Source organism: Girardinichthys multiradiatus, chromosome 1 (genome assembly GCF_021462225.1).
Source record: "Girardinichthys multiradiatus isolate DD_20200921_A chromosome 1, DD_fGirMul_XY1, whole genome shotgun sequence".
NCBI classification, from domain to species: Eukaryota; Metazoa; Chordata; class Actinopteri; order Cyprinodontiformes; family Goodeidae; genus Girardinichthys; species Girardinichthys multiradiatus.
The window spans coordinates 18,208,346-18,325,985 of record NC_061794.1 but is presented as its reverse complement, the minus strand read 5'-3'; the positions used below and the strand labels follow the sequence as shown (position 1 = coordinate 18,325,985).

General features: G+C 39.9%; 8 protein-coding genes across 10 annotated transcripts; 5 read left to right on the top strand and 3 right to left on the bottom strand.

Moving 5' to 3' along the window:
- Positions 1-804: 804 nt before the first annotated feature.
- LOC124871337 (transcription factor HES-5-like) lies at positions 805-2,306 on the top strand. Its single transcript, XM_047370593.1, has 2 exons — positions 805-1,066; positions 1,157-2,306. The coding sequence occupies exons 1-2, from the start codon at positions 908-910 to the stop codon at positions 1,604-1,606; spliced, it is 609 nt and encodes a 202-aa protein (XP_047226549.1). The 5' UTR covers positions 805-907; the 3' UTR covers positions 1,607-2,306.
- A 6,430-nt stretch (positions 2,307-8,736) lies between these two features.
- Positions 8,737-9,950, top strand: her12 (hairy-related 12). Its single transcript, XM_047370651.1, has 2 exons — positions 8,737-8,930; positions 9,030-9,950. Exons 1-2 carry the CDS (start codon positions 8,865-8,867, stop codon positions 9,435-9,437), a joined length of 474 nt encoding a protein of 157 aa, XP_047226607.1. The 5' UTR covers positions 8,737-8,864; the 3' UTR covers positions 9,438-9,950.
- A 7,240-nt stretch (positions 9,951-17,190) lies between these two features.
- On the bottom strand, positions 17,191-23,972 carry LOC124864672 (taste receptor type 1 member 1). Its single transcript, XM_047359575.1, has 6 exons — positions 23,788-23,972; positions 23,408-23,696; positions 20,905-21,669; positions 20,610-20,828; positions 19,619-19,739; positions 17,191-18,116 (listed from the first exon to the last, which is right to left on the bottom strand). The coding sequence occupies exons 1-6, from the start codon at positions 23,970-23,972 to the stop codon at positions 17,191-17,193; spliced, it is 2,505 nt and encodes an 834-aa protein (XP_047215531.1).
- A 7,359-nt stretch (positions 23,973-31,331) lies between these two features.
- rprd1b (regulation of nuclear pre-mRNA domain containing 1B) lies at positions 31,332-39,420 on the top strand. 2 transcript variants are annotated; one of them, XM_047370096.1, is made up of 7 exons: positions 31,332-32,001; positions 34,041-34,191; positions 34,776-34,909; positions 36,673-36,791; positions 37,047-37,173; positions 37,590-37,765; positions 38,314-39,420. In XM_047370096.1, the coding sequence occupies exons 1-7, from the start codon at positions 31,851-31,853 to the stop codon at positions 38,461-38,463; spliced, it is 1,008 nt and encodes a 335-aa protein (XP_047226052.1). In that variant the 5' UTR covers positions 31,332-31,850; the 3' UTR covers positions 38,464-39,420. The 2 variants fall into 2 exon arrangements, with proteins under 2 accessions (XP_047226052.1, XP_047226059.1); XM_047370103.1 differs by having other exon boundaries at positions 31,334-32,001; positions 34,041-34,170.
- A 2,337-nt stretch (positions 39,421-41,757) lies between these two features.
- Positions 41,758-48,136, top strand: LOC124871083 (kelch-like protein 10). The gene is made up of 6 exons (XM_047370086.1): positions 41,758-42,389; positions 43,827-44,059; positions 44,295-44,781; positions 44,870-45,481; positions 45,722-45,871; positions 47,728-48,136. The coding sequence occupies exons 2-6, from the start codon at positions 43,941-43,943 to the stop codon at positions 48,082-48,084; spliced, it is 1,725 nt and encodes a 574-aa protein (XP_047226042.1). The 5' UTR covers positions 41,758-42,389; positions 43,827-43,940; the 3' UTR covers positions 48,085-48,136.
- A 613-nt stretch (positions 48,137-48,749) lies between these two features.
- On the top strand, positions 48,750-53,672 carry LOC124871103 (DELTA-stichotoxin-Hmg2a-like). The gene is given in 4 exon segments (XM_047370111.1): positions 48,750-50,131; positions 52,291-52,407; positions 53,169-53,483; positions 53,485-53,672. Coding segments are annotated over 3 exon segments (480 nt in total). The 5' UTR covers positions 48,750-50,131; positions 52,291-52,339; the 3' UTR covers positions 53,582-53,672.
- Positions 53,673-56,584: 2,912 nt separating this feature from the next.
- LOC124875085 (protein-glutamine gamma-glutamyltransferase 2-like) lies at positions 56,585-62,263 on the bottom strand. Its single transcript, XM_047376912.1, has 4 exons — positions 62,185-62,263; positions 59,161-59,321; positions 57,973-58,109; positions 56,585-57,049 (listed from the first exon to the last, which is right to left on the bottom strand). The coding sequence occupies exons 1-4, from the start codon at positions 62,192-62,194 to the stop codon at positions 56,902-56,904; spliced, it is 456 nt and encodes a 151-aa protein (XP_047232868.1). The 5' UTR covers positions 62,195-62,263; the 3' UTR covers positions 56,585-56,901.
- A 448-nt stretch (positions 62,264-62,711) lies between these two features.
- On the bottom strand, positions 62,712-109,067 carry LOC124872252. 2 transcript variants are annotated; one of them, XM_047372027.1, is made up of 25 exons: positions 108,831-109,067; positions 93,454-93,651; positions 91,277-93,365; positions 90,996-91,190; positions 90,575-90,695; positions 89,263-89,356; positions 88,444-88,530; positions 88,137-88,250; positions 87,228-87,326; positions 86,954-87,105; positions 86,539-86,677; positions 82,849-82,971; positions 82,563-82,760; positions 81,763-82,442; positions 80,425-80,868; positions 74,539-74,788; positions 74,364-74,453; positions 72,871-73,176; positions 72,597-72,767; positions 71,976-72,153; positions 71,764-71,880; positions 70,569-70,853; positions 70,181-70,413; positions 68,201-68,250; positions 62,712-63,772 (listed from the first exon to the last, which is right to left on the bottom strand). In XM_047372027.1, exons 1-24 carry the CDS (start codon positions 108,831-108,833, stop codon positions 68,221-68,223), a joined length of 6,396 nt encoding a protein of 2,131 aa, XP_047227983.1. In that variant the 5' UTR covers positions 108,834-109,067; the 3' UTR covers positions 62,712-63,772; positions 68,201-68,220. The 2 variants fall into 2 exon arrangements, with proteins under 2 accessions (XP_047227983.1, XP_047227990.1); XM_047372034.1 differs by lacking the exons at positions 62,712-63,772; positions 68,201-68,250; positions 70,181-70,413 and having other exon boundaries at positions 70,702-70,828.
- Positions 109,068-117,640: the final 8,573 nt, after the last annotated feature.

Genomic DNA, 117,640 nt, shown 5'->3' with positions numbered 1-117,640 from the left:
GCTGCACACCACACTATGTAGATTTTTATTTGTTATGAAAATTGAGAACCATGTATTTTGTAATTTCCACTTTACAATTATGCACTATGTTGCGTGGGTCGGACACATTCATTCCAAATAAAATATGTGGAAGATTGTGATTTTAATGCAAAATGTGAAAAAGTTAAAAGGGTGTTAATACATTTGCAAAGCGCTGTATAAGTTAAAACCACAAAACAAACAGATGTAGATGTGCTTTCTTTTAACACAGCTAAACCTGTAACATTACACGTACAACACTTAAGCTTTCTTTATTGTGAACTTAATTAGAAAAGACATTAGTAATTGGGTGAAAAGCACCAACATTTTTAAAATAAGTAGTGTACAAATGTTTGTTTTTATTCAACGGGTTTTATTTCATCCAGAGGCTTCTTGGAGAAGCCCTTTTTGTCTTTGCATTTCTAAGTCGTCCCAACTGTTGCACAGCAGCAACAGGGAAGTTTGCCACCTCAAACAGGTGGAAGTGGCTGCATGTTGGTCTTTTCAAGTGGCTGGGCCTCTGCAACACCCACGTGTGCCTGGTGGCGGAGGCACTTTGTCTGCAATTACGTGGCAGCGGAGATGACATGAGACAGCGGCAGGCTTCCCTCTGGGGTCACCACTTTCCCATATCAACACAAGTGCCGGGTCATTCTCTCAGCTCCAGTCCCTCCGCCACCCCCTCCTCCTCCCTGCCCACTCCACCCCAGGCTCTTTCTCTTGTGGTCTATTTCTCCACCTGCTCCCCAGAGGCACACTCATTGTCCCCACGGCTATAAACACTTCATTGAGCATGTGGCAGTCCTGCGTTCCCTGAAGCCCTTCCCAGCCCTCCCATTGGCCCGGGGACTGTGAGAAACTTCAACAAGCCTAAGACTCACACATTCATATGGAGATTGGGGTGTATAAATACAGGACTGCAGCAGTGGAGACATCAGCACAGACTCCACTGGCTCTTCAGACTGAGCTGAAACGCTCTTATTCTGCAACGATGGCACCTACTGCTTATGGACAAGCAAGCAAGGACCACCTGACTCCTGCTCACAAGGTAAACTTCTCCATGAGCTCCGACACTCCCCTTGAACAGTGTTGATGAAAAGCTTCAAGCTTAAGTATTTTTTATTTTTATTTCCTTCAGCTGAGAAAGCCGATGGTGGAGAAATTACGCAGGGATCGCATCAACACGAGCATCGAGCAGCTGAAATCCCTCCTGGGTCCTGAGTTTCTCAGACAGCACCCGGACTCAAAGCAGGAGAAGGCCGACATCTTGGAGATGGCCGTGTCGTATCTGAGAAGCTGGCAGCAGCAGAAACTGCAGCAGCAGCAGCAGAGCCTCCTGACCTCTGGGCCCATAACAGCCTGGGATGGCTACTCCCGCTGTGTTCAGGAGGTCGTCAGCTTCTTGTCCCGCTGTGAGGTCCAGAGTCAGGCCCATAGACTGCTCCTCAGCCATTTCCAAGGCCTGCAGGCATCCAGCAGGAACAGTCCTAGCCCTTGCGGCCCCTCTCCTCCCAGCTCTCCCCTCCATCAGGTCAGCTCCAGTAAGGGCATGAGCCCAGCCAGTAGCGCTCTGTGGAGACCCTGGTGAAACAAGGCCTGGGCACCTTCAAACAGAGAGAGAACTACGTCTGTGAACGTCATGGACAGAAAGTAAGACTCCCTGGAGTCTAATTTATTTTACCTTGGCACAAAGTGGCTCTGTGTAGTGAAACTGTCAGTGTTCCTGTGGAAGGACTGAAAACATTCAGGTTTTACTGAATATTTCTGCCATGTGTGTTCATATTGCAGATCTTCTCAAAATACTCTGTGATTATGTTCTCTGTTCCTGTGAGGAACATTAATAGCAAGCTATTGCTGTATCGTTTAAACCACATTGGTTTTAAACTCTTTAAGTGTCTGTGACATTTGATTGAATGATCTGTGTATTGATACTGAGTATCAATGAAGTATATTTTTCATCATCTTCCAGTTGATGAAGTATAAACAAGCCATAAAATGATCCGGTGGATCCATGTTTACTGTAATCCTGCTGGGATTAGAACACTTTTATTTGTAACCATTGTTTGGTTTTATTTGAATGAGTGTTACTGGAAGTTATATTTCCTGTCTACTTATGATGTCCATAATAGATGTTTTTCATCTTCTGCTTAATACCTTTTATAAAGGTCTTTAATTCTAGCTTCAGGCTTTTCTGAAGGAATTTCTTGTATTGCTTCTCTAGAGAAGTTTGCCTTTGCAAATGTACAAATATGAAATAAATAAACTTCTGATGAAGTATTTAACACAAACACCAGCAGTTCTCTTACTTTTAATCATTGTTTTATGCAGCAAGTTTTCATTTCACGCACTCACTTCATCAACATATCAGATTCATAGGTAGAAGGTCTCAAGGTACAAAGAAAAACACGCAGCAGACAAAACAACAGAACAACATATCCAAGCAGAAGTGCACTTTGTGATCCCATTTCTTAAAGAACATGTTATACAGACACAGAGAGAGGGTGGGGTAATCTGATTAATATGCAACAGGAAACTTTACAGTTCTGTGAGCTTTATTACATGCAAACGCACACATAGTAAATGACTGTAGGCTTGTAAGAACGTAGCAGGGGGCTCCAATTAACAAATCACATTCAGCTCTCCTGACTTTGATCTGATTCATCTAGAAGACATTCACCTGAAAGACCTCATTAGGCTAAATATATATATATATATATTTATATATATATATATATACAAAGAAGGTTAAATAAGTTGTTGAGTGGCTTTCTAAGAGAAAGTCAAAACAAATCTAGTTGTTATTTTGTTCTATATTTAGAGCAAAATCTCAAGCATCTGTAACAAATATTTAAACAGAAAGCTATAGAAAACACAATTAGATAATTTTATTTTGTCCACTCTCTTTACAGGTCTTAGATCATTTCCTCCATAAGTTAACAATCATCTCCCTGGTTTTTTCCACGTTGAACACCAGGTTATCTCTGCAATAGGCTGTTAGTTGCGTGATTCCATCCCAGTTCACCGATTCATAATTTCAGTGAGTAAATCCCACCTCGGTTGTATCATCTACAATTTAATGATCAGGTTTCCTTCATGTGCAGAAAACAGACATTAGTGATATTAAAACTCTAATTGAAATTCAAAGATTTTTAAGTTCTGCAAGTTTCTGACAAAACGCCTTTCAAATTGTTTGTAAGTGTAGGAGAGACAGATTTTCTATCTCTGGCTCTCCTGTGTCAGGTCTTTGCTTGTCGTGTCTTCCTGTACTTTTAAAGTCCAAAAGTGCCAGAAGTGAAAAGACAAAGTGAAATTAAACTATTAAAGTGTCAAATGTAAATTGTGTCAATATATGAAATCATCAATAAATACTAGAAAAAAAACTCAATTAATTTAACATGCATGTTTTTTAATTGCAGGAGGTGGCCAAAGTACCTGGAGAGAACCCAAGCATGCATGCCTGCATTAAGAGAGCATGCAAACACCAAACACCATGCAGGAAGATTCTGGGATTCAAACCAAAGATTTTCTCACAGCAAGGAAACAATGCTTAATGTGCCACCATGCACCATGCAACTCAGAGCCTCATCGACAGTGCATCATGCTTGGTGGAATCAAAGCTTCACCTTCTGAGTTGTCATTAATGTGGCCAGCTTCAAAAGTGTCTCCTCCTTCCTGATGTTCTGGTCATGAGAAAACTCCAGGCCAGTGATGTGAAGAAATAATTCAGAGTGATGTGTTTCCCACAAGACCTCTGAAATGTACTTTAACAATCTGTTTAAACACATCAGAAATGATCATTGTAATAAGTATCAGGCATAAGAACTCAGATCAGTCAAGGAATGGGTTCATATTATTCTATCAAACACCACGTTCATTTAAAAGCAGGATGCAATCATTATGAATAATTAACGCTAAAGCAACCATTAAAGTAGTCCAACTGTGTTGCTTGTGTTTTGTCATCCTCTAAGCTACATTCTTCATTTTTTAAAGTACACCTGGGACAGTGCTGTCATGATCAGGTGCAAGGATTGGACTGACAAAAGAAGAAAAGAAGACTTTGGATCACTTTAAAAGACCCCAATAAAGTCTGGTTACCTGGAAATACAATCTAGAGAAAAAAGCACTATGCTGTATTACTGTATTGTCACATCTACATTATTTCTCACAGGGATTGTTAACATTCTATTTTGTCTGTCCTTGTTTTCAAACAGGTGTTTTTAGAAACTGAGAAATGGACCGGGGATGCCCCTGCAGGTCACACGCTCCACTTTCCTCTGTTTCGGTGGTCGTAGTATCACGCCTAAAGTTTAAATTATGTCTCAAGTGCTCCTAAAGTCTTTCACAACTTTTTTTTCTGTGTGCAGAAGTTATGGAGAGTGTGACATTTCTGCCTGAGACTTTCTCAGGGTCTAGTATGCCAGGCCAGATGGTCTGGCTGAAGCCGCCCCCTCCTCTTCTTCCCCTTCAACAGGAGATCAAACACCGTAGCTAATGTGATGTGTAACAAGACACACTTCTATTGTCCCCCATCTCAGGGCCAGTGAATAGGCACAGAGTGTGGGAAACGAGAGATACCACACTCACAGAGAGATGGCTGATGGGTAGCAGCCCCGCGCCGCCGCAGGTCTCCGTGATGGATGGGATTTTATGGCAGGAATTCAGAGCTCCCGGGCTGCTGGTGGGAGGGGAACCCATCTTCCCACACACTTGTAGACAAAGAGCTTCAGCAACAGGGTGGTGCACACAAAGCTTTGGGGAATGTCAGGTATGACAAGAACCGACAGTATTCTCATTTTTATATTATGAATGTAAAATAAACTTGATGGGAGGAGATGAGGAGAAAAAAAACTGTTTGGGAATTTTTGTTTGGCATTTGTTTTTACAACAACATCATGCAGGTGATTCGATGAATATTTTGAGCACCAAAATTTCCTAACATCACAAACCTTTATGAGATTTTTAAACTAATCTGGATGACTTCAGATTCAGTGCAGCTAATTCACTTCAGAAGTCATCTAATTATTCAACAGACCCCGTGTGTGTTTAATTTCTTTTAAGTATAAGCACATCACCCCACACAGGTCAGGGAGAAGACATAGAAACATAAACATACAAATAGAATAGAAATGTCGTGTTTTTGTCCTTGAGGGGGGAAATTCAGGTGTACTGGCAGCAAAGTAGAAAATCTAATAACAAAAATATGTAAGAGATGTTCAGTAAGGGCAAACCTACGACATAGTAATAGAAATACAGAAATGTGCAGCTGAGTAGAATAATCATGGAGGTACTGGGGACATTAATCAGAGAAGCAGCGAGGAGGGCCATGATAACTCTGGAGGAGCTACAGAGATCCACAGTTCAGGTAGGATAATCTGTTACCAGGACAACCATTAGTGGCCTTTATGCAAGAGTGATGAAAAGAAAGCCATTGTCCTTAAAGAAAGCTTCAATGACTCCTGTTTGCCATTTGCTACAAGCCATGTAGAAGACACAGTGAACACATGGAAAGAGGAAATCTATGTGGTAAAAGCTAACACTATAGATCTCCATAAACAATGTGAAACATGTGGTAGCAGCATCTTATTGTCAGAATATCTTTCTTTAGCAGACACAGGGAAACTGTTTAGAGTTGATCGAAAAATGGAAGGAGCTAAACACAGGGCTAACTTGGAAGAAAAGCTGTTAGAGGCTATAAAGGACTTGCCACTGAAGTAGAGGTGCCCCTTCCAGCAGGACAACAGCCTTAAACATGCAGCCAGAGCTACAACAGAATGGTTTAAAGCACTTTGGCGTGTTAGAGTGGCCCAGTCAAAGTTCAGACCTAAATCCAGCCAAGAATCTGTTGCAAGCATTAAAAAGTGGTCATCACACACAGTCTCCATCCAATCTGACTGGACTTGAGATATTTTACAAAGAAGAAAGAGTAAACATTTCAGTGTCCAGAAGTGGAAAGCTGATTGAGATGTACCTGAAGCTGGCTATACTGACTCAGGCTAAATACAGGTCCTTCTCAAAATATTAGCATATTGTGATAAAGTTCATTATTTTCCATAATGTCATGATGAAAATTTAACATTCATATATTTTAGATTCATTGCACACTAACTGAAATATTTCAGGTCTTTTATTGTCTTAATACGGATGATTTTGGCATACAGCTCATGAAAACTCAAAATTCCTATCTCACAAAATTAGCACATCATTAAAAGGGTCTCTAAACGAGCTATGAACCTAATCATCTGAATCAACGAGTTAACTCTAAACACCTGCAAAAGATTCCTGAGGCCTTTAAAACTCCCAGCCTGGTTCATCACTCAAAACCCCAATCATGGGTAAGACTGCCGACCTGACTGCTGTCCAGAAGGCCACTATTGACACCCTCAAGCAAGAGGGTAAGACACAGAAAGAAATTTCTGAACGAATACAGAGTGCCGTATCAAGGCACCTCAGTGGGAAGTCTGTGGGAAGGAAAAAGTGTGGCTGAAAACGCTGCACAATGAGAAGAGATGACCGGACCCTGAGGAAGATTGTGGAGAAGGGCCGATTCCAGACCTTGGGGGACCTGCGGAAGCAGTGGACTGAGTCTGGAGTAGAAACATCCAGAGCCACCGTGCACAGGCGTGTGCAGGAAATGGGCTACAGGTGCCGCATTCCCCAGGTCAAGCCACTTTTGAACCAGAAACAGCGGCAGAAGCGCCTGACCTGGGCTACAGAGAAGCAGCACTGGACTGTTGCTCAGTGGTCCAAAGTACTTTTTTCGGATGAAAGCAAATTCTGCATGTCATTCGGAAATCAAGGTGCCAGAGTCTGGAGGAAGACTGGGGAGAAGGAAATGCCAAAATGCCAGAAGTCCAGTGTCAAGTACCCACAGTCAGTGATGGTCTGGGGTGCCGTGTCAGCTGCTGGTGTTGGTCCACTGTGTTTTATCAAGGGCAGGATCAATGCAGCTAGCTATCAGGAGATTTTGGAGCACTTCAAGCTTCCATCTGCTGAAAAGCTTTATGGAGATGAAGATTTCATTTTTCAGCACGACCTGTCATCTGCTCACAGTGCCAAAACCACTGGTAAATAGTTTACTGACCATGGTATCACTGTGCTCAATTGGCCTGCCAACTCTCCTGACCTGAACCCCATAGAGAATCTGTGGGATATTGTGAAGAGAACGTTGAGAGACTCAAGACCCAACACTCTGGATGAGCTAAAGGCCGCTATCGAAGCATCCTGGGCCTCCATAAGACCTCAGCAGTGCCACAGGCTGATTGCCTCCATGCCACGCCACATTGAAGCAGTCATTTCTGCAAAAGGATTCCCAACCAAGTATTGAGTGCATAACTGTACATGATTATTTGAAGGTTGACATTTTTTGTATTAAAAATACTTTTCTTTTATTGGTCGGATGAAATATGCTAATTTTGTGAGATAGGAATTTTGGGTTTTCATGAGCTGTATGCCACAATCATCCGTATTAAGACAATAAAAGACCAGAAATATTTCAGTTAGTGTGCAATGAATCTAAAATATATGAATGTTAAATTTTCATCATGACATTATGGAAAATAATGAACTTTATCACAATATGCTAATGTTTTGAGAAGGACCTGTACAAATGCAAGCCACACTTCACTGAATGGTAATATCTTCATTTGGAAGTTGCTATGGACAAAAGTGTCTGCCAAATGCATCAACAGCAGAACAACAACTGCAGAGCTTTACACTGAAATAATAAATAAATTATAGTATATAATTATGCACAGTGTGTTGGTCTGTCACAGTAAATCCCAATAAAATACATTGACGTTTGTGGTTGTAATGTGACAAAAAGTGTAAAAGGTTAAGGGATATGAATACTTTTGCAAGCCACTGTATATTGTGACATATATTAGACTGGCAGATTATCATACCACATGCTGCATAAACAATGTAATCATTCTATCACTCGTGCACCTTTAGAAGTATATAACCTTACTGAGTATTTAGATCTCAAAAAAACTATAGATGGTGCCTGAAAACACTAAACAAAACTATGCAAGGCGCACTGTGCCAGAAGCTTGTGGCCTTGATCTTCCCAGATGGACCCAGGCACAGGGTTTCTGTTTGTTTCGTGACAGAGGATCAATTAACATTCCCAGTGGATCATCGAAGAGCTGCACACATTCATCCTGATTTTGGGAAAACGAAGAGACCGGATTGCTCCCACAAGGCCAGCCACACATCTGGAGCCATCCAGCGATACAGACCCTCTGGGGGATATGATCAGCCCACTCGTCTTGCCACTGAGGACACTAATTTGACACCGGGTCTGCAGACCCTCAGGCAAAAGAACTTGTAATAGCAGATTTCCTCTGTGACCACACAAAAATTCAAACGTGACCACAAATAAATGAAGACAGAGTGCAACAGTTTTGAGTAAGGAGATATGCTGGAAGGATACAAGGATGAGTAATTAGTTACAGATTATCCAAATCCAACAGTTCAGAGTCTAAAGGAAATATCTGAAGGCTTTTGTATAATCATGATCCATTTTCCATATCACTTCCCTTCATTGCATTTAAAAAATCTCAATCTGACATGACAAATTCTCAGATGACCCCTTGATACACTTTTAATTACCTGTTGCTTATCTTGTGAACCACACCAGGCGCTGATATGTTTTCTCTGATTTATTGACGCGTCCTCCATTGTTGTACAGGGAGTCCTACTGGACAGAGTGTGGGAACCCCAGCCTGGCCTGAGCCACATGGTTTTGTTATGCTAATGAGGTAGTATAAAACCACGAGCAGCTCATCCAGAGACATCAGAGCCAAGTGTGTTGTCTGTGAGAAGCACCTCAGTTCATCTGCACAGACATGTCTCCCTGCCCCAACAGCTACTCTGTTCCCCACCTGAGGATGTCTGACAGAGACAACATCAAAGTAAGTATAAACCTTTTTTTTGTGGTTTTGAAAGCAGATTTTAGTGTAAAAAGTTTAGTTTGGATTGGTTTTCTGACCTGTCTCCCTGTTCTTTTTTAGTTAAGAAAACCTATAGTGGAAAAAATGCGCAGGGACCGTATCAACACCTGCATAGAGCAACTCAAAGTCATCCTAGAGAAGGAGTTCCACAAGCAGGAGCCCAACTCCAAGCTGGAGAAAGCTGATATCCTGGAGATGACGGTGAGCTTCCTGAGGCAGCAGCTGCAGTCAGGCTTCTGTCACGGCGACTTCAGCCAGAGTTACTCCCACTGCCTGAGGGACTCTATGCATTTTCTATCTGTTGGATCAGCCACAGAGCTCTCTGCTGGATCTCAGCAGATCCTCCAGCAGCAAGACCAGACTCTTCATCAGACAGAGAGAGCCAGCAGCTGCTCCCCACTCAGAACCAGCACACAGCAGGACAGCAGCAGCAGCAGCAGCAGAGGAGCTGTGTGGAGGCCGTGGTAGACACTCTGAGATCTGAGGGGACCTGTTATCTCCCTCACTATGTAGGAAATGTATTTCCATCCTACTCATTCAGTGTGGGTTTACTGTCTCATCACATTGATGGGCAAGGAAAAGCGATGTGCTCTTTCTTATTAAATAATGTTTTTCTTTGTGGTAAAATCTGAGGATTCATTTTTAATGACGATAGTTTTAGTCAGATTATGTGAATGTTTACTCCGGTGGAGTTTATCTTGGGTCTGCTTTATGTAACAGTATAAGTTTCCCCCTTACTGTGTGCTACTGACAGCCTTTGTTGAGAATATTTCTCTTGTTTTAAACTTTCTATGCCAAATTTTATGTAATTCTTTCTGTATGCCTGTGTGCACACAAGTGTATGTATGTACTGACACTGTATGGATGGATGCTGATGTTAATGTTTTCTTTCCAGTTTTAGCCTTTTTAAATTTCTATAGCTTGTATGACAATTAATTAAAAAAGATGCAATCAATTAAAAGGTGACTATTTTCCTCCTGAGATTAGAGTTTCTGAGTCATGATGTTAACAGTTTTATATGCAATATGTACAAAATAAATCAGACTTTAAATACTATTAAACACAAAAGTCAAGCAATTTAAAAAAAAACAACTCATATTTTGGTGGAAAGCTTCTATTTCAGTCTACTTTCTGGTTTATTATACTCTGCCATGCAGCTATTTCACATAATAGTTAATTGATTACTTTTCAGAGGAAACATATTATACTTATAGGGTCCATTCAGAAGTATTCCTACCGTTTTATGTGATGCAAAAACAGAAAGCAGAACATATTTATGAGGTTTTTCAATATTTAACCAATAAATTGCAGTGTCTTTTGCAGCCTCTTACAGATTTTTCTCCAGTACTGCTTTGTTGCTTCAGCGAAGAAAGCATCCCCACAGCATGATGCTGACACCACCATATTTTGGGGTAGGAATGATATATTCAGGGTGACTTTAGTCTTCAGACAGTGTTTTCCAAGTTGGCCACTTACATGGCTTGTGGCAAACTGGGAACAGCCCTTCTTTAGGCCTTGTTTTAGCAATTATTTCCTTCTTGCCGCTCTTCTATAAAGGGCAGATTTGTGGAGTGCATAACTAACAGTTATTTTGTCTACTGTTATCTCACCTGAGCAGTTTATCTCTGTAGCTCCTCTAGTTACAATTGACTTATTAGCTGCTTCTCCAACAAATGCTGCCCTTGCCTTTTAGTTCAGGAGGATGAACAAGTCTTGGTAGGTTTGTAGCTGTGTTATACTCTTTCTATTTTCAGACAATGGATTGAACAACGCTGCGTGAGATGTTCAAAGCTTAGGTTATTGTTTTATAAAGCTGCTTCTCCACAGCTTTCTCCCTGACATGTCTGCTGTGTTTCTTGGTCCTCATGATGCTGTTTGTTTGCTGACGTTCTCTAACAAACCTCTAAGGCCTTCACAGAACATCTTAAATTATATAGAGATCAAACAGCACTCAGGCGGGCTCCACTAATTAGATGACTTCTGAAGGCGGGTGGTTGCGCTGGATTGTATTCAGAAGTATCGGAGTAAAGGGAATTGAATGCAAATGTAAGCAACACTTCCAGTTATTATTATTATTTTCCTTCAATTTCATCTTATAAAATCAAGTTTCAAAGAGCCAGGAAACGAATCTAAATATTAGCATTTGCTAGTTAATGAAGAAAAAAAAAAATCAGATGTTATAACATCCAAAAATAAAACAGATTTTTGCTCAAGATACATTTTTTCCAAGCTTCAACACTAACTTTCCTTTAAACATTGAGATTCCCTTTAAAGTAGACGCTACTTGCTACCACTTCCACCTCAGACAGCTAAATTGATACTTCAGTAACAACAATCTAATAATGTTGCAAAAAAACAGGTGAGAGGAACCAAACTTTCTAAAGGATTTTTACTGCAAGAACTTTAAATTGTAACCGAGTCATTTTTGCAACAATATCTTTTTAACTTATATCCTAGGGAGCAGAAGTGCATTTAACTGATTTCTATAAATCTAAATCTCATTGGAGGACACCAGAGAAACACAGGAAGGAAAAGTGACTTTCACACAAATTTTCATTATAGTACATTGCTGACCATGCACAATTTCTTGGCACACTGATCAAAATGTGTAAAAAGCCTTTAGATTAATTCATCTTTTACAGCAGTGGTATGTAGTCTTACAGTGTACTAAGTTGAGTACATGTATTTAGCAGGAAAATAATGAATTGGTAAAAAAGAATGTTTGTAAAATAATAATAGTACCAACCACAGTCCCTTCAAATCAAAAGCAACTGAGGCATTTTTTATTTCTACTTTACTTTTTAATATTGATCAGAGTTTCTAGGAGCTTTTAAATTCCTGATGTACAAGGTGACATGGAGGCGATATATTTATCTTGCAACCAGGCACAGTGAGCAGAATGGTACGGGAGGTGATGAAAAACCCCTAAACCTCGTTGTTAGAAAACTGCAGCAAACCGTTGTAGGCATAATGGTGGGCCGGTATGCTGTGGGCCCGTTTCTCTTCCTAACGTCATTAAAACCTTGTTAGAGCGCATGTCATAGTTAACTCTTTGAAAAATCAGGCTATTTAGATAAATATCTGCCAGAAAACAGAAAATGGGTTGTCACTGAGTCTTTCAGTTGGAAAGTGATTTAAAACACAGAAACGGTCCACCAGAAACAAAACCAATGTTCATCCATGTCCATCTCAGTCACCAAACCTTACGCCATTAGAAAACCTGCAGGATGAGCTGAAGAGAAGAGAGCATAAAACAGAGCTGCATGTTCCAACCTTGTATCACTGATGTTTGGTTTTAAAAAATGTTTATGGGAAGGATTATGCCACTGCAGTTGAGTTTTTTTTAATGCTTTTGAAACATCATTACTAGTGGTGCAATTAACTGTGGTCCTATTTGTATGATTAGATCATGGTTTGGCAATAAATGGAGGGATGACAAGAAAACATTAAGAACGTTTATTAGCATGTTTTTTAAAAGAACTGAGCTGAATGCTTTTTAGGCACTGCATTTACCAACAACACGATATATCACAATAAAACAAATAAACATAAATATGCAACACACTTAAGTAAAAGCAACCTGTCTCTTCACATTTCATCTACTCATTTCTTCCTTTATTAAATGCCATTAGAATAAAAAAACAGCAGCTTATTTATTTTTATATGAATTAATAAATCAGTGACTTTCTGAGTCCAAAAGTTCGACTGATGTTGTTATTCACAATCAGAAAGTAAAAACCTATGCTTAGTAAATATGATAGCATTGGACTAAAGAACAGGTAACTGCTTTTCATGAGTTACACAAAGAACCTAAACTAACAGTAACCTCAGTGTAACCTCAACATATACAAGAGGATGTTTTACAGATTAGAACATCTAATACGAATATTTCATCAACATTATGAAACAATAAAGCCTCACAGTGACACACTGAATGAGCTGGGGGGAAATACATTTCCTACACAGAGAGAGAGAAAACATTCCCCCAGATCTCAGTGTCTCCACCTTCATACTGGACTTCTGCTGGTGCTGCTGTCTTGCTGTGCATTGGGCTTGGTGGAGGTTCTACTCCTGCAGCTGGAAAACCTGAAGATGCTTCTGCATTTAAGCTGGCAGTAAGACGTTGCAACAGTGAGCGCAACCCTGGTTGTCACAGAGGCCTGCCTGCAGCTCAGGAAGCTCACCATCATCTCCAGGAGGTTGTCTATCTCCAGCTTTTTGACACAAGATCTAGAAATAAAGACAAACAAAATAATACTTCTTGTCAATGATAACCACACAGTTCTGGTGTCCAAACCAAAATAAATCTGAGATGATCACCTTCACAAATCGAATTTTGTCTTCCTCTGACATCCTGGTGTGGTGGACAGGGGATTGCTGTGTAGTGCATGTGAACGTGGAGCTTCAGGATGTCTGACCTGATGTCTCTGGAGGACCTACTTCTCATTTATAGTGTATTATTAGCATAACAAAGCCATGTGGTGTGCAGTGAGAGCTTTGGCTTGAATCACCAGGAGTCATATCAATAATAAGAGGTGAAGCAAACTCAAGGTGACCAGTAAAGATAAAACCATTCCCATTAAACGAATCAGACTAATACTGATGTGCTACCTACCTCTCATCAGAATGTTGCTTATCTCACTCTGAGCAGACACCCAGGGGAATACAAGCTGTATCTCCTGATAGGCATCCGGGGAATAATTAAACAGAGCTTAATGTGTCAGTGTCACCCAGTGAGAAGCTATTAAAAGAAAGATTACGATCTCTAATTTAATTTTGCTATAGAATAATCTGTTGCAAAGTTGGCTAGATCAAATTTACACACAAAATACATTTCAGAATCTCTCTCATGATGGTCTGATATCACTGGTGCCAAACATTGTCGCGGAAGTTTATTTCAACACGTAAAAATCTTTGAGGTGATTATTTTAATTAAAAATGTCCCCTTTAGAGGTATTTATGTGATTTTTTTTAATCTGAAGGTTTATTTCCGTGGATATTAAATAGCAGGTACAGGTAAACGAGTTAAAAGAAAAAAATTAATTTACTGAATCTGAGTTGTTTAAAAAAAAATTAAATTTCATTGATTTTAAAACCAGAATCAAATCTGAATAAGACTTCTAAACTCAAGAGCCCCTTTGGTCTAACCTTTATGTGTTGCGACAATAAAACTCCTGCTTGTTCAGTCGTGGCACACTTCAATTGTTGACGGAGAGTCTTTGGCTATGAGTGGACAGACAGACTGTGGGAAAGCCGAGCTCGGACTCTACTCACACATCTACTGGTCAAAAGTGCTGACCTCCCTGTTACAAAGGGCCCTTTCATCTCTCTTGTGGTAAACAGCAGCCAACAGTAAACACACACACACACACACACACACACACACAGAACATATAATTTTACTTGCCAGAGCAGCCAAGAAAGGGCTTTACGAAATGTGTCGGTTTTTTAAACTTGTCTGGTATTTGTACCCCTTTCAATTTAGTCACATTTATCTCAGTTGTTATAAAATTAAAATTAGCCCCTGTGCTTTACGACTGCAAAACTCAATAGATTTTAATGGAATTTTATGTGATAGACCATCACAAAGTGCTGCATAATTGTGAAGTGGAAAGAAAAAGATACTTGGTTTTCAAATTTTGTTTAAATAAATATCTGAGGTAGGCATCTGAATTCAGCCACATTTACTACACTACACTTTTAAATAAAATATTTAGCAACCAGTTGTCTTCAGAAGTCCGCTAACTAATAATTAATATGTAAATGTAGGTGACTTCATCTTAATTTAATTTTTAAATTAACACTGTACATCACCCTGAACACACATCCCCGCAGTTCAACATGGTGGTGGCAGCATTACGCTGTTTGAATGGTCTTTTTAAACAGAAACAGGCTAGCTGGTCCCAGGTTTATGGGACGATGAATGGAACTAAACACAAAATAATCTCAGGAAAACACCTGTCAGAGGCTGCAAAAGACTTGATACAACCCTAAACATTGGTTAGATTTAAAAGACAATCATGTGGTAAAATGGCCCAGTCAAAGTCCAGATCTAAATTTAATTTGAATCTGTTGGAAGATTTGAAAGTTGATGTTCACAGAAGCTATTTTCCAAGAAAGAAGGGGCAAATCATTTACTCTCTATGTGAAAGGCAAAATAGTTGTTTTGTTAATTTATTTTACATATAAAAAAACTGAAATCTGAAAAGATTTGAAATATAACTGTAAGGTAAAATATCAGTTAAATTTAAATATACAAATGCTTGCCGCCCTTTTCAGATTTTTATTTGTGGAAAAAAAGAAAAGAAAAAAGGAAAGAAAACCATGTTTCCTTTTCCATCCTCTTCACAATCATGCATTACTTTTTGAGAGTCTATTACAAACAATCCCAAAGGGATAAATTAAAATGTGTTGATGTAACGTTGATGATGAATTTATGAACATGATTTATGAATATTTTTCAAAGACACTGTAATAGCTTTTCTCTGAACAAAGTTATATTTTAACTACGGCTGACACATTCTCAGAGTTACCAAAAATCCATGCATCATTTTACCTGCATATATTAATAAAGTGACTTAATCTTATATAGATATTCTGAATGTGCCTTGTTTAGGAAAATGTTAATAAACATTATTCTAATAATAATAATATTCATAGAAACATGATGGAATTGTTTGCAACTCTGTCTGTCAGCCAGATTATAAAAAAGAAATTCTGCAAATTTGTACAATATTATATAGATTTATTCAGTACTTTATTGGATGTTCTTGACAGTCCTCTAGCTGAGAGAGCAGTAAAGCAAAATAAAACAGAAATGGCTGAACTGAACTAAAGCGGAGGAAACTAGTTAAAATCATTCATTGATGGTGGATAGATAAGGTAAAACTAACTTCACCCACAGCAGACAGATTATCAGGATCAGCAAACACATGACAGCATGGAAACCTTCAGCGTTTACACTCGCCAAGGTAACAAAAAATTATTTTCACACAGTTTATGACCCAGTTCAATTATAGATCTTAAGATGCTTTTCTGCTGAGGACTTTTCGTGCGAGGGGAACAGAAAATAAAGCCATTTTTTGTTCTGTTGCTTTACATTGGGATCTAAAGGATGCTGCTCTAAAAAACACAAAAACAATAATAAAATAATAATGGTAAAATAATATGTATGGAATAAATATAACAGATGAAAAGAAGTGTAAAAAATAGAGCATCTTGCAAAATTATTCAAACCCCTTAATTTTTCTCACATTTTGTCACATTACAAATATAAACTTCAATGTATCTTATTGAGGTTATTTTTGAGAAATCATCAGAAGGTGTTGCTTCATTATGAAACAGAAGGAAAATTATACATGAGTTTAAAAAAATCACAAAACTGTAGCATCCATATGTACTCGTCCCCTTGATTTAGGAATTTTTATAACAACGTTTTGCTGTAATTACAGCTGCAGGTCTTTTGAGATATGCCTCTACTAGTTTGATACATATAGAGGCAGCATTTTAACCTAAACAGGTCAGTCTCAGTCAAAGCGAACAGAAAGCATCAGTTTTCAAGTATTCCTAACTGGGTTTAGCACATGGTCTCTGTGGATTTTAATCATTCCATTGTAGCTGCCACCGCCATGTTTCATTGTAAGGATGCTTTGTTAAAGGCGTTTCCTGCAACAGAGCATATTTTGCATGTAGGCTACAAAGTTTGCTGTCCCCCCTAAATTGCGTCTGACAAACGCTCCCCACATCTCCTCCCGTGTGGAGTGCACATCTCAACCTGTTAGCAGGTTCTCCCACCTGAGCAGTGAACTTCTGCAGGTCCACTGGCATTACTATGGTACCTTTGCTGCTTCTGTGCCTAATGCTCTCATTTATCTGGCCTGTCACTTGAGGTGGATAATTATGTCTTGGTATGTCTGCCTTCACAGAATAGTTCAATTTATACAGATATTAAATTGTAAGGTGGACTATTTACTAATAAATTGACTTCTGAAGGCAATTGGTTGTGCTACGTTTTTACTAAGATTTTACTAAGGGGATTAATAATTTGTGTAGCACTTTAAAACCTTTATCCACAGAACATTGAAAGCCATGTATACATTTTCTTCCTCTTCCGGTTTATGCACTGCTTTGTGTTGGTCTATCACAAAAAATGCAAAGAAAACCCATTAAGGTTCGTAGTTGTAATGTGACATTTGAAAAGGGGTTTGGATACCTAAAACCTTCAGTTTTTGCTCATGGTGTACATCTGAATGCAGTTCTGGAAGTGTGCTGTGGTGTTCATGTGTGGCCTAAGAACAATAATGTATATTTTAGGAAGGAAGTATCCAGCCAGGAAGGCCAGGACACTGAAAAGCGTGGCAAACACCTGCGCAGCCATTGTGAAGGTTTCTCTGTCAATGAGGTAGAGGGTGAAGAAGCTTATCCAGGAGATCATGTACACCATCAGGCTGAAGGTGACACACTTGGCTTCGTTGTAGTTGGCTGGCAGGTCCTTCCCCATGTAACTGAAAGAGAAGCAGAGGACGCTGAGGAGAGAGACATATGCCAGCTCAATGCCTGAGCCGACAGAAAGGGTTTTACTGCATTCCTGCACAATTTTATCGTGGTAGAACTGCAGGTCCTGGGAAGGCAGTGGAGTGTCGAGGGATACCCGGAGCACAGAGATGAACAAGATAGTGACAGACACCAGAAAGATGGTGACCTCTGGACCCTGTTTTTTCATCCACCTGTCATAAGCCGGCGGCAGCTTGGATGCAAATTTAAAGATGCAGACGACCTGGAGGGAGCGCACTGTGATGCAGGCCAAGCACACAGAGAAGCTGATGATGAACAGAGGCTGCTTCAGGATGCAGGCCACAGGGGACGGCTTGCCAAAGTGGCACAAAGTGCTTAGGGCAGCGATGGTCAGGGCTGCCAGCATCAGGAGGCAGGTGCGGCCCCCTGCAGACTTGGCCACCGGTGTGTTCAGGTTGAGCAGAAGAATTATGGCGGTGCTAGAGGTCAGGAGGAGGCACGTTGCCAAAAAGAAGAGAAGAGCTATGGAGAGAGGGTGGACCCAGTCCAGCAGTATCACAGTCCTGTTCTGACAGTCCTCACTGGATGGGGGAGCCCACTGCTCCGGCAGACAGGCCTGACATTCTGTTTGCTCTGAAGGAGAAAAAACAGAAACATTTCATCTAAAATTTAAAATGTATAAAGTCATCATCATTGCTTTGTCTTTCAGGGATTTCTGTATACATTTTCATAAACACTTCATTAAGAATCTGATTAGGACAGAGCCCCTTAAAGGGACACTGAAGGAAAAAAAAAGCTACTTTCTTGTGCGCACCAGATACTTTCAGGTGCTCCTTGTGGCAAAATAGGCCGCAGGACTTCAAGATTCATTTTAAGTGCTGTTCTTAAACAACATAACAGTGATATATGGCAAGCAATGTAACAATGTAATTGTATTGCAGCCCAAACTAGAAATATAGCAAAATTAGGTCAGGTATTTATACAATGGATCGAAATACTCTGTGAGTTACACAGTGAATGGGGAAATTATGTGGCGCTCATGAGAAAGTATCTGATACACAAGGTTTTTTTGTTTTGTTTTTTTTCTTCAAAGTCCTTTCACGGGCTTCATAGATTAGGGTCTTATTTCTTGGAGTATTAGTGTCAGAACATGGCGTGTGATGTGAATTCTGCGCCACCTGCTGGTCGCACACACACACACACACACACACACACCACAACTGTTCATTTACAAAGCTGCAGCTTCATGTGTAAGCCTTGCACCTCTGGGAAGAGCAGCAGCAACCAAGTAATAAAAACAAAATTGGTTCATTAAAGTGCAACAAATTGGGGCTTCTGGCTGTAAGATGGCAAAACTAATTTCACGCTGTAAAACCCTACACATTTAAGTCAAAATGTCATATTGACACTTCAGTTCAAATGCATCTCAAGACAAAAAGACAAAAATTGCAAATCATATCCAATTATACAGAAATATGTAATCGATTCAATCCAATTTCCAATAAAATGCAATATTATAGACAGATCTGAATTAACTATATGCAATCTAATATGATGTTAATATAATATAGCACGGTCTAATTTAGTTGATCATGTAATGAAAAAAGCTATCTAAGGAGGTGTAGCCTATTGAGTCACAGACCTTTCAGCACTCCCTCTTCCTGATGCTATTGTTTTTCAGTTTTTCTGAATTTTATTTATACAGCGTGGTCACTTGCAAAAATGTTTCGCACATCATTTGTGTTTAGGCAAATACCTTCAATGCATACTTTAAACATTTTAACATAAGAGAAGTCAAACTTTAAGAACTTGTACATTTCACAATTAAAGATATTAAACTACAAAGTAAACTGTATTTTATGTTTTTAATTAATAAATGGACTTTATAGGTTTCTCTCTGTACTGCATCTAAACTAATTATTGTTTCCTATTACAAAGCTCTTAAATGCAAACAATTTTTTAGTCCTGTATGCTAATATGACTGGTTCTGTTTATTGAGATTACAGATGGGATTATACAGAAAATATCATATTCTGTGCAGATTCACTTCATACGCTCACATGCAAACATTATATCTATTTTCAATCTGAATATTGTTGTAGCGCTGTGTTTCCTGCCTGTGTATCACTATTTACCACTTTTATTGAGGAATGTGGCCAATGGACAAGCCTGGCAGTCAAAGCAGCATTTATGTTGACCCGTCAGCAGCTTCTTGTGGCCTGTTGGGCAAGGTGGAGAGCAGAAGGACTGAGGTACCTCCAGCAGGGTTGGAAAGGACAGGGAATATAAAAAACAGCAACAAATTACAATTATTTTGGTAAATAAATATAATGGAAACAAGACTAAACCAAATGCATGAGAGGTTAAAAACATATGTTACACAATTACTTCAAACATTTTAAGTAAACTTTTAAAGGTTTAAATCATACAACTAAGTGGAACTGCATATGTATTTTGGTTTATTTTTGTGATAATGTAATTATTATGGAAAAACGCACAATTAAAAAAAGGATTAATAATTAATTTAGATTTTCTGATCATGTAATAACAACAAGATTATTATTATTATTATTATTCAGATGGTTAAAAAAAGGGAGAACATTACAAAACAAGAAAATGTGTGAACGAAAAATAGATGAAATCAATTCATTCTTAATCTATTATCTTTAATGAGAGAAGTTCACTTGTTTTTTGTTATCAGTTATCAGGAGGTTCTTTATTTATTCACTTTTGTATGATAAACTATTATTGATTTAACTTTTAAGTACATCAAAATGGATGGATGGATGGAAAACAAACACATTTGGTAATTTGTTTGAAACAAAATGTTAGATTTTGCAGATATGTTTAAGGTCTAAGTATAGTGAAACTTGGTACTTGAACACTCCCCAAATTGTTCCATGATAAACAAATAAATAAGTAATATATTTATTTGTTTTGGTATATTTTTGAAAACTGTGTTTTTTTAGAGCAGCTCAGCACATAAAAACAACATATGACTTATTTAACAGGGGCTTAAGATAGACCAAAACCTCTGGGAATTTCTGGGTATTGCTTCTGATTAATGTAATTTATTTTTGCGTCTCTTTTTATTTTAACAAAGAGGTGAAACAGTGTTGGCCGTACTGATTCTGAGTCTCCTTTGCCGTGCCACTCTATCAGACCAGCATCCACTGTGAGGGTGACGGGGTCCGGTGTGAAGGAGCCTACCACTCTTAGAGACCAGTCCTTCCCCCTCCAAACCCAGGAGACTATATCATACCCAGTGGGTGGGTCACCATTGATGTCAAAGTACACAGAGGAGTTGCTGAGAGAAAATCGAACCTCCCTTAGTGGTGACAAAAGCTGGAGAGGAGTGGGGGGAAAAAAGAGTTTAGCAGCTGATAAAAAGGTTTGTGAATAAATATTTGCTTCAGATTACCTCTGGTGGAGTCACACGTCTCTTGCTACACTCTCCTGAATCACAATCAAGCACCTGATGCAGAGCCTGAGCTAAAGCATACACTGCCTTATAAACACTGAAGGAGGAGGTGATGTCATATTTATCCATGGAGAAGTTATTTCTAGCGAGGGTGTGCAGGTCTGTGCTCTGCAGACAGTCCTTGCCACTGCTAATGGGAACATTGAGGTGTTCATTGACGTCTTGCATTGAAGCTTTGATCGTATTCTTCTGGAAATTGGCAAACCCAGAAATGGCAGCATCCTTGACAGAGACGCCGATCACAGTGCCGATGGTTTGGATCCCAGGAATCCCGGATATGAGAGTGGACGGTGACCAGTCCTCCGTCCCAATCCACACCTTTTCTGTTATGTGTCTCTCCAGGACATATGGGAGGAAGTCATAGAACTTTGTCTTGCTTGAAAACACCACAATGGTGTTCACTTTGGTTTTCAGTATGTTGTCCACCATGTTTCTCATGGTCTGAACTATGTCATCAGAGGCCGTGGGGATGATTCCTTGGTATGGGATACAGATACCATATTGAGGGGCTTGTTCTGACAGGCTCATCATACCCTGCAGTCCATAATCATTGTCGCTGCCTAAAAGAGCTATCCACGTCCAGTTGAACCGAACCAGGAGTTGGATCATAGCTGTCACCTGGTTCTTGTCGCTTGGAATCGTGCGGAAGAATGACGGATACATGTTCTTATTGCTCAGCATTTCATTTGATGCCTCATAGGAAATCTACAGTGAGCAATCGGGATGTGAGAAATTATTTCAAATAGTTTTAAGTGTGGTAAAAAAGTATCTGCACCTTAACAGATTTATTTTGTTTTTGCTTTAATGTCATGCTTAAACGGTTTCAGATCATCAAACAAATTTCATACCACATAGAGGTAACCCAAGCAAACACAAAATGCAGTTTTAAATGATTTCATTTATTAAGGGAAATATTTAACAAGCTGACTCCACTTGTTAAATCCTGAAGTAAGAGTGATTTACTTGTTTTTGGTTCCTTTTCACTAACCAGCATAAAGTAGGCTAAAATATATCGGACCAGCACATCCTGCCCCAATCGAAAGAAATTTAAGAACTGATGAAAAACAACCCTACTGTCAGCTATTAGTCTAGTAAGGGTTACAAAGCCATTTCTAAGATTACGGACTTCAGTGAACACATACAGAGAGCAGTGGTGAACCTGCCCAGGAGTGGACGTCCTACCAAAAGTACTCCAAGAGCACACTGATGACTAATTCAGAAGGAAAGAATCCAGAACAACATCTAAAGCTCAACAAGCCTCACCTACCTCAGTTAAAGTCAGTGTTCATGATAATAATAGGAAAGAGACTGGGTAAAAATGGCATCAAGTTGGAAGCCATTGCTAACCAAAAAGAGGAAAAAGTTCTGTCTCAAAAATCCTTATGACCCCAAAGAGTCAGTCATTTTCTACCGCTTATTCCATACTGGGTCACGGGAAAGCTGGTGCCTATCTCCAGCAGTCTGTGGGCAGGAGGCAGGGTACATCCTGGAGAGGTCACCAGTCCATCACAGGGCAACACACAAACAACCAAGCACACACTCATTCACACACCTAAGGGCAATTTAGAGAGACCAATTAACCTCTCAGGCATGTCTTTGGACTGTGGGAGGAAGCCGGAGTACCCGGTGAGAACCCACGCATGCACGGGGAGAACATGCTCAGAAAGACCCTGGGCCAGGAGTCAAACCCAGGACCTTCTTGCTGTAAGACAACAGTGCTACCAACTGCGCCACAATAGCTGAGGATTTTGGAAGACTTGAGTCCTGTTACATCTGGTGTGAAAACAGCATTTAAAAAAATAGAACTAGTGTCTGGGGCTACTCTGCTGCATCAGGACCTGGATGACTTACTGTACACGGCTATATATTCTGATCTCTAACAGAGAATCCAGTCATCAGTTCCTGACCAAGCTCAAGCTCAAGCATCTTGGATTATGTTACAGAACAAGAATCAAAAGCACAATAGCACATCTGATTCTGAACAACAAAACATAAAAAAGGCATAGTCAAAGTCAGTCTAAAATCCTTTAACTGCTGAATTAAAATAAATCTACAAAGAATAGTGGTACAAAATTCCTCCAGAGTGAGGCAAAAGACTCACTGGTATATATCAACAATGCTTGATGGCAGTTATTGCTGCCAAGGGGGTCACTACCAGTTTAGGTTTAGGGGTCAATTATGTTTTTCATTTATAAGGCCAGCTTTGTTTGAATAGCTTGTTTCATTTTAATAAATGAAATCATTGTTTGAAAACTACTTTTGTGTTTTATGTTTGTCCGACATTAACAATTATTTCATTATTAAAAACATCTACAGTAACTGTTACAAAAAAGCAAAAAGATAAGAAATCTGGAAGTCAAAAATATTTTTTCTTACAACAATGGAGGCCTTTGTCTGCCTGGCCGTAAATTTCACGGACACAACCAAAACGTTAGACTCCTACCTGTGGAATCAGATAAGCTCCCAGCAGAGCAGCAGGCGTAAAACTCTTGCTGCTGCTGTCTGGCCCAATTACACCAAGTGCTTTTTGAGTATTGCTGGAGTTCTGGTATTGCTGCTCCAGTAAGTCCATCGTGGCCTGGACACTGGCTGGGTTAGAGCAGATGTCGTACATCTGGTAACCAAGCTTTACTCCTGGTAGCAGGGACAATGGGCCAGTGCCATTGTTGATTTCTTCCACTGCAAATCTCATGGCTTGCATTAAGTGAAACCCATGTTTGTTGGGTCTTCCTCTGAAAAGTGTGAAAAAAAGAGTGATTAAAAAAATGATTGTTGGCTGTAAAATAAGACAGGTACAGGCTGAAAGCTGTAAAATGAGCTTACTGATCACATGGCACCAAAGCAGGCAGACCAGTACCAGGTCTATCAGTGTAATGGAGCGGAAAGAGTCCAGCGAAGGAATAATCACCCTGGAGCTGCATCCCCTCAGCCTGAGAAGTGTAATCTAACTTTCCAGCCGCTAACTGCAGCATCAACCAGCCTGAGGAAAGTAACACAATACCAAACATGTTCAAAGCTCAGCTCAAACACGTCTGCTGGCAAAGCTCAGGTAGCCTTTGAAAATGATGCAGGGGTTGTTTATGTAAGTTCTCCTCTGAAGAGAGAATCCTCCAGTGACAGAGAGAGATACTTTGCATTTTTCAAGGAAATGCTGATTCAAAGAAGCTTCTTTGCATATTGAATAAGTTTGTGTGACTGTAGCGTTTCCCCTCATGAAAATGAGCCACCTAAATGAAAAAAGCCCCAAAAAACCACCCAAAAAACCAAAATCGTTTTGACTGATGAATAAAACTTCTATTTTAATCACACACATTTTATTGATCCTAAAACTAAGTTTTGGTTTGTTAAGAATTAAGAAGAAAAATATTTCTTTGACCCCTCCTTGAACCGCAACCTTAATGTTTTGGAGGGGGTTGAGTGCCCGAATGATCCTAGAGGCTATGTCTTGTGGGGCTTAAATGGCCCTGGTAGTGTATCCCATGGCTCTGGGTGACGGGTCAGACAAAGAGTCAAGACGTCTTCATGAGGACCACAAAATCGAGGCATGTGACGTCGCCTAGTACGGCAGAGCCGGGATCCCACCCTGGAGTCAGGCCTGGGGTCGGGACTCCTCGGCTGTAAGGTCTGCGGTGCCTGTCGCGCCGGCAGTCCCTGAACCCGGTGGTGGACACTGGCAGTATGGGATGCTGTCAAGCTGAAGGAGGTGAATGACGGGTAAAAACTTGGGCCTGGGGGGAGTTTGGTGAGGCTATGGAGAAGGATTACCTGTTGGCCTCAAAGCGATTCTGGCAAACCATCCGGCGCCTCGGGAGGTGGAAACAGTGCTTCGACAACACTGTTTACAGTGGGGTGGGGAGCTGCTGACCTCGACTGGGGACATTATTGGGCGGTGGAAGGAGTACTTCGAGGATCTCCTCAATCCTGCCGTCACACATTCCCTGGTGGAAGGAGAGAGTGGGGACTCAGGGTTGGACTCTTTCATCACCCAGGCTGAAGTCACCAGGATGGTTAAAAAGCTCCATGGTGGCAGGGCTTTTGGGGTGGATGAGATCTGCCCTGAGTACCTCAAGTCTCCGGATGTTGTGGGGCTGTCGTGGTTGACACGCCTCTTCAACATTGCGTGGCGGTCGGGGACAGTGCCTCTGGACTGGCAGACTGGGGTGGTGGTCCCCCTTCATAAGAAGGGTGACCGGAGGGTGTGTTCCAACTACAGGGGGATCACACTCCTTAGCCTCCCTGGTAAGGCCTATGCCAGGGTATTGGAGAGGAGAGTCTGGCCGATAGTCAAACCTCGCTTCAGGAGGAGCAGCGTGGTTTTCGTCCTGGCCACGGAACACTGGACCAGCTCTATACCCTCTACAGGGTACTCGATGGTTCATGGGAGTTTGCCCAACTGGTCCACATGTGTTTTGGGGACCCGGAGAAGGCATTCGACTGTGTCCCTCGTGGTGCCCTGTGGGGGTGCTCCAGAAGTACGGAGTTGGGGGCCCTTTATTAGGGGCCATCCGATCTCTGTACAAGCAGAACAGGAGTTTGGTGTTCATTGCCTAAGTCGGACCTGTTCCTGGTGCATGTTAGACTCCGGTATGGCTGCCCTTTGTCACAGGTTCTGTTCATAGCTTTTATGAATAGGATTTCTAGGTGCAGCCAAGGGCCAGAGGTTGTCTGGTTTGGGGACCAGTGGATTTCGTCTCTTCTTTTTGCAGATGACTTGGTCCTGCTGGTCCTCTCTAGCCAAGACCTGCAGCATGCACTGGTGTGGATTGCAGCCGAGAGTCAAGCGGCTGGGATGAAGATCAGCTCCTCCAAGTCCGATGCCATGATTCTCGACCGGAAAAGGGTGGCTTGCACTCTTTGGGTTGAGGGGAGTTTCTGTGGAGGAGTTCAAGTATCTTGGGATCTTGTTCAGAAGTGAGGGGAGAGTGGAGATTGACAGACGCTGTGCTGGTCCATTGTGGTGAAGAGAGAGCTGAGTCAAAAAGTGAAACTCAATTTGCCGGTTGCTCTACGTTCCTACCCTCACCTATGTCCACGAACTTTGGGTCATGACCAAAAGAACGAGATCCCGGATACAAGCGACTGAAATGAGCTTCCTCTGTAGGGTGGCCGGGCACTCCCTTAGAGATAGGATGAGGAGCCATCCGGGGGAATCTTGGAGTAGAGCCGTTGCTCCTCCACATTGAGAGGAGCCAGTTTAGGTGGCTCGGGCATCTCCCTCGGAGGTGTTCCAGGCACGTCCCACTGGGAGGAGGCCTAGGGGATGCCCAGGACACTCTGGATGAACTATGTCTCTTGGTTGGCCTGGTATCGCCTTGGGAACCCACCCACCCTCGAGACGCTGCAGTAGGTGTCTGGGAAGAGGTATGTCTGGGTGTCTCTAAGAGTCCGCTGCCCCCGCAACCCGGTCCCGGATGAAACAGAAGATGACGAAAACGAGTAGGAAGTTGGAGTACCCAGGAAGGATCTACACATGGATCAGGAGAATGTGCAAACTCCATGCAGAAAGATCCCAGGTCGTGATATTATCCCACGAACTTCTTGTTGCAAGGCAACAAAGGAGACGGCAGCTGGAAGTCAAACATTTGTTCATAAATGGCACATTTGTAACAGCGTTCTTTAATACGCACTGCTTCTAAAAATACTGTGAAACAATGCAATAAAGTCAATAAACATCTATCTAACTATCTAAAAAAAAAAAAACATCATAGAACTTCTGAGAATTAGCTTCATTTTTTCCTATTTACTTTTAGTAAAACTGTGAAATTATTGTACAGTGATATATATATAAAACAATCACGTTTAAGCAAACCTGATGCCTGACACATTTGTTGTAATCATTCTGAATCCTGTAAAAAGAACCTTCACTTGCTACATTTCTTCCATCCTGTTTCCTCAATTTCAAATACACCATGAAAAAAGTTCTGTGAAGGTGTGTAGCTCAGTTTGCATTTTGGTTAATATTTTAGACTCAAATTACTAAACACACTTTTTGCATTGAAATACAATCTGACTGATAATTTCCTGGGTTCAAATCCAAAACCATTTGTTTTGACTGGGATAGTGTGCTTTTTTTCAGCCACAGTATTGAGGAGGCAAATGTCTATGGAAATTAGCTTATCTGTCAGTATAATATGTGATAAAGTTGATAAGACAAGCTTCTGGTTTTTTAATACCCTGTTTTTATTTGGTTCATTAGTAAAAGCATACTACAGCTTTAAACCATCATCTTGTAATTGACATTTTGCAAGCTGCTAAAAGTACTTTAAGCAAATATCTGTTCTGTGTTATTACAATGCCTCCTTGTAAAACCTTTAAATTAAATAGTGTTTTGGATGTGGGTATATCATAACCTGTGATTTGAACGAAAATCACAGAAATATTTCTCCAAGCTTGAACAACTCTGGAAAAAAATCTAAATATATGTGAATGGTTCACATGAATAAGATTGTACTCTTGATTTCAGACGGAATGAAAAATGTAATTATATTTTTCCAACAATGTTCTCCCCAAACACCAGAGGATGTTATGGATTGTTGTGTTCCCCACACATGCAGCCCATTGATCTGGGAAATGTTCACATTCAATTCTCTGTTCTTCAGGGTTTAATCTGTATTCTATTCCCTGAAAGAGATTAAATGTACCTTTCAAACAAACATTTCTTTCAATGAGTTGATCTTGGTTCTTTAGACTGTAATGTTTCAGCTGCAATGATGTTTCAAGTCATTTCTCATGACTTATCCATCTTTTAATATTGAACATAATGCTGTTAGCCCATGTGGGATCTAATGTTTAAACTTCTGGTCAAGATTGCTTGGGTTAAATGTTTATTATCAGCTATTGACCGAAGTACACTCACCGGCCACTTAATTAGGTACACCTTGCTAATACCGGGTTGGATCCCCTTTTGCCTTCAGAACTGCCTTAATCCTTCCTGGCATAGATTCAACAAGGTGCTGGAAACATTCCTCAGAGAGTTTGGTCCATATTGACATGATAGCATCACACAGATGCTGCAGATTTGTTGGCTGCACATCCATGATGCGAATCTCCCGTTCCACCACATCCCAAAGGTGATTTATTGGATTGAGATCTGGTGACTGTGGATGCCATTTGAGTCCAGTGAACTCATTGTCATGTTCAAGAAAGCAGTCTGAGATGATTTGTGCTTTATGACATGGTGCGTTATCCTGCTGGAAGTAACCATCAGAAGATGGGTACACTGTGGTTATAAAGAGATGGACATGGTGAGCAACAATACTCAGGTAGGCTGTGGTGTTGACACGATGCTCAATTGGTACTAAGAGGCCCAAAGTGTGTCAAGAAAATATCCCCCACACCATTACACCACCACCACCAGCCTGAACCGTTGATACAAGGCAGGATGGATCTATGCTTTCATGTTGTTGATGCCATATTCTGACCCTACCATCCGAATGTCGCAGCAGAAATCGAGACTCATCAGACCAGGCAACGTTTTTCCAATCTTCTATTGTCCAAGTTTGGTGAGCCTGTGTGAATTGTACCCTCAGTTTCCTGTTCTTAGCTGATAGGAGTGGCACCTGGTGTGGTCTTCTGCTGCTGTAGCCCATCTGCCTCAAGGTTCGACGTATTGTGCGTTCAGAGATGCTCTTCTGCATGCCTTGGTTGTAACGAGTGGTTATTTGAGTTACTGTTGCCTTTCTATTAGCTTGAACCAGTCTGGCCATTCTCCTCGGACCTCTGGCATCAACAAGGCATTTGCGTCCACAAAAATGCCGCTCACTGGATATTTTCTCTTTTTTGGACCATTCTCTGTAAATCCTAGAGTTTGGTAGTGCGTGAAAATCCCAGTAGATTAGCAGTTTCTGAAATACTCAGACCAGCCTGTCTGGCACCAACAACCATGCCTCGTTCAAAGTCATTTAAATCACCTTTCTTCCCCATTCTGATGCTCAGTTTGAACTGCAGCAGATTGTCTTGACCGTGTCTACATGCCTTAATGCACTGAGTTGCTGCCATGTGATTGGGTGATTAGAAATTTGTGTTAACAAGCAGCTGGACAGGTGTACCTAATAAAGTGGCCAGTGAGTGTAATCTGAGCTCGTCTTCTAGCTTTTAGTTTCTCATTAGAGTAAACATAGTGGTGCATTTTTATTTATTTTCAAAGTGCAGGTAGCAGTTTAAAGGTAGATTACTACAGTAGGTTTATGCTACTTTATCATCTCTGACTTTTTATTGCAGAAAAGTTCAACTGTGAAAATAATGATTAATCTTTTCTGTGTCATTGTTCTATTTCAGTCAGAACAGAACTAAAATGTACAACATTGTGTCCCCTGTTCCGACACCTTGATGTATGTAAATTGAAAAGTCAATTCTGCCTCACATCTGGTAAGCCTTAGTTAAGCTAAGGCTTAATCACTAGAATCACCCCAGCCTTTTTTTACCTTACACTGGATCTTAAAAGTGTACACACCCCTGAATGATTTTTGAGAATTGGGCATAAACAGGTTTTAATAGATAAAAATACATATTTTAAAAATATTAATAAGTCTAAACTAATATGACCATAGCAGCTTGCTTTGGCTATCAGATAACATATTAGTGCACCCACCTTATTCTGTTTTTTTCTGCTATGTATGTAGAAATTTCCTGGCTTAACTATTTTTATCAACACTCTCACAGACAACACAAAGCTGTTAATATTCACATCAAATATTTCTACAGAATTCCATGTGTACTTATTTAAAAGATCTAACATGATGCAATGTTGAATTGGTTAGCATTAAACATAAAAAAATTATAGTTTTGGACATAAAAATACACTTGATCTATTTTGAAGAAATAATCATTTTAAAAATTAGCTGCATTGTAGAAACAGTTGCAGTAATACCAGTTTAAAACACATAAAGTTGCATGTGTCAACTTATTCAGTAAGTTAGAATATTAAATTTATTTCAGTAACACATTATATAGATTAATTACACACAGACTGATTTTTTAAACTTCTATTTCTATTAATTATAATGAGTTTATACTTACAGCTAATCAAAATACGACATTTAAGATTAGAATATTGCATCAAATGTCCAACTGGTTTGTGTTGTGCATTAGGGGATTTGTTTTAGAATGCTGTCTAACCGAGTCATTTGACTTAGTTACTTAATGAAATAGTTTTGGAGGAGCAACATTTCTTGATGGAGGGTATTATCTTCTTTTTTTCTTGGTGATTCATTTCTATTTCTGGTTTGTTCTTTGTACCAATTGTTTTTTCAGTTGGTTCCCACCTTTATGACATCTTGAAGTGTTTCCAAGCTTTCTCTCTCTCTCTCATGTGTCGTAATTTAGTTACTTTTTTCTTCCTTTTGACTATGGACGGCCAACTTCAAGGTGGCTTATGATCCAATGGACAGTATGGTGGAGTTTCTCGTTGTTGGAGGGCTCTGTTTTCTGCGCTATCATAACTCCTGCTGTTTGTGTTTCCAAACCTTTCTTGTAGTCAACTTTTCCCTTTCATTCAAGTCATGGATATCAGTTTTTAACCTTGCATTCTCACCTTTCTTTTTCATCTTTGTTTTTCTTTTCTCAGGTAATTTTTCTTTAATTGTAGCTAGCTCCCTATATTTGTCATATCTCTGCTTGTTTGCTTCTGAAGTTAAGATATTTTTGTTTAATTGAAATATTTACTAAATGTCCAAAATAATGTAAAGGTATACCAGCGATGTTACTGGTAAACATTTTGTTGAATTGTGTTGTGAAATTCCGTAATTAACTAATGGTTTTTATAATGGGGGATCCATGTGTATTGAAAGAACAGTAACATTTAGGCCTGTGTGGCAAAAAAAAATGGCATGTTTGGAAATTAGAATAATTGCGGGCCATACTAGAACAGTATTTATTGTGATTATAAATAATATTCAAATCACCACTAAAAATGATTTGGATGTTTAAGTCAACACCATCACACCACCATCAGACAGAAAAACCGGTGTTGTAGATGTCTAACGGAGTTGACAAAAACACACTTTTTTGTTTAAAATGGATAATCTCTGCTGCCAGCTTTCTCTGGCCTCCTCTTATAATTAATAAATGTATGTAATAATTTACAAGCATTTAGATGGCATTTATCTTGTATCCTGTCAAAATGAAAATAAAAAAGGGGTTGAAAACATATAAACAAAAAAAAAATAAAGCCATAGATAATGTTAAAAGGTCTACATAAGACAAAGCGCTGTTATTTACATTATAAAAGCCTATTTTATAACTAAAGTGAAATCAGCTTTATCATTTTAGAACTTGTATCTGTGGATGTTGATTGATCCACGATCAGGCTGATACGCGGTTCTCACCTGTGACGTCTATTTTCTGCGACACGCAGGACAGGGTGAAAGTGCAAGCTGCCATTTTTTCGAGCCATTTTTTTTTTTTACATGAGTTTATGCGACCAAATCCAGAGTGTGAGTTTTAACCCAGTCTTTTGCTGTTGTATAGTAAACCGTAGTGTATTAGAAATATTGCAGAGGAATGTTTTAGACTCGCCTTTTTGCTTTGCTTCAGGTTAAAGTGAAGAGAAGCTCGGCGCTTTACTTATCTGCAGCTGGCTGCTTAGCTGGTAGCTAATATTAGCTTCTGCTGTAAACAAACAACTATCTGTAAAGGCATAGCAGCTTCTATCTGCTGTTTTTTTCCTTTACATTTTTCTTTAATTTAGGTATTTAAGAGCTACAATCACGTTAGAAACATGGATCTATGATCAGTAGGCAATAGAAAGCTGTCTGATTCCGATTATCTGCGAGCTAACTTTAGTTTTGATGACGGTGCGAGCTCCTCCAAAATAGCTCGGAGCTCAGTTGCTTTGGAGCGGGTCGGGTCAGTTTTTAGTGGAACCGGGAACAGAAGAACTGGTCGACATGTCGTCCTTCTCCGAGTCAGCCCTGGAGAAGAAGCTGACGGAACTGAGCAGCTCTCAGCAGAGCGTCCAGACTCTATCTCTGTGGATCATCCACCACCGCAAACACTCGGGCCTCATCGTCAAAGTGTGGCACCGGGAACTGAAGAAAGGTGAGACACACACTGGTCCAAGCAAAGACGGGCTTCTATAATGCTACAGCTTTGGTACAGTTAAACAGTATTACGTGTATTTTCGTGTAATATTGAGGATCAGTAGTCTCTCTCTGCTAAAGTCAGCTACAGGTTTGTAAAGTTGTGATTTGCAAGCGTGTTTCTTGTTAAGTAGTCTTTGTAAAGTAGATATCCTAAGCTTGACCTCATACAAAGCAGAGAAAACAAAGAGGAATTTGTGCCTTGCAATAGTGTTTTTACTTCATGAACCTTTTTACGTTGTGTTATATCAGGACCAACAGTGTATTCTTTTGGGATTCTGGGGAACACATATGGAAAAAGGCTCATGATTTTCAAATATTATATAACATCAGCACTGTGTTCAGTGTGATGACTTTCTGCTTTCCAATCTTGGATAGATAGATAGGGAGAGTGATTGAGTGAGTGAGTTATCATGGGTCCCTCCGGGCCCAGCCTGTCAGTTTAGTTGGATGGTCATGTCTTGATGGTTTTGGAGTTCTGCCTTATACCTTCCGTTCTCAGATAATGGACTGAACAAATGTCAACCCTTGGGATATTGTGCTCTAAACGTCTTGAACATTTCATTCCTGACCCGTCTGGTGTGTTCCTTGGTTTTCATAAATGCTGTTTAATGTTCTCTAACACACCTCTGAGGCTTACACAGAATAGTTGTGTTTATGCAGATGTTAAAATACACAGATGGCTTCTACATACTAATTAGGTGACTTCAGAACACAGGTGGTTGAGTTTTTGTGGGGGGTGATTACATATGCACACCACACTTTTCAGATTTTTATTTGTAAAATTTTTTGAACTTAAATTTTCATTGAACTTCATATTTATGTGCTAATTTGCGTTGCTCTTTCACAAAAAACCATAACACAATACACTGAAGGTCATGGTTGCAACACGATGACGTGCAAATGTTAAATTGATTAAAGTTTTTATTGAAAAGTGGCGCTGGTGGTCTAGGGGTTAAGCGCGGGACCCAAGTATAGAGGTTACAGTACTCGAAGCGGCCGTCCTGGGTTCGAGTCCCGGACCCGGAGACCTTTGCCGAATGTCTTCCCCCTCTCTCTCCCCATATTTTCTGTCTGCCTACTGTTGGAAAAATTGAAAAATAAAGGCCTTTAGTGCCGCAAAAAAAAAAAAAAAAAAGTTTATTTATTCCCTTGTGAGTTTTTGCAAACTGGTTTTCAGATCTGCCACATGTGGGGATCAGGTTTTGTTGTTTTTAGCTCTATAAAGTTGCTGACTCAGTTGAAAAGAACGTCTCCAAGTGCCTTCTTTTCACACTTGCGATGCCCAAGTCCAATGGGAATGAATCAGGCTATAAACAGGCTGCTGCATCATGTTTACTGTGATGTGTTCTACTTTACCCGAGTGTTGCAAGAGGTGGATGTGCAAATAGTATCTCCATTAAGTGTCTGTCCATCCATCCATTTTCTGTACCCTCTAATCCTTACAGGGTTGCAGAGGCACTGGTTGCAGAGGTCAGTGGGAGGGAGGTGGTTCACATCTAGGACACATCGCTTGTCCATCACAGGGCATCACAGAGACAAACAACCATCTACACACACCCTCACTAAAGGGCAATTTAGAGTGGACAAATAACCTAACATGCATCTTTCTGGACTGTGGAAGAACATCCGAGAATCCATAGAGAACCCACATATGCACAGGGAGAAACTCCAGAAAGGTCTAGGCCAGGATTCGAGCTTCCTGCTGCAAGGCCACAGCATTAACAACCATTTCATCATTCAGTCCTTTATTTTAAAGTAACTAGAAGCCAAAAGGCCTGTTTAGGTGATGCTTTCAGAGCCCGAATAGCTCTGCAATTCAGTTTGCTGATAGATGTGGTAAATTAAACTCTAGGGATGAAGAAAAGTATGCATTATGATTGCACAAATTAATATAATTTCTGAACAAATACAAATAATAAGCTGGGTATTGTCAAACTTTTCCAAGTTGATTAAAAAAATCTAGATCTGAAATATATATTACTATGTGTTTTCCAGCTAAAAACAACAGGAAGTTGACGTTCCTGTATCTGGCAAACGATGTGATCCAGAACAGCAAGAAGAAAGGACCAGAGTTTGCCAAAGACTTCGAGTCTGTACTTGTGGATGCCTGCTCCCATGTAGCAAGGTGTGTTTCAGCAACTCCACGGTATGTTTTCTCAAGCGAGAATAAACCATATTCTGAGGGATTAGTGAGTGAGCGTTGATAAGTCCAATGGGTTTTGTATCATTGATGAGCGTCTGTTGGTGACCGAACAGCTAAGATGCGATGATGAGGGAAAAATTGGCTCACTCTTTGTTGTTGAAATGGAATAACTGCAGATTAATTTATTTTTAGCATCTCTCTAAAATTTGCTCGCAAACACTTCAAATAGAAAATTCTGCATTAAAATATACTGGAACCAGTTTCGCTGTCCCCTTTAAAAGGTGCACTGGTAATAATATTAAATAAAGTTTGAATCGGAGAAGTTCAATTTAATACTGACAAAATTGCTTGCATCCAGGTTTCTGCTGAATGTTTCATGTTTAAATGTAGATATTGTTCACTTTGTCCAACTTTTCTTTAGTGGAAATAAAGACACAAACAAATCTATTTACATATTTTGGATACTATAATTCCAAATATTTTTTCACCTGTTTGGAAAAATATTGATGTATTTTTTTCGTTCTCAAGCTTGCAATTTTTCCCTCCTTCGCTGTGCTTCAATCTGCTGTTTTCTTGCCACTCTACAGTGAAGTTGATGATGGTTGTAAAAAGCAGATGGAGAGGCTGCTGAACATCTGGAAGGAAAGGAATCTGTACAGAGGGGATTTCATTCAGCAGCTCAAACTGGCCATAGAGGACTCCAACAGCCCCAGACCCTCAGGTTTGACGACTCAACAACGATATAATTGCTGGAATTTTTTTTATGCATTATTTACACTTTTTTTTTTTTCGCAAAAAATATTGTGAAAACTGGGTGTGTATTAGTATTCACCCCTGCCTGAGGCAACACTTTGCTGCAACTGTAGCTGTAAGTCTTTTGTGATATTTCTCAATCAACCTTTTACATGTAGAGAATAAAACGTTGGCTCTTCGTTCTTTGTGAAATAGCTCACGTTCCGTCAGATCAGTTGGATAGTGTCTGTGAACATCAGTTTTCTACTACAAATTTCAAGTCTTACCACAGATTCAATTCGAGTTTGGGTTTGTACTTTGACTAGACCATTCTAACACATGAATATGCTTTGATCTAAGCCATTCATTGTATATCCGGCTGTATGCTTAGGGTTATTGTCCTGCTGGAAGGTGAACCTCTGCCCCAGTCTAGAGTCTTTTGGAGCCTCTGGCAGGTTTTCTTCCAATATTGTCTAATTATTTAGCTCAACCCATTTTTCCATCAACTCTCGTCAGCTTCCCTGTCTCTGCTTAAGAACGATGCTGCCTCCATGTTTCACATTGAGGATGGTGTGTTCAGGGTGATATAAAGTGTTAGTTTTCCAGTGCTGGTGCTAACTGGTTTTTATAAAAGAACTGGTTGTATTTTCCACCACCTGGGAGCCAAGTTGAAGCCACATCATTATGTTATCAGAAGTTGTGTTTATGGGTTATTTCAAGATAAATGGCAGGGAGATGCGAGACTGTCAGCTTGTGTCATGCTGATGCAAATTCAACATTTTATAGTTGAAGCGCTGCATTTGTACTGCTTTATATTTAACCCATCAAAAACTACAGAAAATTCACGAGTTCTAAACATGACGCTCAGTATGTTTTGATTGGCCGCTGTTCTCCATGAGCCCGTAGCTCCTGATGAAAGTGGTTCTTTCTTCTGGTCTGCTGGCTCAGCACCGGTTTTCCTGAGCCAGAGCCAGAACTTGCCTTGACGGAAACACAAAGAACTGTTGCTAAGAAAGGTCTAGCACCAGTTAAAGACTGGAACCAGTTTGGTGAAAAAGACCCCATAGTGTTTTGCATGTAGGCAATGTCTTTGCAGCTCTTCCGTGAACCTCCCCACAGCTTTACCTCTGACCTGTCTGCTGTGTTCCTGGGTCTTTATGATGTTCACTAATGTTCTCTAACAGACCTCTGAGGCTTTCACAAAACAGCTGCATTCATACAGATATTAAATGACAAACAGATAGACTCTAGTTACTGATTAGGTGATATTTGGAGGTATTTGGGTGCGCTGGATTTTATTTAAGGGTATCAGAGTAAAGGGTCTGAATATAAATGTGTCCCTCCTTTTTCAGTGCAAAAAATGAGAACCATATATTCCATTTCTTCCACTTTCCTACTATGCACTACTTTGTGTTGGTCTATCAGATACATAACAATAAAATGCAGGTTTGTGGTTGTAACATGACAAATAGTTTCAAAGGGTTTGATTAATTTTGTAAGGCATTGTAAATGTATGCTGTGGTTTGTAAGGATTGGAGATACCACAGAATTAGCTTAAAGGTAAAGAACACACACACTTTAACCAGTACTCCTAGGTTGTAATGTTTTGGTCATATTGCCCACCTCTGGTGGTGTTTTTTTCAGTCTCTTTGCTCAAACTATTCACCAAGTGGAGCCACACTTGCAGTAGTTGATTACACATTTAATATTTGCTTCATTTCTATTCTGTGCCATATACTTGTGACTCTGCAGAAGAAAAGAAGGCTATAAAACGAAGCTATCAGAAGATCCAGGAAGATGAAGAGGATGACGATGACGACTACAGAAGCCACATATCTCCACACACCACAGATTCCTCAGCGACTCAGCTGGTACTCACGCTCGCCTCATGCAGAACATTAACAACTAATGTATTACATTGACAAGTCAAGCATTGATCAGACCAAACGGGCTCAAAACCATTAGTGAATTTATGCTTCAGTTCAAATGCATTGCTTCTTAGTGTCATTAGTTTCTTTTTATCTTCATTTGAACTCATCTCTGTTTGAACTTTTTGCTCCTGATATTTTTTTAGTCCTGTGTTTTCCAATGTAATCTTTTATGCTTTTGGTCACAAACCTTTTCAGACGGAGGAGTTGGTGAAAGCTCTGCAGGACTTGGAGAACGCCGCATCAGGCGACGCAACCGTTCGGCAGAAGATCGCCTCACTTCCACAGGAAGTTCAGGATGTTTCCCTCCTGGAGAAGATTACTGGTAAGATCTGACATTTTATTTGCATAGTTTTTGTTGCTTGGCTGTATTTTTTGACAGTGCATCAAAAAGTAATTGATATGAAAAAGAAATTCAAAACAAATGGACATGTAAATACAGAAAAGGAGCAATTATACAAGAAATTATTGCACATAGTGTTTGGAATAAATTGTAAAAACACAAATGTAATTTACTGAAATGAAATTCTTTAATTTAGCTAAATATTGATGTCGTTTAGATTGTATGAAATGCCCTTTAAACTTTGACCTATTCACGCTGAGCAATAAAGGACAAAATCTACTCAATAAATGCATGTTTAGAGACCAAGACATAGGAAAAAGTGTTCAGCACTGGATAAAACTGTCATAAACTCAGAGAATATTCTGCAAACTTAACAAACAACTTTACCTCCAATCCAGACAAGGAGGCTGCAGACAAGCTGTCTAAAACTGTGGACGAGGCCTGTTTGCTGCTGGCGGAGTACAACGGACGACTGGCAGCAGAGCTTGAAGACCGTAGGCAGCTTGCTCGTATGCTGACTGAATACATCAGCAGTCAGAAGGAGGCGCTGGTGGAAAGGGAGAAGAAACTGGAGGTAAAGCACAACATCAATGTACAAAAACTATATTTCGATCTGTGTTTTCACTTTAATTCTATCTGGTTTATTTATCATCAATCATACATTTGTGAGTACAGCATACATTGGATCAGTAATAGATTCAGTTAGTTCACCCACTGAACTGATTTATGTTCATAATTCAATGCGTTAACAGTTTTTAATTAAAGGGGCACGCTGATGTAAACTAGGTCAAATTCATTTTTCTGGTATTTTGGGAAACAAATCTACAGTATGTTACAAATATCTCATAACTGAAGACAGGACAAAGAGCAGTTATTGGAAAAGTCATGAAGGGTTTCATTTAAGAGAGTTACACAGAGTTGAAAATGCTCAGCTTGACTTCTTAGTGATTGTAGTGTTCAAGTTAGTATGAAGCAAGTGTTGCAATTTCAGATTAGCAGGATATGGTTTAGATTTCAACAAAAAATATATACATATATTTTTGTGCCTGCAAATGTTTTTATTTCTGATTAATTAAACGTTTTGGAGACGTCAGTAAATGTGGTTCCTGCTTTTTCCTGCAGGAGTATAAACAGAAGCTGGCGAGGGTGACTCGGGTGAGAAAGGAGCTCAAGTCCCACATCCAGAGTCTCCCGGATCTGTCCCTGCTGCCCAACGTCACTGGTGGTTTGGCGCCTCTACCTTCTGCAGGAGACCTCTTCTCCACCGACTGAGAGCTCTTCAACCGAACAGACTACTGGAACGTCCCTCCTCAGCCAACCTCAGCCTCATGTTTGAGTAACAAGGATGCTCCTGGCTTTGCCTCCACCTTGAAGGCACATGTGGTAAAACCTCTGTGCTAGTCTGCAGAAGAGCAGCTTAGTCCACCTGCTTACTCAATCCTGGCAGGACAGGAAGGAGACATGAGAAGAAAAGCAGAGAACTGAGACTCTGCCTGACCGGATTCTATGCCACCAGCCCGGACGTTTGGTTCCTGATTGTTTTTATTTTCTTTTAAATGCTGAAATGTTGTTTCATTTAAAGCCCTGTCCCGTGTGATATGTTTTTCCATTTTGTCTAGGTTATGGCTACAGTCTGAGGAGGATAATGTTCATTAGTTAAATTTTTTTTTGGCCCTCTGTTGGTGGCTTTTTATCAGCGCTCGGCTGGATAGGCAGTTTAGTGTGTGAAAAGATCATGTTGGGCTCAGCATGTGTGGATTTTTGTTTTCTCATCTGTTACATCCCAACTTGGTTTTAGTTACACTCTTGAGTCCATTTAAACGAGATTTGTTGAGAAGAAGCTTTCAAACAGTAACAAAGACAAATTCTGGTCTTCTGTTTGTGTCAAAAACGATGTCCAACCAAAAAAGTACCCTTTGTTTTAGTTTAGGCTTATAATCTGATTAAGTTTAGTAAGGTGTGATAGGTTTGAGTTTTGCAAAAAACAAGCTGAAATGAGGAAATACTGCAACGTTTTCTTTCAAAGAAACTGTTTTGTGTACTTGTGTGTAAACGACACATTTGAAATGCTAACATAAGGAGTAGTACAGTATCTTCTGGAAACGAAAACTTGTGTTGCATGTTTAGAGTTTGGAAATATGAAAAAAAAAATAAAATTTATCACATCTGAGTAAGAGCAGAACAGCTTAAATGCATCTGAATGGGAAATAAACCTAAAACTCATTTTCATTTTTTATCCTCAAGTCTTTGCCTTAAACGTGTGAAAGGAATAATTTCAAATAATTTCTTTTTTTAAGAGATTAGGAGCAACTGAAAGGAGATTTAACCCTGATTTTATTTATTCGGCTTGGTATGATTATCTCCTAATTGTTGGATTTTTTTATTGCTTGCATACAATTAGAAAAAACCCTATATATGTAGGTCTTTTACAATTCATCACAGAGAACATTTTGGTTAATTCTTTCAGAGGAACCTAAGGGCTCCTGCTGATGGACAGAAGACCTTTTTTACAAAAGGGGTTTAGAAAAGCAGTGAAAGTGTTGTTTACTGATCTGTGAGTGGAGTCTCTTGGCTGTTCAGGAGCACAAATATTTTTTTTAAAAAGAAGTAAGTTAAGCTAAACAGCTTTATTTGTTTCCGTTGAACCCAAATTGGAGCAGACGAGTCATGATAGAAGTCATAAATGTTTTTGGCTTTAAAAGGATCCTCATTAAAACTTTGACTTGCCGTACATTAGAAATAATGCTGGTAGCATTTTATCCCCAATGCACTAAACTGATAATATTTAGACATTTTCACCAGCTGTGTTTCTCTCCTCAGAGTAATGCCGTGCTACCGTGACAGTCCTGGTAGGAGTCGTGGTTTTCTCTAATGAAAGTGATTCAGTAGATGCCAATAAAGTGGGATCAACAAATACTGTGTGTATTTGAACTTATTTTAATAATGATTTAATTCAGAAAGAAAACCACAGACATGTGAACGTCAACAGGTGGGGGAGGGGCAAACACCCAGCGAAACTCAGGCTATTCTTCCAATTTCTTTGGCATCTCAATAAAAGGACTAAAAAACCACTGCAACGAGGTCATGAATTGCCTTGAATTGTAAAGTTGGTTAATGTTACAAAGGTGGAAATATGCAGACCGGGTAATATTAATAATATGAGAATTAAAAGACAGAGTGCTGTCCAGAATGACACCCAGACCTTTGACCTGAGGGGTTTGAGAGAACACAGAACTGTCAACACTGAGAGAAAAGTTATTGACTTTAGAGAGAATTGATTTAGTGCCAATGAGTAGAAACTCAGTTTTATCACTGTTTAATTTGAGAAAGTTGGATGTGAACCAGGATTTTATTTCTGCTAAGCAGGAAGTGAGGGAGGAAGGAGGGAGCAAAGAGTCAAGTGCAGTGGATAAGAAGAGCTGGGTGTCATCAGCAAAACAGTGAAAGTGCATGTTAAAGTTACGGAAGATACTACCAATGAGGAGAAGGTAGATGATATAAAGAAGGGGTCCCAGGACAGAGCCCTGGGGCACACCAGAGACCATGGAGGATAAATGAGACTTGAATGATTTAAGCTGGATGAACTGAGTACGGCCAGAAAGATAAGACTGAAACCAAGCGAGGGGTGTGTGTGTGATACCAATGGAAGAAAGTCTATGAAGCAGGATTGAATGAGAAATTGTGTCGAAGGCTGCACTGAGATCGAGGAGAATGAGAAGAGACAGTAAACCTGAGTCTGCTGCCATGAGAAGGGTGTTGGTGATAAGGAGAGCAGATTCTGTGCTGTGACCAGAATGAAAACCAGACTGGAACTGCTCGTACAAACTATTCTTGGTTAAATTGTGCCTTTTTCTGATGTTAGTGCTGTGTGCTGCTTTTAACTCCTTGAGAACATTACCGTACTGTGTGTTTTAAAAAAAGTATTATTACATTAACAGTTTTACATTGTTTTTGCACTGCTAGATAATTACATCTCTGTTATCAAATTACAAAAACGGCCAAATGGGTTAAAGTGGAACAGTCTTTGATCTGGATGTGGTGCCTCAAAAGCATTTAAAGAGACGGCACCAAAATGGTGGCCTCAGGAGCTACAATAACAAGGAGTTCAGACCTAAGCATTGCAGTTCCACTTTATATAGACCAAAACTGAATGATTCAAGTGTGAAAGGAAGGATGATATGCATGATATGTCCCTTTAAATAATTTGCTTATCTGGGTTTGAACTGTTAAATTTAGGGACAATAAAAATAATAGATATTTTTATTCAACCTTGGATCATATCAACCTCCTTGTAAAGGCAGAAATATATTACTTGGGTCCACTTATTGTTTTATCCTAGTACAGGATAATACAGTAGCCTGCACTAAGATAAAAAACTGATTTATTTAAAATGCATTTGTTTCATTACCCTCTTTTGCTTAGCCATGTTTAATTTCCATTCACAATCATGCAGCAACAAAAATTACACAGCTGTCTTAAACTTGTGTCAGGACATTTGATCTCCAGCTCTGATCTAATAAAAAAGACAGTTGTCTAATATTAAAAAATGCAGCAGTCAAGGTGGAGACACTGATCACATTATCATCAAGATCAAATCAGTCAAATTCAGTGCTTGAGCCTTGCTTCAGTATTGATTATGGAGTTCAAATGCTGTATAATCAATAAAATGTTAAGTGAGTGCTTAAAATAACTGTGAAATCACTTCTGATCTACCTAAATGATCGGGCTAAGACCCCAAGATAAACTCATACTGCCTGTTAGCCTGGTCTTTAGCAGACTAACTTAGTTGTCACTGCTTTTAAAAACTCAATCAAGGTTAAATTGATGTAGGACAACAGGAAGGCAGTGTCTTATACCATTCTAGGTTTTGTTAATCTAACCTGCGGACCAGTGAACTAAACAGATCATGCTTCTGCCCCGCTGATGAGAGTGCAGCACCAAACAGGTAGCACTGCTATAACAATCCTTCGGTGCCATCACGGTGTGGGACTGTTGGCTCATCAGTAAATGTCAGTGTCTTTCAAGTTGTGTGGCTTTGTTTTATGTTTCCCCCAAAAAAGACATAGACTTTAGATTTGGGGGAGCCAAAGTGTGGCACGGGGGCCACTTGCTGCCCTTGTAATGCTATTAGGTGGCCCTCGACCACACTTCTTGATTGGCAGCTCAGGCGATTGATGCAGATACACATAACAAAAATGGTAAGGTATGATTTTCACTGATTCAAAAAGATACAGACAAGTTAGACTCTTCTTAAAATTAAAGATATAAAGTGCAAGACAAAGTACATGTTTTTTTCACCTTTATTTTGATCTAATTTGATAGAAACATCCAATGACTTTAATTGAAATGCAGATTTGGGCAAACTTATCTATAAAACTTGGCTAAATAAAGCAAGAGTGAGCATTTTCCTGTTTTTGTGGCTAAAACACACACAAAAAATCTATACAAAGATAATCAGCCAGTCAAATTTAGGACAATTTATGCACTTTCTTTTTAAACCAATTTCTTATAAACAATAACCATTTCACAAATCCCTTTTCTACAGACATCAGATTATTTTGTTTGTTTCAATAGACGTGTTCATTAAAGCAATATATTATTTAAAAACAATTCTAATTAAAAAAATTATTAAAAGTATATTTTATAATAACAGTTATATTTTGTTGAATTATGGTGAGACATTATTATCAGAGTGGTAAACCTCTCTTTAATTTACTTTAGTTGTATACAATTTTCTAACGAGGTTATGATCCCCTTTTATTTCACGTAACTCTAATGAAATATGACGGACTAAACCAAGATAGCTGAGTGACCTCCTGGCATCTGATGATATTCACGGGAGTCAGATGAGTCATTGTTTTCTTACAGTAGACAATGGTTAGATGGTAGAAAATTACTTAAGATTATTGGCTGTGAAACGTTCCCATGGTTCGTACAGAGCGTCCTGTGGCAGATTTGTCTGTTTTATTTGAAAAGTTTAAAACTGTCAAAGTGTAAAATGTTCCAAGGGCCAAATGGCTATCAATTGTAATCTTTATACATTTGCATTCGAGTGCGTTTCACAGTTGAAGTGTGGGTCAGAAGCTAAAATGTTTGTGAATCACTCATAGTGCAAGCACTGATTATTTAAAAAAACTATGGAAAACCTATGGTAACATTTATAATTTGAATTTAATATTTCTGCATCCTCGCTCAACTTAGCTGTGATACCTATTCATACTTTTTCATCGTCCTCATATTTCACTAGTTTTACTGACTTATGACTTTTGCAGAGTTATATTTATTTACAAACACATATACTAATGTCACAATTTTCATCTTTTGTAATAGCTTGTAACACAGATATCAGAAAATAGTTTAAATAGATACACCAAAACCATTCAAAACCCACACTTTTCTGTGCAGTATTTTTAAGCAAACATAATTGGTTCTGTTTGGTCTCATACATTTGTTACTAGTACTGTGGAAGAGTGGATATACAAGTTTCTAGGTAATTAATGTGATATTATCCTAACTCAAAACATATATATTGTGAAATTACAACATAACCAGTCTAATGCAGGCAGCTGAACTTATTCTTGGAATTCCTAACTTTGGAATGCTGATGACCAGTTTGTGTTTGTGTGACGTCACAGGTCCTTCTTGATCTGAGTGCTCAGAGTTCTCACAGGCTTTCCTTTCTGCAGCAAGCTGGTCAAGAGTGAGAAGAGTAGAACGGTTTTTAATCCTGAGCAAAGATAAGTGAAAACATGTCATTCTATAACGAGCTTCGCCTGAGGCAGCAGCTTTGTGACACGGTGATCAGAGTGGACGGTGCTGAATTTTATGCGCATAAGGTCGTCCTGTGCAAATGCAGTCCGTATTTCAGGTAAGCTCTTAGCAGGAGATCCAGCAGAACTGACGTGAGAGTAAAAGAGGGCAGAATGTTAACAAATGGAGATCATAAAGCAAAATAAATCAAAGCCTAAGAACCAGAGATAAAAAGCACATTTAAGGAAAAGTTGCTGTTATCTGGTTTGTGGATTCAGCGTCTACTACATCATCTGGAAATGTGTGTGTATGAATCTTCAGGCTAATAACTGTTTTGTCATGTTTTTTCACAGGGCTCTGTTTAGCCATTGGTCAACACCAGACTGTATGACCTATGACATCCCCGGTGTGTCACCGAGTTTAATGCGTGTCATTATCGAGTATGCCTACACAGGCTTTGTTCCTCTGACAAAGCAAAATGCACAGGAGCTCTTTATAGTGGCTGACCGCTATAATATAACTGGCCTTTTACAAGCCTGCTGTGATTTCTTGGAGAAGCAGCTGAGCCCACTGAACTGCCTCAGCATCTGGATGCTCACAGATACATTCTACCACCCCGAACTGAGACACAAGGCCATACAATATGCTCTGAGTCATTTCAAGGAGGTTGTGGTCAACTGTGCAGATTTTCTTCTGCTCTCTGCACAGCAGCTTGTTCAAATCATCGAGAGTGACCTGCTTATTGTAAAGCAGGAGGAGACAGTGTATGAAGCCGTCCTTAAATGGATTGCCTATTTACCTGAGGAACGGAAAGAATACAGCTCATTGCTCTTTTCCAAGGTAAGTGTGCTGGACATTTTTCTGGTGATATATAATTCATGCATGAGCCGCCACTGTAATCCCAACTCTTGTTTATGTCTGTGTGCAGATCAGACTGGCTTGGATGTCTCCAAAGTACCTCATAGAAAATGTGAATGAAAGTGAATTAGTGAAAACAAGTCCAGAATGTCGAGCCATGCTCCTCCAGACCTTGAACCCCATCCTGGACCACATGAACAGCTACAGGTCATTTGTCTGTCAGTCTTTGGCAAAACCACGGGTGCCTCCCGCCCTCCTGTTGGCCGTAGGAGGCTGGACTGATGGCAGTCCTACTAGTTTAATTGAAGCCTATGATACTCGCACTGACTGCTGGGTAGATTTGGCCTGTACCACTGAAACTCTCCGGGCCTATCATGGTGCTGTCTTCCTTGATGGATCAGTTTATTGTGTTGGTGGCTTTGACAGTGTTGAGCAGTTCAGCACTGTGCACAGACTTGACCTGGCCTCTCAAACCTGGCAAGAGGTGTCACCAATGCACGCCAGCCGCTGCTTCGTCAGCGTGACCGTAGTGAATGGGTACATATACGCCTTGGGAGGTTACAATGGACACGAACGACTCAACACTGCTGAGCGCTACGAGCCAAGAAGCAATCAGTGGACTATTATATCATCCATGCATGAGCCGAGGAGCGATGCCAGTTGCGCAACCCTTCATGACAGGGTAGGTAGCAGTAATTTATGTTTCTGGGCTTTAGGCCTTGCTTAGAGAATGAGAAAATTTAGAATCTGATTCAAACTATTTGTGTCACATTATTTAGTGTTCTTATTTTTAGTCAAGTGAAATTGCAAGTTTGGTTTTTGTTAGAAGTTTGCCTAGAAAAAGATAACACATTTTGGATTGTAGGTGGATCTTCTTGATAATCCTCTTCAGTCGAACTCCATTTTGTTTTGCTTTCTCCAGCTGTACATTTGTGGCGGCTTCAATGGGATACAGTGTCTATTCACAGCTGAGTGTTACAACCCAGACACAGACCAGTGGACCCTGATTGCCAACATGAGCAGCAGGCGCAGTGGAGTCGGCGTTGCTGCCTACGCTGACCATATCTTTGCAGTGAGTATAGTGGAGCGGAACCACAACACTGTGCACAGTACAAATATCAGCCTTTTTAAACCAAATCAATTGATCCTAGAAGTCATTAAAGGTTTCCTGTTGAAATACGCTATATAATGTTTAGGAATATTTACATGTCTGTCAGCAAATTAAATGAAAAACGAAATCGAATTTAGCATGTATGGGTGTTTAGGTCTTATTTTTTTCTGCTTTATTCATGGTTGTAATGACAGTTTACCAGGTTTTAGGGGCAAAATTACTTACCCTGTAAATGTTGGAATTTGGAAATTTTCACAGTGTATAATGCAGAGATTTTGCTAGTTTTATATTCATCAAAATATGTAAAAACAGCCCACAGACAACAGTTTAAGACAAATGAGGGATTTGTATTTGCACTTTTATTTAAAATTCAGTTTGTAGCCAAAAAGTATTGGTCTGACAGAGAAATTCCTTACACATACTCACCAGGCATATTGTAGTCATAAAGGGATTGACATGTTTAGCAACAATACTCAGATAGGCTGTGGTGTTTAAATTGGTTTTAATTGGTATTAAGCAGTCCAAAGTCTGCCAAGAAAATGCCTCCCATAATCATTATACCTCCACCACCAGCAGCCTGAACCAATGAGGCAGAATGATTACATGTTGTTCACACCAAATCTGAGCCTATCATCTGAATGATGCAGCTAAAATCTAGACCTATCAGACCAAACAACCTTTTTCCAATCCATCCAATTTTTGTGAGCCTGTGTGAATTGTAGCCTCAGTTTCCTGTTCCTAGCTGATAGGAGTGGCACCTTTGTCTGCATCTGTTTGCTTCTGCTTGAAAGGTTTAACGAGCTCTACATTCAGAGATGGTATTCCATATAACTTGGTTGCAAAGGTGGGTCTTGCATGAATGGCGCCCTGAGCAAACTCCTTTTAACTGGATACATTTTCTTTTTTTTCATCCCATTCTCTGGAAACTGGGGAGATGGTTTTGTCTGGAAATCCTAGTAGAGCAGCAGTTGCTAAAATATTGAGACCAGCTGGCCTGGAAAGAACTTCTATTAAATGCACTTTTTTCCCCTTTCTGATGCTCAATTTGAACTGTTCATTTTAATCACTTTGAGATGCCTGAATTTATTGAGTTGCTGCCATATGATAGCTCATTTGTGTGAATAATAATTTGAACAGTTTTATCAATTAAAATGACTGTTGAGTGTCAGAAGCCAGCTGCTGAACTTAAAAAGACATTATCTAAAAAGCAACTTATGTTGCTCCAAAACATTTATATTTTATACTTTCTCAAACATGTTTTATTTGTTGATGGTGCCTTTTATATATTCATAAGATACCCATCATGTACCCAGAACAGTCATAGAGTCATGAATGCTTCCTTTTGAACTTTGCATGTCTAATACCCTAGATGAGGTATCTCTCCTTTAGCGTAAAAGATGAAGTACCTGAAATTTCAGTAAAAACCTTGCAGGCCTTTTTCTTTGAGGGAACAGGACTATTTTCACTTCAATTCAATTTATTAATAAACTGTATAGTTGTGAAATTTACATTTTTCCTTATTAAAATCACTAGAAATAGAACTACTAAAAACATGTTTTTAAAAACTTCACTCTTTAAATCAATGCACGTTTAGACACAACTTTTAAATTGATGAACCCTTTAAATTAAGCTCCATTGTGTTTACTTTAACCAGTGTTTTTACTAAAATATTATACGCAAGGTAAAAAGACAATTGTTGACTCTGCCCCCCAGAAAAGAAACATTTTATTAGCAGTTTATTTTGATAACACTAGGTTTCAATAATTCCTATTTTATTCTGTTTTGTGGCATCTCAACCATTAAATATTCTTCTGTAGGTTGGCGGTTTTGATGGAGTGTCACGTTTGGACACTGCTGAGGCCTACAACCCCTCCACCAACACCTGGAGCAATGTGCCCAGCATGCCAACCGCCCGCAGCAACTTTGGCATCTCCGTGATGGATGACCACCTCTTTGCCGTGGGAGGCTTTGGTGGCGTCACCACCATCCCTGATGTTGAGTTCTATGACATCAAGACCAACGTGTGGTTCAGCGCCAGTGACATGAAGATCTCCCGCAGCGCTCTAAGCTGCTGTGTCGTGAATGGGCCCAACAACATGACTGATTATGCTTCCCCTCTTAACACTTCAGAGCTTCATTTACCTTCCAAAGAGGAAGATGAGATGGAGCAATAAAATCCATCTAGTTGTATTGTCCTGTGAAATAAATGTATCTGCGTAAAAACGAGAAGCTTTTGTCTTTGTCAAGTGCATAGCTTGTGTGACGTGTATCAACTTCCTGTTATGAGACCGTTTAAAAGAAAAATACCTATTCTAATTATCCATAGGCAATGCCACAATAGGCAATGCCACGATAACTGCACATGTGCACCACTGCTACAGTATTTACACAACTGCTTCACAAATATCAGAGCAATGGCCCGGGCATACCAATAAATAATCTTATGAAATCATCTGACTGCGCTGAGGAAGATTCACACACCCTGACATAGTAGATGCTTGAAACTGAAAGTGATGACATGACCTACTTTTTAAATGGTTCGGGGAATAAATATTTGACCACTTAGGAGCACTTATTAAGTATTAAAATTTCATTTTATAAAAAAAATAAGAATGACGAAGAGACACATACTATTCAAACTGGGAGTGCATCAAAAGAAACCGACTTTGAATGACGCATGTTTAGACCCAGGGTAGTCTGCGATTTCTTTTAAACAGAAACATACAAGGTGAGATAGGGAACAGTCTAGGAGCAGCTTCAGTATTTGACAAAACTGTTAACAGTGTAACTATGTAACACATAGGCAGATTGAATGTAGAACTGTGGGTGCCCTCAGGTTAAAATGCTGTGTACATTTCTGCTGTGAACCATTTCATATCTGAAGAAAATAAATTTGACCACAATTTGACTGAGTTGCTTCTTGAAAATGATTTAAATCATAAATAATGCTATTTTTACAACAGACAAAATTATTGCGGGCCCCCAGTTTTCATTATGCTATCTGCAAGAGAACTGTTTAACTGTGAAACACCAAAAAGCACATCTACTGTACCCTCATCTTTCTCCAGTTTATTTTAGGATCAGGAAAAATAATTTTAATGCCTTGTATTTTTCTTATTTTCTGAAGCAGTTTGGGATTTTTATCTGCGAAAGACACTAAACTAACATAAAACAAACAACATGAGGACCCTTTTCAAGCCAATAAGGTTTGTCTATTCTTTCTGCATTTACTGAGAATCTGCCATGTTGCACCTTTTCTTATTAAAAACTATATCCAGGAGGATCACTCTCAAGTTTGCACAGATGTAAAATGAACTGTAATTTATATGGATTTCTAGTTATATATTATAATTAAATAATTTTTTTCCCAGTTAATTTATTTTATTGGAAACACTTTCCTCCTCACCTGTGTCTCATTAGCTGATTACCCTTCCTTGCACAGCATACATTCAGTTGTTCCCTTGGCATGTCAAGCTTGTTTTTTGGCCTGTCAATAATGCTGTTTGATTTTTCCCAAATGTTGCTGTATGTACATGGACCTCTAGCCAGTTTATGACCTTCTGCTTGTCACAACATGATCTCTGTCAACTTGATATCAGTCCGTTTACTAAACTTTAGGCTTTTGTATTGTAATTTCTGCCATTTCCCAAGATTCACTCTTCTCACCTGTCACCACAAAGTGAGAACTGTAATTTTAGTAGTTTGTTGTGAGCAAATGTTTGGGTGAAGAGGTGTTTTAGTAGATTTTCCTCATCAGAAAGCAGTTGCAACAATTTACACCATTGCTAAAAAAATCACTTCTGTGACAATATTCACATTTCTAATTAGAAAGATATATTTTTTTTCAGGATCATTTTTGAAGAGTAAAATGTTTTGTTGAATTGCTCATGTCATTATCAAGAACTGGGGCATATTTTTCGGCAGCTGCTTAAACTTTACTGATTCGGATTAACAGAGAGAGAGCTGTATTCACATTTTTACCTAAAAGCATACTGTGATTGAATCAGTCTGCTCCAATCCCAATGTGTGTTCATTTGTGAGTCACACAGAGGAAAACATAATGCATACTGAGCATTAGATAAAGAGGCAGTCCAATAGTAAAGGTCCTGATTATCCGAGTCATGAGCCGAGGCAGTGGGATTTCACATTCAGTTTAAAACCAGGATACCCAGTCTGTCCTCTCAAATCCTCTGTCTTTCTTTACAAGCAGATTAAATCCAGGTAAGCATTGCTACACCTAGAAAATGTTCCATTTTTCAAGGTGTGCAGTTGGTAATATTGTTGACATTTATTTTAACTGTTTTAATATCAGGTGAATCAATTCTTTGGCTACAATTTTATGTACAATTGGTCATCTTTTTCAGTTTGTGTCATATTTGCATCCTTAAAGTTGTTGTAGGCTTTTGTTGTGTGTGTGTGTATATATATATATCTATATCTATATATATATATATAGATATACATATACATCTATACATATATATCTATATATACAGGTCCTTCTCAAAATATTAGCATATTGTGATAAAGTTCATTATTTTCTATAATGTCATGATGAAAATTTAACATTCATGTATTTTAGATTCATTGCACACTAACTGAAATATTTCAGGTCTTTTATTGTCTTAATACAGATGATTTTGGCATACAGCTCATGAAAACCCAAAATTCCTATCTCACAAAATTAGCATATTTCATCCGACCAATAAAAGAAAAGTGTTTTTTATACAAAAAACGTCAACCTTCATATAATCATGTACAGTTATGCACTCAATACTTGGTCGGGAATCCTTTTGCAGAAATGACTGCTTCAATGCGGCGTGGCATGGAGGCAATCAGCCTGTGGCACTGCTGAGGTCTTATGGAGGCCCAGGATGCTTCGATAGCGGCCTTTAGCTCATCCAGAGTGTTGGGTCTTGAGTCTCTCAACGTTCTCTTCACAATATCCCACAGATTCTCTATGGGGTTCAGGTCAGGAGAGTTGGCAGGCCAATTGAGCACAGTGATACCATGGTCAGTAAACCATTTACCAGTGGTTTTGGCACTGTGAGCAGGTGCCAGGTCGTGCTGAAAAATGAAATCTTCATCTCCAGAAAGCTTTTCAGCAGATGGAAGCATGAAGTGCTCCAAAATCTCCTGATAGCTAGCTGCATTGACCCTGCCCTTGATAAAACACAGTGGACCAACACCAGCAGCTGACACGGCACCCCAGACCATCACTGACTGTGGGTACTTGACACTGGACTTCTGGCATTTTGGCATTTCCTTCTCCCCAGTCTTCCTCCAGACTCTGGCAACTTGATTTCCGAATGACATGCAGAATTTGCTTTCATCCGAAAAAAAGTACTTTGGACCACTGAGCAACAGTCCAGTGCTGCTTCTCTGTAGCCCAGGTCAGGCGCTTCTGCCGCTGTTTCTGGTTCAAAAGTGGCTTGACCTGGGGAATGCGGCACCTGTAGCCCATTTCCTGCACACGCCTGTGCACGGTGGCTCTGGATGTTTCTACTCCAGACTCAGTCCACTGCTTCCGCAGGTCCCCCAAGGTCTGGAATCGGCCCTTCTCCACAATCTTCCTCAGGGTCCGGTCACCTCTTCTCGTTGTGCAGCGTTTTCTGCCACACTTTTTCCTTCCCACAGACTTCCCACTGAGGTGCCTTGATACAGCACTCTGGGAACAGCCTATTCGTTCAGAAATTTCTTTCTGTGTCTTACCCTCTTGCTTGAGGGTGTCAATAGTGGCCTTCTGGACAGCAGTCAGGTCGGCAGTCTTACCCATGATTGGGGTTTTGAGTGATGAACCAGGCTGGGAGTTTTAAAGGCCTCAGGAATCTTTTGCAGGTGTTTAGAGTTAACTCGTTGATTCAGATGATTAGGTTCATAGCTCGTTTAGAGACCCTTTTAATGATATGCTAATTTTGTGAGATAGGAATTTTGGGTTTTCATGAGCTGTATGCCAAAATCATCCGTATTAAGACAATAAAATATAAGACCTGAAATATTTCAGTTAGTGTGCCATGAATCTAAAATATATGAATGTTAAATTTTCATCATTACATTATGGAAAACAATGAACTTTATCACAATATGCTAATATTTTGAGAAGGACCTGTATATAGATATATATATATATATCTATATAGATATAGATATATCTATATAGATATATCTATATATATATATATATATATATCCATTCCAAAGGCTTAATGGATGATTGAGAGCTTTTCCACCTGCTGATGGTTGCATATTTGTTTAACCAATCTAATCTTAAAGATGTATGCATGTTAAAGACAAATGTACATTTCCTTTGTTCATAGTTCTTTTAAACTAAGCTCAATCAATATGGTTTAGGTTTTTTAACTTTAGTTTTTTGTCTGTAGGTTACAGCCCCAGTCTGGTCTCTTCACAACTTCAGCCTACGTCAACATAATGCCTCACCGTCACTGCTCCGTTGAGATTAGGAACAATACAAACTCCTACACTCTTTCTAACCCAAGGTGATGCATTGCTTTTATAACCCACCTTTTCTCAAATAAACCCATTTTCTACCAATTCAGTTAGGCATTCTACTGAAGCGTCATGTCAATTGAAATGTCTAGAAGTAAATAAATCATGTTTATAATATAAAACTGTAGTATGTATAAGTTGACTTTGTGGATGTTATTTAAAAAGGTGTACTGCTGTTTGAACAACTGTGTCCACATGACAGCTCAAAATTCAAGGAAATGTGGTGATGGACATTTCATAATAGCCTTACTTGGGAGTAATTTTAAACAAACTGATTAATTTTACAGTAACTTAATCTGCCATATTTTACACAGAAAAGGTTTAGATAATGTCTCTTTTTCATTGTGTCCTCTGTACTTAATGTACTTTTGGGAATATTGATTCTTAATGTGTGCTGGTCAGTGAGGGCTTGGTATAAATTTAAGAGATTTATCAAAATTTCTCCAATCAGGTAAACGAATCACTAATACAAAAAATATTTAGTATTTAAGAATGGAAAAAAAGCATACCTGTTGTGAATGGCACCTGTGATCTAATAACTTTCATCACTGCAGAAAAGTTATTAAACAGCTTCAGATAAGATAAAACCTAGTCTAAAAAGAGAATTTGTCTTGCAATGGCAAGTCCTGACATTTCCTTATGTAGAAGTTTTTTTTTTGTTACCCCATAGATCCTATAAGCCGCAATATTTCTCATAACAACAAACCGAATCTATAAAACTTATGTCTCCCTTTTTTTTTTTTTTTTTAAGGTTTCACACTGAGAGCGGCTTGTGTGAGGTTCCTTTCCCTCCAATGCTCGGTCCTTGCTCTGTTGTCAAGGCGCTCTTTAACAAGACCACGGGCACAGTGACCGGGGCTGTTGGTGTCTTTACTTATGACCTTTTCAATGCAGAGCTGAATGACTGCAGCCACATCATGGCCGTCATGTTCTCTGTGCCCTATGACCGAAACCTTTACTCCAACTGGTTTGCTGTGGGCATCTTCAATAAACATAAAAACTGTGATCATAGTCTTTATGACAAGATGTACAATGGAGGTGAAAACAACTTTGTTAGAGTCCAGCATTTTTTATGAGGGTGATTATATTATTCTCAGTGCCTCCATGACAGACACGGGCAAAGCCGTCCTGATAGTGGAAGTCAATGATATTGGCTTGTATTAAGTGTTGTGTAAACCATATAACATAATCACCTGTAATCACCTGTTCTAATTTCCCCTCGGGGATCAATAAAGTATCTTTGAATTGAATTGAATTGTAATCCTAATAAATGAATAAATTATTGCCTTTCACTTGCTTCAAGTGAAAGGCAAGTATCTTTAAAATTGTGGATGTTATTTTAAAAAATTGTGTTTGTATGTATATATATGTGTGTGTGTGTGTGTGTGTATATATATATATATATATATATATATAAAATGTGTCAGTCATTTTCTGCCGTTTCTTCTATTGTGGGTCGCGGAGAAGCTGTTGCCTATTTCTAGCAGTCTATGGGTGAAAGGCAGGGTACACCCTGGACAGGTCGCCAATCCATCGCAGGGCAACATAGAGACACAGGACAAACAACCATGCTCAAACTCATTCATCCCTAAGAGCAATTTAGAGAAACCAATTAATTCAATTCAGTTTATTTATATAGACAACACATGTCGTCTGAAGGCGCTTCACAAAGTCAGGTACATACCTTCCAATTAATCCTAACCATTGAACAGTGCAGTCAGATTCAGTTATTTATTCAAACTGATTAAAAAGTTTTTCTATCTAAGCAAACCCAGCAGATTGCATCCAGTCAGTGCCTTGCAGCATTCACTCCTCCTGGATGAGCATGTAGAGACAGTGGACAGTCACTGGCGTTGACTTTTCTGCAATCCCTCAGACTGAGCATGCATGTAGCGACAGTGGAGAGGAAAAACTCCCTTTTAACAGGAAAAAACCTTCACCAGAACCAGGCTCAGTGTGAGCGGCCATCTACCATGACCGACTGGGATTTGATAAAACAAAGCAGAGACACAAAAAGAACACAGAAGCACTGATCCAGGAGTCCTTTCTATGGGAAGGAAAAGTAAAATATTAATGGATGTAGTTCCTTTAGTCCTTTCATGTAGAAAAAAAGAACAGATAAACTCTGAAACAGTTTTCAAGGTTAGAGTCTGAAAAAGAGCACCTATAATTAGTTACAGTGAAAGCTCAGTCAGGAGAGAGAGAGAGGGTGAAACACTGAAAGACAGGGCCAAGTGTTTCATCGGTAGAAGGTGAGCATTAAGTTGTTGCCAGCAGAAGCTTGGACGATGCCCCTCTCCAGAAAGGTGTCACAGGTAGACACAGAGCCAAGCCAGGTGTAGCTTCTAGGAAGAGAAAAGAGAGAGAACATAAAGTTAAAAACTGAAATAACAGCAAATAATGCAAAATTGGAGAGTAGTATGAGAATGTAGCAGAGAGAGTGAAAGTGGTCATTATGTCTTCCATCAGCCTAAGCCTATAGCAGCATAACACAGAGATAACTCAGGATAACCTAAGCCACTCTAACTATAAGCTTTATCAAAAAGGAAAGTTTTAAGCCTAGCCTTAAAAGTAGACAGGGTGTCTGCATCACGGATTAAAACTGGGAGCTGGTTCCACAGGAGAGGAGCCTGATTACTAAAGGATCTGCCTCCCATTCTACTTCTACAGACTCTAGGAACCACCAGTAAATCTCTAGTCTGAGAACGAAGTGCTCTGTTAGGAACATATGGAACAATCAGATCTCTGATGTATGATGGAGCTAGATCATTAAGGGCTTTATATGTGAGGAGGAGAATTTTAAATTTTATTCTGGATTTAACAGGGAGCCAATGAAGGGAAGCTAAAATAGGATAAATATGATCTCTCTTTTTAATTTTCATCAGAACTCTTGCTGCAGCATTTTGAATCAGCTGAAGGCTTTTAACCGCATTTTGTGGACATCCTGATAGTAAAGAATTACAATAGTCCAGCCTTGAAGTAACAAATGCATGGACTAGTTTTTCAGCGTCACTCCTCGACAGGATATTTCTAATTTTGGCAATGTTCCCGAGGTGAAAGAAGGAAATCCTGGAAACCTGTTTAATATGGGATTTAAATGACATGTCCTGGTCAAAAATAACACCAAGGTTTTTTACTTTATTACCGAAGGTCAATTTAATGCCATCCAGATTAAGTGATTGACTAAGCAGTTTTTGGACAAAGAAGACAACTTCTGTCTTGTCTGAATTTAGAAGCAGAAAATTTAAAGTCATCCAAGTTTTTATGTCTTCAAGACATGCTTGTAGTCTATCTAACTGGTTGGGCTCATCAGGATTCATGGATAAGTAAAGCTGAGTATCATCAGCGAAACAGTGAAAATGTATCCTATGCTGCCTGATAATTTTACCTATTGGAAGCATATACATAGTGAAGAGAATTGGCCCAAGCACTGAACCCTGTGGTACTCCACAATTAACCCTGGAGTTTAAAGATGATTTTTCATTTACATGAACAAACTGGAATCTGTCAGACAAATAAGATTTAAACCAGCCTAGTGGTGTTCCCCTGATCCCTACAATTAACCTAACAGTCATGCTGTCGGACTGTGGGAGGAAGCCCACAGTCCAAAATTATTATCTATAAATATGTTATTGGTCTGATGTAATATATCTTGAATGTCATGTTTTCATTAGTTGTAAGCAAGAAAAATCAAAATAAACAGAAATACTGGCTTCAAAACATTAGTCTGAGTAAATAGTATTAGTGAATTTAGTTACTGAAATAATTGAACTTTTTAATAATATTTTAATTTATTGAATATGACTGTACATCAGGTTTCTACCACCATACCTTTGGTTTCAGCCTTGCCTTTTCCTTCCAACAGGTACAGGTCTCTATTACTAATGAGAACCTTACTTTGACCATTGAATGTTCTTAGTGTTAAACTGTTTTTGTGTTGATTGACAGACCATAATGAATCTTGCAATGCAGCTATTGTATTTAACCGTGTTCAAGGCCTGGTAATGGCCACATGTTTTTATTTTTTTTTATTTTTATGAATGCTCTGATATATTAATCCTACAACTGACCCGACCATGACTGCATGTAATCTAATCAGTCTGAGATGTGGTAACATCTGCTTTCTATTTAGCCTGCAGGTTCAATGCAAAAATAAATAGCCTAAAATTCTTTGATGAATGAAAATTTTTATTTTCTCCACAACCAACAGTTTTTAAACAAAATATTACATTTAAAACAATCATAATTCATTAAATAACGTTCCATTTCGCGTTATTCTCAGTTCCTCTATGACAGACTTGGTATCAGTATGGACTTTTCTATTTCTATTCAAATTAAACAAATGCTTCTTATTTAGTTAATAGTGTAATATATGTACTAAATCTAGAGGGTAAAATGTATATATTAATCTTTTATCCTGCTTCATGCCTGTGCTTTCCAATCTACAACACCAAACAACTAAGTGCCAAGAATTCTGGTCTGATTTATTCCTTCACAGCAACATAGATGAAGCTTTTGATGTTCTTCAGTTTGTCGCTATCAAAGTTCACCAGGAGCACATTGGAGCCTGTAATGGTGGGCTTAAAGTCAATACTGGCCTTTGCTTCTTGTTTTGCACCCACAGTTCCAACCCTGCAAGAAAGATTCATAACAATTATTTGAACCTATGGCTTTAATTTATTTTTTTGGTTTTATTTTGTTTTTTAATTTTGTATTTCACTGTTCTTTGTATAGTTTTAAGTTTATTTTAGTTCTATTGTTCTTTGCTCTTATTGTCATGTATTGTATCTGAGCTTTTATTGGCAGTTCCTTCAACTTTATCTAGCGTTCTACTCCATGCACGCTAGAATTAACTGCTGTTTTTTAACTATTAACTAAAATAAATGTTCTAACTATTTGCTTGTTTTGCTTGTTTTCAATGTCCAAGCTAATTATGTACCAACATGTGGCTGTAAAAAGTATTTTCAGCAATATGTAATAAAAAAAAACAACAAAATAAACTCATAATAATATATCATATATGTTGACTCAGAAGTTGTATAGAACTATTGAGAAAGCTGACTCGTTGAGATAAACATTTTAATTGGTGCAAAGAAACGGTTTATTCCTACTACTATCACTGCAACGCTAATATGGTGGCCATATGGGATTGTTAGGTAGAGGATAAGGAGAAAGTTAAGACTTCAAGTCAGAATTCCAGCTTCAACTTATATTTCAGTTGATTTTCCTCATGCAAAGCCATATTTCTTTATCTCTCTGAGTTAAAGAGTAACACATCAATATTTATCAAGTCTCTTTGTATCTTTCAGGTTCTTGGTCTTGGCAGGGTCAGTCTTTTTTCTGTTCATGAAGACACCCTGTCCAAATCTTGCTTGTATGCGATTCCTGTTCCTTATACAAAGTTCCGAATATGCATTAAAATTTAAAACAATTTCTGATTCTCGATGCATACAATAAACATATTTATTCAAATATCACTTTGTGCATTAAAGTGCAAATAGAGTGCAAGGGGATGTAAGACACAAAGTTGCAACATAGAAAACAACATGACATACTTTACTGTTATGGGTTTGCCGTCTGTGAGGCCAATGCCCTCTATGGTGAAGCTGCAGTTCAGCAGTGGCTTTGGTAAACAGTTCAACAAGGTCAGCTCTGCAGTCATAGGCTGGTTTACTCTGGCTTCACCCACCAGCTGCAGACATAGGTTCAGGTTTCACCATAAAAGAGATGACATAATGTGGTATCAGTTAGACAAATTGTCAGATTTAAAACCCAAAACATCAACACTTTAGTGTAGAATTTTACAAATCAATGCTAAATTATGCTTTTCATCTGGATAAATATCTTTCTTCTTGCAATATACTTAATATGCTGAGGGGTAACTGTTTGAGTTCACATTAAGTTTCTTAGTACAAATCTATCTCTTTAGGTCTACCTCAAATACAGATTTTATGTGATAGACCAGCAGAAAATAGTAAATAAAAGTATGGCATGAATTTCTATTTAGTCAATTCTTCTGCAGTTACAGCTGCCGATTTTTTACAGTATACCTCTAGCAGGTTTGCATATATACAGGCTAAAATAAGCTCAAGGTCAGATTGTATGAAGATTATGTGTGAACAGAATTTCAACTGGATTTAGGTCTGGCCTTTGACTTGGCCATATTAACACATGCTATGATTTAAACTTTTACATTGTAGTGTTGGCTGCATGTCCTTTACCACCCGTCATCACTCGTACCACCTTAGCTACAGCCACCCCTCATAGACAGAGGTGGAAGGAGTGTTTCCAGGCTTGTAGTACTGCCATTTTCTTCCACTTCACAATTATGCACTACTTGTGTTGGCCTATCACATAAAACCCTCAGAGAATACATCAAAGTTTGTGGATGTAACATGAAAAATGTGTGGAAACCTTCAAAGATTTGAATATTTTTGCAAATTTTCTACACTGGATTCTAAGTAGTACAACAAGAAAACACTGTGGATATAAAATTTAGATACTGCATTTGTTCAAATTATAAATATGTTTTTGGGTGAATTATTCTCCTAATGTGACCAAAAAGCAAACATACAGTAGCTTCAACCAGATCTTGGCTACTGAGCAGTCCAGTTCAGTAGGATTAATGGTATTTTTGTTACTTATTAACACAGAAGAGAAGTAAAAAAACAAAAACAAAAAACAGCTAAATCATGGATATCTACAGTATTCTATTAATTCTCAGATGTCCTGCATATTCTTACCTCAATCCCCATGTCTGGCTCATCTAGCACAATTATTTTTTCAGCCTTCACAAAATCTATGTTCTGCTTGTCGATGGTGATGACCATCACCTGGATGAGCATGTCAGAGGTGATCACTGTTCCATACCTCTTGTATTCCAGTTTCAGAGAAAGACGTCTCTCTGAACAAGGCAAACACATACACCAATCAGTCTAAAAATTATGACTACTGACAAAGTACGTAAGTAGCACTGTTTTCCTAATCCCATCACTTGCTACCAACTTGAAGCATATTCTCAACATTGCTACATCCCTTCCACACAGCAGGGGCTGGAACTGGAATTCAGTCAACTCATCCAATCCTGCTTAAAAGAGCTTTAGGAACGCATCTTTTATGTGAGCTTGGCAACCTTCCAATGCCTGAGAACCCCTACCCCGTCCTTTTCACAGAGACAGATGTCTACCACCAACTCAACAAGTGTAAACTAGGCAAAGCCCCAAGACCAGATGGGATAAGTGGCAGTCTTCTTAAAGCCTGTGCCATGGAGCTAGCACCAATGCTTTTCTCTTTTTCGTGAATCCATTCTCACCTACATGCCATTTTTGTGGAAAATGTCTATTGTCAACCCAGTTTAAAAAAAAACATGCCCTGATCTTTTGGGAGCGATGCAGTCGGAACTCTGAGCCAAAATAATGAAAACAGTACTCAGAAATATTCTCCCTTCAAACACCTTCACGAGAGGGTACTTTTATTCTTCAAAAAGCGCACAGTATCATATTCATAAAAAATTCCAGAAGTCACCCTGCCTCCAGTCTTTATGGGGCAGTTTTTATACAGATACAAAGCATTGGTGTGTATTTGGATTCTCTTGACCAATTGAAATACATCATTTATTTACATAATACAGGTCCTTCACAAAATATTAGCATATTGTGATAAAGTTCATTATTTTCCATAATGTCATGATGAAAATTTTACATTCATATATTTTAGATTCATTGCACACTAACTGAAATATTTCAGGTCTTTTATTGTCTTAATATGGATGATTTTGGCATACAGCTCATGAAAACCCAAAATTCCTATCTCACAAAATTAGCATATTTCATCCGACCAATAAAAGAAAAGTGTTTTTAATACAAAAAATGTCAACCTTCAAATAATCATGTACAGTTATGCACTCAATACTTGGTCGAGAATCCTTTTGCAGAAATGACTGCTTCAATGCGGCGTGACATGGAGGCAATCAGCCTGTGGCACTGCCCAGGTCTTATGGAGGCCCAGGATGCTTCAATAGCGGCCTTTAGCTCATCCAGAGTGTTGGGTCTTGAGTCTCTCAACGTTCTCTTCACAATATCCCACAGATTCAGCAGATGGAAGCATGAAGTGCTCCAAAATCTCCTGATAGCTAGCTGCATTGACCCTGCCCTTGATAAAACACAGAGGACCAAGACAAGCAGCTGACACGGCACCCCAGCCCATCACTGACTGTGGGTACTTGACACTGGACTTCTGGCATTTTGGCATTTCCTTCTCCCCAGTCTTCCTCCAGACTCTGGCACCTTGATTTCCGAATGACATGTAGAATTTGCTTTCATCCGAAAAAAGTACTTTGGACCACTGATTAACAGTCCAGTGCTGCTTCTCTGTAGCCCAGGTCAGGCGCTTCTGCCGCTGTTTCTGGTTCAAAAGTGGCTTGACCTGGGGAATGCGGCACCTGTATCCCATTTCCTGCACACGCCTGTGCACCGTGGCTCTGGATGTTTCTACTCCAGACTCAGTCCACTGCTTCCACAGGTCCCCCAAGGTCTGGAATTGGCCCTTCTCCACAATCTTCCTCAGGGTCCTGTCACCTCTTCTCGTTGTGCAGCGTTTTCTGCCACACTTTTTCCTTCCCTCAGACTTCCCACTGAAGTGCCTTGATACAGCACTCTGGGAACAGCCTATTCGTTCAGAAATTTCTTTCTGTGTCTTACCCTCTTGCTTGAGGGTGTCAATAGTGGCCTTCTGGACAGCAGTCAGGTCGGCAGTCTTACCCATGATTGGGGTTTTGAGTGATGAACCAGGCTGGGAGTTTTAAAGGCCTCAGGAATCTTTTGCAGGTGTTTAGAGTTAACGTGTTGATTCAGATGATTAGGTTCATAGCTCGTTTAGAGACCCTTTTAATGATATGCTAATTTTGTGAGATAGGAATTTTGGGTTTTCATGAGCTGTATGCCAAAATCATCCGTATTAAGACAATAAAAGACCTGAAATATTTCAGTTAGTGTGCAATGAATATAAAATATATGAATGTTAAATTTTAATCATGACATTATGGAAAATAATGAACTTTATCACAATATGCTAATATTTTGAGAAGGACCTGTACAGTTGATGTCTCCTCACTGAAGCGACGCTGCAAGCCCTGCAGTTCGAGCGGCCGCTTTAGTCAGCGCTAACCAATAGGGAAACGTCTTACATCGTTCGTCTTTAGGCCCCGCCCAGGATGTTCATGTTTCCGGAACTCAAAATTTGTTGAGTTCAACCAAAAACAGAGAGCGTCAAAACCAAAAGAGCCAGAGTCGTAACCAAAGATTTTTGACATGCGCAAATAAAAGTTTATGTTTTGCAAATAACTTTTTTCTCTTCATGGGAAAAAATTTGTCATTTTAATCAAAAACAGTTTATTCAAACAATTTTTTTTATCCCCAAAATAAATTATTCCATAAAAAAAAAAAATTGTTACAACTCTGAAAGTTTTGATCAAAACTTAATATTTTTTGATTGAGTTTAGTTTTTTTTGATTGAATAATATTGAGAGAAATTAACCTCCATAGAATTATAAATAATTTAAAATCAACATTCATCTTGCAGTTACTTACATCCTTGATCTGAGATATCTTATGTCATTCACCGTTCCTACTCATCACATTTCACTCATGACTCAATCTCACACTCCAATGAGTCCGATTGCAGAAACATAGAGGGCGTGCACCAAAGGTCCGTGCACATAACAGATAAGCAGCAGTATCACAATTAAAACAGAAATACCACAGCTTTACCTGGGCTCATTTCTGCTTGTTCTTTAGCCTTTGAGGGGAAGGTTTTACTCCAGCTGCAGGCAGCTCTTACTGACTGATGACCCAGCAGCCTAACAGCTAGTGGGGGATATTTGTAGCTTGTGCAACGTGATCAGGACGCCCCTCTCTTCCTTGGACCCACATTAATAATTTTTATTCAAGGAGAGCAGACATAGTTCCATCAGTCTTTTCTTTTTATAAACCAGTTTGGAAAAAAACTTTGTTGAACTGAAAGTAAAGCAAAATATCTGGGAAGAGGTTTGAGAAAATATTTTGATATAAAATCCTGACATCAATAAGAAAACAGAAAACTCATAAGGGAAAATTATACAGTTCCACTCCTTTGTTTCCTCTATCTTATTACCTATCTAATTCTTAAATGTAACCCTGTAGTATTTCCAAATTTTCTTTTCTTTTAGTTTCTTTTTTTTGGCATAAACTTTATATGACTGAGGGTTTTGGTTGAAATAAATAATTTTAATTAAAAAAAGGAAGCAGATCACCACCAGTCTGGTATCACATCCTCATTTTATTGCAATGATACTTACTAAATTCAGTGCAAAGAAACCTCACATTCAAATTTTACGCTGAATAATTAACAAAGTTTATAAGAAATAATTAAGAAAGGGGTATAAAACAAACAAAAAGGGGTTTTTGACTGACACCATCACAAAAGCTGTCAAATAAACATGAAAGGTTATGAAAATTATGTAAGATACCTGTCATAATTTGTACATGTAAATGTTGCACAAACAGCAAAATAAAATTCCAACCCTTGCAAGTTTCTTTATAACAGCAATGTTTTAATAAATATGAAAACCACATAAATAACTAGAAAAAAGAAATGAAACTAATATGATTTTTGGACCCTGGTGGGTTTTGAAGGCAGTCTTGCAGTTGTCAATTTTTCTGCAGTAGTTTGAGTTTCCTCTTTGAAGATAATGTGTATGTGTGGATGTGTTTTTCTGCATAAAAAAGCACAATTCAAACACACAGGCTAGTGGTCTCTCCCGTTAGATGAGTCGTTTATAAAAAGGCCTTTACAATAATGCTAGAACAAACTCTACATTATAAACGTAAAGGCGCCACAGAAACAAAATTTTCCAATATAAATCTGTATGAGTAGAAACATTTATAGTATATTTTATAAGAATTTAATTACATAAATCTGTAAAATAGTTTTAGTTTTGCATCAGTAAAATGTCCACATATTTGAATCCAACCTTTTAATTCTTTAAATCGGCATGGACAGTGGATAGATGCTGAAAAAAAGAACTAAACACTCCGGACGTTAGCCTTGGATAAGGATGCTGGTCCTGGTGACTTCCAATAGTTTAATAAACTTGTTTGATCCCTGTAAATATAGAACTGTACAAACTGTACATGACAGAAGGCCCCACTGTGATATCTACAGTTTTGGACAACCAAAATCAATTAAACAAATTAACTAAAAATTGTGTTTTTGCTAAGAAACAATGGCCTTGGAGAAGAAATGTTTCCATTCATGTAATACTTCTGTTCTTCTGTTCGGAGTCTGCAGCAGGGCTCAACAGTGTTGTTGACTGATCACCTGCAAAACAATTAATGCATAATTACACCTTCTGAAAAGCCGAGTCATTTTTTAATATTAATGAATTTCTTTTCCCATTTTATGGAATGCCCAAATGATATAAATGGACAAAGCAATTACAGTATACAGTACATGGTTAAAAATTAGAGATGCACCAAGAAATTGGCTGGTGACGGAAAATATGTTCTGCTAGAATGGTCGGGATCTCAAAAATACCACTTGTTTTTGATCAGCAAAAGCACCAAACCTAAGTGCTACCAGGTTGCTCTAACAATTGTGGATGTTGTTACTGATTGAGAAAAGGCTCAGTTAGACGTGTGTAGTATTAGTGAGGTGTTTAAAAACAACTCAGAGGAAACACAGAGGTGAAAGAGGCTAATTAAGAGAGAGATTTATTTTCTACTACATCTTGAGGCATGCCAGTGGTTTATTTAGGCTGAAAGAGAACAAGACACAGTGAACCTTTTAGCAGATAATAGGAAGGCTGAACTGAGTATGGAAAAGTTCCTCTGTTTTGTCCTTTTGACATTTTAACCGATGTAAATGGTAAAATGGTAAATGAACAGAACTTATGTAGCACTTCTGCTACACACTGCTTTTACAGTCTCTGATGGAACATGTTTCATTTAGAAATGCAGGCAACGTTTTGGAAACCTTGGAGCTCAAGTAAGGATCTACATTCTCTAGGTTTTTTTTCTCATTACTGTTAACACATCTACATGACAATGTTTTAATTATGTTGTGACTATGAATATAAATATATTATTTAATATTTAATATTAAATAATATTTCGGTCTGTTAAGGGTTGTCCTGCGAATACCAGCCCAATAAAGCAGTGGTATTAGGACAAAATTGAAAGGGATGAGCCAAGCTGTGACATTATTGAACAGCATAAACTCTGCACACACATGGAGTGAATTCACACAATTTCTTAAAATACAAGAATTTATTAACAAAAATAAATCAACTCAAGTCAAAACATATTTCAATCAACAAACTCTTTACTATGCTAAACAATCCAACTAAACTACCAAGCAGAATTAAAGATTAATGAAGACTAATGTGCTATGTACAATATAAATGAATTGATTAAAGATGATTGAAAATCATGACCAAAAGAGTGATGCAACATTACCATGCAATGTTTATGTTTGAGTACCAAGGATTATCTTGAAGAATCTGGAAATGAAGTTAAGTTAGTCTTGGAACCAACTTAGGCAATAATCAGCACACCTTTAGACAGCCATTCACAATGCAAGATCAGATAAAACATTATTTTAATAAAATAATGTTTAAAAAAATGATCTGCTGAATAAAACCAACCTTCTGGATGACCAATTCTCAACGGTGTCTCATTAGCTGCCTTTATTTATTAAAATAATATTTAAGGAAATATAATTTTGAATAAGAACCAAATCTTTGACAAATGGGCTTAATTGTGTTACTTAGTTATCAAGTTTAGTAAAATAATATTTAGGGAAATACTATTTTACTATATTGAAAACTAACAACCTTTTTGGGTAAATGATATTTAGCAGGCAAGCACGTGTTTTTAGCTGTTAGCGATTAAAGCTAACAAAAAAAGCTTGTTTATCATCAGAATCATACACATACCTTTAAAATACCACAAACAAAAGGGTTAAAATGCATAAGCGCAGACAGCGCATTATGGCCGATCTTCTGTGTTTACAATCCCCTTTAAATAAGGTCTTAACTTAAAAAAAAAAAACACAAACACAGAACACAGAAAAAGAGCACATGTGCTGACAGCTAATCTGCTAGCACTAAGACGGCTGAGTTTCCAACATAAACAAAACCAAACGTCATAAAACAAAAAATTTTTAGATTATTTCATTCTAAACTACTTCTCTCTGCCCAAACCTAACCTCTTAGGTGAACCGTGCTGAGGAAAAGTTGTCCGGGGCGACAAAGTTGACGAAAGCATCCACAGTGAACAAAGGGTTAACTTGTAGCTAACCTCCGTAGCTGTGGGGGGGAGGCGGCTCGTTCTGTCGGCCAGTCAAATTGCATGTTACTGATGTAACCACGGTGATACGGTCCCGTTGTCCTTCCTTCAGACCGGGGAAACTGCTACTCGGTGTTGTGGAGACAGGGTCTCTGCTGGGAACTCTCTAGAACACAATTTGCTTTTGTAGACCTCAGAGAGAAAAGTCAAGCAACGCTTGTACCTTAATTACCCCGTTCATAAATGAATGCCGGATACACAAACAGCAATTAATTCCTACTTAACTTAGTGCATATGATTGCGTGATCGTATGACACTATTGGATCCAGTTTTAAGAGTTATGTCTGTTTGCCAGCAAAGAAACATTAGCGCGCTGTGTCCCTCCGTCCAGTTCCTCTGGGGACCTGCGTGGAAGAGGTCAGTTTGTTGCAAAAGCGGGGTTTTTATTGAGACAGTGACATCACGGGAAGTCCGCTGTTACCCCGTTTCTGGTTGTGCTCAAAGTGGGTTAATGTGATTTATTTTGAAAGTTCCAGAAAAGTTCTTACATGCCTTTAGTTTTGTAACCCAAGGCTGTGGTCCCAACAATTACAATCTCCATGCACACGACACCAGCAGAATCAGTGTAATTCCCCCACCACACCACTAGTAGACGGTATGTTCCTTGAAACACTTCCTGCTTAGAAAATAGGTTAAAAAATGAGCACTTTGTTGGAGAACCGTCGTTAGAGTCAAAGGAGTTGGCACCACAAGTACTCTGCAATCCGCAACTCTTACTGTTTATATCTTCCGCTTCTGTGAGTTTTAAATTGGTTGGCAGCCATTTTGTTGTGCGTGTACTCATGAATTTTTACTGATTTCAGTTATCCTGCGCGTGTGCCAGCGCTTCACCATACAGGAAGATTCCATTTTTCTTGTCTATACAAAAACGGAGACCAGGACGTTTTTAAACTTTTACACCATGGAACCTGTTTTTAAATCGTGCCATTTTTAGAGAAAACGCACCGTTGTCGTGTAGATGAACAGTAGAAATGCAGCAAAACGTTTATGTTGTCACCGGAAAATGTTGTGTAAACAGGGCCTGAACAGAGCCTGCTAGCTGTGGTAACCAAGCTAATGGACATCGCTAAAAACTGTTTCAAATGTGAAGTCAATGGGCCCGTCCACACAGAGATGAGGTTAGGTGTATCTGCAAAGGTATTTTGTCTTTTAGGCATTGCGTCCACACGGATTACGGCCTGTATTCATAAAGACTCTCAGAGAGCTCCTATCTTAGACTAAAAATTTACAATGATTAAGTTTGCTGCTAAGAGCTTCTCTGAGAAAGAAAATTCAGAAATTACTGTTAGTGAGGAGGTGTGGTCGACCCCATTGCTAGGTGTGACGCTGTCTTCTAAGAACTGTGATTGGTTGGTAAAAGAAACAGCAAAGAAATAAAATAAATGCACTCCTAGAACTCAGTGAAAAAATTTAACCAATTATAGAATTTAAACTGGATTCAGAAATGAGTAAATGATGATAAAACTTAGCACAATTAAATTAATTGTCACACAGCATCAACATGTTTGAACGTAGCTTATTTACATGCTCATCATTATTTCTGATTTGCTTGTTATTATGTTTACTCGCTATGCTGGTCATTTTTATACTGCGTTTATTTCATATTAATTCATTTCATATTAATATTAAAATTCATCATTTGATCTCCTTCTTGTATAATGAGGATTAGGTTGGTAACACGACCAAAACAAAATGGAGAAAAAAAGGTGGAGAAAACCAAACTGAACAGAGGAGCAGAGCCTGCTGGTGGTAGCATTTTATTAATTCACTGCTGTTCATTGTACGGAAAATATTTCTGCTTTCGCTCAGTCTTTCCATCATCTTCTCTGCTTAAAACACTCTTAGGCTCACTAAAAGTCCTGCTCACTACTCTAAGCCTAAGATGCTTTGTGAACAACTTTTATCTTACCGATGGAAAAATCTTGAAATTTGAGAAATTCTATGACTATTCTTAGAATGACGTCACTAGGAGCTACTTTGAGTCTTTGTGAATACGGGCCTTGGTGTAAAGCTCTCCTTCAAAGCACGATTGTTCTATTTTACCGCCATGTTGCTGTGTTAATCTCGCATAAGCTGTCTTTGCATGCCAGGTGTTTGCTTTTGGTTTGTTTCTGTGGCATTGTCACAGCGCCACCAATACGTCTAGCATACGTACTACAGTGTTTTCAATGGTGTTACGTGCTTTTGCGTGGACTGCATTTACAGAAATTGTTTCTGAAACGATACTGTTTTCGTTTTTGTGTGGCCAAGCCTATAATCACTTTGCTGATTTAGAAATAGGTTTGATTAGGTCAAAGCTATACACATAACAGAGAATGCAAATTAACCACAATTCTCTGAGTGGTGGAGTCCTATTTAAAACATTTTAACCTTTAAATGTATATTTTTAAACAGCACTTACCTTCTGTTTAAAATCAACGGTTAAACTTCTGTTGATCTTCCCAGCTTCCCCTGCAGTGCAAAATAGAGTTCAGTTTCATAAGAAATGAAAATAATCCCATTATAAAAGCGTCTGGATCCTTGTCTGGCTTTGTGGACAATGACTATTACAGTGTTTAGATTTTTTTCAAATTAACTAAATAAACAAATTAGGCAGTATTGTTTCTTTTTTTTTTTTTTTTTAGCAAACCATGAACACAGGAATGCACACAAGAGATCAAGGTGAAGCTATCTGCTGACCCTGCTTTATTCTGGTACAACTTGCCATCTGTGAAACACAAAACCAAACTCTCCTGGATTAGAAACCAGGCCAACAAAACAATCGGTTCACCTCAAACCTTCCTTTCCAAACTGCACAATCTCTCTGTGATCAGGAGGGCCACCCTGACCACAAAAGATCCTTATCCTCCCCTCCTTACCTCATTCCAGCTGCCCCCATCAAGCAGAAGGGTTAAAGTCCCCCTGGCCCAGAAAGCCATTTACAAAGTCAATTTTTTCCTTTTGCAATATCCATCTTGAATACTTTAAAATAAGAATTGTACTTTTACACACTTTTACCAATTGCTTTAAAGAGTCCTTTTATGTTTTATTGTGCTTTTTATGTGTGTCTTGAAGTGTTTCTTGTGTGTTAAGTGTAGGAATGCTGTCAAACAAAACTTTCTGACACCATCTAGGAAAGACAATAAAGGTTTCTATTCCATTCTATGATCATAATTGCTTAAATGAAAACAACAATTTTTTAAAGGAGACATATCGTGCAAAATTAACTTTTATACATTTTCTTGTGCCCTTGGAGTATGTAGGATTGCTGAAAAGTTGAATCTAGTCTCTCCAGGTGCTGCATAGATATCTTTACATTCTGTTTAGGTCAAATTTTTCAGTTCGTTCAGTTTTCTCTATCATCTGTTACGTCACAGTATTTGCTGCGGAACAGCTAAACAAGGTCATGGACTTCTGGCTGACCAATTCATGTATCCGCCATTATTATTTCGCTGCTATTTTGTAGTCCAAGCGCAAGCCTGCCATTGCTGCAAGTAGATAGGCCTAAATGTTTGGTTGTTGGGTGTATTAACCCACACAATTCATTAGAGCGTCCCCCAGTATCAATACCTCTTGAAAGTGCCAGTTTAAATTGTATTTTTTGCTGAAATGTTACCACATCAGTGGGGAAATTTCTGTTTCACAACTTCAGGAACAAGTTCTTCAGCAACCTCCATCACTATCTGGAAGGATTTGTGGAAGGACTTCATCTGATTATGGGGTTGGTTCTTTCTGTCTATGGAAATGATGGACACAGCAAAGCGGTGAGCTGCAAGTAACGCTAAAATGACAGCAAACTTTATTTTAGAATTGAATTCATTGTGTGTTGATATGACGTTCTGGCCATTGTTTTGATAGCAGTAGCATCGTGCCTTCTGCTTATGTTAGTATGTGTGCTGCTTTTAGCTCCTTGAGGTTATAACCGTACTGTGTGTTTTGAATATAATTACATAATCAGTTTTACATTGTTTTTGCCATTTTTGTCTTGTCTCTGTGCCACTAGATAATTGTATCTCTGTTATCAAACTACAAAAATGGCCGAACGGGTTAAAGTGGAATGCTCTTTGACCTGGAGGGGGGCAGGGTGTGAAGTGCTTCATTAGCATTTAAAGTTGTTTTCAGACACACCTCAGAACAGGGGAAAAAGAGGGGCCTATCGAGCTACAATAACAAGGAGTTCAGACCAAAGCATTGCAGTTCCACTTTATATAGACCACAACTGAATGATTTAAGTGCGAAAAGGAAGCATTTAAAAGCATGACATGTTCTCTTTAATATACCAGTGGCTCATTTAACCAGGTTCAGAAATGTAAACATTTGCAGACATATGAGACAGCTTTTTTCAGGCAATAGGATAATGGTGTTTAGATTTAATTTGTTGCTGTTACACCTTCATTTTCACCTGAGGTTTAGCTAGATGTGGAGGTTTGGGGGGCACTCCGGGCTTCTTTCTGGTAACTGCAGGCGAGCTGTTTTTCCTCAGGCTGGTGGCCCTACCAACTATCAGTTTCTGCTCTGACCTCTGGGACATGGGCGAAGAGTCGTCCACTACCTCTGCACTGAGAGCTGACAGACAGCTGTGGTCAGGGCTGCTGTACAGATTCATGCTTTCTCCAGATGAATCAGTGCTGTCAACTAATACACAGAAATGTACCAAACATGATATCAGTTCAAGGTTCAAGTATAAAAAATATTTTTTATATTTTTTCAGAAATTAGACTAAACTTTTGTTTCTTTCAGCCAATGAATAGCTAATAGCAAAATACTAATCTAAAACTAGACAAACTCACTCAGAGGACAGTGAGTTTTCCACTGCTCACAGTCAGGATGAGGATGATGCTGAAGAAGATGATGGCTGTTGAGTTCATTTTCAGTCACAGCCTCAGGGGATGACCCAACTCCTGGGTTGGTGTCAGCTCCAAGTGACAGGTTGCCAAGATAACCAGTAGGGGGCAGTGAGCCTCTGCCAGAGGAGGATGATGATTGGCTGAGGGTGGTGGAGGCGGTGCTGCCAGAGCCAATGGAGTGCGGGCGGGGATAATCTAAGCCCCTGTGTGAACAACACGCCACAGGGACTAACGACACACAGATAATCACCATCAATGAGAATATAACATGTTTTTCACTATATGTATGATTCCACTTAGTAAAGTTATCAGACAGTCTGTGATAATTTTCCAGTCAAATGGATTCAGTCAGTTAATCAGACTACGAACAAACATGACTTTCCATAACTATGGCTATCTTCCAGCCATTCTTCAATAATGGCCAGATGTGTGGAGTGCTTGTCTAATACTGGGCCTCTTGACTGGTTCTCCCACCTGAGCTGTTGATCTATGCAGCTCCTTCAGAGTTACTATGGGGCTCTTGCCTGCTTCTTAGATTATGTTTTTAGATGTATAACCATGGTTATACATCTAGGTTTGTCATACAAATGCATGCCACACTTTCAGATTTGTATCAGTAAAACATTTTGAAACCATGTACCATTTTCCTGCCACTTAACACATGTGCATTACATTGTGTTGGTCTGTTTTATTAAACTCCAATAATATACATTGAAGTTTACGTTTGTAATGTATTCATGGTTTAACAAGGCACTGTATCTTGTCACTTACCTTCAGAACTAGCGATTTATTTAAACACTGAACAAGAAACTAGCTTCTGACATTTATTGATCCCTGCATTATTATATAGGTATGTGTTTTATTAATGACTTTAATATTTACTTTCAACAAATGATTAATTTTGTTAAACTTGGTCTCAGACTTAAATTGGTAGCTGTGATTTCTTGTTCTCCTGGAAAATTGCATCAATTTTAAGATATAAAAGTATTAGTTAAATATGAAAGGTAAGTGAACCTGGATATGGTCATATTGAACTGTGACAGCTGCTACTGTAACACCCTCAGATGTAGTGTCTGGAATATCTAATAAAACTGTACCAGGATAGTTTAAAGTGTTGTGAGAGGTGCAAGCTTCTTACTTCTCCCAGGCAGGACACAGCCGACAGCTCGGTCACAAATTGCAGCATCACTGGGTTGAATGTCCATAAAAGGACTGCGACCCGTTCCCATAAACACTCTCTCCTGCAAACGCAAGTCTGGAACACACACTATGTATTCATTATAAGTTTTTTAAAAAGATTTTTGTAAACCTCTTAATCCATTTTTAATCTAAGTATGTTCATAAAAACACCTCTACTGTGAGCAGCCTGGTTCCACAGAATCCTCTCCAGGTCAGTGGTCCAGGCTTTCTTCACTTCAGTGCTTGAGGCCTTCAGAGTGTAAGTGTCTTCACTTTTTCTCCTGCGGAACCAGATCTCGAAGCATAGACCGCTCACGCCAGAATTATGGGTCATTCCTATATCGTTTGTCTGGAAAATATACACAAAACCAAACATACAGAAATGCTTTTGGTGTTACTCAAGGTGTTACTCAAGGATGAAAAATAAATCCAAAGGTTTCACGCTGAGTAACAATCTTTAATTCCCCTTAAATGTCAAAATAGCAAGGATTATGATTGTTTGAAATGGTGAACAGAGCCCTTTTAAATTGGAAAAAAGGGAGCATAAATTATTTAAGTAAAACATCTATCAGTGTCATAAAAAGAAGAGGAAATTATTTAGAGTAGTTTTAAAATGAAAGACTATCAGACTTTCTTGTGAGATCACATTGTTTCAATTTTACTGGAAAAGTGTGACGATGAAAAGTGCATTTTACTGCAAATGCAGTATACTATATTACATATGCAAAAGGTAAAACGAGTAGTGTGTGAAGACTCCAGCAGCTGTTTGTTTCAAAACCAGTGTATGCAAACCTTAAATGATTGTTTGTAGACATAAACATCATTTCCAAAATCTGTTCTCTTGGGCTTGCTGAACAGAATCAAATGTTCAAAGAGGAAGACTCTGCGGACACATTTTTTCTTCCGAAAGAAAACTGTGAATTCATCTTGGCGGATCAGCTGCCCCTGCTCCTTCAAGTTAACCTAACAGATGGGAAGCAAACACAAGAAAGAAAAAAAAGTTGCTGTTTGTGTCATCTAACTCTGGTGGCTACAGTATAAGTGGTCTGCTATTATATTATCTCACGTCGCAATCCTGAATAGCATCCATGGTGAGTAAATCGTTGCCGTGACGCATCTGAAATTGAATTAGGTCTGCAGCAGCCTGAATTTCATTCCTCTCTCTGTCTCTCTCAATGCTGGTCGGATCTGATGCAGCCAGGCCGCTGCTCACACCATGTGTGCACACAGCAGTATTGTGCTGTTTTGATTTGCACGATCCGACCAAGGCCAGCATATCTTGCAGCAGGAGGCTGTACTTGCTGATCCTTTGGATGGGCCTGAGTAGGTAAGAAGAAAGGTCCATCAAGTCCCCGAGCTCCTGCTGCTTCTTCTGCAATTGGAGAAAAGATAACTTGTTTCAAATGCAAAATAGCCATGTTAAAGCTCCCAGTGCTTTACACCCACCTTTTAAACCCTTTGATGTGAATATATCTCTGAATTTGTGTGAAATGTTCAGAGCTTTTGTTTTTTTAAAGCTTGGTAAAAGCAAGAAAGGTTAGAAAGGAAGCAAATATAGTTTGTCTTGTTGACAAATTACATCCAACACAAAACAATGCATACAGATAACCTTGACATAAACTCATTTTATTGCAGTAGCAAAACGTCCCACTAAAGAGTGTTTTGCAGTTCTCTAATATTTAACTTCAATATTTTTTTTTATTCCCTCCATTCTTTTCACTTTGCGTTGTGACAAACCTGGGTCCTCGTCCTGTCTTGTTTGTCACAATTCCAATTGTTTTAAATATTTCGATTAATATATTGACAATACAGGTTTAGGCAAAAAGCTGTTTTCTTTGTAGTCAATTCTTCTCTTGTGAAGATAAACACACATCTGTCTTAGTTGAAAGGCATGTTCTCTTGTCTTACCTATTTTCAGAAACTTCCACTATGATGATTGTTCTGTGTTACAATTTACTTTTAAGATTATTTGATACTAAACAACATTTACACCAGTAGTGTCCAAACCTTTTGTCACATTTTAAAACCTGAAATGGTTCTCAAACATTTGCCCTATTAAAAGACAAGCATTCATTTTACAGAGGTTTTGGAATGATTGTGTCCTATTTTGTTGGTCCATATTTCTTTTCAGTCTTTTCTACGCAACAAGAACAGGTCAGTCATTCTTCCAAAACGCTGGTTCTATTTAGCCAACATCAGTGAAGTCTGCTTTTGAGTAAAAGTCACTGAATGTTTGTGGTCCCATTTACTCTGAAATTAAAACGAGACAAAACAATTCTCAATAAAAGTCGAATGCTTTGGCTTGCACACATTTGCTAACATTTTCCATCAAAGGGAGATTTTAAATTGTGAGTGAAAATCTTGCCCATCTGCATTAACCGCCTGTTCTGGAAGACCAATTGTGGTTCAAGGCCACACAGTCATTCCAAGGACCGCAAGGGGCCCTGAGCTGCATTTTGGACATGTATAGGATATATGTTAAAGGCACAATGCTTTTAGGGTCGATCACTCCAGTGTAGTACAGAGTAGTAATAACAGACAACAGGGACAAAAACTAACCTTGAAGATGTCATGGCGACGATGAAGAATCAGAGCATCTGACTGAGGCTTGTTCTTGCTGTACAAGGCATACAGGCCAAAACTCTCACCCTGCAGGAAGTCAAGGTTAGGATTAATTTTGCAAATTTTTTTTATCCAGACAGCACAGAGAGTGACATTGTGGTTTATTCCTCACATGTCTGAGAAAGCAGCGAGCTACCATGGCAGGCTGCCTCTCGCAGGCCTCCAGCTCTGGCAGGAAATAGTGGCTGTGGAAGTCATAAACCTTCTCCAGGTTGCCAAAGATAACCCCTCGCTTGCCTCTGAGATCCTGAGGAATGTCCAACCTTTCCATCAGGGGGAGGTAGTGAGTCAGAATGTAACCCAGTGAGCGCACATACTCCCTCTCTGTAAACACCAGCTCCTCCATGACATGCTGCAGCCTCCTGGTGACACAAAGGGGAATGAAAATCTATTACCTGCAACCAGGCATAAAGGGTGGGACATTGTATGCTTCAGAAAACAAATAAGTTGCTATTTTCTTTAGATCTTTCAATGTTTAAGGGTTAGCTTAAAAAATAGGCAAGCTGTGTGAGAACAAATATAGGTGGCAGATAAGTTAAGCTTCAATGTTTATATCAGATGCACGTGCAACTAGCGCTAGTGGAGGTACACATTTGTACAGAACTGCTAAGTGGTTTGCTCCATTAAAAAAAAGAGGCATCAATATAAATTAACTTTGATTTAAGTCAATTTCAGCCCTGTTATTTTTTTACACAATTATGAGTATGCACAAAGTTTAAGAAAATTAAATCACATTAAGTAGTTTTGACAGTTTTAACATGAAGAGGTAGAGGTAGAAATAAGGTAGAAATGAACGTATATGTTAGAAAAGTAAGCTTGTATATTTTTGCTTAATGAAAGCATTTGTCTACCTAATAAAAACCGCCATGAAAACAAACATTTGCCCCTCTTTGGCAACAATTTAACACACCAAATTTTGCAATTTAGAGCTAGGAAATATTCAGAGTAACTGATCCCTATGAGGAGCTTTTTTTCAATATTCAACAAAATGGGCATTGAGCCAACAGTAGACAGATTTTGTAAACCATTTCAGTTGTATTTAATACTTTCTCTATTTAAACACACAGAAAAGCTCATTCACAAATATATTTGCTGGTGCCAAACATATGCAAACCTTGCATGTGTTTCTAATTTTAATACGAAACGCAGAAGCAGGTCTGCATCTAAAACAACTTAACCCCGTATCTCTTGGCGCCGATGCAATTTGCCTACATTTCAAAGAGGTATTATGCGTGTATGTAAGGGAAACTCCACCTAAACGTATGTATGTTGATGAGAATAATAGCCCATTTAAATAATATCACGTTCTCTAAGACCAGAACTGTTTGTGTTACACACAAAAAATACCTTATGCTGAAAACTGGTGGTAAGGTTGGTGCAGGAAAGGCAAAGAGGAAAAAAGCAACCTGCTGTGCTGCTGATTTGACGAAGAGGCATGGATGTCCAAGAAGATAAATTTATCCTCTCTTCCAGTTAGGAGTATGTGATATTATTGCTAATGTTTTATCTGATGTCATTTGAGTTTAAAATTATGTTGTCAAATAAAAACTGTAGATGGAGAACATCCCAACAGATGCTCCTGACACTGATGTTAATAAACATAACTAAAATAAATAACTCTTTACTGGGTGAGGAGCCCTGAAGAATCTATGCCATACTAGGCTGGGTCAGACCAATGACCACAGTGGGGGATTGGAGGGTATTGAGGTGTTGAAAGTGTGTGCAGCCAGACCTCTGCTATAGAAACCAAAGATAATGTATTAAATGATGATTTATTAAATGTAGCTAACAGGATGTATAGTGTTTGGTCTATATTCAGATGTAGTTACAAGTTACTACAATATATTTATATAGAATATATATAACTTTCAATCTTACATTTCATTTCAAATTTCTGTCAGTGCTTTTTATTTCCAAATGAATTAGTTAGAGGAATGTCTTTTAGAATTCGCAGCATCACTTATTGATTTAAAAACACTTCTGATATGATTTTTACAGTCAGATTTATTTCTTACAGTTTTGAGGAATACCTCACCAGCTTAGAGTTCAATTAATTAAAACCATAAAAAAAGGTAAAAGTGGAACCAGGCAGGTCGTCAGAACTTGGCTTTGCAAAGATCCAGGGCTATTCAGCCCTGGATCTCTTAAGAGACGAAATTTAGAAGTATTAAAAAGATGCACTAAGCCACAAAATGGCATTGGATTTCACATTTTTATCTAAAAAACAATCTGATTTGTTTCTATTGTTCTCCATATAATCACCTAACCTGTCACCGGCAGACTGGCACTCTGTCCACTCTGACTGTCCACATGTGATACCTTCATGGAGAGGGGTATCGTCCAAGCTTCTGCAGCCAAAAACCTAATGCTCACCTTCTACCGATGATACACTTGGCCCTGTCTTTCAGTGTTTAACCCTATTTTTCTCCTAGACATAGCTACTGACTGAGCTTCTACTGTAACTAACTGTATGTGCTCTCTCTCATACTCTAAACTTGAAAACTGGCTCAGAGTTGATCTGTTTTTCTTCCTAGATGAAGCCACTAAAGGAGCTACATCCATTAACATTTTACTTTTCTTTCCCATAGAAAGTACTCCTGGATCAGTGCTTCTGTGCTCTTTTTGTGTCTCTGCTCTGTTCTCTCAAACCCCCAGTCGGTCGTGGCAGATGGCCGCTCACACTGAGCCTGGTTCTGGTTCTGCTCTGGTTTCTTCCTGTTAAAAGGGAGTTTTTCCTCTCCACTGTCGCTACATGCATGCTCAGTATGAGGGATTGTTGCAAAGTCAGCACCAGTGACTGTCCACTGTCTCTACATGCTCATCCAGGAAGAGGGACTGATACAAGTCTCTGACTCGATGCAATCTGCTGGGTTTGCTTAGATAGAAAAACCTTTTAACCAATTTGAATAAACAACTGAATCTGACAGTTAGGATTAATTGGAATGTATGAACCTGACTTGAAATCTGTATGATTCGATTGAATTGACATTGTGAAGTGCCTTGAGACAACATGTGTTGTGAATTGACGCTATATAAATTAAACTGAATTTAAATGAAATTGAACAAAGACATAGTAAAAAGTGTAAAAGTAAGCCTCCAGCTTCCTTTTCATATCTTCTGTGCTGATTCTAAACATACAGCTCTGCATTGTTTAAAGGTGTAGTATGAGAAATAAAAATCCTAGAAATTAATCACAGGTTTACTATTAACTAGTTAACTGTTTTATTTTTCTGAATAACACACGTGATATTATATAAACTAATTAAACAAGGATACTGGATTACTCAAGGCAATGTATTCATACCATATGTATACAGTTATTAATAACTGTAATATTAATACTAATAACATAAAATAAAATATGACTGTCCAAGAAAGGTCCAGGTTGAGGCTCTATGTTATGTTTCAAACACCACAACTTAACACCCATTTCTCTTAGAAAGTGTTTAATAGTTAGAACTTAACTCATGGCTCACATGCTCAGCGGAGAACAACAGACTGCTGTTAATGTTTCATTTATTATTTTTGGCAAGCCAAATGTCTTCATAAGTGGAATGAAGGGATGAAAAGATGCCAGTAAAACAGAACAGGTTCTTGGAAGAAGAAACAATTTTAATGAAATGTTTGGAAAGCTCTTAGCATAATTAAATTATATAAATGTGTTTTTAGGATCTTACCGTTTGGCTAAGTTTTAAATACATCAACATTATACCAGTTTCCTTTTGTTCAAACGTAAGAAATTAAGACCATGGAGCCTCAGGAGTGAAACATTTGGATGAGAGTGTAACGCTTAAAAAGATCATTTACATAGATGAGAAAAGAAGCACATTTATTTGGCCCATAGTAAATATATCTGGGTTTAAGAACACATTTTGTCAGCAAAAATTTAGATTAGCTCAGTCTGTCAGGGCAACACAGACACAAACAGGACAAACAACCACACACACACACATACACACACACACACACACACACACACACACACTCTTGTTTTGCTATATGTAGTGAGGACCATGTGTTGACTCCCATTGACTTCCATTGATTTTCAGTCATTTTCAACCCTTTCTATGCCCTAACCCTGACAATAACCCTAAACCTAACTATTACCAGTGCATGCCTAACCCTAACCTTAACCTAAACTCAATTCATACCTTAGTCCTAAACCTAACCGTTAGCAAAATAGGTCGTGAGGACCAGCAAAATGTCTTCACTTTGGTACAAACGGTCCTCAATTAGATGGTGAAATTGGGAAAATGGTTCTCACTGTGATGCCAAGACAGGAACACACACACACACACACACACACACACACACACACACACCTAAGGGCAATTTAGAGAAACCAGTTAACCGTCAGAGGAAACCCATGCATGCACAGGGAGAACATGCAAACTCCATGCAGAAAGACCCCCGGCTGGGGGTCGAATTCAGGACCTTCTTGCTGCAAGGCAGCAGTGCCACAAAGTAAAGTTATTGTAAACCTTCTTTGTTTGATTCACAATAATTTACATTCAATCAAAACCCGGTGCAAACAGAGATCTGGCACAACATGTCCTACGTTATTTTAACTTTAAATGACTTAGAAACTTGGCTGCTGTCTTATAAAAATTAAAACATTTTGGGTCTGGGCTAAAACCCCCAATGTTTCAAGACCCTAAAACACCCCTGAGAGGAACTAAACCCCATATTAAAACATAATTCTGCATGTAAAGACATAATTCTACTTTGGTGGCATTTGAAAATTGCCACCACAGTGGGCAGTGCCAAGAGACACTAAGGGCAAGTATGGCCAAGTGTGGGGATGAGTGGAGGGGTTTGGGGGGTTGTGGTCAGGAGGACCAAGGAAAGTGGCAGCTAGCTTAATTTGACATATTGAAACATGGTGAGTGAGCAGATCAACACTGGTAGTGCCATGACTTTTGGGTCTTTTGAGTTGGAGGATTTTTTACAACCCTCGTCACCGGAGGTTGAGGAAGGCTTTATGGAGCCCAGCGGGCCTGAGCCTTATCAGTTCGAGCTGCTGGCTCAAGGCGCTGGCTCAGCGATGCCTGAAGCCAGTGCTGCCAAAGCAGCGGAGGAAAGAACGAGTCCGGTTTCTGTGTAGTAAAGGCATGTTAGCAGCATCATTGCTAAAATGGTCTAATTTTCAAAGTAGTAAGAAACGTTCGACAGTGTACATTTACCAGGGCGTGTGTCTGAGTGAGATGGTTTTACACCTGAACATGGGGAGTGACGTAGACATGTACTAAGCTATACCATTTGAACCAACACGAAAATTAAACTGCAGTAGCTGCTGTTCAACCCAAAGAGGGCAGAATTAAGACAGCTTTAGGACAAATATTACAGAATTAAAGATTTTTATAGGAACATGTAGAAAACTGCAAAGTAACCATAAATATAGCATCATGAAGGCCAAATTTATAGTTTATCTGCTAAAAAGAGTTGATTTGGAGTTTAGCTCCACTTTAATTTTTCTCTGTCTCTTTGATCACTTCACCGTACCTGCTGTGTTTATGACTGTAGAAAGGACAACAGTGAGCTGACACAAAATAGAAGGCACAATGCTCCCATACGCTAGACTTAATGAGAATATTTGAATCTGTATGCTTTCAGTGCTAATTGCTTTGTGACTCCAGTGCAAAAATAATGCATTGTGAATTTTCGGATTCAGAAATTACGTCAACCTGCAGGCAAATCATACTTCTAGATGCTTTGCAAGAAACAGTAAATCTTTTCACTGATTACATTTAACTTGATAGATAGGCCTAGATGCCATTATAGCACTTAGAGGTTGTGCTTGATAAGATTGTTATTTCAAACATACATAATAAATGAAAATTAAACACAAGGAGACAATACCTGAAGTTCCTCATTGTCAGCTTAGGGACAGAAATGAGTTAATAAAATCTCAGAGAGTAACATGGTTTAAAATGAAAGGTACAGCATCAATTAAATCAGTAAGGAAAAGCCATACTTCACTTTGATATAGTCAACTTACAGAGCACTGCTGGCATTCTCCTGTGGACCTGACAAACAAAACGCTCTCCCATATCTCTCTTGAGGTAGACTGGAGTGTTTACAGCATTCGGCCCCATTACCCCCCGCAGGCCCACAGTCGCTCACGCAGGAGTTGTCTGAGCAGAAGCTCCCGTGGCGGGAGATCTGGAACTTCTGAGCTTCCTGCAATATTCGGCAGGATGGTTGGCCGTGGTGGGAGCAGCATGACGGTGGTCGAGCCCCCTGCTCTCCAGGTGTGGAGTCAGAAGTTGGGGTTTGAGTGGTGCTCGAGTCCTGGCTCACCGACCTCGGTGCAAGACCCCGTCTCCATGGAAACCACTGACAGCCAACAGGGTGGGACTGAGATAAAGCAGCAGCATCCCTCTCACTTCTGGCTGTGCCTGTCTGTCTCTTCCTTGCCTCTCTTTCTGTTTTCCTGGCTGACCTATTAAAAAATGAAGCAAACCAAAAAACTGGTGAATTTTACTTTTCACAGTGGGTTTCTGCAGCTCGACTCCTAAGTGGATCTATTAAAACATTTCTCCTCAACCTGATTGATTTAACTACAGACTCCAAACCCACATAACTTTATTTAAAACCTTTGTGGAGGTTATACCACAACAGTACCACAACAGTAAGAAAAAATTCTGTTTAATAGTATAATTTAATCTGCATTAGTGCTGCAAAAAATGTTTGAATGAAGTTTTACAATTACAATGATGCATTTTTCAATATATTTTATTTGATGGACCAACACAAAGTAGTGCATAATTGTTCAATGAGAGTGGAAGGAAAAGGATTTGTGTTCACCCCCCCATTAAATATTTTGTAGAACCAGCTTTTACTCCAGCTACAGCTGGAAGTGCTTTTGCATGAATTTCTACCAACTTTGAACCATGAGAAACTGAAATTGTTGGAAGATGGACTGTACGGATCAAAGCTAAGAATCTTGTTTTATTAAACGCCTCAACACTTTTATCTCTCACCTGTCTGCTGTTTTCCTTAGTCTGCGGTTTGTTTACTAATGTTCTCTGGCAAACCTCTGAGGCCCCATTGAACACGTGGATTAAATTACACACAGCTGACATCATAAGGCAATTGAGGTCAATTAACTTATTGAAAACTTTGGTTTTAATGTGACAAAATGGGACAAAGTTTCAGGGCTATAATGTTTACATGCCACTGTATTTGCGTCTTGTGATCTTAGACTTAAAACTTAATTGAACTCATATAGTTATATTATTAAAAACAAGAATCAATTAAAAACAAGCACTTTGTGTCAATTAGAAATGTTCAAAAATTAAAGTAGCGCTCTTTGAACCAGCAGAAAGTTAATTACCTGTGAGGTGAATGCTGCGGGCCCTTTGATATCCGGTTTGTTCCAGCATCAATGTTACCTTCTGGTTTGATGATAATGTTACTGCAGCCTCCAGTCATTGAATTAGGGCTATTGCTGTCCAGAAACGGCTTCCTTTTACCTAAAGCCTCTGCACCTGGCAAGATGCCCTCTCTCTGAGGATGCTGAGGCCCAGGGGTTGACTGTACCACCAATCTTTGGCCGCCAGGAGAAGCTGTCTGAACGTTGGTACTCACCACATCCACAAAATGACCCTCACAACTGCTGCAGGGATCTTTTTGTTGGTGGCAAATTTTATCCAGCCCCTTCATCCTCTCCTGGAGCTGCTTCTGAGCCACATGAAATCTCAGCCAGGCAGCATTCCACACATGCATCCCTTGAGAGCCCTGCAGGGAGCTGGCCTGGACCTTCATTTCTTGGAATGTTTCTGAGCTGAAGTGGAGGAACCTTTCTTGGAAAGACTGGAGAATTTGTCTGTCAGGAGAGGCCTGGACATCGGACTGGCAAAGAGATGTGTTTGGGCAGGTGTCTTTGCTTTGGTTCTGTAACAACTGAGAGTTTGTTTGGCCTACCCATGAGGCACTTTCAGATGCTTGGATTGTGTGATTTCTGGCTTCGGTAAGGTTCAGATATTCAGTGCATTCATTGGCCAGCTCCACAGCCTGTTTGAAAAAATTATAATTCAAAATGACTTTTTTAGTGTTGTAAAATATGCATGTTTTAACCTAAACCAAATGCTACTCAAGCGAAGGCAAGAACTTAAACTCTGAACTCTATCTCACCTGCCGACAAAAATCACACAAGTTGACCATATTCTGCAGCTCTCTGCCACATGCCTCTGCCCTGCACAAGAAATCCTCCAGGTCTGATTTAAAGGTGCAGATGAGAGCCCTGAAGACCCCTGTCTCTGTGTAGGAGAGTCCACTCTGCTGCAGTCTCTCTGCTTCTGACACTATGGACATGGCGTGGTGCCTGCGGTCCTGGAGGAGGAAGGAGCGCAACATTCAAGGAGGTGGAGAAACGGAAAGACACTACAGAAAAACAGCCATGAAGGAAAATTAAACTCACATTAGCTTCAATTAGGAAACCAGTGAAGCTATTGAGAATTTGCTCCATTCTGTCTCCAGAGTCCTCAACTGATTTGACCTCCAGCAGGTGGCGCTCTCCCTCTACACGAAACCATTGCTGAATCTGCAAAGTAGGTTGTTATTCAGAAAAAAATTTTTTAAGATGTGCAAAATGTATTCAGATTGATTTCTGTTTAAAGTCTGTTATCTAAGATGGAGTTATTTTTCACATACATAAGATATGACTTAAACATGTAACTTAACAGTTCATAAACAAGTTAGTGAGTTAGAGCCCTTCAGTAATTACGTAAAAATAGTTCTGCCTTCATTTTCTTACGGTCTTGTTTGTCCTGCTTTTGGTTTCTCATCTGTTTTTGATGAAATGTGTGAGTAAATTTCAAGGCTTTCTCGTCTAAAAAGTTTTGTCCTCCTTCATTACAGCACAAAATTACTTTCTATTATCTATTACCTATATCAGAATAAGATAATAATAAAGACTCATTTTCTCAGGAGAGTCATTTTCCTTTTTGTTTTTGTTGATACATTCAACTTTCTTTTTTAGGCTGGAATGATAATACTACATGCTAGGTTTATTTTTTTCTATACACGAAACTAAAATTATTCTTTAATTTCTTAGCAAATTTTTTTGACTCATTATTAAAACCTTGAAAAAAATGGCCTAAATAAAGCATTTTGAAACCCTAAAATTAACTTGAGATACATGCCAGTCATGGTTGGATGCAACTTTCTGTATGCCGCAGTACATTTTTGTCATGATTTTGGCACGTCTGCTCTACCCTGTCTCCCTGGCTGCAATCAGCAGATTAGATGCACCTGGTGGCTGCTGCAGTGTAGTGCAATCTTTGGAATGCCAAGCACCTGTGTCTTCCCTGATATATACTGACTCTGACAAGCAGACGGTGCCAGATTTTTGAAAGCCATTTGTGTGAGTAGATATCCAGCGTTCCTTCCTGTCTGATCATTGTTCTTGACCTTGCCTTGCTTTTTGGATTTATGCCTCTGCCTGCTCCCTGTCGGACTATTTGGATTCTGGTTGTCGACCTTGTTTCCTGCATCTGGTTTATGCCTCTGCCTGCCCCTTGCCTGACGCCTCTTGTTCCGATCGTTGACCCTGTTTCTGTCCTTGGATTATTGAGCCAGCCTAGCCCTCGGATTATTCAGCCTGGAGTCACTTCTTACCTGTGCTGTGGAGATCACCGCCTATTATTGGAATGGCCTGTTCCAAGTGATCGCGGGCAGCTTCAAAGATTTCTAGGCTTCGCAAACGTCTAGAGGAGGTTTATTAGAAATTACAGCCTGGTTGCTACTCCCCTAAACGCTCTTACCTCTTCCAAGGTGAAATTTGTGTGGAATAAGGATGCAGAGAAGGCCTTCAATAGGTTAAAGGAACTCTTCACGTCAGCTCCAGTGTTATGGTCTCCTGACCCAGAGAGACAGTTTATCGTGGAGGTGGATCCCTCAAGGACTGGGGTCGGAGCTGTATTAAGCCAAAGAGGTGAGGATGATCGTGTTCACCCATGTGCCTTCTTTTCAAGGACTCTGTCACAGGCTGAGCGGAATTATGACGTGGGAGACAGAGAGTTATTGGCTGTCAAGTTGGCATTGACAGAGTGGAGACATTGGCTGGAGGGGACTAAGGAGCCGTTTATGGTGTGGACTGACCATAAGAACTTGGAGTACCTGAAATCAGCAAAACAGCTAAACCCCAGACAGGCTAGGTGGGCTTTGTTTTTTGGTTGTTTTAATTTCTCCCTATCTTACAGGCCAGGGAGTAAAAATGGCAAACCTGACGCCCTATCCCGGATTCAAGAGCTTGAAGTATCTCAGTCTGCGGGTGAAGAGGAGTTTATCCTTCCTAAAACCGTCAGGTTGTCTGTGTCCCAAGTGGAGGTGGAAAGGGAGGTCCAGGAAGCCATTAGAGATCTGCCTATCCCACCATCATGTCCACCTGACCGCTGTTTTGTCCCTGAACGCCTTGTGCCCAAGGTACTGGAGTCTTGTCATTGCTCTCGTTTAGTTTGTCATCCAGGAATCAGCAGAACCATTCAGACAGTTCGAACTCAGTTTTGGTGGCCATCGCTGGTCAAGGATGTCAAAGACTTTGTTGCTGAATACACTCAATATTGTCGAGCCAAGCCTTCTCGTCACCCCCCTGCGGGGTTGTTGCACCCTTTGCCAATTCCCCCTCGCCCATTGTCACATATTGCGATGGATTTTGTGACAGGTCTACCGGTTTCTAATGGTCACTCTGTACTACTAACCATAATTGACAGATTTTCAAAAATGGTTCATCTGGTGCCCTTGGAGAAGCTTCCATCTGCTAAGTAGATGGGTGAGATATTGACCCGAGAAGTTTTCAGGCTCCTTGGAATTACAAATGACATTGTTTCCGATAGAGGATCCCAATTTGTGTCACGTTTCTGGAAGGAGTTTTGTTCGTTGTTGGGAATTTCTGTTAGTCTTTCCTCAGGGTTTCATCCTCAGTCTGATGGCCAACCCGAGAGAGCCAACCAAGAAGCTGAAACCAAACTTCGTATCTTATGTGAGTCTGACCCGACCAAGTGGTCACAAAATTTGCCCTGGGTTGAATACGCCATGAAGTCTATGCAATCAAGTGCCTCTGGTTTGTCCCCTTTTCATGTTCTGTTTGGTTTCCAGCCACCCATGTTTTCAGTTCAGGAGAGAGAAGCTAATGTTCCATCCGCCGAAGCGGTTGCCCTAAGGTGCCAAAGAATATGGAGAAAGGCCAGGAGATCGATGATCAGAATGTCACTGGTTCAGTCAAGAACGGCCAACCGGAGACGGATCCCTGCCCCTAAGTACCAGGTGGGGCAGAAAGTTTGGCTCTCTGCCAAGGACCTCCCATTAAGGGTAGAATCCCGGAAATTGGCACCCCGATTTGTTGGACCTTTCCCAATCTCTAAGATCATCAACCCTGTCGCTGTACGACTGAGATTACCCAACTCCATGAGGATTCACCCCACGTTCCACGTTTCTCAGGTCAAGCCCTTCGTGGAACCCCGACTTGGCTGCAATCAGCAGATTAGATGCAACTGGTGGCTGCTGCAGTGTAGTGCAATCTGTGGAATGCCAAGCACCTGTGTCTTCCCTGATATATACTGACTCTGACAAGCAGACAGTGCCAGATTTTTGAAAGCCATTGTGTGAGTAGATATCCAGCGTTCCTTCCTGTCTGATCATTGTTCTTGACCTTGCCTTGCTTTTTGGATTTATACCTCTGCCTGCTCCCTGTCGGACTATTTGGATTCTGGTTGTCGACCTTGTTTCCTGCATCTGGTTTATGCCTCTGCCTGCCCCTTGCCTGACGCCTCTTGTTCCGATCGTTGACCCTGTTTCTGTCCTTGGATTATTGAGCCAGCCTAGCCCTCGGATTATTCAGCCTGGAGTCACTTCTTACCTGTGCTGTGGAGATCACCGCCTGCCGCCCACTGAGGTTTCCCCTCTGGGTTTCAAGTTCCACGCAAGACAAAAGTAGTGATTCCTGGAAGCTGTGAGGAGTGTTACCTGTGTGACGTTTTCCTGTGGCTGAATAAACCTTTTAAACTTTCAGTACTGTGTATCTTGGGTCCGCCTTTTTCTGATTCATAGCAATTTTACCTGAACTCAAACATGAATAAAAATCAGAGATCGTGACAAAAGCATGACAGACCTGCAGGAAGAGTTCCTCCATTTCCCTGAGCTGGAGCAGGTATTCCAGGTGTTCCAGTGATGCATTCGTCCGCTGCACGAGGATGTGAGCCTGCTCCTCTACATAGTTGTACAGACTGGTTACTGAGTCCACTGCATCACTGTATGAAGAAAAACAGACAGATTTCCAGCTGTAGAAAGAACATTTCAGACCAGTTACAGACTCATGTATTGGAGGCCCTCGTGAGAAGATGAGATCTTAGCTTCAGTTTGGCTTTCCTGATTAAAGAAAGGAAAAAACGCCAGGGGTGTCTCTGGCTTGGAGATAAAATCTTGGTTGTCATAAATGTTATTAAAGGAAGAACACTGGATCTCATGGTTTAACATTAAAACTCATCTAGAGTTAATATAGAGTTTTAAATGTTCATAGTGGGTACCTGAGGTCCTCACAGTGAGGATATTTCAAGTCACTCTCCTTCCGTAGCCTAGCCAAGATGGCCCCGCCGTCCCTCTGCAGGCTGACCAATCGACTGTCCGCCAAGACGTCCCTCATCAGAGTCCTCCGGTCCATCATGCATTGCTGCACAGCCTGTTTGACAGAGTGCTTTCACTTATACTTTTGTACACGTATAATACAGTTTTCTCACACTGTTTTATCAGTCATGACTGAGTTACACAACTTGCAATAATGTCATTTGTGAGATGAATCACCTGCACAGTCTCTGTCATCTGCAGTTCCTCTAACTTACTGATGGCTCTCAGCAGCAAGCTGGAAGCTTCTTGGAGGTTGTTAACAAAAGGGAAAAGTCTCTGAAAATCAAAGATTTGGACACACATGAATGAGGGAGCAATTTGTGCATCACCTGTTCGGTTCATTTTCCACTTCAATGTTCCATACTTTTCCAGTCTTAAATTTTTAAAAAAAATTTCTGCTATTTTTAGAACATTCTTGACATTTGAGTAGAAAATATTAACTTTTAAACTGCTTGAAACAATGAAACACCTCAATACTGAAGATGGCTTTTGATTTTTGGAGTGTGGTATAAGGGCATTTCATGTTTTTTTTTAGCATTGGGAGTATCTCTTATTCAAAATCTATAACTCTTGGACTTGTTAAATTAGGGATGGAGTTGCCTTTAATGACTGGATTTAGATTCTTTGCAAAGCTGAGTAACTTTGGTACCTTTATTTTCTTTGTAAAAAATATAAAAATATCAGTTTAAGCACCAGAGGACCAGTTTAAACTGACTTTAAAGTTTTGTGGTGACTAAACAGGTAGTGGTTTTGCTTTCAGTCCTTAAGTCAAAAACTAAACTCCTGATGGGTAAAATGTTAAAACGTAGGTAAGGTCAGGTTTGACAAATTAAAGTATGTCAAAATACTTTAAAAACCACTGCATTTATTAGAATATATTAGACAGATCTCCTTAAGAAAATAGAAGAAGAAAATTAGTTGGGGAAATCTAACATTTTCCTGTACTTGATTTTTGTTTTTTATACTTATCCAGACCTAGAAAATGATAGAAGCAAATTCCCTTCTTGCCCAAACTCTTTGAGACTTTGTAGGATCCCTGGAAAGTCAAGCTGGAGCAAAAACAGCCAGATGATAAGAGATGCTCACCTGGTGCAGCTCTAACCAGTCACAGTAGCCATGAGCTGTGCCGTCCAAACTGGAGCTCAGCTGATTCACCTCCACCAGCTTGAGTAATGCTTTCATTGATGTCACCAAATCAGTCTGCACCAACATTACACATGTACAATTAAAAGGATTATCTTTATATAACTGCTTTTTACATTAGCCCTCAAATCATATTCCTTCTGCAATGTTGTCTGTTGTTATCTTCAAGGCCAACGAGGCTCAGAGAAAATTCTGAATGCACACTCTCAACAGAAAACACAAAGGTTTTTGATGAGTGAAAGAATTTGACCTGGATTCCAGGACATCTTTCTGGCTGATGGTTGTTATGTTTGTCCACCAGCAGTACCAAACTATTCACTGCACGGGGTGACCACTCCTGTAACAAGTTAACAAATAGGCAAATATTTTAGTGAATTAAGGTGATCCAAAATACAAAAGAACAACAATCGTTAATCCAGTAAAAACAGTATTAAGCACCTAAAATTCTTAGAATTAAACTTTATTTTTAAGTTTGTAATGTTTTGTATTTTTTGTGCTGGGAGCGCATAAATAATTGGAGACGAGTCATGGACGAGTTTACACCACCAAAAATTCCCATCATGCCGTTCCTTTAGTTTGTAATCTATTTGATGGAGGTCAGAGAAAGTGCCTGAGTAACCAAGAGATGGCAGTATGCTGTATGAAGTATAGAGGATAACCACACTGCCCCTCCCCCACCTGTTGTTATGCAGGCTGAAGAGCACTGCATAAGGGTAGTGACTACTGCACTTTTCTGTTGCTAACAGGAAAGAAAAAAATAGCTTTTTGGGAAAATGTATGGTACAGAACATGTACACACCATGGAAACTAAAGGTGTGAAGCCCTTCTCTCTAATTGTGCTTTTCTGTTTTAAATAGTTAGATCATGTTTAATGTTTCTAGTTTAGATATTAGAGTAACATTTGTGATAACTGTGGTATTTTTACTTAAGGACATCTTATGTGAGATTCTCAAAACCACCATTACCTACGCGTCTTTATCTGCAAAAAGCGGCCCTCCAGTCCCACGTTAACATGCAAATGATTAACTTCTGCAGTATTCTGCTGAAATGTACTTTATGTGCTTCTTACATGAAGGGCCATCAAAGCCTTGTAGAACTGTGGTTGAGGATTTTTCCTTCTAGCATCGAATATTAGCGTCATTCCAGCTTCTCTAATTTCTTTTCTGCAAACAGACACAAACAGAAGCATTTTTGAACTGATAATTAAATACAAGAAGTCCTGATAAAATTTAAAGTCAAGACCAAAAATGATTCATCCTTTAGATTAGATTAGAAATTGCTATCATTTAACCAAGAAGGTTGTTTCTAATGGAAAATTAGCCAGGCTTCTCTTAAAAGATAATAAGACAATGTAAAAGCGGTATCAGTTTTAAAATGAAAAGTTTTTATCTGTTTTCTTTGCATTTTGTAAAAAAAAATGGCATGTAAACAATTATTTATAGCCTTTTTAATAACCAATAAAAAAATCTTTATTAGCACTACAGTAATCAAACCCTTCTTTTATTAGCTGATGACATTGTCGCAAGTTTTCATAGATTTTTAATTATTACTATATTTACATTCATCTTTGGTGAAGTCCAAGTCACGAGGTTAGAAAGACTCCTTGCCATCACCCTAATCTTTAGCTCCAAGAGATTCACTATCACATTTTTTCTGCATTTTTTCTCATTGTCAAAAAAACATTACAAGTTTATTTTAGACCTAAATCTGTCAGGTGTATGAATAATTCTGGTCTTAACTAAAGGTAATTTGTCATACTATTACATTACCATCCAAATGTACAGGCACCCTAGTAAAATGTTTAAAAGGCCCTTAAATAAACACATAATTTTTCATATATCGTTATTAACCTTTATTTTACCAAGAAAATTCCAATAAGATTAAGAATCTCTTTTACAAGAGAATCCCGGCCAAGACCGGCAGGAGCAAACAAAGACGTGTGATCCCTCAATAGATGGAGCACAGTCCCCAGTCCCCCTTCTTAAAAACTGCTACAACCACCCCAGCCTGCTACTCCAGGGTGTTGTCCCGGTCCTCCATCTGGCATTGAAGAGGTGTGCCAAACAGGACAGCCCCACTGTGTCCAGAGCCTTCAGAAACTCAGGTCGAATCTATTCCACATCTAGTGCCCTGCTGCCTGGGAGCTTTTTAACTACTGCAGCGATCTCTGCCACAGTGATGGAATAGCTTTTTCCCGAGTCTTAAGACTCCTCCGTGGAGGACATGGTGATCAGATAGAGGAGATCCTCAAAGTGATGGAAAGTCTTTACTTTAAAAATTGTGTAACTGTTGCCACTTGATTATTTTCCCCCAAATTATAATTTAAACACTGATAAAGCTTTATTTTTTGAGTTTCACCATCTGAGATACTGTTTCTTCACCTTGTGATAGAATAGAAGTAGAGCAGCATCTGGAAAAGCTCGTGGCTCGTTACTGTTGATTCCCATCCCCGATGGTGTCCATAGAGTTCAATTATTGCCCTGCCTATCCTGTCTCTGCAGCCTGGAGTGGAAAAGGAATCAGAACATGTAGAGTCAAATAATGTGGTCAGAATTCACTTAAACCAGCTAACTAGCCTCTAAAAGACTGAAAATAGTTTTATTACGCTTTGGCAGTCAATGTCTTATTATCTTTACTGCATGGAACAATGTAGTTTAAATGTATAGGAATAAATCCCAGCTTTTTACTTAAGATAAGCTTTTTACAAGATAAATGGTTGATCACCTCAGTTTAGAGGTTCTGAACTATGGTATCCACATAGATTTAAATCAGTGCTTGAAGCAATGCCATATGTTAAATTACCTGTGAGATAGGATAACCCTAAATAAACGGGATGGGCTTTGGGGTCCGGTGATCCCAGGGGGAGGAAGTGCGGTCTGGGTCGAGCAGACACTTGTTGAGAGTTCCTGTGTGTCTCTGCCAAGGGTGATGGGTTCATCTGGAATCGGTTCTCTGTTTCTTGGTGATTGATTCTTTTGGTGTCAAGCTGCTCTGCAACTGCAGGAAGTTTTATTTTTAATGTAAGCTAAAAATGTTTCAAATTGTGATGTGATGAAAAAAACTAGAACTGCACAGCTCTTTACCTGAAATTACGTTTTTCTTTCTGTTGATCTTGGGTGAAACCAGTCTGAAGGCCGTGCTATTTTTACATTTGACTACATGCAGCTGGGGAATCTCTGTTCGAGAGTTTGAGTTTTCTTTTCTTCGGACATTTTGGCCTTCGACAATGATTAGTTCACACTTTTCTGACGTGTCCACCACTGCTGTGGAGAGAGACGAACATCTTTTGTCTGCGTGGGTGTCTTGTCTGTTTTGTGGTGCTGCGGTAGACACATAGTTGGGAGGCATAGCTGTCGAACCGGTTCTGTGCTGGAGACTTTCATGATGACAGAAAGGCATGTGGATCCCAGATGTTTCAGTTGAATTAAACGTTGATCCATGCTGTTTATTGGCATCACCCGAGTACCTGGAACCGTTGATAGTTGACATAACGTTCGTAGTGTGTGTACTTACTTCTAATGTTGGATTTGTTGAGTTCACTCTGTGTAAGTAGCCAAAACATTTGTCAGATTGTACTCTGCCATCAGTATAGGGTGCGATACTTATATCTTTTTGTTTACTGCATGGAACACTGTTTATTTCTCCTGACTCCTCACAAATGTCTTCACTTACTAGTAAATGAGACTGATTACACCTTCCAGAATCAAATCTTGTATCTTGATAATCTCTCCGTGGATCCTCAGCCCTCGGTGGTTGTACTTTGTCCCCACGCTGTGAGGTATCCGTATCCTCCTCCACCACCGCTAACATATTCCCTCTGTTATTCTCAGCCCCAAAGGTGACGGGGTTCTGTAGAGCAGCCTGGTATGAGTCTCTGTATCGACATCTCAGCTCTTGAGTTTTGGTGACGTTTCCCCCCTGTCTTCTTGCCATGCACGGGGTGCAGGGCTTCTCTGCAAAGCGCACAGTGCGGACACAAAGACGGGGGTTCAGGGAGTCGAAAAAAGGCTGTTGTTTAAGGGAATCATCATGAACAAATGAAAGTCCTGTGTCTCCAGACATGTCTTGGGATTTTGTCTGTGAATTCACTTCTGATTGTGTCCTGAATGGTGCTTGCATGACTGGCTGACTTTGCCAATTTGGATTTCTGTGTACTTCAGTTTGTATTTGAATGCTTTGATGTTCTTCCGTTATTGACTGATCTTTATCAAAAAGCATTTTGGCCTGCAGAATATCAATATATTCCCCTGTTGCAACAGCTGCTGGCTCATCTCTGCTCATGCTGTATGCTTTAGAGTCTTTCTGTTTGTCTTGCAATGTATTTTTAGAAACTATAACACATTTAATCCCACCTTTTAAGTCAATTATATTACCATCTGAAAGGTTGGATTTTTCTGTTTTTGCAGCTGGGTTTTGATTTGTCCCAGTAAAGCGGCTGTCCCATGTATTCGGAGACACCCACCCTATTGGCTTATGCTCTGTTTCAGTTCCTTTAACTTTTACCACCTGTGATGAAGAGGAAGTTCTAGTATCCACCAGGCAAAGTGACACAGCAATGCCATGCTTCGCAGGACATATCCTGGTCTCCACAGAGAAGGCCGCTGGATGTGGGGAAGATGTTAAAACTGAATTCTGAATAGTCACAGGATTATATTCTGGTCCAGATTCCTTTGAAGTAGAAAGAGGAAAGAAACTATTTGATGAGGACGTATCGGAAAAATCAGGAAGAGGTGGAGGAGTTAAAGGTAAATGTGATGGAGGAGCAGAGGCCATGCTACTCCCAGCACAATGTGCCCGCTCCACAAAATCAGGTACAGCCACCCGTTCCCATGGCAACCTCACCACGCCTCGTTCAGTGGCGACCAAGCACTGTCTGAGAGGCGCCCCTTGGCGGTCCTGGTTAAGCTCATCCAACCAGCCAGAGCTAAATATACAAGGATAGGATGTTTCAGGAACCGGGGTCTCCTCTACGACCCCCACAGTAAGTCCCTCCTCTTTCAGTAGGCTGCAGACCACAATGCGAGCTGATTGGTCACAGAATGGAGTCACCTGAAGGTAAAAGTCGCCGGGCTGAAGAAGGGAAGGGTTGATCGGAGCAAGTTGGACGACAACTTGATCACGTAAACAAAGAGGCCAGCCCTCACAGAGGAAGAGCACATTGGAGTATTGAGCCTGAACAAGGCATGGACAATATGATGTTATTACAAATGTATTTTAAATGATTAATATCCTGTTTAGACATTCTCGGAGAATAACTTACACATGCAGCCTGCTGCACGGTATCTAAAATGTGCTTGGCAGGTACCAGGAAGTCCAAAAAACACCGCAGGGCATCTCTTTGATAGCGGCCATCAATGATTTGAAAGAGCTGGCAGAGGAGAGTAGGGGCGGTGGCTTCATAGGGGGGGTACAATGCAGAAAGGAGGTTCTGGATCGATCCTTCCACGGAATCAAGGTTCTGAAAATGAAAAATTCAACAAGATTTGCTCAAAATTGGTGAAAAAACAGAATTATGCTAAAGTCAGTTTTTTTGCATTTAGCATATTATTCATGTACAGCTGTGAAAACCTGGAAACTGATGACACAGACACAGCGGTGCAGCCATTCAAGATTTTATAAACAAAAAGATGATGAAGCATCAAGTTACCGAAGTAATATTCAAATGAACTATTTAAGTGAGGTTTTGTGGTTAATATTTTGCAATTATTTGTGATTGTTTGGAGTTATCGAATTTAATGACCAGCTAGTAGAATAACAAAATAGGCCAAAGAGCATTATTTAAACACTTTTAACAGTGGTTTGTAAGTTGTTAGATTATATAAATGTTCATATATGTGAACATTTAAATAATAATAATGATAAATATAAAATGTGAATAAATTTGGAAAAAAGAAAATTTTATTCAGTTTTAAAATGCCATTTCTTTGTAACATTTTAAAATATGATGGATTTAAAGTTTTATTACTGATTTCAATGTTCAGTTACTAAATTATGATTGTAATAATTTATTTAGACATTGTAAACAGACAGAAAAGAACATTTTAATTTATTACTTACTCAATAATTATGACGAATATAAATGTTTTTTAAACATTCTTCTTTTGAATTTCTGGGACTGTTGGGCCTCCATACTTTAATGACCAGAATTTAAACAAAACTGTGCATTGGGGCTTAAAGTTTTCTGATTTGCTGAGTTTTGCCAAAGAAACTAATGAAAAAACAAAGAACAAAACAAAATTTTTACTCATAGGTACGCCAAGTCTGTTTAAAGTTTGTGGTTTCATCATGCATTCAAAGTAGTAAAAAATACATGGAGGTTCCTCCCCAACACCAAACCTTCAAAATCCAATATGGCTGCCATGTACAGGGGTTGGACAATGAAACTGAAACACCTGGTTTTAGACCACAATAATTTATTAGTATGGTGTAGGGCCTCCTTTTGCGGCTATTACAGCATCAATTCGTCTTGGGAATGACATATACAAGTCCTGCACAGTGGTCAGAGGGATTTTAAGCCATTCTTCTTGCAGGATAGTGGCCAGGTCACTACGTGATACTGGTGGAGGAAAACGTTTCCTGACTTGCTCCTCCAAAACACCCCAAAGTGGCTCAATAATATTTAGATCTGGTGACTGTGCAGGCCATGGGAGATGTTCAACTTCACTTTCATGTTCATCAAACCAATCTTTCACCAGTCTTGCTGTATGTATTGGTGCATTCTCATCCTGATACACGGCACCGCCGTCAGGATACAATGTTTGAACCATTGGATGCACATGGTCCTCAAGAATGGTTCGGTAGTCCTTGGCAGAGACGCGCCCATCTAGCACAAATATTGGGCCAAGGGAATGCCATGATATGGCAGCCCAAACCATCACAGATCCACCCCCATGCTTCACTCTGGGCATGCAACAGTCTGGGTGGTACGCTTCTTTGGGGCTTCTCCACACTGTAACTCTCTCGGATGTGGGGAAAACAGTAAAGGTGGACTCATCAGAGAACAATACATGTTTCACATTGTCCACAGCCCAAGATTTGCGCTCCTTGCACCATTGAAACCGACGTTTGGCATTGGCATGAGTGACCAAAGGTTTGGCTATAGCACCCCGGCTGTGTATATTGATCCTGTGGAGCTCCTGACGGACAGTTCTGGTGGAAACAGGAGAGTTGAGGTGCACATTTAATTCTGCCGTGATATGTTGTTTCCACGTTAACCTATGATCAATTAGTTACTTGTTCGATCTCAGCGTCACATATTTTTAGTGTCATATAACAATTAATTTATTTTTGATTTCCAAACACCATGAATTCAGTTTTTTGGATGTTAAGTGATATCCTGTTAACATCAACCCAATTTTGATGTTCTTCCATACCAAGGCAGGCAGCCTGTCGACAAATATTCATGTAAACACAGCTACACTTTTTTATGGTTTATGGTTTCACGTTCCCTTTGACCTGAGCTTGTGCTCCGCTTCCCACATTTAGGTCCTGCTTTATTTAGCCCTACTAAGACTACAGCAGTGGGCCAACGATGGTTCCCCTTCTGAGGTTCAGAGGGGAATCTGACACCAGGAAACAGAAGGTGTGAACCTTGATGCATTGCTTGAAGATCATTTTACCACCTATGTACATTTTTCAGAAGCATTTATTGTGTAAGATTTAGTTAAATCAGACATAATAATGATGAGTAAACGTCAACGATGCTTCTAAAGATAAGTCTATAGGCTAAGCTAATCTTGCTATTAGCTAGATTTAGTTATAACAAAATTAGTTTGGTCTATTATGTCTAAATTACATCTTCTCAATAAGATGTTATGTTTGAGATAAACCAACACAGTTTAGCAGTGTATAGTAATAAGGTGAAAAGAAAATGATGCATCTCTTTTTAAACGTTATTTAAGATTTTTGTAATTAAGGAGGGAGGAATAAAAATCCCCAACACACTTTGACAATTTGTATTTTATAAAAAAGTTTTGGAAACGGTATTTCTTTCTTCTCACAGTTATGGGTGTGTTGGTGTATTACAGCCAAGGTCATACATGAAGGTTTGTGGTTGAAATGTTCAACGGGTTTAACAGGTATGAATACTCTTGCAAGGCAAGTTCAAACATTTCTTCTGCTGGTACAATCTCATATTCTGGCATTACCATCCAAAACTCAGGGAACAACTCCTGACTCAGAGCTTTTTGATCGGTTCTGCCACATCCCGCTGGGGCAAAACTCAACAGTGCTCATTATGATAACATTAACCAGAAGGACAGGGACAGCAATTATTCAAATGGTGGAGAGGGGATGTCAGCTGAAGGCAGGATGGATATTGCTGATTGATCAGAAATGCAGCAGAGTGAAAGTAAATGTAGATCACAGTTCATCAATTTTAAATTAAGCATTTTCCAGAGGACTATAAACACCTACGTCATTAATTATGTCATTCTATTATTGAATGACTTGTTGCCAGAGGTGTAAGTGAACTTTGGGACTGTTTAGGACCCCTGCAGGTCTGGGTGCACCAAAATAAATACATTTGCCAAGGAGATATTGATCAATTTGTTTTGCTCTTAGTAAGAAGAACCTAGAAAGCTTGAAAGCTTTATTACACAGAATTATAACTAAAGTCAGTGAGTAATACCCTTTATGCCCTGGATGCTTGTGAATGCAACATTACACTCGGCTCTTTTTCCTTGATTTTAACATCTGTACAAATGTTGGCCAGATGTGTGTTTAATCAATTTAATCACTTTATGGAAAATGTAAGGATGCTCCAGAGAATATAACTTATTACTTTCAATGTGTTTCCCAAGCAGCTTGTTGAATGCACGTTTTATTCGAGAGCTGGCATTAAAACTGTCCAAAGCAACCAACGCTTATCTAAAATGTGGCTTAACTAACAGGTCTGACTGATATCATGACAGCAAACTTTTGCAGTAAAAACTAACAAATGAAAGCTAAATTGCTGTAAAATCCATCCACCTGCCTGGTTTAATGTCCCTGAGCACCATACAGGGGGTCGTTGTTCATTACGGAGTGTTTTGACCATGTGACCTGCAACGTTTCTGAGATGTTTCTCACGTGTGTTTCCACTTCAAGATCTAAGTGCTGGTTATGTATAATACATCCGCTGACGTTCAGTGGCTAACTCCTCTTACTATAGAAGACTTAAATGATGACTAGTTTAAAAGGTGACTATTGGAAAGAGATGGCTCCCATTGCGAAAAGAATAAGTCTTGATTTGCAGCAATGATTCTGTCACAGCAAGTGCAATGTATCACTTAGATAAAGTTACTTTAATCTCAATGGACACATTCAACTATAAACTTTAAAGGGATTTTGCCATCTGAGATTTCTTCTTTTCTCTGTTTAAAGAAAGAGGAGTGGAGTGGAGATCAGACAGAGCTCTGGTTGGGATTACATTCTAGTGTTATTTTAATTATTATGTGATAATTACACAGCGATAACGCTCGGAAAAAGAATTATACTTACTCTAAGGTCAGAGGAAGTTTGTAAAATACACAGATTTTTATGAATTAAAGCCTGCATGCCTTTTCCCAAAGCAGTGCTAACAACATACATGCAGCAGGGCTCATTTCTTAAATTAAAATCTGCAATAAATGCATGGGGGTTGTGGTTTTTGATTTGGTGCCTCAGAACATGTATGGTTTGAAACCCTAATATATTCTTGCTCAATGTTTCACTATTCAGTTCAGTTCAGCCTATTTGTATAGCGTCAACAAATGTCATTTCACGGTACCTTAAAAAAACAAAAAGTCAATAACAAACATTCACATTTGATCATAGTCATTAACCTCAGTCAAGTTTAGTTTATAATTAAAATCCGTAAAAGGTTTTCTAACTAAGTAAACCAAGTCGGTTGCATCAAGTTGCTGACTACTCAGCAATCACTCCTCGTGAACAAGGATGTAGTGGTAATGGACAGTCGATTGCATTGAGTCTTTACATTGGCAACAATCCCTCATACTGACCATGCATGAGAGGAGAAGTACTATTTAACAGAAGAAACCTCCAACAGAACCTGGTTCAGTGTGAACATCTGTCTGCTGTAACTAACTGGGGGTTTGACTCAAACAAAACATAGAAGCACAGGTCCAGGGGTACTTTCAATGTTAAAGGAAAAAATAGAAAGTTAATGGCAGTAGTAGCTCCTTTAGTGGCTTCATCTAAGACAGAAACAGAGCTAAACAGATAAGCTTTGAGCTTAAAATAAAAAAGAATTAAAACAGTACACACAGTTAGACGCAGAATTAATCCTCTCAGTTGTTGTGTCTAGGAGAGAGACGGGGTTAAACACAAAAAGACAAACACAGGGTTATCATCTGTTTGGAGAATACAAAGTTATTGGGAGCAGTAGGTCAACTGATGTTCACCTCCAGGAAGGTGTCATGCCAGACCAAGTTATCTATGAAGCAAGTTGTGCTAAATGCTGCAAAAATGTAAAAAAAAAAAGACAGATAAGCTAACTGCAACAATAAAGAAAAGGTTAGACAGATCAAACATACACTATATAAAAGGAGGTCAGTAGTGGTTAGCCGGCTGGATTAACCAGAAGTGGGACCCAAATAAAACTCTGGTCAGGGCCTTGTACAAACGTTGGCCAGCTCTGAGCTGAATATCTCATTCTTTGAATAGCACAAACGTAACAAACATCTCATTTGTGTAATTTTAGAACTAAATATAACAGAATTAGTGGAAAAGCCTTTGAAAGCACTATCTGTGGGAGGCAGTGTAGATCTACAGTTACAGCACGTCCAAAAACAAGGATACTGCACATTTAAAAACCTTTTTTGGGGCAATTTTGTATTTAAAATGAAAGGCTCATTTGTTTGTGCTGGCAGCACACTGCTGCTGCTACAGAACTACTTGACTTCATATACACACACTAAGATCTTTCCCAGTCAGCCACTGAAATAAATGGCGACGCTCACATTGCTGTGGATAAGATGTCTCAGTGCTGGAGCCGAAGACAGTCTGAATATCTCTGTTCAGTATCATTATGAAACAAAAATAGTCCTTGAGCATTCCTGAAGTCCAGCAGGCTCCTTCCTGGGCAAGCAAGTCTTGACCGGGACAAACAGAAAGCTTGTATGCAGACCTAAAAATTTCTTCTGCCACATTTACACTTTACCTTTTTGATTTTGATTTGATATAACTTCAGGAAAGTAGAAAATATAGGAAGATGGTTTAGTAATGTAATACTGGGATCACCTGAGTCTCTTACAGTTTATTACCATGATAACCTCAAATGTGCCATTAGGGGAAAAAACTACAGTTGGTAAAAGTAATTAGCTCAATATTTACATGATGGCAGAACTTTTTAAAAATTATGTACAAAATCTAGTTCAAATTGTGATAGAATTTTAGCAGAGACAGAAAGAAAGCCTAAGCAGTTCAAAAAATTATAGCCATTGTTTGTGTATTTTTTGTCTTTTACTGGGTATCAAAGATGAAGCTCTTCGTAGATTATAAATCCAGTGAAGTAAAATTTTCGATATTCAGTTTCTGAAGTTGGATGAACTTAATTCAATTACTTGTTACCAATTGAAGCAATTCATTTAAGTTGGAGCTGCATTCTCTTCTTAAGCAATCTTCAGTATCAGTGACGTATTTAAGTCAGTTGAGGAAAAGAGATGCAAGAAGCTTGTTTACAAAGAAGCTGCATTTTTGATGACATGCGGCTCATTTTTGCTGAAAGAGCAAGACTTTCAATAGATAACGAGAAAGGTCAGTTTTATCCTTTTACACTTTTGACCCGTCTATGATTGACCAAGCTGGATTAATAACTGCTTGCAGTATCATAAAAGTATTTAGAAGAGACTGTGGTTTTCACCTTTGGTTCTAAAACCAGTAAAATCAGAATCAGCTTTATTGGCCAAGATTGTGTGCACAAACAAGGAGTCTGACTTCGGTTTTAAGCGCTCAGTGTACAGACAATATATATAAACGTTAGAGATAATAAAATAAATGATTAAAGGAACAGTATTTATAAATGTATGTGCAGCCACAGGTTGTGGTGCTTTAAAAATGCCTATTTTCTTTCACAGCAGTGTAGCTGAATACTCAGGCAGTGAGGTGTTCATCAGAGAGACAGCCTGAGAGAGGAAACTGTGTGTGGCTGGTGGTCTTTGAGACGCCTGGCCTTTAAAACACTCTTAAACACGGATTGGTGCATCTCTTTATTTATTAAACTGCATGAGAAAAACGTGAGACCTTGTAAGAAACAGCAGCTAAGATGCTGATATAGACTTTAAATAATCACAAGAAGAATCAATTTTCTGTGTTGATATTTGCTGCTTTTCATCGGAGGTCATACTTCCCGCTTGATTACACAAACTATGAGTTCCTGCTGCTGTTCATAGAGGACAGGGGGATATGTTGGGTGTCTTACGTCTCTTGACATGTTATCATTGCACCAACAGTGTTAGTTTTAGTCTAACAGGGTCAAAATAAGTAAATTGTTCTATAATTCATATACACATGAGCAGATGACTCTGTCGTTTTTTTCCCTAAGCTCTGAAATGCTATAACATGAACGCTTTATGTATCTGAATTATTGATTACTTGACTAAATTGATAAACTGAAGGCAATCCTCAACAGATTAAATGGCAAATATTACAATCAAAGGAAAATTGAACTTTTAAATCCAAATGGTATAAAAGAGCTAAATTAATTTAAGCTTTCAACATAAATTACACGTTGTTTTATTGATTTGTATTAGGTGAAAATAATGTAGCCTTTTCACAACTTTGATCTAATAACCATTACCAATCTGGCTGAAGAATCAGATCCTTTGCCAAACTTAAGCTGCTATGAACATTGTCCACCCATTTTATCTGAATAGGGAAAATGGTTTTCAAGAAATAACAGACAGGAGGCAGGAAGGACCATCTGTCTGTAAAAATCTTAGATATGTCAGCAAAAACATCTCCATTCTATATAACCATTGCTGTAAGCATTGTTGCCCAATGCAGAATTGTGTCACACCTAAACTTCACACATAGAATCCAATACTGTGCCAATGAGGAGAAAACTGTACCACAAGCATATAGTTCAGACAGGTTCATCTAAGATTATTTTTCACAAATATGAAGAGAATTCAGCTGCCCCTCTCAGTGCCCATCACATTTATTGACACCCCTGGTGAAAAAAAAGTCTAAGACTTAAAATAAATTTATTGCAGTAGAATATTCTCACACAGGGAAAGGAGAAAAATCCCTCCTTTAATTTAACTGCATTTATTCAGTGGTGAAAATCAGACACAAAAAATTGCTAATGTTGTGTTGTTTGTGTTTTTAGACATCCCTGACAGTTCCTATAAAATAAATGTAACTGAAGCATTTTTTAATTCATGCTTAATGTTTTAGCTTAATCAGAGTATTTGGACAGTTTAAATTAGTAAATCATGACTTTCTGTTTCCCTGGCTACAACATGACATTTAGGCCCATTTCAGCCACTCTTCAAAATGAGAATCTATCACATTCTGGGTTTGGATCGGACCAAAGTGCAGATAAGAGCTTGGCAGCCACATGATGAGAGGAAGGCTTCTCTTTAATTAAAGGTCTCCAAAACGTAACATAATCACAACATGTACAAACATGAGTCGAGCCAAAAACTTACATGTGTACATAGTTCTGTAACGTAGCAAAACTGAGCATAAACAAGGGTAATGAACGAGGAATAGTAACGGAGGAACCAGCGGGGAACAAAGAACACAGACCAACTAATATACAGGGAGAAAACAAAGGCAGGTAATCACAGGAACTAAGAAAAGGTGTGGCAAGGAGACATGGAGGCATAAGGGACAATAAAGGAAAACATAGACCTAAGAACGGTTAATACAAAAACACAAACCAAGTCCAAGGATGTCATACCATGACAGAATCATAAGAGAACATTTCATGAAAGTGAAGCAGGAGTGTGATCTTTATAAGTCGGGAAATGTCTACAGGAAAATAGATTAAAATGTAAAAAAAACAGTCAAAGCAGCAATTTTAATGTTTAAAACAAGTGAAAATGTGAAAAACGAGGCTGGATGAGAACCCACGTTAATGGGTCCTCAGGAAGGGAAGGGAGATAAGAAAATGTACAAAGCTCACTGTTAGAAACTTGCAATATTTTTTTCCATGAGAGATTACGCTACATCTATAAATTACAATTTTGTAGATGCCCATACAGATGCATTATAAAGGGAACCAGAACAACCCTTTTGAACCAAACATTCCAAAAATAAAGTTTTCATATTTGAGAAGAAATCCTGATTGCTAAGATTAGAGAGATGTTTTCAAAAGGTTTTTGTAAAAGGCATATTTAATCTTTGACCTGTGGAGCATCAGTGATCAAAGAATTGATGTAAGAAGAGTAGTAAAAACAGTTGTCCAAACCAACCAGGCCCTGTTAAATCATAAATTACCAATTATAAACCAAGTTTTTTTCAAAACCTGAGTTCAATTTTCCTTGCCTGAATACTGCTAGACCTGCAGAATCAAGAAGTAACTTACATAGAACCTATCTGACTACACGAAGTAGGCTAAAATGCTTGATGGCAGTAGTTGCCGCCAGAGGTGGCCGACCCATCAATTAGTTTTAGGATGCAATTACTTTTCCACATAGGACCAGGTTGGTTTAGAAAGCTTTTTTTTCCTTAACAAAATAAACTGATTGTCTCTTAAATTACTTTTTGTTCATAGAGGACAGGGGGATATGTTGGGTGTCTTACGTCTCTTGACATGTTATCATTGCACCAACAGTGTTAGTTTTAGTCTAACAGGGTCAAAATAAGTAAATTGTTCTATAATTCATATACACATGAGCAGATGACTCTGTCGTTTTGTTCTCTGAAATGCTATAACATGAACGCTTTATGTATCTGAATTATTGATTACTTGACTAAATTGATAAACTGAAGGCAATCCTCAACAGCTTAAATGGCAAATATTACAATCAAAGGAAAATGGAACTTTTAAATCCAAATGCTATAAAAGAGCTAAATTAATTTAAGCTTTCAACATAAATTACACGTTGTTTTATTGATTTGTATTATTGATTAGTTTTAGGATGCAATTACTTTTCCACATAGGACCAGGTTGGTTTAGAAAGCTTTTTTTTCCTTAACAAAATAAACTGATTATCTCTTAAATTACTTCAGGTTATCTCTGTCGAATATTAACTTTTATTTCATGATCTGAAACATTTGGTGTGCCAAAAAGCAAAAACAAAAGAAAGCTTCTTCACAACGCTTCATATCTGTGATGGACTGCCTCTCACCCCACCCATTCAAGCCCTGAACCTGCGAGGTCGGCCAGGTATATGATGGATGGATGGACCACAAATCCTGCATTCTTTTTTATAGTTGTTATCAATGCTTTGTTTATGGTTTAGTTTACCAGCAGATATATTATGACAACGCTATGAATACATACTTTTCTATTCAGAAAGGAGGATTTCTGTCTGCTGTTCTGTTGCATCATTCACAGAAAATGACACATTTCTGGGTGACAACAGATGGGTGTTTAAGGTGAAATTCAATTGTGCAGTAAACAGATTTGCGTCAACCCAAAAAGGAGTGAAATAAACTAGAGAGCAATGAACAGAGCACACAGAGCCTTGTGCCAACCACACTCTGGGTTTAACTGTTAAAACATTCACATTTTTATTTTTAGAAAAGGAATCAATTTTAATGGACCTTCCTCATCTGTAAATGTCTTAAAGTTGCTACCTTATTTAATATAATTACCTATTAAAATCCATTAAAATGCCATAAACAATGTATCTATCTTGTATCTGTCTATTAGTATAAATCTATAAGTATAATTCTCCCAATCGATGATTATTTCCTTACCAGTCAATCTGTCCTAGTTTTTCTTTTGTTTGGGTGTTGGCTTACACAGCAACCACAGCCGAAAAATGACATGAAAGCACATGATATCCTTTTAAGCTTTCACAAAAAAACACTTTTTTGACATAAATAATTCTGATTGTGTGTTCTTTAATGTATTTATTTGCTATTTGGAGAGATGGAGCAGGGAGATTACTCAGAGAAAATGATTCAAATTCCAGCTTTTTTTTGAATGAATGGATTTAGTTTAAAAAACACTGAACTCTTTAGTCTAAAAACTATACCTTTGGATTAAACTGTAACAAGAAAAGTCAAAAAAAATTATTTTTGTCTGTGTGTCTGTTTCTTCTCTTGGGAATAGATTATCCCTCTGTGCCTCAACATGCCTGGTGTCACCTCATTGCAGGCTCAGGCCAAATTATACTGGTGTAAGCCATAAATCTGCTGTACAAAACCACAGAGGCTCAGAGATGGCCAAACTGTATCTTTAGCAGCTTCACTAGGATGAGGAAAACGGAGCTCGCGGGAGACAAACACCAATCATGATGGCCTTGATCAGCAGAGCGATTTGAAAGTGGCTGTTAAATAGTAGCCAGGATGTCAGTTTATGTCATCGAAAACAATGTGAGGGAGTTCTGAATGAGACGAGCCGTTAAGCACGTCTCTAACATCATCATGAGCAGGGCTGACGTATCTGCTTTGAGTACATGGGAGAGATGTGTTATTATATCAAAGTGTAGTTTAGCTTTCACTGACATGCTCGTCTCATCTGTAATTAGGCCTCAGCTGTGCTTGATGTAACTCTAACCTACAGATTTCATAACAAACAACTAAAAGTGACTTAGATACAAGGGAAACAGGCAAAAACACATTTGTTTACACACTTAAAAATATTATTCACCGTTTAAAAGCCTTTGATTACTGGTCGTGTTTTTGGAGTGCCTTCCAACACATTAAAACAGCAATGTATTTTACTTTTTTATGTCATAGTCAAAAACAGTCACACATAATTGTGAAGTAGAATCAAACGATACAGGGTTTCATATTTTTTCACACATAAAATCTGATAAGCATAGTGTTTATTTGTATTAAACCCCCTTTGCTTGAACAAGGAACACAGCAGACAGGTCATGGATAAAGATATGGAGAAGCTTAGCCTATGGCAACAATAGGGGGGCTGCAGAGATCCACGGCTCAGTGGGGACAATTAGAGACAGGACTTGTTAAGCACACCTGAAAAAAAACATTAGAGGTTTCTAGTTTCCCTCAAGTCATGCAGGGGGCACAAACCTGAGGAAGAAGGTGATTTGGTCACATGAGAAATATACTGAACTTTTTGGCATACATGTAAAACCCTAAGCGACACAGAAAACTAACTCTACACACACTACGATGAACACACAATCCCTATTATGACACCTAGTGGTGACAACATCATGTTATCCAGAAGGTCTATGTACAGGACAACAGTTATTTTGTACTAATGACCATGTGCTGTCCCTAAACAAGTGAACTTTAGTAATTGAATCCTTGAATCTTAAATACAGTAACTACAGTATTTGTTAGAATGGCCCAGTCAAAGTCCAGACCTAAGTCTAACTGAGAAAAAGGGGCAAATCTTATTATTTATGTTCATTGTTCATTCATGAGGGGGAAGCTGTGCTTCGCCAACACTGTTTACAATGGGGGTGGGAGGCTGCTGACCTCGACTGGGGACATTATCGGGCGGTGGAAGGAGTACTTCGAGGATCTCCTCAATCCTGCCATCACACATTCCCTGGTGGAAACAGAAGCTGGGGACTCGGGGTTGGACTTTTTCATCACCCAGGCTGAAGTCACCGAGGCGGTTAAAAAGCTCCACGGTGGTGGGGCTTCAGGGATGGATGAGATTCGCCCTGAGTACCTCAAGTCTCTGGATGTTGTGGGGCTGTCATGGTTGACACGCCTCTTCAACATTTCGTGGCGGTCGGGGGACAGTGCCTCTGGACTGGCAGACTGGGGTGGTGGTCCCCCTTCATAAGAAGGGTGACCAGAGGGTGTGTTCCAACTACAGGGGGATCACACTCCTCAGCCTCCCTGGTAAGGCCTACGCCAGGGTACTGCAGAGGAGAGTCCGGCCGATAGTCGAACCTTGGCTTCAGGAGGAGCAGTGTGGTTTTCGTCCCGGCCGTGGAACACTGGACCAGCTCTATACCCTCTACAGGGTACTCGAGGGTTCATGGGAGTTTGCCCAACCGGTCCACATGTGTTTTGTGGACCTGGAGAAAGCATTCGACTGTGTCCATTGTGGTGCCCTGTGGGGGGTGCTCCAGGAGTATGGAATCGGGGGCCCATTACTAGGGGCCATCCGATCTCTGTACAAGCAGAGCAGGAGTTTTGTCCGCATTGCCGGCACTAAGTCGGACCTGTTCCCGGTCCATGTTGGACTCCGTCAGGGCTGCCCTTTGTCACCGGTCCTGTTCATAACTTTTATGGCAGGATTTCTAGGCACAGCCGAGGGTCAGAGGAGGTCTGGTTTGGGGACCAGTGGATTTCGTCTCTTCTTTTTACAGAAGACGTGGTCCTGCTGGTCACCTCTAGCCAAAACCTGCAGCATGCACTGGGGTGGATCGCAGCCGAGTGTCAAGTGGCTGGGATGAAGATCAGCTCCTCCAAGTCCGATGCCATGGTTCTCGACCGGAAAAGGGTGGCTTGCCCTCTGCGGGTTGAGGGGAGTTTCTGTGGAGGAGTTCAAGTATCTTGGGATCTTGTTCAGGAGTGAGGGGAGAGTGGAGATTGACAGACGCTGTGCTGGTCCATTGTGGTGAAGAGAGAGCTGAGCCAAAAAGCGAAACTCTTGATTTGCCGGTTGCTCTACGTTCCTACCCTCACCTATGTCCATGAACTTTGGGTCATGACCGAAAGAACGAGATCCCGGATACAAGCAGCTGAAATGAGCTTGCTCCGTAGGGTGGCCCTTAGAGATAGGGTGAGGAGCTCGGCTTTCCAGGAGGGGCTCGGAGTAGAGCCGATGCTCCTCCACATCGAGAGGAGCCAGTTGAGGTGGCTCGGGCATCTATACCGGATGCTTCCTGGACCCCTTCCTCGGGAGGTGTTCCAGGCATGTCCCACCGGGAGGACATGCTGGAGGGACTATGTCTCTCGGCTGGCCTGGGAACGCCTTGGGCTCCCCCCGGAGGAACTGGAGGAGGTGTCTGGGGAGAGGGACGTCTGGGCGTCTCTGCTGAGTCTGCTGCCCCCATGACCTGGTCCCGGATAAAGCGGAAGACGACGAGTACGAGCTTTTTTTAAGTGATTGGTTCTGATGCCCCCATCCCAATAGATGGTGACAGAAGAGATTGTATTCTCCACAACAGACTTATTGAAGATCTGAAGCATCTTGTTGCAAACACTGCAGGTGTAATTTCAGTTGGTAAGGTAGTATCGAGAGAGAGGGTTGTATACAAATGCATGCCACATTTTTCAGATTTTAACATGTAAAAATAAACATTAAAATATATATTATAACACAAAACCCCACACAATGTAGAAAATGGGTTCAAAACTTTTGCAAGGCATTGTATATGATGACAGTGAATATTCTGACTAAAATAAGAGATGGCACCTTAGGCGAAGCAACTAACTGGAGGGAACCACCCAGGTAAGGGGAGGTGAGGATTTGCAAGTTTTACAAGCAAAGATTTGGATTAGACTTTTGTGTATTTTCCATTGAATCACTGGGACAGGACAAGATGTCTTTCTGCAGAGAGAAAAGAAGTGCTTTGTATAACCTGGTCAACATGGAAATGAACGCCCAAACATTGAGGTCACTCAGAAAACAGGAATAGTCGGGTTAATAGACCCATGGTTTCAACAACGCAAGTATGCAGAAAACAGGGTGGGAAGACTCACACAAATTCCTGCCAAGTCAAATCCATGGGAGAGCTAGGCGGGTAATTTAAAATTCAGCTTCCTTCATAACATAACCTGTCAGTGGCAAACAAATTCAGCTTTATGTACAAATGAGGCACACCCTCTCTGCCATCGCTGTTGGTGTGACGACAAATGAAAAACACATTCATTTAAGATTTTTCTCCTTGGGATAGAGCTGAAACAGACAAAATCAAACTAAAAATACTTTCAGGCTTAAAATCTAAACCCTTCTGCTTATCCTTGCATGAGTCACGTCTTACTGGCAAGGAGGAGGCACATACAGCAGCACAGTGGATAGATTGTAAAACCTGGCTTGATTCTCAGTAACCTGAGAGCTTCACCTTGAGTCAGAATGCTTGGGCAGGGCAGCAGCAGTTAGTATAAGCTATGGCAGAAATGCTGTACGTGGTCAGAGTACATGGCTGTTACATTATAAAGAGCTTTTTGTCAAGACATACTAAACAAATCGCTCTGTGGTGCTAATTTACACAAACGTAGTGTTAGACTTTCATGTTCCTGATGCAAAACTACATCTGTTGGGGGTTTTAGATGTGTAAAACATTCAGGATTGTGTGCTATAAAATGTTTGGGATGAGAACAGTACATAATCTTTCTCCCTTCATATGTCTCAATATATCATTCAGATAACGAGATAAAGGATCATTGACTGTTTTTATTTTAGAATCTGCAACCAGATTAAAGGTTTTTAAAAAACAGAATCACTAAATAAGCTCAAACTTAAATAATAAACCTGCAAATGAACAGTGATATTTCTGAAAGTTACCATTTCAATTAATTACTAAAAACTACAAAAGAGCACAAAAACAAAACCAGGATGAATTCATTACATCTCACAGTGAACAATATCAACATTACCATCTTCCTTTCTGCTCGCTGGGTCTCCTATTCATTACTCCGGCAGCTTTTTCAGATATAATCCAAAAGGAGAGACAATCCTCCACAGAGCTGCTGCTTGAGCTCAGAGGCTGCTGAAACGAAATGAAATCCATTCTGCTTGGACACGCATTAAAGGCTGAGTCACAGAAGGCTGATGAGCAATCGCCAAGTCTTCAGCCGGTCCACAACTACTGTGTGTGTCCCCCGTCTCCTTGTCTCTCCCTCCCTGTCCCCTGTGTGCTCTCATTCACTGAAATACTCTTTACTTTCTGTTCTCTGTGGTTGTTGTTTCCTTCTCACAGCCCCTCAAGTGCTCTCTGCAGTATTTGTCTGAGAGGGAGTGAGACCAAACACGAGGAGAGGGAGAGACAGAAAGAAAGAAGCAGACTGTCATCACATATTTAGTGCCTTGCAAAAGTATTCACACCCCTTGAACTGAACCTTTTCACATTTCTCATGCACCAACTATAGACGTCAAAGCAATTTCTTGGGATATTATGTGATAGATCAAAACAAAGTTGAAAATAATTTCCAGAAATAAAAACCTAAAAAAGTGTGATTTGCATTTGTTTTCATCCCCGCATTAATATTGCTGTTACAGCTGCTGGTCTTTCAGGGTATATTCAAACCAGTTTTACATATCTAGAGACTGAGGTTTTTGCCCATTCTTCTTTGCAAAATAGACCAAACTGATTAAGATTGGATGGAGAGTGTCTGTGAACATCAGTTTTCCAGTTATGCTACAGATTCTCAGTTGATTTCCCAGAGGAATTTTCCAACACAAGAATATATGTTGATCTAAACAATTCCATTATAGCTCGGGTCATAGGTTTAGGGTTGTTGTCCTGCACCATTACACCATTATACACAAGTAGACTCTATTTACTAATTAAATGACTTGTCTGGTGTCTGGTTTCCTATCATTTTATCTAGGGATATCAGAGTAAAGGGGTCTCAACACAACTGCACACTTAAAAAAATTGTTTTGTTGAATTATGTTAAAAACAATGTATTGTTTCCCGTCTGCTTCACACCAACACTGCTTTGTGTTGGTCTGTCGCACATTTGTCACATGTTAAGTAAAACTTGTGTTTTGTACAGAAAGTATTTGATTTCTTTTTGGTAGAATAACAGAAACAGGAGTCATTTGATAATGCATGCCTCTGCCAAGGCTGAATAAAATATATATTAGATCCAGAGTAACATCAATAGGAAATGACTTCTATGTTGGGTCATGTTCCTGTACTGATAAAAATTCAGGTAAACTAAACATAACTCTTTGAGTGATTCAGTTAACAGTCAGAAAGGCAAACCATAAAACTATGACCTCAAACAAACAGCCATGAAAGATTAAAACAAACACATCTATTTGCAGTTTTTTGCAGTAGAGGCAGCTTTTTTGTCATTGCAACCACAAGCTTCAATGTTGTTTATTGGGACTTCATGCAATAGGTTAATACAAAGTAGTGAACAACTATTAATAGGAAGGAAAATTAACCTTTTATTTTATTTTTCAGAAAATTAAATACATACTTTGTAGAACCACCATTCACTGCAATTGCAGCTGCAAGTCCTTTGGGTTTAGGTCTCTACCAGCCTTGCAGTGACTGAAGGTTTTGCTTTTTCTTAACAAAATAGCTCAAGCCCAGTCTGACTGAATGGAGAACTTCTGTCAATTTCCAGGTGTTGTTCCAGTTTCTCAATTGGATTTAAGTATTTGCTTTTACTGGGTCATTCTAACACATACAAATGCTCTGATCTAAACCAGCTCATTGTAGCTCACATTTTGTTTTCTTCTGTTGGTCACTTAGTATCTGTTTAAATTGTTTCTGAAACCTTGAGTCTGTATTGTGTATAAATTACAGAGGAGAGGGAAATATCGGCTGAATTTTACCATGCATCTAAGACGTGTGGCTTTCCAGCCTAACATATCTTTAAATGAGCCCTATGAAAAACTTGTGAATCAAAGTTATCTAGTTTGCCCTCTCATATTATGGAGGAACTATGCTTGTTGCTATGGTTCTCTCTTTCACCCTTCCTCCCTCTTCGGGGTCCTCTTTCAGTCTCTGCTATTAAAGTGAATCTCCTGGTTATCGAGGCCGATATGAAAAAGTCACAAAGGGACAGAGAACGACACAGGGAGGAAGGATAGGGGGAAAAAAAGGTCAGAGAGGGGGATGAGGGACAAAAAAAAATTGTTCATGCATGACAGCATGTCTGTGGTATTAGGCTTGAGCAGAGCAGAGCGTGCCCTAGCCAGAGGAGAGAAGCTGTTGATTCATCTGGTTGCAGATAGGGTCTTGTTGTCCTTGTCCTTATCTTTCAGTCTCTCTCTTTCGTTCTTGCAAAATCTCTTTCATACACAATTCATCCCAAACAAATAGTATTAATCCTGAATCTCACTATGAATTATAATCTGCACAAAGCCTGCTTGTCTGATAAAAAATATTCGGAGAAGAATGGTGAGGAAGGGGCTGAATAGACACAGCTGTTAATATCAAGGCCCTACATCAAGAAGCTCTGGAGTTCAAATCCTGCAGGAATGTGTCTGGAGTTAGCAAGTTGTCCCGATGCATGTGAGTTTTTCTTTTCCCTGGTTACTTTGGCTTCCACCCCCAGTCTAACAAAATGCATGTTAGATCAACTGGCCTCTGCAAAAGGCTCTTAGATGTGAGTGAGCGCACGCATGGTTAATTTGCAATGGAGTGACGACCTATCCAGGGTGTACCCTGCCTTTGTACCACTGACCGCTGGAGATGGGCACCAGCTGCCAGTGACCCAGAGCAAATACAGTGAGAGGGTATGGGCTAAGGAACGGTAAGTAATTAGGTGACATCCAGTGGTAATTCTGAAGATTGCAACTAATTAAAAACGCTGTGCTTTACCCTATAACCACTGACAGTGCCACAAATTGAACAGCCAAATCCTTAGAGTCAGCTCTTTGTTTGTCTTAACTACGCTTCGACAGTGATATAATGATGCATATTGTGCCAAATGATTTACTATTTAAACAAATTATATGATATGCAAAAATGAACTTTTTAAATTGCTCAAAACAAAATACTTTTTTTCTCTTATCAGTGGTTTACATACTTATTTGTGCTTTATACTACAATTATTTATGGAATTATCTGTGATAAGATTTTATTTCTCTGTTGTCCAGCTAGCTAGAACATTTCACTTTAAACTTTTCCATCTTGAATGTTGCTGTTGTTTATTTATTTATTTTTTTGCTTGTTAGGCAACCAGTTTTACTCTATAAAGAGCAGAACAGCTCTACAATAAGCAGGATCACCTGACACACTATTAATTATGGTAGGTTTTGGCACCCCCCTCCTTGAACCGCCACCTTAACGTGGTGGAGGGGTTTGAGTACTTGAATGATCATAGAGGCTATGTTGTCTGGGGATTAAATGCCCTTGGTAGGGTCTCCCATGGCAAACAGGCTCTAGGTGACGGGTCAGACAAAGAGCGGTTAAAGAACCCCTCATGAGGACTTCAAAATCGAGGCACGTGATGTCGCCGGGTACGGCGGAGCCGGGTTCCCACCCTGTAGCCAGGCCTGGGGTCGGGACTCGTCGGAGAGCGCCTGGTGGCTGGGTTGCTCCTCGCGGGACCCGGCCGGGCCAAGCCCGAACGAGAGACACGAGACCATCCCCCAGTGGGCCCACCACCTGCAGGGGTAACGTGAGGGACCGGTGCAAACAGGATTGGGCGGCGGACGAAGGTGGAGACCTCGGCGGCCTGATCTCCGGATGCTTAGGCTGGCTCTAGGGACGTGGAATGTCACCTCGCTGGGCGGGAAGGAGCCTGAGCTGGTGCGGGAGGTCGAGAGATATCAACTAGAAATAGTTAGGCTCGCCTCCACGCACAGCGTGGGCTCTGGAACCCATCTCCTCAAGAGGGGCTGGACGCTCTTCTACTCTGGAGTGGCCCACGGGGAGTGGCGGCGGGCTGGGGTGGGTTAGCTTGTTGCCCCCCAGCTCAGCCGTCTCGTGTTGGGGTTTACCCCAGTGAATGAGAGGGTCACATCCCTGCGCCTTCGGGTTGGGGAGAGGTCTCTGACTATCATTTCGGCCTACGGGCCGAGTGGTAGTGCGGAGTACCCGGCCTTCTTGGCGTCCCTGTCGAGGGTGCTGGATATTGCCCCTCCTGGGGACTCCATTATTCTGCTGGGGGACTTCAACGCCCACGTGGGAAACGACAGTGACACCTGGAGAGGCGTGATCGGGAGGAAAGGCCTCCCCGATCTGAATCCGAGCGGTGCTTTGTTATTGGACTTCTGTGCTAGTCACGGATTGTCCATAATGAACACCATGTTTAAGCATAAGGGTGTCCATCAGTGCACTTGGCACCAGGACACCCTAGGCAGGAGGTCGATGATTGACTTTGTTGTCGTACCATCAGACCTTCGGCCGCATGTTTTGGACACTCGGGTGAAGAGAGGGGCTGAGCTGTCCACTGACCATGGAGAAGGCCTACCGGTTGGCCTCAAAGCAATTCTGGCAAATGGTCTGGCGCCTCATGAGGGGGAAGCTGTGCTTCGCCAACACTGTTTACAATGGGGGTGGGAGGCTGCTGACCTCGACTGGGGACATTATCGGGCGGTGGAAGGAGATCACCACCTGGTGGTGAGTTGAATCCGCTGGGGGAGGAGAAAGCCGGACAGACTTGGCAGGCCCAAGCGCAGAGTGAGGGTCTGCTGGGAACGTCTGGCAGAGCCCTCAGCCAGGGATGTATTCAACTCCCACCTCCGGGAGAGCTTTGACCAGATTCTGGGGGATCTGGAGACATAGAGTCTGAGTGGACCATGTTCTCCGCATCTATTGTCGATGCTGCTGCCTGTAGCTGCGGCTGTAAGGTCTGCGGTGCCTGTCGCGGTGGCAATCCCCAAACCCGGTGGTGGACACCAGCAGTAAGGGATGCTGTCAAGCTGAAGAAGGAGTTCTATCGGCTGTGGTTGGCATGTGGGACTCCTGAGGCGGCTGAAGGGTACCGTGAGGCCAAGCGTGCCGCGGCTCGGGCGGTGGCAGAGACAAAAACTCGGACCTGGGAGGAGTTCAGTGAGGCCATGGAGAAGGACTATCAGTTGGCCCCGAAGCAATTCAGGCAAACCATCCGGCGCCTCAGGAGGGGGAAGCAGTGATTCGCCAACACTGTTTACAGTTGGGCTGGGGAGCTGCTGACCTCGACTGGGGACATTATTGAGTGGTGGAAGGAGTACTTCGAGGATCTCCTCAATCCTGCCATCACGCATTCCCTGGTGGAAACAGAGGCTGGGGACTCAGGGTTGGACTCTTTCATCACCCAGGCTGAAGTCACCGAGGTGGTTAAAAAGCTCCACGGTGGCAGGAGGTTGGATGAGATCCGCCCCAAGTACCTCAAGTATTTGGATGTTGTGGGGCTGTCATGGTTGACACGCCTCTTCAACATTGCGTGGCGGACGGGGACAGTGCCTTTGGATTGGCAGACTGGGGTGGTGGTCCCCCTACATAAGAAGGGTGACCTGTTCCAACTACCGGGGGATCACACTCCTCAGCCTCCCTGGTAAGGACTACGCCAGGGTATTGGAGAGGAGAGTCCGGCCGATAGTCGAACCCCGGCTTCAGGAGGAGCAGTGTGGTTTTCCTCCTGGCCGTGGAACACTGGACCAGCTCTATACCCTCTACAGGGTACTCGAGGGTTCATGGGAGTTTGCCCAACCGGTCCACATGTGTTTTGTGGACCTGGAGAAAGCATTCGACTGTGTCCCTCGTGATGCCCTTTGGGGGGTGCTCCAGGAGTATGGATTCGGGGGCCCTTTACTAGGGGCCATCCGGTCTCTGTACAAGCAGAGCAGGAGTTTGGTTCGCATTGCCGGCACTAAGTCGGACCTGTTCCCGGTGCATGTTGGACTCCGGCAGGGCTGCCCTTTGTCACCGGTCCTGTTCATAACTTTTATGGACAGGATTTCTAGGCGCAGCCAAGGGCCGGAGGGGGTCTGGTTTGGGGACCAGAGGATTTCGTCTCTTCTTTTTGCAGATGATGTGGTCCTGTTGGCCCCCTCTAGCCAAGACCTACAGCACGCACTGGGGCGGTTTGCAGCCGAGTGTGAAGCGGCTGGGATGAAGATCAGCTCCTCCAAGTCCGAGGCCATGGTTCTCGACCGGAAAAGGGTGGCTTGTCCTCTTCAGGTTGGAGGGGAGTTCCTGCCTCAAGTGGAGGAGTTTAAGTATCTCGGGGACTTGTTCACGAGTGAGGGAAGAATGGAGCGGGAGATCGACAGATGGATCGGTGCGGCTGCCACAGTAATGGGGGCGCTGTGCCGGTCCGTTGTGGTGAAGAGAGAGCTGAGCCGAAAAGCGACGTTCTACGTTCCTACCCTCACCTATGGCCATGAACTTTGGGTCATGACCAAAAGAACGAGATCCTGAATACAAGCGGCTGAAATGAGCTTCCTCCGTAGGGTGGCCGGGCACTCCCTTAGAGATAGAGTGAGGAACTCGGCCATCCGGGAGGGGCTCGGAGTAGAGCCGCTGCTCCTCCACATCGAGAAGATCCGGTTGAGGTGGCTCGGGCATCTATACCGGATGCCTCCTGGATGCCTTCATCGGGAGGTGTTCCAGGCACGTCCCACCGGGAGGAGGCCCAGGGGACGGCCCAGGACACGCTAGAGGGACTATGTCTCTCGGCTGGCCTGGGAACGCCTTGGGCTCCCCCCGGAGGAGCTGGAGGAGGTGTCTGGAGAGAGGGACGTCTGGGCGTCTCTTCTGAGTCTGCTGCCCCCGCGACCTGGTCCCGGATAAAGCGGAAGACGACGAGTACGAGTACGAGGTTTTGGCACCTACTAAATTTATTGCAAATTTTTGTTCAAATATTATATTTTTGCAACAGCAGGAAAACCTGTTGATTATTTTTTTTCTAAGTAATTAGATTATGTTTTCCATTTCTTTTTATTTATTGTAAATGTTGTGGCAGCTATTTCTGTTTATTTGGTCTTTTTGAAGTGTACATCTATAAAGCGCTCAGATTTAAAAGCTATCAAACTCTATGGATTTCTACGTTCCCTCTATCTGAGACAGGATTTGCACACCTTTACCCTAACTTGCAACTGCTAAACAGAGGAAAAGGCATCAATGATAAAGCAAGGGAGGTAAAGGGACTAAAATCCTATCCCCTATCCTATCTTCATTCTATTTATCCTCAATGAGGAGCTCTCTGGAATACCAAGAGCATGCACAACAGATGAAAACAGCAAATAAAAGAAGTTCAATGATGTAAATGTTCATGTATTTAGAAGCAGTGCATTGTTTTAAAGGTTGTGCACGCGTCTGCGTTGGTGCACTTTGCTTCAATAGCTGTGACAGAATGGACTGTTTTGAAGCGACTAATCCCAGCCAGTGATGGAAACAAATGCATCTCCAGCTTTGGACTTCTATTTTTATCCCCAGTATCTTCAGCACTTGGACCATGCCTCGCCTCAAGCTCCAGCTTAGGCACCTAACACCTCATTACCATTCTGTAGAGCAGTTAGCATAGCTGGAGATGCATTTCCTTCAATGAGCAAGTGAGGGTCAAAAGTTCATTTAACTCACAGCTTTATAAGCAGCTGGCTGCATCAGGGTTTGTTCAGCTTTTTTTAATAAACCCACGAGAGAGCCACTTATTTATGTTATCCAACTAGAGTGGTGCAAAGTAGATAATATGTACTTTTTACCCTGAGGTGAGGCTTTCTTTGGACCTTAAATCTTCTAACAAGCAATGTGTATGAAAAAAGGCTGCAATAACTGTAAAGTAATGTAAAGTAGAAATTGCTGGCAAGAAACATTATTTTCTGTGATGTAAAAGTAAAGCTGCTTCCTCATAACAACTGATATTCAACCCACTGACAATAAGCCCATGGAGAACTTTATCTTGTCTAAACTGTTACTTACTTATGATGGCATCATATAGCTTTTTAAGGCACTTAAAATATTGTTGACCATCGACAAGCCTTTGATTTGTTTTACAGTGTCTTGCAAAAGTATTCATATCCCTTCAATGTTTTTACACTTGGAAACATTACAGCCACAACCTGCACTTTATTAGGTCCACCTGTCAAACTGCTCATTAATGCAAATTTCTAATCACCCAATCACATGGCAGAAACTCAATGCATTTAGGCATATAGACATGGTCCAGACGATCTGCTGCAGTTCAAACTGAGCATCAGAATGGGGAAGAAAGCTGATTTAAGTGACTTTAAACGTGGCATGGTTGTTGGTTCCAGACGGTCTGTTCTGAGTATTTCAGAAACAGCTGATCTGCTGGAATTTTCATGCACTGCCATCTCTAGGGTTTACAGAGAATGGTCCAAGAAAGAGAAAATATCCGGTGAGCGGCAGTTTTGTGGGCGCAAATGCGTTGTTGATGCCAGAGGTCAGGGAATGGTCAGACTGTTTCGAGCTGATAGAAAGGCAACAGTAACTCAAATAACCACTCGTTACAACCAAGGCATGCAGAAGAGCATCTCTGAACACACAACACGTCAAACCTTGAGGTGGATGGACTACAGCAGCAGAAGACCACACCAGGTGCCACTCCTGTCTGCTAAGAACAGGAAACTGACACAGGCTCACCAAACTTGGACAATAGAAGATTGGAAAAACGTTGCCTGGTCTGATGAGTCTCGATTTCTGCTGCAACATTCAGATGGTAGGGTCAGAATTTGGCGTCAACAACATGAATGCATGGATCCATCCTGCCTTGTATCAACGGTTCAGGCTGGTGGTGGTGGTGTAATGTTGTGGGGGATATTTTCTAGGCACACT

Coding starts and splice junctions, on each gene's coding strand:
- LOC124864672 (XM_047359575.1), bottom strand. CDS start 23,972: ATGTTTGGTATTGTGTTACTTTCCTCAGGCTGGTTGATGCTGCAGTTA. Junction 23,697..23,787: donor GCTTTGGTGCCATGTGATCA/GTAAGCTCATTT, acceptor CACACTTTTCAG/AGGAAGACCCAACAAACATG. Junction 19,740..20,609: donor GCAAAGGAGACTCAGAATCA/GTACGGCCAACA, acceptor ACCCTGCTGGAG/GTACCTCAGTCCTTCTGCTC.
- LOC124871083 (XM_047370086.1), top strand. CDS start 43,941: ATGTCATTCTATAACGAGCTTCGCCTGAGGCAGCAGCTTTGTGACACG. Junction 45,482..45,721: donor GCGCAACCCTTCATGACAGG/GTAGGTAGCAGT, acceptor TGCTTTCTCCAG/CTGTACATTTGTGGCGGCTT. Junction 45,872..47,727: donor ACGCTGACCATATCTTTGCA/GTGAGTATAGTG, acceptor ATTCTTCTGTAG/GTTGGCGGTTTTGATGGAGT.
- LOC124872252 (XM_047372027.1), bottom strand. Junction 80,869..81,762: donor CCGCAGCATTCACCTCACAG/GTAATTAACTTT, acceptor ATTTTTTAATAG/GTCAGCCAGGAAAACAGAAA. Junction 72,768..72,870: donor ATGCTATTCAGGATTGCGAC/GTGAGATAATAT, acceptor CCCATCTGTTAG/GTTAACTTGAAGGAGCAGGG.
- LOC124875085 (XM_047376912.1), bottom strand. Junction 58,110..59,160: donor AGCCAGACATGGGGATTGAG/GTAAGAATATGC, acceptor CTATGTCTGCAG/CTGGTGGGTGAAGCCAGAGT. Junction 57,050..57,972: donor GGCAAACCCATAACAGTAAA/GTATGTCATGTT, acceptor TCTTTCTTGCAG/GGTTGGAACTGTGGGTGCAA.
- her12 (XM_047370651.1), top strand. CDS start 8,865: ATGTCTCCCTGCCCCAACAGCTACTCTGTTCCCCACCTGAGGATGTCT. Junction 8,931..9,029: donor CTGACAGAGACAACATCAAA/GTAAGTATAAAC, acceptor GTTCTTTTTTAG/TTAAGAAAACCTATAGTGGA.
- rprd1b (XM_047370096.1), top strand. CDS start 31,851: ATGTCGTCCTTCTCCGAGTCAGCCCTGGAGAAGAAGCTGACGGAACTG. Junction 34,192..34,775: donor TGTGTTTCAGCAACTCCACG/GTATGTTTTCTC, acceptor GCCACTCTACAG/TGAAGTTGATGATGGTTGTA. Junction 36,792..37,046: donor ATTCCTCAGCGACTCAGCTG/GTACTCACGCTC, acceptor AAACCTTTTCAG/ACGGAGGAGTTGGTGAAAGC.
- LOC124871337 (XM_047370593.1), top strand. CDS start 908: ATGGAGATTGGGGTGTATAAATACAGGACTGCAGCAGTGGAGACATCA. Junction 1,067..1,156: donor ACCTGACTCCTGCTCACAAG/GTAAACTTCTCC, acceptor TATTTCCTTCAG/CTGAGAAAGCCGATGGTGGA.